This window comes from Salvelinus alpinus, chromosome 3 (genome assembly GCF_045679555.1).
Source record: "Salvelinus alpinus chromosome 3, SLU_Salpinus.1, whole genome shotgun sequence".
NCBI classification, from domain to species: domain Eukaryota; kingdom Metazoa; phylum Chordata; class Actinopteri; order Salmoniformes; family Salmonidae; genus Salvelinus; species Salvelinus alpinus.
In genome coordinates this window covers 74094231-74237864 of record NC_092088.1, presented here as the reverse complement: position 1 = coordinate 74237864, position 143634 = coordinate 74094231, and the positions used below count along the sequence as shown (strand labels likewise).

Here is a 143634-nt window from a genome sequence, read left to right as displayed (position 1 = left end):
GGGAGGAGGAAAGAAGAGGGGATGGGAAAAGCTGGGACGATAAACTGAAAATTAGACATTGCCTTCCTCTTACCAAAGCAATTTTGTTTACGTCTTTTTAAAAATGTTTTATTTTCTAAAACAAATTCGATGCCCTGTCCCTGTTTCACTGCCTCTCCATGTGCACACTAATTGGGGGGAGAGATAAGCGCAAGCATATGTTGCAATTGTGGAAAAACACACAGTTTTTAAAGCAACTACCATTATCGAAGAGAGTAAGTTTTCAGGGTTTAACATTTTATTTCTCATCCAATATTGAGCAAATGGCACCAGCACTTTACATATGATTGTGAAGCCTAATGTGGTTGAGATGATGCACCTGTGGAGAGTTGCACGCCATTCATGTTGAATACATCAAGTAGCCTAGGCCTACATGACATTAAAACTAGAATCCTTAGTTGCTACATACATTTTTGAACTTATAAATTGATGAGTAAAGTGTGGAGTAGTAACCAACACATATGCTTTCTCACCTCTCTGTCCCAGGACTATGACCTGTGCATCACCTGCTACAATACTAAGGGCCACATCCACAAGATGGAGAAGCTGGGTCTGGGCCTGGACGACGAGAGCAACAACGCAGCCTCCTCATCCATTGCCAACCCCGGGGACTCGCGGCGCCTCAGCATCCAGCGCTGCATCCAGTCTCTGGTCCACGCCTGCCAGTGTCGCAATGCCAACTGCAGCCTGCCGTCCTGCCAGAAGATGAAGCGCGTGGTGCAGCACACCAAAGGTTGCAAGCGCAAAACCAACGGCGGCTGCCCCATCTGTAAGCAGCTCATCGCTCTCTGCTGCTACCATGCCAAGCACTGCCAGGAGAACAAGTGTCCCGTACCGTTCTGTCTGAACATCAAGCACAAGCTGAGGCAGCAGCAGCTCCAGCATCGGCTCCAGCAGGCCCAGATGCTGCGGAGGAGGATGGCCAGCATGCAGAGGGTGGGTCAGCCACCTCCGGGACCGGGGGGAAACGGTGGACTACCATCTCCGGGAAACAACGGCACCACAGGGCCCAGCACCCCCATGTCTGTGGGCACGCAGCCCCCCACGCCTCAGACCCCAACCCAGGGGAACATGCCCCAGCAGGGGATGGGCCAGGGCCCCCCAGGGCAGCAGCAGGGCAGCATTCCCCAGCAGCACCACATGCAGCACCAGTTCCAGCAGCAGATGCAGCTGCAGCAGCAGGGGGGAGGGGGAATGATGAACTCTCCTCAGCAGCAACAGATGGTCCAACAGCTTCAACAGCAGCAACAGGGCCAGTCTCCAAATGTCCAGCAGATGCAGCACCCAGGAGGTCTGCCCCCCTACACCCCCAGACCTCCAGGAGCCTCGCCCCTCCACCAGTCCCTGGGTAAACCCGGTCTGGGCCCAGCCACCCCTCCACAGCAGCAGACCAACCCTAGCCAGGGTTCCATGCCCCAAGGGCAGCAGCAGCAGGGGCCTCCTCCGGCAGCGGTGGAGATAGCGTTGAAGATCCAGCGTGTGGCAGAGACTCAGCGTCAGATGGCCCAGGCCCAGGCCCAGATCCTCCAGAGGCAGCAGGCGGCCCAGGGTGGAGGCATGATCCCCCCTCACCACCAGAACCCCCAGGCCCAGATGCAGAGCATGGCCCACCCAGGAGCAGGCATGGTAGGGCCCCAGGGTCTGGCAGGGAGGACCTTGATGGAGCAGCAGGGGATGGTGGTAGGGCCAGGAGGCATGCAGCAGCAGTCCCAGATCCCCCCTCAGGTTCAGCTCCAGCAGCAGGCCCGACTTCAGAACCCCAACCAACAGCAGTGGGGAGGCCCTGGTGGGATGACCCCCCAGCAGAGGCAAGGCATGATGGGACAGATGGGTCACCTGACACTGCAGCAACAACAGCAGCTTGCCCAGCAACAGCAGCAGCGGCAGCTTGCCCAGCAACAACAACAGCAGCAGCAACAGCAAGGTCAGCCCCAGCAACAACAGCAGGCAGGGCAAGGGGGGTTAATGGGGTTGATGGGAGTTCAAGGCGGCGTGGCTGGGGCGGCGGCGGCAATGGTGGGGACAGGGAACCTCCCTCAGGCAGCTCTACAGGACCTCCTGCGTACCCTCCGCTCTCCCAGCTCCCCCGGCCAGCAGCAACAGGTCCTCAACATCCTCCGCTCCAACCCCCTCCTCATGGCTGCCTTCATCAAGCAGCGAGCTGCCCGATACCAGGGAGGTCCAGGGGTGCCTGGGGCACCGGGAGGAGGCCCAGGAGGGGGGCCTGGAGGTGTGCGGTTCCAGGGGGCCCCTGGTGGGGTAGGAGTTGGGCCTGGTGGTAACCAGGTTGTTATGGATGGTCAGCAGGTCAACGTAAACCCTGGAGCGGCCCAGGCAGGTATGAACATGGGCCAGGGAGGAGGAAATATACCCACTATGGCTCAGCTACAGCAGTTGCAGCAGCAGCAACTGCAACAACAACAACAGCAGCAGCAACTGCAACAACAGCAACAACAACAGCAACAACAGCAGCAGCAACAACAGCAGCAGCAACAACAACAGCAACAACAGCAGCAGCAACAACAGCAGCAGCAGCAGCAACAACAACAACAGCAACAACAGCTGCAGCGCCCTCTCTTGCCTGGGAGTTTGCAGCAACAGCAGCAAATGGCAGCGCAACAACCGCAGCAACAACAAGGCGGTATGCCAGGCCAAGGCACCCCAATGTCCAACATGACTCCCCAGTTCAGAGAGATTCTGATGCGAAGGCACCTGCAGCAACAACAGCAGCAGCAGCAGCAGCAGCAACAACAACAGTTGAGTAATAATGGTCAGTTCCAGCAGCCCCCCCAACAGCAGCAGGGTCAGGGCCAGCAGGGCTTCATGCAGCAGGGCCAGCCTGGTCAACCTGGCCAGACCCAGTCTGGGGGAGGAGGGCCGCAGCAGGGGGGGGGCCAGGGGCCCCAGTCGGGTCCCGGGCAGGGCCAGCAAGGGCAGGGCTACCCTGGAACCATGTCCCAGCAGGTAGCCACAGCCCTGCAACAGAGGCTGCAGCACCAGATGCAGATGCAGCAGATGCAGCAACAGGATGGTGGGGGGCCTGGGCAGCTCCAACAGGGGCAGCAGGGTCCCCAACAAGGCCAAGGTGGTCCCCCCCAGCCCCAGTCCTCCCATGCCATTCTCCAGCAGGCCCTCCACCAGAGACTCCTCCAGCAGCAGCACCTAGGAGGGGGCTCGCCTGCCCAGCACGGCAGTCCTATGAGCCCCCAGCAGCAGATGGCCCAGTCCCCACACCCCCACCTCCAGGGCCAGGCTCTGGGCGGTCAATCTCTCAGCAACCAGGTGCGTTCTCCTCAGCCTTCCCCTCGGCCACAGTCCCAGCCGCCCCACTCCAGCCCCTCGCCACGCATGCAGCCCCAGCCCTCCCCTCACCGCATCTCCCCCCAGACAGGCTCTCCGCACCCGGGTCACCTCTCCCAGCACCACCCTGGCATGGTGGCCTCCCAAAACCCACAACAACAATTGTCACAGCAACAACAACAGACTAACTCTGGGGACCCGGGTACGTTTGGTTCGGACCCAAGTGCTATGATGTCCCAGATAAGTGGGATGGGGGGCTTGCATGGCCCAGGGCAGTCGGACATGTTGGGTAATAACAACCAGGACCTGGGGACGAACATTAACCACAACAGTTTAGACATTATGTAACCTACTACTAGGTCTGTCTCAGTGGTCTGAAGAACTGCCTTCATGGGTCTTGCTGGGATTGAATGGAAGGGGGATGGCAGTTTTAAAAGTTATTTTTATTTAATATTTTTCTGATGTATAAATGAAAAGAACTTAACTTCCTATGGGAGATGCAACATTTTAAACCTACAAGTCAATAAATGAATAAATTAAACGAATGGTAAGTTATTGCTGTTTATGTTATATATATATATATATATATAACATTTTTGCCAATTGTGTACATAAGGTGTAAGGGGTTTCTGGACGTGAGAGTTCTTCCTTAGTATATGACACAAGTAATATTTTTGGGGACTGAATTTTTTTGCTTTTTATTTTTTATAAGTATTTTTAAGATTTTCAATGTGGTGGAAAATTACAGTGAGTTAATACAATGGACCTTTTTATCGTTCTGTTTTCCTTCATAAAACCAGTCATGATTGTATCTGTTTTGCAGAAGTATTTTTTTAAAATATATATTATAATGATCAATATTTTCGCTGTATCTACAAACAAACATCACAACATATCTTCCTGCCTTTTTTTGGGGGGGGGGGGGGGGGGCGACTTTTTTTTCTGTAAATGTACCTTATGACTGCTACATTTCACAGAATATATTTTTGAAAATGACTGTCCAAAAACCGAGAGGATTGAGAAAGGTGAGTTTTTTTTATTTTGACATTTTTCTGGTTTTGTAATGGGGTTAGAGATCCAAGTTAAACAGTGTTGTGGGGAGGGTGTTGAACACTGGCTGATCTCCCTCTTGGACTGTCTCAGGTCGGAAGCTTCCAGTTTTGACGCCCAGATCTTCTACGCGAGCACCTCTTCCCCCGTGTCTCCCAACTTTTTTTTTTTTCCCCCCACGAATGTGCACTCCCCTTTTACCCCCACACTTACTACAGAATGATGGATGGACTTACTGAGGATGTTGCCTGTTGCCAGCTGATTCTGATAGATTGATGGCTGTGTGCGTGTGTACATACATACATACCCTCATGAAATGAAACACAGGAACGGGGGATATGGCAGTGGGGAATGTGTAGCGGGGTTTGCTAGCTATAAACTCGCCTCTTTCATTTAAAAAAAAATATATTTGTTTTCTTGTCAACAATGCCGCCCTTTCCCGCCTCTCTTCCTAGTCATATCCCCCTTGTCGTCTTTTGGCCTGCACCATTGGGTGTAATCTAATATTACTGTACAAAGAACTGGACTTTAATGAAATGCTGTTTTTGTAATAAAATGAACAGCATAAACTTAGTGTACAGACTTTAACAGGATGAGCAGAGAGACTCTTTCAATTATAGATTTTCTCCTTTTGATTTGGTTTCCTAGCAACTCGGGCTCCTCCCAAATTGAAAGTATTGAGGTTTCTGTAAGGTACAGTATGGGGTGTAGGTCATATGAGCACCAATGCGCCTTTGTATTTTTGACAAACTGGGGTTATTCTAACAAATCACATCTTGTTTGCTGTGAGCACCAACGCATTCACATGAGTAACACAATACTGGGGAGAAGGCTTATTAGTGTGGTCAGAAAATGAATTGGTCATTAAAGATTTCACAAGTTCATTTTTCTCTATAGGTTGGGATTTGGGGGGGAGGGAAAAAAGTGGCAATATCTTGAGACTTATTTTATATAAAAAGACAGTCTTTTATATATAGATATATTATTTAATTTCTTTTATATATATATATAAAACTTGAAGCTACAGGAATTAGATTAAACTTTTTTTGTATTAAAGATGTGATGCAAAATGACACTGCGGTCATTGATACTGCGGGTTTGAGTATATCATGCCATTTTGAAGAGATGTACATGCATAAAAATGTATACATACTGAATCACTGTAGAAACCATGGCAACTGAACTTTTGTTTTGTTTGTTTCTCTTCCTAAAGAGACTGGAAATAAGACTATTTAATATTTGTTTAGTGTTCAAATGGAATCTTTGACCACTTTTCTCTTTACATATTTTGGTGCTTGTGCTAAAAGGAAGCAAAAAAGAACCGTTGCTCCATTTTTCTTTAGTTTCAATTTTAAGTTATTTTGGTGGTCTGAATTGTATTTTTTTTGCAAATAATTGAATTGTACAATAAAGTATGTTTGTACCATTGGAAAAATACCTGTAATGTCTATTTACACAAGCTACAGTAACATGATTCAGCCAATCATACATTGGTTGCACGGACAACACATTTACTTCATTATCTCGCCCACATGACCGCCGATAAATTAAGAAATTAGTCACAAATGAACAATTAAAGATTAACATCCATTTATTTTTAGTACAATATAAATATTCTCAGACATTGACAATTTATAGACAATGGTTTTTGTAGATTACATTTTCTGATTAGACAAGCCATAATAAAGTGCAAAATGTCTTTGCTCAGCAGTGAATATTTAAGCAACTAACCACATTTGGCAATATCAAACGAGTCCTGTCATGGCTACAGCATTAGCGCATAGTTTAATCCTAAGAAAAATAGGTAACACTTGACACCCAGTGTCATAACTTGTTATTACATGGACACAGTCAGAACCATGTAACACTAATGACCCATATTTACACCTGTTGTGACATATTGCGTTATTTTATGGCTGGTTATGACACCCACATAAGTCAAAACCAACATTTTACTGTAATAATTTTTTCCCCTGCCAACAAGTTTCCTTTCTCTTGAAAGTGTATCCTTTGTTGTAATTCATTTTTTCATATTTTAAATAACTTGTAGAAAATACTGACAATGTCATGAAGCATTATGACCATCCTGTGTCATTTTACTAAGAAAATACACTTTGACACCGTCAAGAAGCATTATGACAATCCTAATTATATAAGCCCATCACGTACATGCCGTTACATCAGTCATCAGTCTAAAAGAGGGTGTCTTGTCCTGCTCCTGCATTTATCCTAGTCATCAGCAACAGCACATTGGGGTAGGTGCATGTCTGACATCAATGTGTGCGCAATTACAATGAGCATTGAATATGGTAAATATACACTGTTGACAGGCAGGCCATGGTGTAATGGAATGTTTTGCCTTGTGTGGTAGGTTTTGTGGGTTTTGACACTTATGTACACTACCGGTCAAAGGTTTTATAACACCTAATTCAAGGGTTTTTCTTAATTTTTTTACTATTTTCTACATTGTAAAATAAAAGTTAAGACATCAAAACTATGAAATAACACATAGAATCATGTAGTAACCAAAAAAATGTTGAACAAATCAAAATATGTTATATTTGAGATTCTTCAAATAGCCACCCTTTGCCTTGATGACAGCTTGGCACAAGCTTGGCATTCTCTCAACCAGCTTCATGAGGTAGTCCAGTGGAATGCATTTCAATTAACAGGTGTGCCTTGTTAAAAGTGGAATTTCTTCATGAGTTTGAGCTAATCCTATTTGGTAAAAAACCAAGTCCATATTATGGCAAGAACAGCTCAAATAAGCAAAGAGAAATGAGAGTTAATCATTACTTTAAGACATGAAGGTCAAGTCAATATGGAACATTTCAAGAACTTTGACATTTTCAAGTGCAGTCGCAAAAACCAAGCGCTATGATGAAACTGGCTCTCATGAGGACCGCCCCAGGAATCGAAGACCCAGAGTTACCTCTTCTGGAGAGGATAAGTTCATTTGAGTTACCAGCCTCAGAAATTGCAGCCCAAATAAATGCTTTACAGAGTTCAAGTAACGGACACATCTCAACATCAACTGTTCAGAGGAGACTGCGTGAATCAGGCCTTCATGGTTGAATTGCTACAAAGAAACCACTACTAAAGGACACCAATAAGAAGAAGAGACTTGCTTGGGCCAAGAAACACGAGCAATGGACATTAGAGTGATAGAAATTTGTCCTTTGGTCTGGAGTCCAAATTGGCGATATTTGGTCCCAACCACTGTGTCTTTGTGAGACGCGGTGTGGGTGAATGGATGATCTCTGCATGTGTATTTCCCACCGTAAAGCATGGAGGAGGAGGTGCTTTGCTGGTGACACTGTCAGTGATTTATTTAGAATTCAAGGCACACTTAACCAGCATGGCTACCACAGCATTCTGCAGCGATTCACCATCCCATCTGGTTTGGGCTTAGTGGGACTATAATTTGTTTTTCAACAGGACAATGACCCAACACACCTCCAGGCTGTGTAAGGGCTATTTTACCAAGTAGGAGAGTGATTGAGTGCTGCATCAGATGACCTGCCCTCCACAATCATCCGACCTCAAACAAATTGAGATGGTTTGGGATGAGTCAGACCGTAGAGTGAAGGAAAAGCAGCCAACAAGTGTTCAGCATATGTGGGAACTCCTTCAAGACTGTTGGAAAAGAATTCCATGTGAAGCTGGTTGAGAGAATGCCAAGAGTGTGCAAAGCTGTCAAGGCAAAAGGGTGGCTATTTGAAGAATCTCAAATATAAAATATATTTTGATTTGTTTAACACTTGTTTTGGTTACTACATGATTCCATGTGTTATTTCATAGTTTTGATGTCTTCACTATTATCCTACAATGTAGAACATTTTTTTAAATAAAGAAAAACCCTTGAATGAGTAGGTGTTCTAAAACTTTTGACCGGTATTGTAGGTGTCATAACCAGCCATAAAATAATGCAATGTATGTCACGACAGTGTTATGACATGGTTATGAACATGTCAATGTGTTACGACGCTGTGTGTCAAGTAAAGTGTTACCAAAAAAATCTGTTCAGTATTTACTAATACACAAGTTGTCTCCTTCAAATAATAAATACATTGAATTACATTCAGTCAGATCGATATATAGAAAAATAAGGACTAAAAAGACACAATACCCTTCAGTCTGTTTCTTCTAACCCTGGAGTTAAGGTGGAAGAAGCATTCCTCTTACTTCAAGCTCAAAGGATAAGCTGAATAGACATCCAAAAAGAGGGGGCAGTCAGTGTTGCATTGTTGTGTGTGCGCGTGCAGACGCACGTTTACAAGCCCCAAAATATCTCCAGAAAGAGTAACTTCAGGCAGTCCCATAATCCCTTGCTGCATTGTGATCGCAGAGGGAGATCATTTTACCGAGTCATACTCACAAGACACCATCAGCCTCGGCTTGGAGTGGGATAAACAGCCACTGACCAATGGGAGATTCCACAAAGATGACAACATCATGATGTAAATACAGTGCAATTCAGAAGAGACTGTTCCCAAGTCAGTTTTTTGTAAAAAAAAATCAAAAAGGTTTTGGTTCCACTTTTAAGGGCAGTTTACACTGCATGTGTTGCGCAGGGTGTTCGTGGGATCCAACATGTCTTGATTATCACTATGTACCCATAGAGAGGAGAGGAGAAAAGTATGCAGGCTGATTAAGTCATTTTGTAGACGATTTCTAAATCATTACAAGACTAAGCCACATCTAATAATAACAGTCCAGATACAGTGCACAAAACTCTTTTTTGTATAGAAGGCTATGATATACAGTATACTGTGTATAGCCGGCTCGATGTAGGAGTCTATGCCCATCTCAATGTAGTCGGTGTATACTGTACACTACAGTCTGCCTATTGAACGGAAGAGGAAGTTAGTGTGGACAGAGGTCACTCACAAGGCCAGAAAGGGAAGAAGGGTAAACGTATGAGGAGAAAAAGAGTTCACGCATTCCCGACAGTGTGGAGATAAAACTCAAGAACCTCTAGAACTCTCTAGAACTCTAAGCCCCAGCCTCTGAAGAAGCCTTTGGCTGCCAGGGCCTCTCTGAAAGTCACTGTGAGAGAGTTTATGGTGACGTCAGTCACGGTCACCTCCCCTGGGCCAATCACTGGGTTCCAAACGTCCGACCTCTCTGACACGGTCACTTCCTCTGAGCCAATCACGGAACTCCAGTCCCCTGCCCTATTCTGCCCTAAGGGGGGGGGGGGGGGGGGTGAGAGCGGAAGAAAGAGGGAGAGAGAACAGGAGAGGGTAAGTTTGCTGGGATTTCATCAAGTCTATCACGTGTATTGAATGTATGTGTACATCTTCCCATTCTAAATCAACTGATATGTCAGCTTCATGACTTTTAACAGTTTTTATCATTATGATAAAGTTTAAATAACACTGTGCCTCCAGTAGGAGTTGTAACACCAATGACACATTTTAGTTAAATGAGAATTTTTGGAATGGAGACCACAGATGGACACATCTAAGGTCATTAACCATTTAAACATAATTTACTAAAGTTATATTTTGAATGATTTTGCTCACAGTAGCTAGGTATCCATTCAATTGGTGACAGAATTGCATGAGAATATTCTAGAATCGGTGTAAAGAAAATATTAACATTTTCCCACCAGTGGTATGTTTCCACAAATGGACTTGTTGAGGATAAAACTCTGTGCGCGATGACGTAGTGCATACAAAATGTACTTTTTGCTTAAGTTTTCATGTACCGAATAAAAAACTAAAGTTCAATGTGTTTACATCGCATTTTCAACTCTACCCATAGTTTTATGAAAAACTGTTGTGTTAAATAGCAAATGTGCCTACTCTGGTCTTGACACATGTGCTCTAGCCAACACCTCACAGATACAGTACAGATAGGCTACAGTACAGATAGGCTACAGTGCAGGTAGGCTACAGTGCAGGTAGGCTACAGTGCAGGTAGGCTACAGTGCAGGTAAACTACAGTGCAGGTAGGCTACAGTGCATGTAGGCTACAGTGCAGGTAAACTACAGTGCAGGTAGGTTACAGTGCAGGTAAACTACAGTGCAGGTAGGCTACAGTGCAGGTAGGCTACAGTGCAGGTAGGCTACAGTGCAGGTAAACTACAGTGCAGGTAGGCTACAGTGCATGTAGGCTACAGTGCAGGTAAACTACAGTGCAGGTAGGTTACAGTGCAGGTAAACTACAGTGCAGGTAGGCTACAGTGCAGGTAAACTACAGTGCAGGTAAACTACAGTGCAGGTAGGCTACAGTGCAGGTAAACTACAGTGCAGGTAAACTACAGTGCAGGTAGGCTACAGTGCAGGTAAACTACAGTGCAGGTAGGCTACAGTGCAGGTAAACTACAGTGCAGGTAGGCTACAGTGCAGGTAAACTACAGTGCAGGTAGGCTACAGTGCAGGTAAACTACAGTGCAGGTAGGCTACAGTGCAGGTAAACTACAGTGCAGGTAGGCTACAGTGCAGGTAGGCTACAGTGCAGATAGGCTACAGTGCAGGTAGGCTACAGTGCAGGTAGGCTACAGTGCAGGTAAACTACAGTGCAGATAGGCTACAGTGCAGGTAGGCTACAGTGCAGGTAAACTACAGTGCAGGTAGGCTACAGTGCAGGTAAACTACAGTGCAGGTAGGCTACAGTGCAGGTAGGCTACAGTGCAGATAGGCTACAGTGCAGATAGGCTGTGCAGGTAGGCTAGTCTACATGATGAGATTATTATGGACAACAGTGAGAATATTTGTATTTGTCAAACGGCAGTCAAGCATCGATCATCATGCCACCAGAATAAGACCCTTAATATTTATTAGAAAGGAGCATCAAGCTCATCATCACTGTGCACTTTCACCACCCTGTGAAGTTCATTATCATTTATTTCATCTGTAGCCTAATCAACTGCTTGCTTTCCCGAGTCGTAGTGAGAGCGCCACACACCATATCATCGCGTGACTCCAAATTGACTTCAATATGGTTATTATATTAATATTTGTGCAAATAGGTGTTTTTACCGCCCAAAAGTTATCACTACAACTCTACTCATCACTACAGGCACAAACCAATTTGCTTGCTCTTGGTACTTTATACAATGCATTAAGGTAAGGTTTTGCAATATAAACATCATCTGTTATGTTTTAGTTCATTATAAACCAAAAAAACATGTATATATTTGCAACTATTGGTAATTTTAAAGTGTTTTCCATGGTTGCAAAGCCGGGAGATGCAAATGCCACCGCAATTCAAGAACAAACTTATTATTAAGTTACGTTTCTATGGTGACCTAGATTGTGTATCTCATTTGTCTTTCGTTCCTGATATCATGAACTCACTGACAAAGATTGATAAGAGCACTGTGCATTGCTTGCATGATGAGTACATTGCCTGTAGGCTATGCATAGGCCATCTGTGTTCTACCAGGAAGATTGACATGTACTGTTCTGCGCCATACATTAAACCCCATTGTCAACCCTCTCCCTTGCCATTACTTGTGTCTGTTTGCTGTGCCAGTGGCCAGTTTGGATGGGATCGGGGAGCTTATGTTCCTGGTTGTCTGCCCAGCGGGCCTCCTGTACTATACCTACTAACAGGTTGACACACACACACACACACACACACACACACACACACACACACACAACACACAACACACAACACACAACACACACATAGCAGTGTCATAGTCTAGAATTAGGTCAATTTGGTGATTAGGCAGAATAGAAACTTCCTGTGACCGACTAACACACTTACCATTCAGAATGCCGCTGGACCTCTCTGTCTCTCGCTCTGACTCATCCTGTCGAGCTTCCTCCTCCTCCATGTCCTCTTCCTCATCTTCCTCTTCCCTCCTTCCCCAGTCCTCATGTGTGGGGTCCTGTGTGGGGGTAGGGGGACCAGGGGGAGATGCCAGGCGCACGAACTGTGACCTCCTGGGTTTGTTTTTGTGGTGGTCCAGGTGGGGGTGCAGGCTCCGTCTACAGGCCACGTAGGTCGGATCCTCTGCTTCAGAGTCCAGTGAGCGAGTCAGGGAGAGACGTAGGCGAGCTGGAGGCTTCTCTGGGGCCTTGTGGGCACTACGGAGATCCATGGTGTAAATAGTGTTCTACAGAGAGGGGAATAATAAAGATGTCTTATAGAGTAGCAGTGTTTCTCCAACATCCTTACCCCTTTAGTTAGTATGCCAACTAGTATTACACTGTCTAAACAGACACAGGAGAAGATACATTTAACATTAACCCATCCCACCTGTAGTAGAAGCCTTTTAGCTTTGGGTCCTCTCTTCCAGTACCCTAGAGCTCTGTCCTTTTGGTCTCTGGTGGAATGGTAAGGTCAGTCAGTACAAACAGGCATAGTTTACTACTACTACAGTACGGTGTATTAATAATACTACTACTACAGTGCTATGATATTCGTTAGCTAGGTAAGGCCTCTACAGTGTCTCATGGACTTACTTTTCCTCATAGGCCTGCACCAGACGCTGGTCCAAGATGTGCTCCTCTGGTTCCCATGTACTGTATCTGTACAAAGACATCGCCGTGGTTAATCATCCATCCAATAATACTCTGTATGACTTATGGTCCTGGATTACTGGATATGAGGATGACATCATAGAGATGATACTCACTTGGGGGGCCATCCCTTCCACTTCAATAGATATTCCACGTTCCCCTGTGACACAGAACGTTGGAGACAAACATCAATCAGGGAGAAAGAGGAGAGTGTGTGTGGGAGGATGTTGATGGTAATGTTGCTATGTTCAGTCTACTCCAAGCACATAGATAAATAGCCTACAATAACTTTTGAAAATCAAGGAAATGCATGTCTTCTCATCTATACGATGTAATCATGTCATTACCGGGAAGTCAGATTCCAGATGACGTTACCCTATATAGCTTCTCGACTTTGACAGTTGCTAAATAGAATGACGTCATCTCACGAGCGCACTGGTGACTTGAGAGAATTGGGAACGTCAACGAGACTCCCCCCTACATACGCACACACTCAGAACATTATAAAATGAATATGTGAACTGGACAGTGATTAAAGACATGCACAACAATATTTGACAGAATGCAATGTTTTTCCCTATGTTACTGGCTATTTTAACGGTTGATGCGCGCCTGCACGGACAATGACTCATGAACTTACGGAATCGAATTCACTTTTAAAGCAATGCAAGACCAACACTTACAAGGACTTCGTATCATACATGATGCCTGTCAAACGAGGCGGCCGCGTTTTGCGCCCTAATAACCCACAAACCTGTATCTGCCATTTCCTCAAGCGAAACTGCGTAGCTCTTCACAAATGCGCAATAATTGCATAACCCGTGGGCTATTCTTCTGCCAATGCACAAGACTGAATGCAATGTTTAGGTTCCCGATATGATGCTTCCGTTAGGATAGACCACTGGCACTCGGAGTGTAAAGCGACTGCAACACGCTCCACGTTATGTTAAAGTTAAAGAGATACTCCCCACTTTCACGCCCCCTTAAACGTTTATGTCAATGGATAGTGGATATAAATAGACTACTGGTACAAGTGCTTTTCAATGTAGCCATCTGTGTTCCCTACTAAATGTAGGGTACCCTATAATGGATATTCTCCTAAGTGGGTAAAATTGTCATTATCTAATTATGGTACATGCGTTTTATTTCCAATATGAACGCTTTACCTTTCTAACTCTTTTCTTGATTATTGATTCCACAGCAAACACTTGTTCACCAATCGCTGACAGCTCCATTGGTCCAATAAAGAACGTTCTGCTCACTCTTTGAAATAAACTGATCTAGTAGAGATGAGAATAACCGCTGTTAGTTCAGCTCTCCGCTACAAAGTAACTGTATAGGCTATGACAAATATCTATAAGTCGTGTTTAAAAATGGTATTCTCCTCCCCCAACCCTCCCTCTAGAAAGTGAGCTTTGTTTTCGCTTTAGTTCCAGATTAATTTCTCCATTGCACTCGATCTCTCCGTACGTACAGTGACTTCTCAAATCTGCGACACATCTGCACTGTTTGGCGCGTCCCCGTACTTCCAAACGCGCGCTCTTCGTTTCACAGTGCCAAAACAACGCTCAACTCGAGCGAAACGCCCGTAACATGGGTCCGCGCACGCAAATGACACTAACAAGCAGTAGCAGGAAAACAAAGCAGGCAACGTAGGTTATATTATAAATGCGCTCCATTTTCCATTCAACAATTGCACTCAAGAAATTAAGCCACATCCTCAGGGGTACCATTACAAGCATTTTATTTTTGTGAAAAAACAGATAAGAGTAACACAACCAGGACCCTTTAACAGAAGGGAGGTGGGTGGGATAGTCATGGAAAAACGCTAAATCCACTATGTCACTACTTACTGGTTTGAAAGGGATTTTCTACCGGTGAGTTTGGTTGCCCAACCTGAAGTCCCCTAGGGGCATCCTCAGACCAGCAACCTCATTGTTTTGTCTCATGATTAGTGACTGTTGCAAATGATTAAATGATCAGTTGAATGAATCATGTGATGCTCAGATGAATAGGAAAGCTTTTAGGATTGAGCCCACCAGGTGCAAAATTTAACAACCCCTCTTTTGGTAGACAATGTCTGCGTCCTCTGTAAACAAGTTAAGGCCTTATCAAGTCTTGAATAATTCACAATATGTTGTTGTGATGATGATAAAGATCTATCAACCAAATCTCTCAAACAGCTGTCAAAAAAAAACAATTTCTAAACTAACAGGTCTTGGACTCTCGAACTTTCCCTTTTTCTTCTACACATCTATCGACATACTTTCTCTTTCCATTACTCCCTCAACTGTCAACCTTTTCCCTCTGAATCCACTTTACTTTTCAAACGTACCAACTTCCCTCAACGCACTCAGCATTGTGGACATTACAGCCAAGGCATCTTCAGACAGATCAAAATCTGACAGCAGTGCATTTCCAGCGAATAACTGGAAACCTTAATTAGCATTTGTACCAATTCCACAATTCTGTATATTTGGCTGGTGGATTTTTGCAGACAACCATTTATCCATGGTCAGTTACACATGTTAAGGGTCAGGAGTTTTTCTTAATCTTAACCACATGATCTAACCAGAAAAAAACTCTGGGCCCTGATTAGCCTATAATCAAGTGTGTGGCTTTTCCTGGTCAGGCCGCATGGTCAAGAACAAATCCTGGCTCTACCATGATACAATATATAGCCATTTGTCAATTAATTTATACATTTTAATTTAACCTTTATTTATATAGCCATGTGTCAATACCTGGGCCTAACATGGCTTCAGCCAAGAGGGTTTCTAATTTGAAGACATGAACTAGCAGTTTCCTACTAACAGACAGGGATGGTCTCAGAAGCAACTGAGAGGATAAAACAGCTACATACAAAGGTCCTCTTGTGCTATTGAGAAAACGTGCTTCTCACGAACTATATTACAGTCTATGTACACAATAGACACACTATGAAGTGCTTGGCATTCCATTGGTTGCTGTCATCATTAGCTCTGTGTTTGTACAAACGGTAAAAAAAATTTGGCCAGGATTTAGTGTTGTCCAAGTGAAAAAAATTGAATTGTGTGCAGTGACATGATCAGAGGAAGACAGACAGGTAAAGAAGAGATGTACACTGTCACAGTAGAGCAGAGAACGACAGATAGGAGAGAGAGAGGGACAGAGAGAGAGAGAGAGAGAGGGGACAGAGAGAGAGCGAGGACAGAGAGAGAGCGAGGACACAGAGAGAGCGAGGACACAGAAAGAGCAAGCTAGCAAGAGCAAGAGTGACAGATGGGTAGTATTACACACAGTCACATGCCTCTCACACTTGGAAACGTACAAAAAAAATCTAAAGTAACATGGAAAAATAGTCATCAATATATATAAAAACACATTAGAATCCCAAACACCAAACATAATGTTTATAAATCTGAGTGTTGTGTAGTGTGATTTCTTCATGACCTCCCTGTATTCATCTGTTTCCTTCATCGCTTCAGGTCTCATCAGCCAGAGTCTAGCAATGGGTGTGTGAGAAAAAAAAGTATGTCTGGTCGGTGTGCATCTGTGTGATTGGCTGAACAATCTGTCCCCTGATTGGACCATGTTATCCTGAGCAACAACTGGGAAAGTCTAATCCGGTAGAGAAAAGGTTGCCGGGCACATTCAATCAACAGCCATCTGACCTCCATGTTTGGTGGACCTCCACCTCCTCAGACACCACCAATAGGAGCTCACCATTTTTCCCTCTCAGCTGGTAACGCAGGAACTTCCTGTTGTGTGGAGGGAATCGAAAGAACAGAAGGAAAATAAAGATGTCAGCTTGTTATTTATTAGAAGTTAGACAAGGATCAATCATCATTGTGGATGGCGGCCGTGGAATTGATTATTATTTGGGAATGAGACTGATTTTGTATTACTATGTGGCAACACCTAGTGGAGACAATACAAATTACGTTCTCTCTTGGCTGCTCCACAATGTATGTAAAATGAACAACGCAAATTATGATGGACTCAATCTACTGACTGGACAGTATAATTGGGACACACACACACACACACACACACACACACACACACACACACACACACACACACACACACACACACACACACACACACACACACAGTACCTGAGCTCATCAGGGTTTCCGATGGTATGTGGGCTACGTAGTTTGGAGTCGAGGTTGTAATAGACTCCGCCCACCTCCCGCACCCCTATCCAGTGCTGGCGTTTGAGTGGCAGGCGCAGCGGACCCCAGCGCAGATTGGACGGGACGTTCAAGATGAAGCCCGTTACGTTGGATAGCGCAATACTGCCCACATCCCTGCAGGAACACAATACACAAGTCAATCACGAGCTCCCGAGTGGCGCAGCAGTCTAAGGCACTGCATCTCAGTGCAAGAGTCGTCACTACAGTCCCTGGTTCAAATCCAGGCTGAATCACATTCGGCCATGATTGGGAGTCCCATAGGGCGGCGCACAATTGGCCCAGCGTCGTCTGGGTTTGGCCGGGGTAGGCCGTCATTGTAAATAAGAATTTGTTCTTAACTGACTTGCCTAGTTAAATAAAGGTTACACAATCACAGACTTCCATGAGTGGATTTTCAGTAGCTACTGTAATGTTGTAAATCCATGATGATGTCTGTGGGGTAAGTTAAGCCACCCCTTGTTTCTAGATAACTATACACAAACTTGATCATGTGACCAAATATTTATGAAGAGGTCATAATTTCATGGCATCTGTGAAGGAAGAAACCACATGGGGAAAGTGATAAGCAAGTTATGTCCAAAGAAAAGATTTTCACAAATTCTAATGATTTTGATGCTTGTATCTAAACCAAAGTAGATACTTCTAAGATTATTCTATACATCAGTTGGGGTCTCTATAATCAACAATATGAGGTCCTTAACATTGCATGAACATGCAACCTTGTAGCTATGTGGGCTAATATAGCCAAAATGTTTGCCTTGGGATAAATTGAGCAATTGGCCACCATACCCCCTACAAATGATTATTACATTTAGTCAGTTCTATGCATAATATGCATAGTATTTTTGCAATGTGTCATGCTTATGAACTCAAGATCATCATTCCTGTGTTTACAAACAGAAAACAAGCAGGGGTCTAGCCCCCCTTAAGGTTCTTGAAAGAAGCAGCCAAGGACGTGAGAGAAGGGAAGAAGTCCATTGGAGCAGCAGCAAGGGATGAAACAAGTTGACTGAATGACACTGAAGAGGTACATTGACAAAAAAGAAAACAGCAGAGGCACAAGGTCTTATCTGATGACATGGAGTCTGAGCTTGATAAACATATCCGGAATTTTGCAGACCAGTTTCATGGGCTTAGTAGCCTCTAATGCAGAGAACTTTCCTACAAATTGGCACATTGAAACAACATCCCTGTCCCAGACAACTGGTCAAGAAATGGAACAACATCTCTGTCCCAGACAACTGGTCAAGAAATGGAACAACATCTCTGTCCCAGACAACTGGTCAAGAAATGGAACAACATCTCTGTCCCAGACAACTGGTCAAGAAATGGAACAACATCTCTGTCCCAGACAACTGGTCAAGAAATGGAACAACATCTCTGTCCCAGACAACTGGTCAAGAAATGGAACAACATCTCTGTCCCAGACAACTGGTCAAGAAATGGAACAACATCCCTGTCCCAGACAACTGGTCAAGAAATGGAAGGGTAAGTCATATTGAACAGAGAGATCTATATCTGAATGTAGGAATACATTCAAGATATACACAGTGTACAAAACATTAGGAACACCTTCCTAATATTGAGTTGCACCCCTCCCTTTTGCCCTCAAAACAGCCTCGATTTGTCAGGGCATGGACTCTACAAGGTGTCGAAAGCATTCCACAGGGATGCTGGCCCATGTTGGCTCCAATGCTTCCCACAGCGTTGTCAAGTTTGCTGGATGTCCTTTGGGTGGTGGACCATTCTTGATACACATGGGAAACTGTTGCGCGTGAAAACCCAACAGCGTTGCAGTTCTTGACACACTCAAACCAGTGCACCTGGCACCTTCGACCAAACCCTGTTCAAGAGCATTTTAAACTTTTGTCTTGCGCATTCACCCTCTGAATAGCACTCATACACAATCCAGGTCTCAATTGTCTCAAGGCTTAAAAATCATCTACAAATCCTCCCCTTCATCTACAATGATTGAAAGTGTATTTAACAGGTGACATCAGTAAGGGATCAAAGTTTTCACCTGGACAGTCTGTCATGGAAAGAGCAGTTGTTCCTAATATTTTGTACACTATAATAAATTGAATATATCAAAGGGGGCTGCGGAGGGGAGGACGGCTCATAATAATGGCCGGAACAGAGCAAATGGAATGGCATCACACACCTGGAAACAATGTTCGATACCATTCCACTGATTCCGCTCCAGTCATTACCACGAGCCCGTTCTCCCCAATTAAGGTGCCACCAACCTCCAGTAAAATATACCACACCCCCATTCCATGAAATCAACTTTGACCTACCAGTCCCCATCACCCACTTACCCCAAGCTATGTTTTCAAAACTGTAATGTTTACATGAATTCTGATTATTTCCAGGGATACACAATATCCTGAAATATATGTAGATATCTTTGTTAGAAAGAAAACTATATTTGCCTTGACGTAGTGACGCTAAATATAAAAAATGACTTAACTACCCCACTCTCCCCTATGAATGCACTGTACTTATGTCGCAATTGCTTTGATTTTGAGAATATCAGTTTCGGTAGCTGTTTGGATAATCATGAGTAGCTGCCCTGTGCTCGACAGGGATTCAGAATGAAGAGGATATGCAAAGAAGTCTTCCTCTTTCCACTCTATAGCTGGCGTACGGCCAGTGATTGAAGTGAACTAAATTGAGCACTGCTGAGCCGACTAACATAGTTGCAGACAACACACGCACCAAAAAGGGAGAGGAGTAAACAAGATGGAGAACACAAATGAGCATAGCATTATGGTTCCAATGGCTCAGTGGGTTGGATGGTGCTTGTTGTGGATTTGAAAACCTCTGCATGGGCCACGTACATCGTTTTGGATAAAAATGTTAGTTAAATGACTAGATAGGGAAGAAGGCCATATAGCTTTGATGAGAACAGAGGTATACCTTCTTTTATCCCACCAGACAGCCTCGTATCCTCGGGTCTGCAGAGCGGCCATAATGACATTCACATCATAGTTCCCATTTCCAAGCATGCTCTTCTTGTGGGGGGTTACCAGAGTGCCAGGAGAGAGTCTGTGGAGAGGGACAAGAGAGCGATGAGGACAGAAGAAGCAAGAGAAAAAGGTTGAGAAAGGTAGAGAGAGATGCAGAAGGTAGAAAGAGATGCAGGGGGGGAGAAAAAGAGAGGGGGTGAAAGAGGAAAGGAATTTGAGAAATAGAGAATGGAGGAGAGAAATATCTCCCCTAGAGAACACAACTTTAACCCCCCACCTCTGGTAGATGTCCTGGAGAGTATCCCTGCTGAAAGCTGCCCCATCCTGGAAGACGTTATTGAGCGCGTGCAGAGCACACAGCTCCCGCCGCTGCTTCTCGTGGTAGATGGGCGGTGGAGGCGTGGCCAGAGGGGTCGAGAGAGCATGCTCTCCCAGGCCTGACCTCCCCCCCCCCACCCCTTTTCCCATCCCTCCCCGCACCACCACCCCCACCCCTTTCTGCTTGCTCAGCTTCCATGGCATACAGCCCAGGTCCTGCAGCCCCCCTCTCGCCCTCCCCTTCCCGGAACATGGAGCACTCCCCATCACCCTGTCACTACGCCGACACGACTACCATTGTCATGGCAACCTTTCAGTTGCTGTAGGAGCGAGCGTGTGACAAGGGAAGGGGGAGGTGGGTCTACTGGGTGACACTGAGGGGGGCCAGGTCACTTCAGCTACACCTGCTGTTTCAAAAGGGACGATTGGAAGAAAAAAAGAAAAAAAACTGCTGGCAAACAGTGTTCAAGTTGAGTGAGGAGCCCCGAATTGAATTATGTGAACAAAAAGTTGGGTGTGTAGACATTGATATTCCAGTTGCTTCAGTATAAAAATAGAAATAACCACAAGGATCATCTATGGAAAAATTAGCAAGAGAAGCAAGAGTATGCGTCTCTTTTTTCAACTTCCTCCATTCTGATGTGTGTCATCGTAACTTTTTTTTGAGTACCTCAAGTGTCACGAGAGCTTAGGAGTTCTTTCCATTTCTAGAGAGCCCAGAGGACCACGGCTCCACCACTGAGAGTTTTCTCCAGTGGAAAAGTGAGGGACCTGATACAGGAGGCTCTGTGACATGTAGACAGACCGACGACTCCTTAAGAAAACAGCTGAGGGAGAAGAGGCAGAAACCCATGTTGAGGTTTTCACCTAAATCAATGTCATGCTGAAATAACAATTTAGGGATAACAAGGTGTTTTTCTAAAGCGTCTTTTCAGCAGTGGTGAACAGGAAGGAACACAAGACAAGAGTAAACATTTATACTAACAGCTGACTCGATAAGAGCGGCATGCTTGTGGCATCACAGTAAACTGATGTAACTAGACAGCAGGCGTAAGAGAGTCTTGGTATTATTTAGTATTCTGTAAAACAAGTGATATTTACAGATTAGCGAAATATGTGAAATCTACCTGATATTCAAATCCATCGCTCTAGCTAAAATCCAGTGGAACAGGAAGGCAGCTGCAAAGACTAGATTTTCTTTCTATGGCTGGCTGTACGTGCCATTTGTTTGATAGCGTAAACATGGATGCGAAACCCTTCATATTTAGTATATTTATCTGTTGCCACTTACCTTTCGCTTCATGCGATACTGTAGTATGGTTGTCATAATCCTGGTTAAATTAATTGTTTCGCCTCTTTTCCTGGGGTTGTTTAGTCCTTTGTCTTTAGCACCTTTTCCTTGTAGCGCCGTATCTCTATATGAGCATGCGCAAACCGTCAATTGCTTGTTTGCTTGTCATAGGGCTGACGCAGGCTATCCCTCCACTCCCTCGAGACTAAAAAACTAAATCTAGGGTTTAGTTATCTAAAAATGGGTTGAGACCAAACATTTATCTTATGCAAAAACATCCGCAAATTGAATGAAAGTAAATAAGGGCTCTTTTGACTTGCAGTTACACTAGCAGGAAATACAGTCCGAGTCACTGCACTTATTTGGAAGCAACTTTAATACTTTAAAGAAAAAAAGGGAAACCATGGGAGGAATGTAGTAGACAGACAAGAGTGTGTGCAAGAAAACAAGTAGTGTACATGAAGGCAAATTGACATGGATTAAATATTGTTCAATAACAGCAGTACTGTAAGAACATATTGTTTTTACAAAACAAATTTACCCAACAAGCCCATGCTCAGACTGACATATTTAACAATAATCCATGCAGAGACAGTGACATCCTGAGGATCAATTCCCCAAAGACAATAACAAACCCAGAATCCAAGAATGACAAAAATAAAAGTCAACAAAATGCACCTAAACCCAAAATGAAGTTTTACTCTTCAACTCTCAATACTCCTGTCCCAGTTTCCGTGCCAACACAGAGGCCATGTCCATCAGCAGTTCCTCCCTGACTTGGTCCTCCCTTTTCTGCAGCTCGTGGGTGTAGTGTCCCCTCAGTGCCCTCATCTCTGCCAGCCTCTCCAGCAGCCCCCTCGCCAGCTCTCTCCTCTCCTCCACCGGCTTGTCTGGGTTGTTGTCCACAAGCTCAGCCCTCTGACCACACAGATACAGAGCAGTTCTGAGGCCTCCAGCATCATCCTCCAGTAGCTGGGCTAGCGTGGAGCCCGGACCCAAACCGTCTGCATGGGTGAGGACAATGAGGATGTGGCCTGTGGCACTCTCTCCGACCAGCTCCAGGAGGGCCCTGGTGGCACTAGCAGCATCCTGGTCCACCCCATCTCCAGATCCAGGGGTCTGGAGCACCAGCAGGAAGGCATGCGGGCCTGGGCTGGCCAGCTGCAGGCTGCGGAGGGTCTCCAAGGCTCTCTTACTGTCACCCAGAGATGGACCCAGGAGGTCTGGGGTGTCTATTATGATCAGCTCTCTCCTGTCCACCACCACCCTCCGCTTAGTACACTCCATCACAGCCCCCAGGGACCCCCCAACCTGAGGGAGCCTGCAGCCAACCAGGGCGTCTGCAAGGGAGGTCCGACCTCCACCGGGAGGCCCCGTAAGGATGAGCCTCAGCCCAGGCTCTATGGAGATAGGGCTGGGAAAGGGCTCTGTGCCTGGGGGACTGTCACTAGAAGCCCCTGGAAAATAAATAGACATGAGTGGAACAGTTCATTCAATGAATGGAGAGGGTTTTGTGTCATGATTTCATCAAGTGCTAGTTCTATTATTAAGGAAAAACAACCCACAAGACTAAAGGACAGTTGATAGGATATTTTTTGTGCAGGAATACAGACGCAGCAAGGAACATAATAGAAATGTCTAATTTCCTCTTTCAGTTTGCTGACAGATTCCACACAATGCTTCACATTTGATAGTGAACCTGAGGGGAACAGTATGGGAAACTAAATGACACATACAGTACCAGTCAAAAGTTGACACCTACTCAGTGAAGGGTTCTTTATTTGTACTATTTTCTACATTGTAAAATAATAGTGAAGACGTCAAAACTATGGAATAATGTAGTAACCAAAAAAAGTAAAACAAATAAAAAAATATTTTAGATTCTTCAAAGTAGCCACCCTTTGCCTTGATGACAGCTTTGCACACTCTTGGCATTCTCTCAACCAGCTTCATGAGGTAGTCACCTGGAATACATTTCAATTAACAGGTGTGAATTCTTAAAATTTGTGGGATTTCTTTCCTTCTTAATGCGTTTGAGCCAATCAGTTGTGTTGTGACATGGTAGGGGTGGTATACAGAAGATAGCCCTATTTGGTAAAAGACCGAGTCCATATTATGGTAAGAACAGTAGTTCAACTAAGCAAAGAGAAGTGACAGTCCATCATTACTTTAAAACATGAAGGTCAGTCAATGCAGAACATTAAGAACGTTTGCAAAAACCTATCAAGACCTATGATGAAACTGGCTCTCATGTGGACCGCCACAGGAAAGGAAGACCCAGAGTTAACGCTGCTGCAGAGGATAAGTTCACTAGAGTTACCAGACTCAGATTGCAGGCCAAATTAATGCTTCAGAGTTCAAATACCAGGCAACATCTCAACATCAACTGTTCAGCGGAGACTGCGTGAATCAGGCCTTCATGGTCGAATTGCTGCAAAGAAAACACTACTAAAGGACACCCATAAGAAGAGACTTGCTTGGGCCAAGAAACATGAGTAATGGATATTAGACCGGTGGAAATCTGTATTTTGGTCTGATGAGTCCACATTTTTGGTTCCAACTGCCATGTCTTTGTGAAACACAGTAGGTGAACGGATGATCTCCGCATGTGTGGTTCCCACTGTGAAGCATGGAGGCGGTGTGATGGTGCTTTGCTGGTGACACTGTCAGTGATTTATTTAGAATTCAAGGCACACTTTACCAGCATGGCGACCACAGCATTCTGCAGCGATACACCATCCCACCTGGTTTGCGCTTAGTGGGACTATCATTTGTTTTTCAACAGGACAATGACCCAACACACATTCAGGCTGTGTAAGGGATATTTAACCAAGGAGGGAGTGATGGACTTCTGCATCAGATGACTTTGCCTCCACAATTACCCGACCGTAACCCAATTGAGATGGTTTGGGACGAGTTGGACCGCAGAGCAGCCAACAAGTGCTCAGCATATGTGGGAACTCCTTCAAGGCTGTTGGAAAAGCATTCCAGGTGAAGCAGGTTGAGAGAATGCCAAGCATTTGCAAAGCTGTCAAGGCAAAGGGTGGCTACTTTGAAGAATCTAAAATATATTTAGATTTGTTTAACACATGATTCCATATGTGTTATTTCATAGTTTTGATGTCTTCACTACTACCCCAATGTAGAAAATAGTAAAAATAAAATAAAAACATTTGAATGAGTAGTTGTCCAAACTTTTGACTGGTACTGTAAAGGAACAGAACGTGCAATTAACTAGAAAAGGGAGAAAAGAGAGGGAGAAACTTACCAGAGTTGTTTTGAATGATAACAGTGAACCCGCTGAGTTTTGAGAATGAAGCTGATAGACGAACAAAACCATATCAATACACGATCAACACTTTTAGAGTTATGAATCAAAGACGTTATCATTTATAGGGTGGGTGGGTATTAACAATCTCTTACCAACTATAAACCTCCAAATACGCGACAGCCACTTCAGTAAGTGCTGTAAGCCTGACACACAAAGACAGAATTAACAAATCATTCACCACCACATCATACATTACTCTATAATGACCTAAAACCTGTGATGGCAATCAATTAATCTACTGCACATTTACATTCAGATGAGTTTAGTAAACATGTAAATTAATATTTTCCTGCGTGTGGGTTTTGATAAAGTGAATAATTGTGACAGTACGTACTACGAAGAGTTCCCATCAGGTGGCTCACCCAACCCCACAGTGAGGACAGACCTAAAACAGAGAAAATAATATTTAGTTTAAAATAGTATTTAATCAAGAAGACATTTCATTTAATCTGTTGTTCAGATGAAGATACTCAAATATTGATGCCTGATGAATGAGATATGCAGGCTGAATAATGCAATAGGGTTCAAGGTTCAACCTCCAGGCATGATGACTCACCAGTGAGTGTGCAGAAGAGATGGATGGGCCATCTTATCAGAGCTGGGAGGGCTGTAGCGGACCAAAGAGATAAATAAACTCACTCAGTATCAAACAAAACTCTATTTACAGTGGCATAACAAATTGATTATAAAGCAATCAGATACACAACACCTGCTGATGTTAAAACCATACAGTCAGTCCCCAGATGGGAGAGAGGATCATTTTACAGATAAAACAACATGATGTACATCAAAAAAGCATTTGCTGAAATAGTACTGTTGTGGTTTAAGACTGCTGACCCTGTGAGAATCTGTAGAGGAGATAGCCCACCACAGTGAGAGCTCCTGTCAAAACACTGTTGAAGTCCAACCACAGACCTGCAAGAAAAGATTAGTGAAGCATGAGACTGATCAATGTTCTTTACTTGTCAGGAGTTTAACCTTTAACCCCAATAAATTTTGAAACGGGGTATTTTTGGTTCTACATTTATAAACTGTGGGCTTATCAGCTTGGTATACTTTTGTGTTTTGTATTGATTTTCTAGTCTAAATGCTTTATTGTATATATTTGTAATATGTAGCCTACATTTCGGACTCAACTGTCTCCACAAAGATTGAAACAGAAAAAAAACTACGGTCGGCATGTTACACAGACGGAGCAAATGTCGGTATGATACATGTTACTTTTACATCTCGGACGGATAGGCTAACAGTTACATTTATCGGATGTGTATATCCTTCTTACCAGTGCTACCATCTCCACAGTAGGTTGCGGTACAATCGCTGTCTGGTTTGCAGTCGCACTGGTCCATATTAACAGGTAAGCCCGGTCCGTATGCTACTGGCCAAAACCAAAGCGCCATCTCTCGTTACGTGGAAGTACTTTGAGGAGTCGTCGGAACAAAAGTGTTCTTTATTGTAACTGAATGAGCGATATAATGCAGTATTTGTGGCACTGAGACACGCCTTTTTTCTAATCATACAAGTAAGACGGGAAATAAAGGTAACTGCCAAAATAAAGGAAACACTTGAGTAAATGAGGGTATATAAATTATATTAAAAGCAGGTGCTTCCACACAGGTGTGGTTCATGAGTTACTTAAGCAATTATCATCCCATCATGCTTAGGGTCATGCAGAAAAATGCCCATTATTTTAGCTACCATGGCAAGAAGAGACCTCAGTAGCTAGGTTTCCATCCAATTGTCGACAAATTGAATGCAAATATTCTAACAAATATATGCGCATTTTCCCACCAAACTGACTTGTGGCTAAAAATCAGTCAGTGATGACATTGCACACATTTACTTTTTTGCGTACATTTTAATGTACTCTGGTCTTTGCATGTGCAATCTAGCCAACAACTTGTAGATACAGTGAAGGTTGGCTATAGTCTACACATGTTGATATTATTATGGATAAGAGTGAGAATATTTGTATTTGTCAAACGGCAGCCAAGCATCAAACATGTCACCAGAATAAGACCCTCGATATGTATTGGGAAGAGGCATCAAGCTAATCACCATGCACATTCACCACCCTCTGTAGTTTATCATAATTTATTTCATCTGTAGCTTAATAAACTGCATGCTTTCCCGAGTCATAGTGGGAGGACCACACAACATATCCCGTGACTCAAAGTTTACTTCGATATGATGGTTCTTACACTCACTGAACTAATATATAACTGCAACATGGAAAGTGTTGGTCCCATGTTTCATGAGCTGAAATAAAACAATCCTAGTAATGTTCTATACTCACAAAAAGTTTCTCAAATGGTATGCACAAATGTGTTTAAATCCCTGGTAGTGAGCATTTCTGCTATGCTAAGATTATAGATCCACCTGACAGATGTGGCATATCAAGAAGTTGATTAAATAGCATGATCATTACACAGGGGCACCTTGTGCTGGGGACAATAAAATACCACTAACATGTGCAGTTTTATCACACAACACAATGGCACAGATGTCTCAAGTTAAGGGGGCATGCTTACTGCAGGAATGTCCACCAGAGCTGTTTCCATAGAATTTTATGTTAATTTCTCTACCATAAGCTGCCTCCAACATAATTTTTGCGAATTTGGCAGTAAGTCCAACCTGCCTCACAACCACAGACCACATGTAACCACACCAGCCCAGGACCTCCACATCCGGCTTCTTCACCGGCGGGATCATTTTAGACCAGCCCATCTAGACAGCTGATGAAACAGAGGAGTATTTCTGGTCTGTAATAAAGTCCTTTTGTGGGGAAAAACCCATTCTGATTGGCTGGCCCAGGCCCACCCATGGCTGGCCCAGGCCCACCCATGGCTCCTGCCCAGCCATGTGAAATCCATAGATTAGTGCCTAATGGATTTATTTACTAATGCATTTTATTGACTTCATTATATGAACTGTAACTCAGTAAAATTGTTAATTGTTGCATTTACATTTTTTGTTCAGTATAATTCTTTAAAAGAAAAAATTCAGTACATGGGACTTTAACCCATCACGCACAGGCTTTTATCTGCAACAAGTCAATTTGATGGAAAATGCACATTGTTTTTATGCAGATCTTTAGAATATTCACATGAAAATCTGTTGCCAATTGGATGGAAACCTAGCTAGTGACTTTGAAAGAGGGGTCTCAAAGGTACATAGGGGGTTTAAAGGGTGTGTGCGTGTCAACCTTATGAAACACTTATGGAAGATTCTGGAGTGGAGCCTGAAACAGCAACCACCATCAACAAAACACCAAATTATAGAATTTGTCATCGAGTCACATCCCCCCAAAAGTGTTCCAGACACTTGTACAATCTATTCCAAGGTGCATTGAAGCTGTTCTGGACACTACGTTGATGTTTTCTTTATTTTGGCAGTTACCTTTATGTTCAAAAACAGCAATTACAGACAATTATATAAATTGTTCCTTTTCATTTTTTATTAAAGTTTAAAACATGTAAAGAAACAAATATTATTCTAGCAACACCAATGAGAAACTTTCCATTTTAAGTACAGTGATATATCTCAGACTAGAAACCTTAAAATGGAAGCCCAAAGATAGACCAATAATCCTGCGATCTGGTGCCTCTGACCAGAATATCGACAGCGTAGATGTCAACATATTTTGACATGTACGCCTCATTTGTTGAGCTGTGCAGTCAGGGCGTCTATTAGCTCCTGTTTCTTGGTCCCTGTAACCTTCACCCCAAACTGCTTACAGGCGTCCTTCAGCACGGGCACCGTCAGCTTACCCAGGGTGCCTTTCTGTACGTGACCCCTCAGCTCGTCCTCAGACATCTCCACCTTGGGCTTCTTTTCTGTGCCGCCTGCCGCCTCAGCTGAACACACACAGGGCCAGGATGTTACAACAACCAGTATTTCAACAGTGAGACTGCCAACTACTACTCTGTTCTTTCTTACCCCATGGGCCAGAACCAAATCTCTCCTAAAGGACACAAAGCAAGTAAACCATACATCACAATATAGATCATACAGAACTCACCTGGTTTGCGTTTGGGTGCAGTCTTGCCCTCTGGGTTGTAGTCAGCAGGGTACACCAGATCTCTGAACTCTTGAGCCAGGGAACCAAGACGCTGGTCCATCATATTCACATTGGGCACTGAGAGAGGGAGAGAGAGAAAGATAGATAAGGAGATTGAACAGAAAGAATGGACGAGAAAAAGCGAGCTTGAGCACTGCTAAAAAAGAAGCATGTGGGCCAATCAGAAGCATATGATGTGTGTATTCATCTTACTGGTGTGATCCTCTATGTGCTCTGGGGCCATGAGATCTAAAGCCAAGGCTTCCAGGTTCCTGTAGTGCTGCTGGAGGACTGGGTTCTCAAACGCATCACTCCTGGAACACAGGAAGAGCAACACAGACAACACAGGAATGGGAATCTCAAGACTCATTCAGGTCATATTCTAGGACGTTTATAATAGTGTTCCCCTTGTTTTCTGCTATTCTTTCACTGTTATGTTTTATGCTTTAACTCTTTTCAAAATGTGAATCCTGGTATGAAATAATAATGTTTAGTATTCACTGTAATAAAAGGGCCGTACCTGTATTTGAAACGCAGCTTGTGTACTATCTCCTTCATCTTGTCCACCTGAGGCTCGGAAGCCGTGGGGAGCTGAGGAGCGTCCAGGGTACGGATGTCATCCGCGTAGGGCAGGAAGATGCCATGGAAGCCTGAGACAAACACACACACATACACACACGTCACTACAATTAGTCTGAACGTTTAAAAGTATTTTAATTGTGTGGTATTTGTGCAAGACCACGGCTGCAGTGGGACCCAATGACTGTACCTGGAGCCGCAATCTGGGCTTGGCCATCATCCACCTCTTCTCTTTGGGGCACCAGCGCTAAGAAGCGTGGGGGAGAGTTACGAATCCGTGTATATTTACACAGAGCGAATACGTTCCTCACACTACACCTGCGCAGCAACGCTGTGAACACACAGGCACTCCCTGGGATGGAAAAACAGGACATAATGAGAAAGGGGTTAAAGTTGGAACTCAAAATGGAACTTGGAGGACGAGCATGGGCTTGGAGTTATGTTTTCAACTGTCACCGTTTCTCTTCCCATCATAGTGACAGGTTCACACACACCTGTGACCATTTCTTCCTCTGGGTAGATGAAGACAGCAGATCTGAGGTGGTGGTGCAGTTTGAGACGCTCCATGGGCTTGAACCCAATCAGCTCCAGACCCGGGTCAGAAAACTTCTTTATCACATCCACCTCGTCTTTCTCCATCACTATCTGCCTGCCTGCATACACCTATACAGACAACACACATCACATCTAGACTGAAATTAACCGGACAGAATGAGAAATATGAAATCATACCTTTTTTTTTTATACCCCTTTTTCGTGATATCCAAATTGGTAGTTACAGTCCCATCCCATCGCTGCAACTCCCGTACGGACTCGGAAGAGGCAAAGGTCGAGAGCCGTGCATCCTCCGAAACAACCCAGCCAAGCCGCACTGCTTCTTGACACAATGCCTGCTTAACCCTGAAGCCAGCTGCAAGAATGTGTCGGAGGAAACACTGTACACCTGGCTACCGTGTCAGCATGTCCGGCCCGCCAAAGGAGCGCTATGGAACAGGAACATCCCTGCCGGCCAAATCCTCCCCTAACCCAGACGACACTGAGCCAATTGTGCACCGCCCCATGGGTCTCCCGGTTTCGGTGCCGGCTGCGACAGAGCCTGGACTCAAACCAGGATCTCAAGTGGCACAGCTAGCACTGCGATGCAGTGCCTTAGACCACTGTGCCACTCGGGAGGCCCATACTTTCTTTGATACACTTTAAATATATATTTATTTGGTTTGATTTGAGATTCCCACTTAGTTACCTGAACCCTCTTGGTGTCGCTGGGGAGCAGCAGACTGCCCGTCTGTGTGTGGTAGAGGCGTGTCTTGGTGCGGACTGGCTCGTTGTTGTCTCTGTAGAGCTTGATGGCGTTAGGCTTCCTGGCCTGTAGGGCCGTGATGTACACACCCACTGCAACGTTCATCCCTTCCCCCAGACACAGATTCAACCTGAGACACAGAGGACAAGAGAGGAGCCATCAGCAACCAGGGCCCTATTCAGTTTTATTAAACATTTGTAACATCTAAACATGTCCTATAAGAACACAGTGCCACGCCTATACAATGATGAGGGAAACAGTGCTGGGCTGTGCTCTGTACCTTGCGACCGATCTCTTCTTCATCTCCTTGGCTCTGACCCTCTTCTGGAGGTCCTCCAATTTCCCACAAGGATCCATCTGCAGGCCCAGCTCAGCCTCGTCCTCGGGGGGGCTCACCACGTCACAGAAGAAGAGCGAGACGTCGAACCCACCTGGCTTCATCAGATGCATCAGGTCTATCACCACACCTGTGAGAGAGAGAGAGTTCACTGATCCAACATTGTTTGTGATAAACTAAACATTTGCAAGACCAAGATGTATTTCCGGCCCCTTTCAAACCCCTTCACCTTCAACCCTGTTACATCAAGGAGGCCAACTGCCATAGAGATACAACTATGTATGTTCTCTCTCTTTGACAACTGCCTTCCCCCAGACCCACCGGTCTCTTTGAGGTCGCTAGCCTTGGTGCGGGCCTGGCGGTTGCGCTCGCTGTCTCCCCCATGTGGTGTGTCACGGCAGGTGAAGATCATGAGGCGTTTGTGGGAGAGCCGAAGCTTGATGTCACTGTAGAGGTTGGAGCAGCACCACAGCGCCTCACCCAGGTTAGTATTCCCACTGCCCATGGTCTCTCCTGCCACCTGGGCACCCTTCACCCCACGCAGCCCGTCCACATCCTGCACCCGACGGGCACCTAGAGGAGAGAGAGATGGGAGGAGATAAAAGAAAAGGATAGACAGAGAGATAGGTGAGGAGGAAGAGTAAAGATAAGCAGATTGGAGATACACAGAGAGAATAATAACAAATGTTCAAATGGGTTCCAGAAGAATCCAAGACTCTTTCAGAACACACACTGAAACTGCAGGCCAGGGGGACATACCAGGTGAGTCCAGGTCATGGTAGATATAGACATGCTTGAAACTGTTCCTGGGGTTCTTGCTCTGTTCCGTCCCATAGAACACTAGAGCCACCAGGTCCTTGTCACTGCTGATTATTTTACTGGTGTAGACGCTGCGGACACACTAGGGAGGGAGAGTAGCACAATACAATAAAACACTGTCAAAGGGCTAAGTAGGACCACAGAGATAAAGAGAGGAGTGGGAAAGGGCCATCAGTCATGTCACTTTTCATGGTGCTAAGAGTTCAGTAATTTTGATCATGTCTGAGATAAGGAGAGAAAGAGGCAGGGGAGGGAGGGGGTGAAGAAAGGACAGGAAAGGGAAAGCAGAGAGGGAGTTAGAGAGAAAGACTACCTGCATGGTCATGTCAAATGGCGAGGGCTCTTCATCCTCCCCCTTGATGAACATCTCCTTGGAAGCATCCACCAGAAACACCAGGCTGTCACGCCCTGTGCTCTTATAGTCCACTGTGGAGAGGGATTACATTACATTACATATGCTAACCCCCATTCTATTCAGTATTGATCCATTCAATCACCATCAATGTTGGTCTTACCTCCAGACTCATCCCTTTCCTCTCCATCCACATCTTCATCCTCATGGTGGTAGTCGTTCCACTGTGCCATTGAGGCATGCACTAGTCTTGCCCTGAAAATAACAAGGAAACAAACGCATACGTGCACACACACAGTGTGGTTGTTATAAAACTCTGATCAGGTGATACCAGACGATGTCGGGGTCAATTTAATGTGGCACTCCTGTCACCTTTTGGGTAAGTGGCTAGTTAGTTCTTGAGAACTCAAGGAGGGTATACACACTTCACAGTTGCCCCACCTTTTGGGTTCTTAGCTGATAGTATGGACCACAGCTACTCTACCTCCCCATGTGAACCACAATCCCGAAGCTCTGTTTACTCCCGACACTCTAAACGCAAATACGCCACTTGCGATAAGGTTTTGTAAACCTTTGGAATGTAACTTTTATATAAGCGAGAAATAATATTTAAAATACAAAACACACACTTTTACTGTGCACAGTTTAGCAAAGTTGCACCCGGCTGTTTTCACACACTGCCTCAGCTACGATATCTCCATTACACCAATACGTTCCACATTTCCGGTGCTTCTTAAAAATACAGCAGTGTGCAACTTTCAAACTGCATGCGGTAAGTCTTCTGTATTTGATTATTTTTTTCCTCTACTTATATTCAAGTTAAGTTCCAAATGTTTCCAAAACTGTATCCAACACCTGCATTTGCGTTTAGACAGAACATTTGGCGGAGCGTCGGGGAATAGGCTGCAGACAACTTTTTGAATATAATATAATCAGTTTCTAAACGGTGTATGGTTATCTTAGCATCCACTTATCAGCATAAATAAGAATGCACTCTCATTTAAACTATACAGCCGAATGAAAGCATACCTTATGGCCGAGTGTATGATGTTACAAAAGTGATTTCGGTGGAATTAGTTAGCTACAAGCCTTGTTTTGTCTTGATGCAGGTGTTGATATCAGACCGTAGTCTCTTGTCACATAGTTTAATTGCGTCATCAGTTGCGACGTGAACGCGTATTACTTTTTCTATGGTGAAAATGTTGGTGGGTTCATGTAAAGCCAAATGTGCATAGCGCCATCTACTGTGCGATTGAGGTAGAGACGATTTATGAAACAAATATCGTCAACATATTTGTCATATCAATCGTAAAACTCACTTGCATAAACACAAGATTTCTTAATTTTATTACGGATTCTTGCGTCCATTTCATAATATTTTATCAGACGCTTTAACGATGTAGGTCGTCACAGTCAACTGTTTGAAGCTAGCCACAATAAGGATTGTGGAATTTGCAGTTTCCCTTCAAAATAAGATTCCACCATTGAAACATGCAAATGAATACAAATAGTGGAATAATACCTATTTGGACTAGATGCCAAACAAGGTTGGATGTTTTTATATACATTCAAAAAAAGACAATAAGTAGTTAATTTGACACAAAAAAAGTAAAGAATCAGTTGAAATCGCACTGTGGATGTAATTAGACTTCCGTATTGCAATGGGGGCAAACTTATAATAAGCACTATCAAATCAAATCAAACACACAATATGCTGAAACACTTAAAAATAACTTTTTGGCGTCAAATTAACTACTTGTTCTCTTTTGTTGAATTTATATATCAATATACCAAACTTGTTTAGGATGATCTAGTCCAAATATGGTATTATTCCACTATTTGTATCCGTTTGCATGTTGCAATGGGTGACTTTTATTTTAAACGCTACCCAAAATTCCACTATTGTGGCCAATTCTTATTGCTGCTAGCTTCACACAGGTGTCCCAGTCTCACTCTGTCCATTCATTGGCTGTTTTTTAAGCCGTATGAATGGGCATTTTTGACAGATGTATTTTGTTTTGAGTCACAGTGACACAGCAACAGCTGACTAGCATGTTTGTTAAGAGCTTCGTTACGGTCGTGACTCGTGAATTTGTCTCAATTATTAGATATTCGTTGTAATTAAGCTTAGCTACTATATGACTTTTTATTTTGCCCAACATAAGGCATTTCGGACTATTTGTGTTTTTCTATTTGCGGAACCAGAACGAAATATAATAACTTAACTAGTTACGTTAGATAACACTACGTTAGCTAGTCGGATAGCTAGCTAGATAATACTAACTAGCTAATACTAACTAGCTAGTTCGTACACATTGAAGACAACACAGCACTCAACCTAATTTTACACCACCAAGCTGAATTATGGATCCAAATAACACCTCGTACGCTGTGAAACTGTACGTTTACGATATATCTAAAGGAATGGCTCGCCAGCTGAGCCCCCTCATGCTAGGTAAGTTGCTAACGCGTTAGTTAGCTAACTAACGTTAGTTTTGCTTGGAATATACTTTGTTTTACCCGCGGATGTAGAGTTTGGATTGATGAGCAGAGGCCGAGGATGCATTTTAGGCCTATGCGCTGAATTCAGAATCAATTTCTGTATCTTATGTACCCCAAGTTCGCTACAAAATGTAAACTTAATGTATAACGTTATCAATTATTCTGTTCTATTCACAGGTAAACAGCTTGATGGAATATGGTGAGTAAATTATGTATTTTTTGAATGATTGAAATCCTTATTTTAGTGAGGACAAAGGTCAAGTTATGTACACCTTTTATATTTATATTTCCCCCCAGTGTTTTTAAGTCTGTTAATTGGGAATCCGTCTTTATGTGAAATAAACTCTAGCTTTTTTCCTCTCACTTAGGCACACTGCTATTGTTGTACATGGAGAGGAGTTTTTCTATGGGGGAGATGGCATCACAAACTGCCCACCTGTAAGACAATGTTTTATTCTATTCCTTCCTGACATAAACTAGACCTGTAAATCTCTTTCTTATTGGTGTACATAAGTCTAAGTTAGTTACCCCAAGCATAGATCTTGTTAGTTGTGATACAAAACGAATCCTGGGGCTGCATATGGGCTATTGGAGGACAACTGAGCAAGCAGGTGGCAGGTAGCCTAGCGGTTAAGAGTGTCGGGCCAGTAACCAACTGGTTCGAATTCCCAAGCCGGCAAGGTGGAAAAATGTGCAGTTCTGCAAGGCAGTTAAACCTCCAACAACACCTGCTCCCTGGTCAATTTAAGGCACCCCTCCGCACCTCTATGATTCAGAGGGGTTGGGTTAAATGCATTCGGTCGTACAACTGACTAGGCATCCCCTTTCCTCTTACAAGCTGTTTGTATTTGTTGTGTGTTTTTAGGGCGGAACGTCCCTGGGACAACCCAACTCCATAATAGACCTGGGCACCACAGAGGTGACTGAGGAGATCTTTATGGAGTACCTGTCTTCACTGGGAGAGTCCACGTACAGGTGAGGCTGTGGTACCTGGTCGATCTCAACCTGGTGGATCTCAACTCCACGCGTAATGGCAATGTGCAGTCTCTCTCCCTCTCTTTCTCCCTTCTATCTTTACTCTGTTCCTATCTTTGCCTCACATCTTCTTTATCTGTAGGGGGAACCAATACCATCTGTTTGAGTGGAACTGTAACACGTTCAGTAACGAAGTGGCCCAGTTCCTCACTGGCAGCAAGATCCCCGGCCACATCACAGACCTGCCGGCTGAAGTGCTCTCCACGTGAGTTACCCCTCTCTCCCCTCCCCTGTCTCTATAGCAACAAGAACCTGTTGTCAGATATTTAGAGTGTAGTGCGGGAGCATGGCACAGCGATAGTCGAGCACATATTGTTCATGAGTGACATGGGTAAGAATTCCACCCCTGACACTTTCATGCTGTCTCTCCTCTACCTGTAACCCTAAATCTACTTTCAATACTGTCTGAATAAAGAGAAAAATATGGAAGGAGGACAAGTCTCCGTTCACATGTAGAATGTAGACCCCACTCTACATGTGAACGGAGACTTGTCTTCCTTCCATATTTTTCTCTTTATTCAGACAGTATTGAAAGTAGATTTAGGGTTACATATATATCACACACACACACACACACACACACACACACACACACACACACACACACACACAGTTGAAGTCGGAAGTTTACATACACTTAGGTTGGAGTCATTAAACTCGTTTTTCAACCACTCCACAAATTTCTTGTTAAACTATAGTTTTGGCAAGTCGGTAAGGACATCTACTTTGTGCATGACACAAGTAATTTTCCCAACAATTGTTTACAGAGATTATTTTACTTATAATTCACTCAATTGCAGTGGGTCAGAAGTTTGCATACACTAAGTTGACTGTGCCTTTAAACAGCTTGGAAAATTCCAGAAAATGGTGTCATGGCTTTAGCTTCTGATAGGCTAATTGACATTATTTGAGTCAATTGGAGGTGTACCTGTGGATGTATTTCAAGGCCTACCTTCAAACTCAGTGCCTCTTTGCTTGACATCACGGGAAAATCAAAAGAAATCAGCCAAGTCCTCAGAAAAAATAATTGTAGACCTCCACAAGTCTGGTTCATCCTTGGGAGCAATTTCCAAATGCCTGAAGGGTACCACGTTCATCTGTACAAACAATAATATGCAAGTATAAACACCATGGGACCACGCAGCCGTCATACTGCTCAGGGAGGAGACGCGTTCTGTCTCCTAGAGATGAATGTACTTTGGTGCGAAAAGTGCAAATCAATCCCAGAACAGCAGCAAAGGACCTTGTGAAGATGCTGGAGGAAACGGGCACAAAACTATCTTTATCCACAGTCAAACGAGTCCTATATCGACATAACCTGAAAGGCCGCTCAGCAAGGAAGAAGCCACTGCTCCAAAACAGCCATGAAAAAGCCAGACTACGGTTTACAACTGCTACATGGGGACAAAGATCGTACTTTTTGGAGAAATGTCCTCTGGTCTGATGAAACAAAAATAGAACTGTTTGGCCATAATGACCATCGTTATGTTTGGAGGAAAAATGGGGGGCTTGCAAGCCGAAGAACACCATCCCAACCGTGAAGCATGGGGATGGCAGCATCATGTTGTGGGGGTGCTTTGCTGCAGGAGGAACTGGTGCACTTCACAAAATAGATGGCATCATGAGGGAGGAAAATTATGTGGATATATTAAAGCAACATCTCAAGACATCAGTCAGGAAGTTAAAGCTTGGTCGCAAATGGGTTTTCCAAATGGACAATGACCCCAAGCATACTTCCAAAGTTGTGGCAAAATGGCTTAAGGACAACAAAGTCAAGGTATTGGAGTGGCCATCACAAAGCCCTGACCTCAATCCCATAGAAAATTTGTGGGCAGAACTGAAAAAGCGCGTGCGAGCAAGGTTGCCTACAAATCAAATTTATTTATATAGCCCTTCTTACATCAGCTGATATCTCAAAGTGCTGTACAGAAACCCAGCCTAAAACCCCAAACAGCAAGCAATTCAGGTGTAGAAGCACGGTGGCTAGGAAAAACTCCCTAGAAAGGCCAAAACCTAGGAAGAAACCTAGAGAGGAACCAGGCTGAGGGGTGGCCAGTCCTCTTCTGGCCGTGCCGGGTGGAGATTATAACAGAACATGGCCAAGATGTTCAAATGACCAGCATGGTCAAATAATAATAATCACAGTAGTTGTCGAGGGTGCAGCAGGTCAGCACCTCAGGAGTAAATGTCAGTTGGCTTTTCATAGCCGATCATTAAGAGTATCTCTACTGCTCCTGCTCTCTAGAGAGTTGAAAACAGCAGGTCTGGGACAGGTAGCACGTCCGGTGAACAGGTCAGGGTTCCATAGCCGCAGGCAGAACAGTTGAAACTGGAGCAGCAGCACGGCCAGGTGGACTGGGGACAGCAAGGAGTCATCATGCCAGGTAGTCCTGAGGCATGGTCCTAGGGCTCAGGTCCTCCGAGAGATAGGAAGAAGAAAAAGAGAGAATTAGAGAGAGCATACTTAAATTCACACAGGACACCGGATAAGACAGGAGAAGTACTCCAGATATAACAAACTGACCCTAGCCCCCCGACACATAAATTACTGCAGCATAAATACTGGAGGCTGAGACAGGAGGGGTCCGGAGACACTGTGGCCCCATCCGATGATACCCCCGGTATCTTCAACCACCAACTTACCATCCTGACACACAAAGATCAAATCGGATAGATACAAACCTGACCCAGTTACACCAGCTCTGTCTGGAGGAAGGGGTCAAAATTCACCCAACTTATTTTGGGAAGCTTGTGGAAGGCTACCCCAAACGTTTGACCCAAGTTAAACAATTTAAAGGAAATGCTACCAAATACTAATTGAGTGTATGTAAACTTCTGACCCACTTGGTTATGTGATGAAAGAAATAAAAGCTGAAATAAATCATTCTCTCTACTATTATTCTGACATTTCACATTCTTAAAGTAAAGTGGTTAAATGTCAGGAATTGTGAAACTGAGTTTAAATGTATTTGCTAAGGTGTATGTAAACTTTCGACTTTAACTGTATGTATGCGCTATAAACTCAGGACAGCTTGTTCAAAGCACAAGTCGCTGTGTATGTAGTTCATCATGTTACTCCCCGTTGATCAGATTCTAATTTGTGGTGTTCCACTCTGTCACCCACAGGCCTTTCGGCCAGGCGCTACGCCCTCTACTGGACTCCATCAATATTGCACCTCAGGGGGGCAACACCTTCAACGGACACTATGGCCAGAGATAGACCAGAGATAGACCAGAGATAGACCAGAGATAGACCAGAGATAGACCAGAGATAGACCAGAGATAGACCAGAGATAGACCAGAGATAGACCAGAGATAGACCAGAGATAGACCAGAGATAGACCGATAACACAGGTGCACAGAGTAATATATTGGGTGGGAGATCTGCAGCTCACCTTTTGTGAGTCCCTTAAGCTGCGTTTACACAGGCAGCCCAATTCTGATATTTTTTTCACTAATTGGTCTTTTGACCAATCAGATCAGCTCTGAAAAAGATCTGGTGGGAAACGATCTGATGTGATTGGTCAAAAGACCAATTAGTGACAAAAAGATCAGAAATGGGCTGCCTGATGTATGTCAGTCAGTGGGCCAGGCAGAAACCTAACCCTACCTGACCTCTTTAATACCTTAACACCAACCCAGCCTGGCACACACCATCCCCAGCCGTAACTTGATTATACCTAATTCTCCCCTTTTCCACTATAAAGTTGGCCTGATCCGTGCCTGTATTTTAGTATGTCCACGGTTATCAAGATGGCCGTAAGTATATAATAAGATGGAGCTTTCTTCTACTCTCCGTAGGATCCCATGATCGGCTGAATGTAAAACTAGACAGCTGCAAGGTTTTTCTCTAGAAAGTGCAGCTCTTTCCTACACGGGTGGGGGTAGGGTACCTTTTACATACCTTCTATGTTTTACTAAATAAGTATTAAGCTATTTTACTGTTATATTGTTTTGTGTTCATTTTTAATTACCATGATGCGACTGGGTTGCCACTAGAGGGAGAGAAGGAAAGGAAAAGAGAAACAGCTAAAGTGGTGATAAAATCTAGACAAATTCTGACTTGCACTTGTCTTTGTATTGGGAACTTGCGTATTCACATGTCTTCTACCAACTGTCTTGTGTCAAGGTTTATCCATCCCTTGAATACATCGTCAAACACTCTCAGGGTCATCATGCGACGATGACCTCAAAATACTGAATGTGTGATTAAAAAAAATATATATATATATATATTTTTATAACTAAAGAGACCACAACCGATCGTTTCAAATCGGAACAAATTAGTCATAATGGGCAGAACAAGCAAGGAGGTGGGCTGAGCCAGTTACAAGCTAGCGAGATCCTTTTGGCGCGTTCTAGCATACATTCGCATATGTCTGCTTGGGAACACCTACTCTGTGAAGTGCGTGTGTGCAATAACTCAATTCGCTTTTGCACTCCTAAACAGTTTTTAAACAACTTTAGCAAAGGGTAAATTCTAGGAAACTTAGTCCACTCTGTTCATAACAGATTAAAGTTTTGGCAACAGAACTGTATTGAGATCAAATGTTTCATCGATAAGCAGAATCTCGGCCAAAATCCATCTCATTCCATCTTCTCCCGCTGCTGGCCACTGGACTTCCTCCCACTGGAAACGCTAAGCGGATGCTTCACATTTATACAGTCGGTGAAATATCTGGCTCATTGTTCTATCTGTGTCTGGATCTTTCCAGAGTTTGTATTCTCATACATTTTCAAATGAGCAGGAATACACCATATACAGGAATTCTCTAAGATTGAAATGTTGTGCAGTCTAATGTTGGTCCAGCATAGGAATACAAAAATCACTCTTCATATCACAAGTCATGCCAATCTCCATTCACTTTTCCCCTGATATTAAGTATCAGTGATTTTTCTTTTGTGGTATATTTATTTGGATAATATATATATATATATACAGGGCTGTCTTTAAAAAAAGAAAAGAAGGGGTGGATCAGCTTAATATTGCGGAAAGAATGTTGCTTCCATCAATGTAATTGTCTGCATCATTTCCAATCCCCCATGTATTTTTTGGGTAAATATAAATATCCATACACGCATGCATAAATATACACATATGTACATACACATACCTATATAGACATACATACTTTATAAAAGAATATACCTTTATTCCCCGCAAACCCTACCACCGATCCCCCAATTGGAGTAAACTAATAAACACTTTGGCTTTTACCTTCAATTTATACATCTTATACACATTTTACAGACAGTCTCTTTTACAATAGTTATTTTTTGTTTGTTTTTAGTCCTTCCTCTATTTCTGATGTCCATCCAGTTTGATTTCTATTTGTAACTGTGCTATTTCACAAAAGTTCTGAACCTATATACATTTTACAGATCCCGTATGTTATACATTGTTTATCTTGTTATTAGTCCCACCCTTCAGCTCCATTCAACCCCTCCCATCTATCTCTCAACATCATCCATTTCGGATTTCTATTTGCCATATATTTTTCAACTGTGCTGTGATGCTTCACAAAATAATTGAACCTTCCTATTCTCATAGCTTCTACAAATTGTAAATTAAAAATAAGCATTTTTGCTAAAATAATTATTATATTATTGGTTGATTGACTATGGCTTTTCAAATCACCCAGTATTGCTATCTGTAGCGTTAGTTCTAGGCAAATGTTGCAATTCTTCAGCCATTTCTGGACCTGTGACCAAAAACGAGCTACATATGGACAATACCAAAATAAATGAGCTAATGACTCTGCCTCCTCACAGCAGAATCTGCAGAGCTGGGATGATTGTATCCCCCATATATATAACATTTTATTAGTTGCAAGAATTTTGTATAGTTTAAATTGAAGAATTCGAAGTTTTGAATCCGGCGTTGTTTTGCGTATCAATTCATAAACCATGTGCCAATGAATGGGTACATCGAAAATCTCTAACCAACTATTTTGAAATTTATGTGGCACAGCTGTCAGTTTTTTGGTCCTTAAATGAAATTGGTATATGTTTTTATTTATCACACTTTTCTTTAACCATTTATGTTCTTTAATACAGGGCTGACGTACAAGTTCCTTACTTTTTTCTCCTTCTACTTGCCTCTTCCATTTTTGTGGTAATGCTGCAATTAATTGGTTGTAATTTTGACTAGAGCGGACATTTCCATATGTCTGTGTTAGCTGCATGTGTGACAACTCCACCAGTCCTATTTATGATATCATTCACTAAAATGTATACCTTTTTTAAACATTTCTTCGAAAAATAGTTTTTTAATCAATTACTATATTTGAATTTTAACACAATATTTGTTGTATTATTTGTTCTGTCTTTTCAGGTGGATTAAACTGAAATTGCAGCCAACTTTCTTAGGCTTGTTTAAAAAATAAAGATATTTTGGAGATTATTTCCTTTTCAAACAACCGAAAGTGAGCAGGTGTAATCTGAATAAAGGGGAAAAGGCCCTTCTTGAACATAGGATGAGACATTCGTACCAATTTACTAGAGAACCAGTTTGGATTTAAGTATAACTTTTGTATGACTGATGCCTTTAGTGAGATGTCTAATGCTTTAATATTTAATCATTTCTGCCCTCCGAATTCATATTCGTTATATAAATAGACCCTTTTGATTTTATCTGGCTTGCCGTTCCAAATAAAATAGATTTTTTTTTGTTCATATAATTTAAAAAGCCGGTCACTAGGTGAAGGTAAAACCATAACCAAATAGGTAAACTGTGATATGACTAAAGAGTTAATCAGGGTGATTTTTCCACAAATAGACAGGTATTTTACTTTTCATGGTAGCAAGATCTTATCTATTTTTGCTAACTTTCTATACAAATTTATTGGAGTGAGATCATTTCTTTCTTTTGGGATTTGTATACCGAGTATGTCCACATCTCCGTCAGACCATTTAATTGGTAAACTACATGGTAATGTAAAATTGCCATTTTTAGTGATCCAATACGTAATATAGTACACATCATTATTTGGTTTTAATCCAGAGAGGATAGCAAAAGTATCTAGATCCTCTATGAAGCCGTGGAGAGACTCTAATTGTGGTTTTAAAAGAAAACATGAATCATCAGCGTACAATGACGCCTTAGTTTTTAAGCCACGGATTTCTAATCCCTTGATATTGTTTGATCTAATCTTAACAGCTAACATTTCGATGGCAATAATAAGTAGATATGCCGATAGTGGATAAAGGCTGTCTTTACAAGGTAAATATTTTAATGAATTCCCTAATGTCCTTATATTGTTATAGCTATTGTATTATCAAGGCTAATATATTCAGTAATTCACATTGGTGTTAATATAACAGTTTATTTAACTTTAGTCCGTCCCTTCGCCCCGACCCGGGCACGAACCAGGGACCCTCTGCACACATCAACAACAGTCACCCACGAAGCATCGTTACCCATCGCTCCACAAAAGCCGCGGCCCTTGCAGAGCAAGGGGAACCACTACTTCAAGGTCTCAGAGCAAGTGACGTCACTGACTGAAAGGCTATTAGCGCGCACCACCGCTAACTAGCTAGCCATTTCACATCCGTTACATTAAGTCTATGTTGTGATATCACCCCCCAAAAATCCATCCTTACTGTCTCCGCTATTGTGATATAAATGATCCCGTTTATATTTTACGAAACTCTTGCCAATGCTTGATAAAGAACATTTTATAAGTATTGTTGTCTGTGTCTTCTTGTGTAAACTCGACGATCTTAAGAAAGATCGAGAAGGACGGTGTTCCATAGTGAACTGCACACCACAGTGCAGTGTGTTACCAGCCTGTCTATGGCTATTCTAGTTCTGGTAGTTTACTGAACTAATACTTAAGTTATCCCATCACCCAAATAACCAGTGATCAGTGGGAGAGCGTTCTACATACGTTATGTGATGGTGTAAGATACTGTGCTACAGGAAAATACAAGTGCTTTTGATGATAATTCCCAGAATGTCCACATGGGGGGGATGGTGGTTTTCTACTTTCAGATTTTTTTTCATTGTCGACAGTATAGCTACACAGGAAACACCACATGTTGTTGCTCATTTTATTTTTTTACCAAGTTATACAAATAACACTTATGAACGTCTCTTTGAGAGAGACATTTAAGTCTTACAATAGTTCCATTGTATTTCACCTTCATCTGAAGTCAGTTGCATCAAAAACTTAACAAGAACATCTTCATATACAGTACTTACAGGTACAAATAAGTAGTTTATTTTTGATATACATATTTTTTTGGTCCAATATATCCTTGATTATTACGTTTTTATTCAGCACAATATCATACATGTATCACACTTCAGTTAGATAATTATATATTTGGTCATAGTATCTTAAACATTTTAATACTGCACTGTATAATTTTGCCTCAAGTCGGTACATTCATATTTTGCATTGGTCTAGTTGCATTTGTCTCAAACTAGGCTGTAGATTCAGTCTTCAGCTAGTGACAGCTGTGTTACTGGGCTGCAGTGAGAGACAGCCTGAGCTGTGGATCTACAACTGAGCAGAAGATAACCTTAGTCAGACAACAGCAACACATCAGGGATTTCCAAAGGGGAACTGTAGAATCTGAATGTCAGATCAAAGTTTATTGGTCACGTACTCAGATGTTATCGCAGGTACAGATAAATGGTTGTTTCTAGCTCCAAGCATACAGTAATACCTAGCAATACAAAAACATTTAAGACGTATAATCCAGAAAAATACAGAAATTAAGAAATCAGAACGAGCAATGTCAGAGACTGGAATATAAGTAAGGAATAAGGCCCGAGGGTGTGTGGTATATGGCAAATATGCCACTGTTAAGGGCTGTTCTTATACATGACACAACGTGGAGTGCTAGGACACAGCTCTTAGCCATGGTATATTGGCCATATATCACAAACCCCCGAGGTTCCTTAGTGCTATTATAAACTGGTTACCATCATAATTAGAGCAGTAAAAATGTTTTGGCGTACCCATGGTATACGGTCTGCTTTACCATGGCTTTCAGCCCATCAGCAGTTAGGGCTTGACCCACCCAGTTTATAAATATATGCAGTACCAGTCAAAAGTTTGGACACATCTACTCATTCAAGGGTTTTAGTTTATTTTTACTATTTTCTACATTATAGAATAATGTAATTCCAGGTGACTACCTCATGAAGCTGGTTGAGAGAATGCCAAGAGTGTGCAAGGCTGTCATCAAGGCAAAGGGTGGATACTTTGAAGAATCTCAAATATAAAATATATTTTGAATTGTTTAACACTTTTTTGGTTACTACATGTGATTTTTCATAGTTTTGATGTCTTCACTATTATTCTACAATGTAGAAAACAGTAAAAAATAAAGAAGAACCCTTGAGGTGTGTCCAAACTTTTGACTGGTGCTAATATATATATATATATACACTGCTCAAAAAAATAAAGGGAACACTTAAACAACACAATGTAACTCCAAGTCAATCACACTTCTGTGAAATCAAACTGTCCACTTAGGAAGCAACACTGATTGACAATACATTTCACATGCTGTTGTGCAAATGGAATAGACAAAAGGTGGAAATTATAGGTAATTAGCAAGACACCCCCAATAAAGGAGTGGTTCTGCAGGTGGTGACCACAGACCACTTCTCTTCCTATGCTTCCTGGCTGATGTTTTGGTCACTTTTGAATGCTGGCGGTGCTTTCACTCTAGTGGTAGCATGAGACGGAGTCTACAACCCACACAAGTGGCTCAGGTAGTGCAGCTCATCCAGGATGGCACATCAATGCGAGCTGTGGCAAGAAGGTTTGCTGTGTCTGTCAGCGTAATGTCCAGAGCATGGAGGCGCTACCAGGAGACAGGCCAGTACATCAGGAGACGTGGAGGAGGCCGTAGGAGGGCAACAACCCAGCAGCAGGACCGCTACCTCCACCTTTGTGCCTTTGTGCAAGGAGGAGCACTGCCAGAGCCCTGCAAAATGACCTCCAGCAGGCCGTCATTCCTGTTACCAAGAACTCTAAGGCGTCTTGCCACAACGACTACTGCCCTGTAGCACTCACATCTGTAATCATGACGTGCTCTGAAAAGCTGGTTATGGCACACATCAACTCCATCATCCCAGACACCTTAAACCCAATCCAATTTGCATACCAGCCCAACAGATCCATAGACAATGTAATCTCAATTGCACTCTACACTGCCCTCACTCACCTAGATAAGAGGAATACCTATGTGAGAATTCTGTTCATTACCTACAGCTCAGCGTTCAACACCATGGTGCCCTCCAAGCTCGTCACCAAGCTTAGGACCCTGGGACTGAACACCTCCCTCTGTAACTGGATCCTTGACTTCCTGATGGGCCGCCTCCAGGTGGTGAGGGTAGGCAACATCACCTCCGCCACACTGACCCTCAAAATGGTGGCTCCTCAGGGGTCTGTGCTTAGTCCCCTCCTGTACACTCTGTTCAACCGCGATTGTGTGGCCATGCACAACTCCAACACCACCATCATGTTTGCTGAAGTCACAACGGTGGTAGGCCTGATCAACGCTGACGATGAGACTGCCTACAGGGGGGAGGTCAGTGACCTGGCAGTGTGGTGCTGGGACAACAACCTCTCAACGTCAGTAAGACCAAGGAGCTGATCGTGGACTACAGGAAACGGGGAGGTGAGCACATCCCCATCCACATTGGCAGGGCTGCAGTGGAGCGAGTCGAGAGCGTCAAGTTCCTCAATGTCCAAATCAGTAAGGACTTAAAATGGTCCAAACACACGCACACAGTTGTGAAGAAGGCGCGACAGCATCTCTTCCACCCCAGGTTGGAAAGATTTGGCATTGGCCTTCAAATCATCAAAAAGTTACTGCTACAGCTGCAACATTGAGAGCATCTTGACTGGCTACATCTCTGCTTGGTATGGCAACTGCACCGACCTCGAACGCTTGGCACTACAGAGGGTGGTACGGACAGCCCAGTACATCACTGGGGTTGAGCCGCCAGGACCTCTATATTAGGCGGTGTGAAAGGAACGCCCGGAAAATTGTTAGACTGTTCTGAAGTGGCCAGCAATGAGTCCATCTAAATCCCATTGAAAACCTGTGGAGAGATCTGAAAACAGCAATCTGGGAGAACTGGAGCTGTTTGCACAAGAGGAGTGGGCCAAACTGCCTATACAGAGATGCAGGAAGATCATCAATGGCTATAGGAAGCGCCTTATTGTAGTTATTTTGGGTGTCAATTATTTTGTCAGTTACATTTCTGTTTAGTTTCTGATTTTAAATGGATATATTAAGTTCTGAATCAAAAACAAAGGTTATGTAATATTAATGGTGAATTAAAGAATATTGTAGAGACCAAATACTTTGGTCAATTTCAACTTATTTTTGGGGAAAATTGTGAGTTTCTTGAAAAAAGTGCAAGGCTGCCAATATTTTTCTCCACGACTGTACATATCTAGCTCTATCACTCCACTATCCCTGCACATTGTAAATATGGTATTGACACTGACCCTGACCCTGGAACTGACGCTGTATGTAGCTACTGACCCTGTATATAACTACTGACCCTTGAACTGACACTATATAGCTACTGACTCTGGAACAGACACTATTTATAGCTACTCACCCTGGAACTGACACTATTTATAGCTACTGACCCTGGAACTGACACTATTTATAGCTACTCACCCTGGAACTGACACTATTTATAGCTACTGACCCTGGAACGGACACTATTTATAGCTACTGACCCTGGAACTGACCATGTATATAGCTACTGACCCTGGACCTGACCCTGTATATAGCTACTGACCCTGTATATAACTACTGACCTTGGAACTGACACTATTTATAGCTACTGACCCTGGAACGGACACTATTTATAGCTACTGACCCTGGAACTGACCATGTATATAGCTACTGACCCTGGACCTGACCCTGTATATAGCTACTGACCCTGTATATAACTACTGACCTTGGAACAGACACTATTTATAGCTACTGACCCTGGAACTGACACTATTTATAGCTACTGACCCTGGGACAGACACTATTTATAGCTACTCACCCTGGAACTGACACTATTTATAGCTACTGACCCTGGAACGGACACTATTTATAGCTACTGACCCTGGAACTGACCCTGTATATAGCTACTGACCCTGGACCTGACCCTGTATATAGCTACTGACCCTGTATATAACTACTGACCCTGGAACAGAGACTATTTATAGCTACTGACCCTGGAACTGACACTATTTATAGCTACTGACCCTGGAAGTGATCCAGTATATATCTACTGACCCTGGAACTGACCCTGTATATAGCTACTGACCCTGGACCTGACCCTGTATATAGCTACTGACCCTTGAACTGACCCTGTATATAGCTACTAACCCTTGAACTGATCCTGTATATAGCTACTGACCCTGGACCTGACCCTGTATATATTGTATATATTGATTAGAAAAGGGTAGAGGAGAAGATGAGGAGGTAGAGAAGATGAGGAGGAATAGAGAGAAGCTGAGGAGGTGGAATAAAGAAGATGAGGAGAAATAGAGAGAAGATGAGGATGAATAGAGAGAAGATGAGGAGGATTAGAGAGAAGATTTGGCGGTGGAGAGGAGAAATAGAAAAAAGAGGAGGAGGAATAGAGACGACGAGGTGGAGAGAGAAGATGAGGAGGTGGAGATGAAGAATAGAGAGAGATGAGGGGGAGAAGAGGAGGAATAGAGAGAAGATGAGGTGGATATGAGGAATAGAGAGAGATGAAGAGGTGGAGATGGGGGAATAGAGAGAAGATGAGGAGGAATAGAGAGAAGATGAGGAGGTAGAGGGGAGGAATAGAGAGAGATGAGGTGGTGGAGGGGAGGAATAGAGAGAGATGAGGTGGAGAGGAGAAATAGAGAGAAGATGAGGAGGAATAGAGAGAAGAGGTGGAGTGGAGGAAAATAAAAGATGAGGAGGTGGAGGGGAGGAATAGAGAGAAGAGGAGGTGGTGGAGAGGAGGAATAGAGAGAAGAGGAGTTTGTGAATTCTTGTTAAATGACTCTCCTGCACCTGACTTCCCTGCCACCAACACGCACACCTTACAGAGAGGAGGAATCGAGAGAAGATGAGGAGGTGAGACAAGGAATTGAGAGAAGATGAGGTGGAGAGAGAAGATGAGGAATAGAGAGAATATGAGGAGGAATAGAGAGAAAATGAGGAGGGGGAGGCATGTGCGAGGTAGGAGGTAGTAATGCATCATCATCATGACTAGGGGGTAGGCCGTCATTGCAAATAAGAATTTGTTCTTAACTGACTTGCCTAGCTAAATAAAGGTTAAATAAAAATATAAATGACTCATGTATAGAGCGTAGTTGTATTCATTCCCTTCATTAGCGTTCCACTTCCGGAAGTGGATTCATCTGAAGCTTGTTTGTGCTCAACTTCCACCTTCCAAGAGACAGTAGTATCGATTTGGCTTCGTTGATCCTAAGTACACTTTTCCGTCCCATCGTGTTGGTTTTAGAACTACTGCCACTGACTAGAGGTAATTCTATTACCAGTCCCAGGCCTGTTATGTGGCATTTAGTCCTAGTTGCACCTGTATCTCATGCCCTAATAAAAGTATCCTACTGTTTAACAGCAGTTATGTTTCTCTATTCCTCTTAGTGCAGTCCTTCAGTGGTTAATCATTGTCCTGGTAAACCAATATGCACCACTTGTAGAATGGAGTGCTTCCCATACTATTTAAATAGTCTCGTAACACCTCTAGAGCTGTAGTCTGTGCCCTTTCACTGTCCGTTCATCAGGGGGAATACACAGAAACACCTCCGCCACTCTGGGGTGCGCTCAGAAATACTCTCTAGCTTGGTCCCAGATCGGTTTATGCTTTTGCCTACTCCACTATCATTGTCAAGCCATGACAATTCCATAAGGAGCTGGCAAGAGAGAAGAAACAGACTGACACCCCCCCCCCCCCCAGGGAAAAATAAATGTGTACAAATGGACTTTGTCCTTTCATCCGGCTTTCCTCTGAAGATCCTTGGAGTGATCTCCCTCTCTCTCTCTCCATAACTTGCTCTCTCCCTCCCTCTCTCTCTCTCTCTCTATAACTTGCTCCCCCCCCCCCTCTCTCTCTCCATAACTTGCTCTCTCCCTCCCTCTCTCTCTCTCCATAACTTGCTCCTCTCCCTCTCTCTCTCTCCATAACTTGCTCTCTCCCTCCCTCTCTCTCTCTCCATAACTTGCTCTCTCCCTCCCTCTCTCTCTCTCCATAACTTGCTCTCTCCCTCCCTCTCTCTCTCTCTCCATAACTTGCTCTCTCCCTCCCTCTCTCTCTCTCTCCATAACTTGCTCTCTCCCTCCCTCTCTCTCTCTCCATAACTTGCTCTCTCCCTCCCTCTCTCTCTCTCCATAACTTGCTCTCTCCCCCCTCTCTCTCTCCATAACTTGCTCTCTCTCCATAACTTGCTCTCTCCCTCCCTCTCTCTCTCTCCATAACTTGCTCTCTCCCTCCCTCTCTCTCTCTCCATAACTTGCTCTCTCCCTCCCTCTCTCTCTCTCCATAACTTGCTCTCTCCCTCCCTCTCTCTCTCTCCATAACTTGCTCTCTCCCTCCCTCTCTCTCTCTCTCCATAACTTGCTCTCTCCCTCCCTCTCTCTCTCTCAATAACTTGCTCTCTCCCTCCCTCTCTCTCTCTCCATAACTTGCTCTCTCCCTCCCTCTCTCTCTCCATAACTTGCTCTCTCCCTCTCTCTCTCTATACCTTGCTCTCTCCATCCCTCCCTTGCTCTCTCTCTCCCTCCCTTGCTCTCTCCCTCCCTCTCTTTCTCTCTCTCTCCCTCCCTTGCTCTCTCCCTCCCTCTCTCTCTCTCTCTCTGTCCATACCTTGCTCCCTCCCTCTCTCTCTCTCTGTCCATACCTTGCTCTCTCCCTCCCTCCCTCTCTCTCTCTGTCCATACCTTGCTCTCTCCCTCCCTCTCTCTCTGTCCATACCTTGCTCTCTCCCTCCCTCTCTCTCTCTCCATAACTTGCTCTCTCCCTCCCTCTCTCTCTCTCTCCATAACTTGCTCTCTCCCTCCCTCTCTCTCTCTCCATAACTTGCTCTCTCCCTCCCTCTCTCTCTCTCCATAACTTGCTCTCTCCCTCCCTCTCTCTCTCTCCATAACTTGCTCTCTCCCTCCCTCTCTCTCTCTCTCCATACCTTGCTCTCTCCCTCTCTCTCTCCATACCTTGCTCTCTCCATCCCTCTCTCTCTCTATACCTTGCTCTCTCCATCCCTCTCTCTCTATACCTTGCTCTCTCCCTCCCTCTCTCTCTCTCTATACCTTGCTCTCTCTCTCTCTCTCTCCATACCTTGCTCTCTCCCTCCCTCTCTCTCTCTCTCTCTCTCTCTCTCTCTCTCCATACCTTGCTCTCTCCCTCCCCCTCTCTCTCTCTCTCTCTCTCTCCCTTGCTCTCTCCCTCCCTCTCTCTCTCTCTCTGTCCATACCTTGCTCTCTCCCTCCCTCTCTCTCTGTCCATACCTTGCTCTCTCCCTCCCTCTCTCTCTCTCCATACCTTGCTCTCTCCCTCCCTCCCTCCCTCTCTCTCTCTCTCTCTCTCTCTCTCTCTCTCTCTCCATACCTTGCTCTCTCTCTCTCTCTCTCTCTCCATACCTTGCTCTCTCCCTCTCTCTCTCTGTCCATACCTTGCTCTCTCCCTCCCTCTCTCTCTGTCCATACCTTGCTCTCTCCCTCCCTCTCTCTCTGTCCATACCTTGCTCTCTCCCTCCCTCTCTCTCTGTCCATACCTTGCTCTCTCCCTCCCTCTCTCTCTGTCCATACCTTGCTCTCTCCCTCCCTCCCTCCCTCCCTCTCTCTCTGTCCATACCTTGCTCTCTCCCTCTCTCTCTCTCTCTTCATACCTTGCTCTCTCCCTCCCTCTCTCTCTCTCTCTCTCCATACCTTGCTCTCTCCCTCCCTCTCTCTCTCTGTCCAGCGCTGGAGCAGAGGCTGATTGGAGCTGACGTGACAATGGCATTGTCCCTGTTGAATTAATGTGGCCCTGGGGTGCTATCATCCCTCTAATGGCCTGAACACGTTGCTTTTATGGGTGGAGGAGGGGGGCTGGGGCGTTGTTGCGGGAGTGGGAAATAGAGGATATAGGGGGAAGAACAAGACCACAGAGTAATGCATGGAGAGATGTAGTTAGTTAGCGAAAGGTTTAGAGCCACACAGAGTTGTGGTGGACATAGAGACCGAGAGTGTCCGGGTTCTGAGGCTCAGAGGTGTTCAGAGAGAGACAGTGTTTCTCTTGCCTTATCAATGTCGCAATGATGTCCGTGGTTAAGTTATTGTACTAGAGTGGCGATGCATCGTTGCACATATTTGTATCTGTTTCTATGTCTCTGTATGCACAGGGGAACTCAGAGTTCCGTGCTCAGACAGTGACCTCCGTCTTGCTGTTGGTGGAGTAGCTCTTATGCCTGGTGTGGTGGTAGGAGGATGGGTGGCTGTACGGCACAGGGTGTTTGAACAGCTCCGGGAAATTCTCTACACTGTGCTGTCTCCTGGTGGAGTAGGCATGCCGGTGGGCCGAGATGTGCCCAGGGTGGGAGGTCTGCCTCTGGACGTGGCGTCCACTGGTGTCCCAGGCTTTGAAGGCTGAGCTGGAGAACAGGGGGTGGCTGGTGGTCTTGGGCAAACAGGACCTCTCCAGGTGGCTCTGGGGGATGGAGATGGAGAGGGTTGTTGGGAGGTTGTGCTGGGAGGAGAGCTGGTGGTGGTCTTGGTGTAGGTAGGACTTGTCTTTGGGGTGCAGGGAGATGGGCTGGAAGGCTGAAGGGCCTGCCTGGTACTGGGAGAAGTCCATCAAAGGGTAGCTCTTATAGTAGCCCCCAGAGGCAGTGTCCGCTGCAGAGAGAGAGAGAGTGAGAGAGAGCGCTGTGGGTTTGAGTCATAATATCGCTTTCACACAGATGATTGTAGCTTTCACTTTCGAATGAAGCACCATAGTTGGGGTCAATTCCATTTCATTCAAGGGTTTTTCTTTATTTTTATTGTAGAATAATAGTGAAGACATCAAAACTATAAAATAACACATATGAAATCATGTAGTTACCAAAAAAGTGTTAAACAAATCAAAATATATTTTATATTTGAGATTCTTCAAAGTAGCCACCCTTTGTCTTGATGACAGCTTTGCACACGCGTTGAATTCTCTCAACCAGCTTCAAATGGAATGCTTTTCCAACAGTCTTGAGGGTGTTCCCACATATGCCGTGCACTTGTTAGCTAGTTTTCCTTCACTCTGCGGTCCAACTCATCCCAAACCATCTCAATTGGGTTGAGTTGGGGGATTGTGGGTGCGGCAGGTAGCCTAGTGGTTAGAGCGTTCGGCCAGTAACCGAAAGGTTGCTAGATCGAATCCCCGAGCGGACAAGGTAAAAATCTGTCATTCTGTCCCTGAACTAGGCAGTTAACCCACTGTCATTGTAAATAAGAATTTGTTCTTAATTGACTTGCCTAGTTAAATAAAAACCATTGTGGAGGCCAGGTCATCTGATGCAGCACTCCATCACTCTCCTTCTTGGTCAAATAGCCCTTACACAGCCTGGAGGTGTGTTGGGTCATTGTCCTATTGTCCTGTTGAAAAACAAATGATAGTCCCACTAAGCGCAAACCAGATGGGCTGGCATATCCCTGCAGAATGCTGTGGTAGCCATGCTGGTTAAGTATGCCTTGAATTCTAAATAAATCACAGAGTGTCACCAGCAAAGCACCATGCTTCACGGTGGGAACCACACATGCGGAGATCATACGTTCACCTACTCTGCGTTTCACAAAGACATGGCGGTTGGAACCAAAAATCAAGGGACAGATTTCCACCGGTCTAATCTCAATTGCTTGTGTTTCTTGGCCCAAGCAAGTCTCTTCTTATTGGTGTCTTTTAGTAGTTGTTTCTTTGCAGCAATTTGACCATGAAGACCTGATTCACGCAGTCTCTTCTGAACAGTTGATGTTGAGATGTCTGTTACTTGAACTCTGTGAAGCATTTATTTGGGCTGCAATTTCTGAGGCTGGTAACTCTAATGAACTTATCCTCTGCAGCAGTGATAACTCTGGGTCCTTTCCTGTGGCGGTCCTCATGAGAGCCAATTTCCTCATAGCGCTGGATGGTTTTTGTGACTGCGCTTGAAGAAACTTTCAGCGTTCTTGAAATTTTCCGCATTGACTGACCTTCATGTCTTAAAGTAATGATGGACTGTCGTTTCTCTTTGCTAATTTGAGCTGTTGTTGCCATAATATGGACTTGGTCTTTTACCAAATCGTGCTATCTTCTGTACACCACCCCTACCTTGTCACAACACAACTGATTGGCTCAAACACATTAAGAAGGAAAGAAATTCCACAAATTAACTTTTTAACAAGGCACACCTGTTAATTGAAATGCATTCCAGGTGACTATCTCATGAAGCTGGTTGAGAGAATGCCAAGCGTGTGCAAAGCGGTCATCAAAGGGTGGCTACTTTGAAGAATCTCAAATATAAACTATATTTTGATTTGTCGCTTTTTTGGTGACTACATGATTCCATATGTGTTATTACATAGTTTTGATGTCTTCACTATTATTCTGCAATGTAGAAAATCATAAAATAAAGAAAATCCCTTGAGTAGGTGTCCAAACTTTTGACTGGTACTGTATGTGCATGTATATGTGTGTGTGTGTGTGTGTGTCTACCTATGTGCGTATGCATGTGTGTGTGTGTCATCTCCAGGTCTCTGTCAGGTCGGATCAGCGTTGTCTGCCAGCGTTGTCTGCCAGGTGATGTGTGTGATGCCTGGATGCTCATTAGAGCCGCTGAGAGACATCTATGACAGTGAATTGGAGCGGATGCTTCTGAGAGGAACTCCGAGTGCATTTTGGGTTTTGGAATACTTTCAATTCCACTCTGCTCAGTGAATCATCCCTCTATCCCTGAAAAGTAGACTGTGGAGTGACAGAGGTTCCTGTCCTTTTCTGTTGCTAGGTTTCTCTTCAGTCTGTCAGTGTGGATGGTGTGTTCTGTCCCAAAACACTGCCAAAATGTTGCTTCAGTCACACTGCCATAACGTTGCTTCAGTCACACTGCCATAACGTTGCTTCAGTCACACTGCCATAACGTTGCTTCAGTCACACTGCCATAACGTTGCTTCAGTCACACTGCCATAACGTTGCTTCAGTCACAAAATATAAATGACAGTGAATGTGCAACTTTATTTCTTTGTTCTAAGTTTATGATCTGCCAATCTGTACCATAACATCACTTCAGTTCCTACTCTACAGTAACTAACTTGAACGTGGTTGTTTGTATGACCTTGACCTATATGGCTTGGACCTCATCTTTCTGGTAAAGGCCTGAGACTGTATGACCTGTATATGGCTTGGACCTCATCTTTCTGGTAAAGGCCTGAGACTGTATGACCTGTATATGGCTTGGACATCATCTTTCTAGTAAAGGCCTGAGACTGTATTGCGTGTAGTATATCTGCTTTCATTCATGATATGTCTCTGCCATGAGGGGAACTCAATTCGCCTCAGATGCCAGCTGGAAAACCCTGGGCTGGTTTGAAAGGTTACGGTGCCAGTCTGGATAATGATCAGCTTGTCCTGGAATGTACATTGGATGTTTGTGTGTGCACGTTAGTGTGTCCATATGTTTGTGCATGTCTTTGTATGTGGCCTTACCCACAGCCCTGAGGGAGGTGTACTTGTTGAGGCCCAGTCCACTGAGATTGCTGTGGGGGTGAGGCATTCCTGGATAGAAGGCTGAATTGTTCAGGTGGTAGTGCTCTGTAGGGAGAGAGAGAAAAGCAAGTAATAAGATTAAGATCACTTTATTGTCAATTGTACGGACAGAGAACTGTTTAAATGCTCCTAACATTTGTGACTGGGATTGAGAAGTCTTCTTTTCCAGTCTAGATATGTCTGTTGCAAAGGGCTGTTTTGACAGAAGGAGAAGGTGGCTTCTAGTGTTAAATGAGGTGTGGCTAATTAACAATGGAACAAACAAACTAGGTCCAAAAAACGGTCACTAATTGCATCAATGAGTGCTGCTGGCCCAGCCTCTATCATGCTGTCAGGGGCCACAAGGAAATTGGGACACTGGAGTTGCATAGGGGCAGATTCTGCTCATACCCTGCATGGTCAGTGGCAATACAACTGGGGTTGGTAACCTATATGAACACATAGGCAGAATGATTATTCCCATAGAAATTCCCACGTTTTTCAACAGTGCCATGGCATGACATTGCTGTTAGCAGTATGATATTGGTATATGTCTGTGACCTCTAAATGTTGATTGATCTGTTGATTGATTCAGATTGAGTGTGCATCCTCTTTTCCCTGAAGTCATTTGCTACATACAGTGTGTGTGTGTGTGTGTGAGAGAATGTGTGTGTGAGAGAATGTGTGTGTGGGAGTTTGAATATCAAATCAAATGTTATTGGTCACATACACATGGTTAGCAGATGTTAATGCGAGTTTAGCGAAGTGCTTGTGCTTCTAGCAGTAATATCTAACAAGTAATCTAACAATTTCACAACAGCTACCTTTTACACACAAGTGCATAGGAATTAGAACGCGAAGCGAGGCAGCCAACCCTGTTGGCGCCGGAAGAGTGTGTGTGTGTGTGAGAGAGTATGGTTGTCTCTGTGTGTGTAAGTGTTTAACTATACTTGTGGGGACCAAAAATCCCCACAAGAATAGCAAGCAAACAAACAAAAATTTGACCAACTGGGGACATTTTGTTAGTTTCTAGGGGGTTTAGAGTTAGAATTACGTTTAGGGTTAGGAGCTAGGGTTAGGAGCTAGGGTTAGGAGCTAGGGTTAGGAGCTAGGGTTAGGAGCTAGGGTTAGGAGCTAGGGTTAGGTTTAGGGTTAGGAGCTAGGGTTAGGAGCTAGGGTTAGGTTTAGGGTTAGGAGCTAGGGTTAGGAGCTAGGGTTAGGTTTAGGGTTAGGAGCTAGGGTTAGGTTTAGGGTTAGGAGCTAGGGTTAGGTTTAGGGTTAGGAGCTAGGGTTAGGAGCTAGGGTTAGGTTTAGGGTTAGGAGCTAGGGTTAGGTTTAGGGTTAGGAGCTAGGGTTAGGAGCTAGGGTTAGGTTTAGGGTTAGGAGCTAGGGTTAGGAGCTAGGGTTAGGTTTAGGGTTAGGAGCTAGGGTTAGGTTTAGGGTTAGGAGCTAGGGTTAGGAGCTAGGGTTAGGAGCTAGGGTTAGGAGCTAGGGTTAGGAGCTAGGGTTAGGAGCTAGGGTTAGGAGCTAGGGTTAGGAGCTAGGGTTAGGTTTAGGGTTAGGAGCTAGGGTTAGGTTTAGGGTTAGGAGCTAGGGTTAGGTTTAGGGTTAGGAGCTAGGGTTAGGAGCTAGGGTTAGGAGCTAGGGTTAGGAGCTAGGGTTAGGTTTAGGGTTAGGAGCTAGGGTTAGGAGCTAGGGTTAGGAGCTAGGGTTAGGTTTAGGGTTAGGAGCTAGGGTTAGGAGCTAGGGTTAGGAGCTAGGGTTAGGAGCTAGGGTTAGGAGCTAGGGTTAGGAGCTAGGGTTAGGAGCTAGGGTTAGGAGCTAGGGTTAGGAGCTAGGGTTAGGTTTAGGGTTAGGAGCTAGGGTTAGGTTTAGGGTTAGGTTTAAGGTTAGGTTTAGGGTTAAGGTTAGGGTTAGGTTTACGGTTAGGGGTTAGGGAAAATAGGATTTTGAATGGGACTGAATTGTGTGTCCCCACAAGGTTAGCTGTACAAGGCTGTGTGTGTGAGAGTATGAGTTTCTGTGTGTGAGAATTAATTCATGTGTGTGTGTGCATGCTCAATTGTGTGCGTGTATACAGAATGATGACAGGTGTGTTTGACTGGTGTTATGGACAGGTGTGTTTAACTGGTGTCATGGACAGGTGTGTTTGACTGGTGTCATGGACAGGTGTATTTAACTGGTGTCATGGACAGCTGTGTTTGACTGGTGTCATGGACAGGTGTGGTTTGACTGGTGTCATGGACAGGTGGGGTTTGACTGGTGTCATGGACAGGTGTGTTTAACTGGTGTCATGGACAGCTGTGTTTGACTGGTGTCATGGACAGCTGTGTTTGACTGGTGTCATGGACAGGTGGGGTTTGACTGGTGTCATGGACAGGTGTGTTTAACTGGTGTCATGGACAGCTGTTTTTGACTGGTGTCATGGACAGCTGTGTTTGACTGGTGTCATGGACAGGTGTGTTTGACTGGTGTCATGGACAGGTGGTGTTTGACTGGTGTCATGGACAGGTGTGTTCTGCCTGCGGTTACGGAACCCCTACCTGTCCCAGACCTGCTGTTTTCAACTCTTAATGATCGGCTATGAAAAGCCAACTGAGATTTATTCCTGATTATTATTTGACCATGCTTGTCATTTATGAACATTTTGAAAATCTTGGCTCTCTCTAATTTTCTCCTTCTCTCTTTCTTTCTCTCGGAGGACCTGAGCCCTAGGACCATACGTCGGGACTACCGGCCGTGGTGACTCCTTGCTGTCCCCAGTCCGCCTGGCCTTGCTGCTATTCCAGTTTCAACTGTTCTGCCTGCGGTTATGGAACCCCTACCTGTCCCAGACCTGCTGTTTTCAACTCTTAATGATCGGCTATGAAAAGCCAACTGAGATTTATTCCTGATTATTATTTGACCATGCTTGTCATTTATGAACATTTTGAAAATCTTGGCTCTCTCTAATTTTCTCCTTCTCTCTTTCTTTCTCTCGGAGGACCTGGGCCCTAGGACCATGCGTCGGGACTGCCGCCCGTGGTGACTCCTTGCTGTCCCCAGTCCGCCTGGCCTTGCTGCTATTCCAGTTTCAGCTGTTCTGCCTGCGGTTATGGAACCGCCACCTGTCCCAGACCTGTTGTTTTTCAACTCTTGATGATCGGCTATGAAAAGCCAACTGAAAATTATTCATGATTATTATTTGACCATGCTTGTCACTTATGAACATTTTTGAACATCTTGGCATAGTTCTGTTATAATCTCCACCCGGCACAGCCAGAAGAGGACTGGCCACCCCTCATAGCCTGGTTCCTCTCTAGGTTTCTTCCTAGGTTTTGGCCTTTCTAGGGAGTTTTTCCTAGCCACCGTGCTTCTACACCTGCATTACTAGCTGTTTGGGGTTTTAGGCTGGGTGTCTGTACAGCACTTCGAGATATTAGCTGATGTACGAAGGGCTATATAACAGGTGTGTTTGACTGGTGTCATGGACAGGTGGGGTTTGACTGGTGTCATGGACAGGTGTGTTTAACTGGTGTCATGGACAGGTGGGGTTTGACTGGTGTCATGGACAGGTGGGGTTTGACTGGTGTCATGGACAGGTGTTTGACTGGTGTCATGGAGAGGTTGAGAGGTGTGTAGTTTCAAACAGCCTGGCAGGTTTTCATCACAGAGCTAAGAGATGCACAGAGCCAGCCCTTCAAACACACCCACAACTACAGAAATAGAGGGGTGGAGAGAGAGAGATGGAGGGAAAGAGGGATACTGCATTTAACCCAACCGCTCTGAATCAGTGAGGTGCTTTAATCGACATCTACATCATCGGCGCCCGGGGAACAGTTGTTGTTGGAGGTTAACTGCCTTACTCAGGGGCAGAACAACAGATTTTTACCTTGTCGGCTCGGGGATTCAATCCAGCAACCTTTCGGTTACAATGCTCCTACCCGCTAGGAAGGGAGAGAATTAGAGGGAGAGAGAAGTAGAGTGGGACAAGGGGAGGGAGAGAGAGCAGGATTTGGAGAGAGAATACAGAAACTAGGTAAGGACGTGAGAGAGATGATGGAGTGAGTGAGGGAGGAGAGATGTTGTGTGTTTGTGGAATAAATTAGGAGATTTAGCTGAAGTAAGAAGGGAGGAGTAATGTCAGACGTTAGTCTGAGCCCTAACACACACACACACACACACACACACACACACACACACACACACACACACACACACACACACACACACACACACACACACACACACACACACACACACACACACACACACACACACACACACACACACACACACAGAGGTTGTCTAAAACCCATAATTCCTGTGCAGTTTTATACAGTAAGCTGATTAGCTGCGGAGATGGCTCTCATGTTCTTCTACTGTAGATTTCTACTCTACGCCCATTGTCTTAAATTAGATGGCGTCACTCCTATATGACGCTCGTCCTTCAGTGCAGGCGGAATCGACCGACTATCTGATGTCAGACAATGCTCTACATCGGGGACATAGAGGCAATCTGCTGTCACAGCATCTCTGACCTCTCAGGAGGAGGGCATACTGGACGTTCATTACACATGAGAATGTGAAAAGGGTATATAAAGGGATATAACATACTGTGGTACTCATATGGTATCTGATGACTTTGAGCAGATTGAAGCTGGTTGTATGTTCTTCTAACTAACTCGAACTAGCCAAACAGGAAGACTGAACACACTGTGATTTACAGTTCAAATGTGCTTATCATCATAGTGTTTGTATCAGTCTTCATCATTTTTCATCTGTTCACTATCCTTCTGTAACCAGCGTATTACAGGAACTGCTCTGTCATTGTCATAGTAATGTTGGTGGGTTTGTGGAATAAGCCCCATCTACACAGAGCCCCAGGCCTCCCAGATAGAGACTTGGTGGGAAACCATGCTGGCTGGCACTGAGGGGGGCAGAGGGCTCCGTCGGGGGGCTTCAGGGGCTGTCTGGTGGGGGGCTAGTTATTTATGGTAATGGAGAGCCCAGTGAGGCCCTACGGGGCCTGAGTTATTGACTTTCTACCAGTTCAGGAGCCTCATCAGGGCTCCTCTCTCTGCCTTTGATGACCTTAAGCTATGTGTTTAACCACTCTGATTATCAGGGCTCATTTTCCTCCACACACACACACACACCTCTCGACGTGTCCTTGTTGATGTGTTTGCGTCCTTGCTTGTGTGTGTGTTTGCGACCTTGCTGGTGTGTCCTTGCTGGTATGTGTGTGTGTTTGCGACCTTGCTTGTGTGTGTGTGTTTGCGTCATTGCTGGTGTGTGTGTTTGTGTCCTTGCTTGTGTGTGTGTTTGCGACCTTGCTGGTGTGTCCTTGCTGGTATGTGTGTGTGTGTGTGTTTGCGACCTTGCTTGTGTGTGTGTGTTTGCGTCATTGCTGGTGTGTGTGTTTGTGTCCTTGCTTGTGTGTGTGTGTGTGTTTGAACTATATGTGTGTAGGTCATGTAATGTCTCCCAGGCTGGGCTGGCTGGGTGGTGTACTGTACATTGCAGACCAGGCTGTGTATAACAGCAGTGGGATAACATGTGTAGTGATCATGTAGATATGTGTCCTTCGCTGTCTGTTCCACTTGGTCCTGGGCTACTCTCTCTGAGCTACGGAGGGTTGTTGAGAAGTGATGCAGTAATCTGAGGGACAGAGGGAAGGGAGTCAAGCAGCAGTACATGTAATGCCGTGGATATTACACCAGAGGTCAGAATGTGTGTTTGTGCGTCATTCTGAACACACTTACCCATAGTGCCATAGTACAACCTGCACCCAAGAACCAGCTATTGTGCGTGTTCATAGCCGTGAAACACTAAGAGACCGCTGAGACAAGCAAGCGTGTGTGTGTGTTTGTGTGTGTGTGTGTTTGTAATGGTACATTAAGGATTATTTTGCGCCTTAGGGAGAGTGATAAAGAGTGCTGTGAGATCAGTGTAGTCTCACATTTGCCATTTGAGTGTTGCTAGTGTGGCAGACATACAGACACACACCTACACCTTGTTCTCTCCTAATACCACCCTCCATTACCACCCTGTATTAAGACCCTGTTAAACTCCATTACCACCCTGTATTAAGACCCTGTTACCCTCCATTACCACCCTGTATTAAGACCCTGTTAAACTCCATTACCACCCTGTATTAAGACCCTGTTACCCTCCATTACCACCCTGTATTAAGACCCTGTTACCCTCCATTACCACCCTGTATTAATACCCTGTTACCCCCCCATTACCACCCTGTATTAAGACCCTGTTACCCTCCATTACCACCCTGTATTAAGACCCTGTTACCCTCCATTACCACCCTGTATTAAGACCCTGTTACCCCCCCATTACCACCCTGTATTAAGACCCTGTTACCCCCCCCCCATTACCACCCTGTATTAAGACCCTGTTACCCCCCCATTACCACCCTGTATTAAGACCCTGTTACCCCCCCATTACCACCCTGTATTAAGACCCTGTTACCCCCTATTACCACCCTGTATTAAGACCCTGTTACCCCCCTATTACCACCCTGTATTAAGACCCTGTTACCCCCCCATTACCACCCTGTATTAAGACCCTGTTACCCTCCATTACCACCCTGTATTAAGACCCTGTTACCCCCCCATTACCACCCTGTATTAAGACCCTGTTACCCTCCATTACCACCCTGTATTAAGACCCTGTTACCCTCCATTACCACCCTGTATTAAGACCCTGTTACCCTCCATTACCACCCTGTATTAAGACCCTGTTACCCCCCCATTACCACCCTGTATTAAGACCCTGTTACCCCCCCATTACCACCCTGTATTAAGACCCTGTTACCCCCCCATTACCACCCTGTATTAAGACCCTGTTACCCCCCCATTACCACCCTGTATTAAGACCCTGTTACCCCCCCATTACCACCCTGTATTAAGACCCTGTTACCCCCTATTACCACCCTGTATTAAGACCCTGTTACCCCCTATTACCACCCTGTATTAAGACCCTGTTACCCCCTATTACCACCCTGTATTAAGACCCTGTTACCCCCTATTACCACCCTGTATTAAGACCCTGTTACCCCCTATTACCACCCTGTATTAAGACCCTGTTACCCCCTATTACCACCCTGTTACCCCCTATTACCACCCTGTATTAAGACCCTGTTACCCCCTATTACCACCCTGTATTAAGACCCTGTTACCCCCTATTACCACCCTGTATTAAGACCCTGTTACCCCCTATTACCACCCTGTATTAAGACCCTGTTACCCCCTATTACCACCCTGTATAAAGATCCCTGTTACCCTCCATTACCACCCTGTATTAAGACCCTGTTACCCCCCATTGCCACCCTGTATTAAGACCCTGTTACCCTCCATTGCCACCCTGTATTAAGACCCTGTTACCCTCCATTGCCACCCTGTATTAAGACCCTGTTACCCCCCATTACCACCCTGTATTAAGACCCTGTTACCCCCCATTACCACCCTGTATTAAGACCCTGTTACCCCCTATTACCACCCTGTTACCCCCTATTACCACCCTGTATTAAGACCCTGTTACCCCCTATTACCACCCTGTATTAAGACCCTGTTACCCCCTATTACCACCCTGTATTAAGACCCTGTTACCCCCTATTACCACCCTGTATAAAGATCCCTGTTACCCTCCATTACCACCCTGTATTAAGACCCTGTTACCCCCCATTGCCACCCTGTATTAAGACCCTGTTACCCCCCATTGCCACCCTGTATTAAGACCCTGTTACCCTCCATTGCCACCCTGTATTAAGACCCTGATACCCCCCATTACCACCCTGTATTAAGACCCTGTTACCCCCCATTACCACCCTGTATTAAGACCCTGTTACCCCCTATTACCACCCTGTATTAAGACCCTGTTACCCCCTATTAAGACCCTGTTACCCCCTATTACCACCCTGTATTAAGACCCCCGTTACCCCCTATTAGCACCCTGTATAAAGATCCCCGTTATCCCCATTACCACCCTGTATAAAGATCCCCGTTATCCCCATTACCACCCTGTATTAAGACCCTGTTACCCCCTATTACCACCCTGTATTAAGATACCTGTTATCCCCATTACCACCCTGTATAAAGATACCTGTTATCCACATTACCACCCTGTATAAAGATACCTGTTATCCCCATTACCACCCTGTATAAAGATACCTGTTATCCCCATTACCACCCTGTATAAAGATACCTGTTATCCCCATTACCACCCTGTATAAAGATACCTGTTATCCCCATTACCACCCTGTATAAAGATACCTGTTATCCCCATTACCACCCTGTATAAAGAAACCTGTTATCCCCATTACCACCCTGTATTAAGACTCTGTTACCCCCTATTACCACCCTGTATAAAGATCCCTGTTATCCCCATTACCACCCTGTATTAAGACCCTGTTGCCCCCTATTACCACCCTGTATAAAGATCCCTGTTATCCCCATTACCACCCTGTATTAAGACTCTGTTACCCCCTATTACCACCCTGTATAAAGATCATTGTTTCCCCCTATTGCCACCCTGTATAAAGATCCCTGTTACCCCCTATTACCACCCTGTATAAAGATCCCTGTTACCCCCTATTACCACCCTGTATTGAGACCCTGTTACCCCCTATTACCACCCTGTATGAAGATCCCTGTTACCCCCTATTACCACCCTGTATTGAGACCCTGTTACCCCCTATTACCACCCTGTATAGAGACCATGTTACCCCATATTACCACCCTGTATAAAGATCCCTGTTATCCCCATTACCACCCTGTATAAAGATCCCTGTTATCCCCATTACCACCCTGTATAAAGATCCCTTTTTCTCCCCATTACCACCCTGTATAAAGATCCCTTTTTCTCCCCATTACCACCCTGTATAAAGATCCCTTTTTCTCCCTATTACCACCCTGTATTAAGACCCTGTTACCCCCTATTACCACCCTGTATTAAGACCCTGTTACCCCCTATTACCACCCTGTATTAAGACCCTGTTACCCCCTATTACCACCCTGTATTAAGACCCTGTTACCCCCTATTACCACCCTGTTACCCCCTATTACCACCCTGTATTAAGACCCTGTTACCCCCCATTACCACCCTGTATTAAGACCCTGTTACCCCCTATTACCACCCTGTATTAAGACCCTGTTACCCCCTATTAAGACCCTGTTACCCCCTATTACCACCCTGTATTAAGACCCCCGTTACCCCCTATTAGCACCCTGTATAAAGATCCCCGTTATCCCCATTACCACCCTGTATAAAGATCCCCGTTATCCCCATTACCACCCTGTATTAAGACCCTGTTACCCCCTATTACCACCCTGTATTAAGATACCTGTTATCCCCATTACCACCCTGTATAAAGATACCTGTTATCCACATTACCACCCTGTATAAAGATACCTGTTATCCCCATTACCACCCTGTATAAAGATACCTGTTATCCCCATTACCACCCTGTATAAAGATACCTGTTATCCCCATTACCACCCTGTATAAAGATACCTGTTATCCCCATTACCACCCTGTATAAAGATACCTGTTATCCCCATTACCACCCTGTATAAAGAAACCTGTTATCCCCATTACCACCCTGTATTAAGACTCTGTTACCCCCTATTACCACCCTGTATAAAGATCCCTGTTATCCCCATTACCACCCTGTATTAAGACCCTGTTGCCCCCTATTACCACCCTGTATAAAGATCCCTGTTATCCCCATTACCACCCTGTATTAAGACTCTGTTACCCCCTATTACCACCCTGTATAAAGATCATTGTTTCCCCCTATTGCCACCCTGTATAAAGATCCCTGTTACCCCCTATTACCACCCTGTATAAAGATCCCTGTTACCCCCTATTACCACCCTGTATTGAGACCCTGTTACCCCCTATTACCACCCTGTATGAAGATCCCTGTTACCCCCTATTACCACCCTGTATTGAGACCCTGTTACCCCCTATTACCACCCTGTATAGAGACCCTGTTACCCCATATTACCACCCTGTATAAAGATCCCTGTTATCCCCATTACCACCCTGTATAAAGATCCCTGTTATCCCCATTACCACCCTGTATAAAGATCCCTTTTTCTCCCCATTACCACCCTGTATAAAGATCCCTTTTTCTCCCCATTACCACCCTGTATAAAGATCCCTTTTTCTCCCTATTACCACCCTGTATTAAGACCCTGTTACCCCCTATTACCACCCTGTATTAAGACCCTGTTACCCCCTATTACCACCCTGTATTAAGACCCTGTTAACCCCTATTACCACCCTGTATTAAGACCCTGTTACCCCCTATTACCACCCTGTTACCCCCTATTACCACCCTGTATTAAGACCCTGTTACCCCCTATTACCACCCTGTATTAAGACCCTGTTACCCCCTATTACCACCCTGTATTAAGACCCTGTTACCCCCTATTACCACCCTGTATTAAGACCATGTTACCCCCTATTACCACCCTGTATAAAGATCCCTGTTACCCTCCATTACCACCCTGTATTAAGACCCTGTTACCCCCCATTGCCACCCTGTATTAAGATACCTGTTATCCCCATTACCACCCTGTATAAAGATACCTGTTATCCCCATTACCACCCTGTATAAAGATACCTGTTATCCCCATTACCACCCTGTATAAAGAAACCTGTTATCCCCATTACCACCCTGTATTAAGACTCTGTTACCCCCTATTACCACCCTGTATAAAGATCCCTGTTATCCCCATTACCACCCTGTATTAAGACCCTGTTGCCCCCTATTACCACCCTGTATAAAGATCCCTGTTATCCCCATTACCACCCTGTATTAAGACTCTGTTACCCCCTATTACCACCCTGTATAAAGATCATTGTTTCCCCCTATTGCCACCCTGTATAAAGATCCCTGTTACCCCCTATTACCACCCTGTATAAAGATCCCTGTTACCCCCTATTACCACCCTGTATTGAGACCCTGTTACCCCCTATTACCACCCTGTATGAAGATCCCTGTTACCCCCTATTACCACCCTGTATTGAGACCCTGTTACCCCCTATTACCACCCTGTATAGAGACCCTGTTACCCCATATTACCACCCTGTATAAAGATCCCTGTTATCCCCATTACCACCCTGTATAAAGATCCCTGTTATCCCCATTACCACCCTGTATAAAGATCCCTTTTTCTCCCCATTACCACCCTGTATAAAGATCCCTTTTTCTCCCCATTACCACCCTGTATAAAGATCCCTTTTTCTCCCTATTACCACCCTGTATTAAGACCCTGTTACCCCCTATTACCACCCTGTATTAAGACCCTGTTACCCCCTATTACCACCCTGTATTAAGACCCTGTTACCCCCTATTACCACCCTGTATTAAGACCCTGTTACCCCCTATTACCACCCTGTATTAAGACCCTGTTACCCCCTATTACCACCCTGTTACCCCCTATTACCACCCTGTATTAAGACCCTGTTACCCCCTATTACCACCCTGTATTAAGACCCTGTTACCCCCTATTACCACCCTGTATTAAGACCCTGTTACCCCCTATTACCACCCTGTATTAAGACCATGTTACCCCCTATTACCACCCTGTATAAAGATCCCTGTTACCCTCCATTACCACCCTGTATTAAGACCCTGTTACCCCCCATTGCCACCCTGTATTAAGACCCTGTTACCCTCCATTGCCACCCTGTATTAAGACCCTGTTACCCTCCATTGCCACCCTGTATTAAGACCCTGTTACCCCCCATTACCACCCTGTATTAAGACCCTGTTACCCCCCATTACCACCCTGTATTAAGACCCTGTTACCCCCTATTACCACCCTGTTACCCCCTATTACCACCCTGTATTAAGACCCTGTTACCCCCTATTACCACCCTGTATTAAGACCCTGTTACCCCCTATTACCACCCTGTATTAAGACCCTGTTACCCCCTATTACCACCCTGTATAAAGATCCCTGTTACCCCCCATTACCACCCTGTATTAAGACCCTGTTACCCCCCATTGCCACCCTGTATTAAGACCCTGTTACCCCCCATTGCCACCCTGTATTAAGATACCTGTTATCCCCATTACCACCCTGTATAAAGATACCTGTTATCCACATTACCACCCTGTATAAAGATACCTGTTATCCCCATTACCACCCTGTATAAAGATACCTGTTATCCCCATTACCACCCTGTATAAAGATACCTGTTATCCCCATTACCACCCTGTATAAAGATACCTGTTATCCCCATTACCACCCTGTATAAAGATACCTGTTATCCCCATTACCACCCTGTATAAAGATACCTGTTATCCCCATTACCACCCTGTATTAAGACTCTGTTACCCCCTATTACCACCCTGTATAAAGATCCCTGTTATCCCCATTACCACCCTGTATTAAGACCCTGTTGCCCCCTATTACCACCCTGTATAAAGATCCCTGTTATCCCCTATTACCACCCTGTATTGAGACCCTGTTACCCCCTATTACCACCCTGTATAAAGATCATTGTTTCCCCCTATTGCCACCCTGTATAAAGATCCCTGTTACCCCCTATTACCACCCTGTATAAAGATCCCTGTTACCCCCTATTACCACCCTGTATTGAGACCCTGTTACCCCCTATTACCACCCTGTATGAAGATCCCTGTTACCCCCAATTACCACCCTGTATTGAGACCCTGTTACCCCCTATTACCACCCTGTATAGAGACCCTGTTACCCCATATTACCACCCTGTATAAAGATCCCTGTTATCCCCATTACCACCCTGTATAAAGATCCCTGTTATCCCCATTACCACCCTGTATAAAGATCCCTTTTTCTCCCCATTACCACCCTGTATAAAGATCCCTTTTTCTCCCTATTACCACCCTGTATAAAGATCCCTGTTACCCCCTATTACCACCCTGTATAAAGATCCCTGTTACCCCCTATTACCACCCTGTATGAAGACTATGTTACCCCCTATTACCACCCTGTATAGAGACCCTGTTACCCCATATTACCACCCTGTATAAAGATCCCTGTTATCCCCATTACCACCCTGTATAAATATCCCTGTTTCTCCCTATTACCACCCTGTATAAAGATCCCTGTTTCTCCCTATTACCAACCTGTGCTTAAAGAGTCAGACTTGGTCAGTTCCGGTGAGAGACTGGTTTCTATATATTTAACTTGAGTGCTTCACTCAGGGCTGGAAAGAGCGAGGCTACCAATCCTTCCCTGGTAAGATCTGTAATTTATAAGAATAACAAACCGTTTGTGTCTTTTTTAGGGCCTGGGGATGGGAGGCTATCAAAAAAGATTAGCATACTAAGAAAAATAGGGAAGATAAATGTGGGCGAAAAAAGTTATTGCGGAGAAAGAGAGTAAGAAAGATGGATGGAATAGAAAGATACAGAGAGAAAGATGGACGGAATAGAAAGAGGCAGAGAGAAAGATGGATGAAATAGAAAGAGACAGAGAGAAAGATGGACAGAATAGAAAGAGACAGAGAGAAAGATGGACGGAATAGAAAGAGGCAGAGAGAAAGATGGACGAAAGAGACAGAGAGAAAGATGGACGGAATAGAAAGAGGCAGAGAGAAAGATGGACGGAATAGAAAGAGGCAGAGAGAAAGATGGATGAAATAGAAAGAGACAGAGAGAAAGATGGACAGAATAGAAAGAGACAGAGAGAAAGATGGACAGATAGAAAGAGGCAGAGAGAAAGATGGACGAAAGAGACAGAGAGAAAGATGGACGTAATAGAAAGAGGCAGAGAGAAAGATGAATGAAATAGAAAGAGACAGAGAGAAAGATGGACAGAATAAAGATGCAGAGAGAAAGATGGACGGAATAGAAAGAGGCAGAGAGAAAGATGGACGGAATAGAAAGAGGCAGCCAGAGCCGCCAGCCGGCCATGAGCAGCCAGAGCCGCCAGAGGCAGAGAGAAAGATGGACGGAATAGAAAGAGGCAGAGAGAAAGATGGACGGAATAGAAAGAGGCAGAGAGAAAGATGGACGGAATAGAAAGAGGCAGAGAGAAAGATGGACGGAATAGAAGGAGGCAGAGAGAAAGATGGACGGAATAGAAAGAGGCAGAGAGAAAGATGGACAGAATAGAAAGAGGCAGAGAGAAAGATGGATGAAATAGAAAGAGACAGAGAGAAAGATGGACGGAATTGTCACGCCCTGGCCTTAGTATTCTTTGTTTTCTTTATTATTTTAGTTAGGTCAGGGTGTGACATGGGGAATGTATGTGTTTTTGTATTGTCTAGGGTTTTTGTATGGTAAATGGGTCAGGCTCTTGTCTAGGTGTTTGTATGTCTATGGCTGCCTAGATTGGTTCTCAATTAGAGGCAGCTGTGGTTCATTGTCTCTAATTGAGAGCCATATTTAAGGCAGTCATAGGCATTGGGGTTTTGTGGGTAATTGTCTATGTTGAACGTTTGTTGCTTGTCTATGCACTCACGTCGTTAGCTTCACGGACGTTTGTTGTTTTGTTTAGTTTGTATTCAGTGTTCGTTTCGTGTTTTTCCCTTCTCTGAATAAAAGAGAATGTATTTTGCACACGCTGCGCCTTGGTCCTCTCTCTCTCCGCAAGACGATCGTGACAGGAATAGAAAGAGGCAGAGAGAAAGATGGATGAAATAGAAAGAGACAGAGAGAAAGATGGATGAAATAGAAAGAGGCAGAGAGAAAGATGGACGGAATAGAAAGAGGCAGAGAGAAAGATGGACAGAATAGAAAGAGACAGAGAGAAAGATGGACGGAATAGAAAGAGAGAGAAAGATGGATGAAATAGAAAGAGGCAGAGAGAAAGATGGACGGAATAGAAAGAGGCAGAGAGAAAGATGGACAGAATAGAAAGAGACAGATGGACGGAATAGAAAGAGGCAGAGAGAAAGATGGACAGAATAGAAAGAGACAGAGAAAGATGGATGGAAGAGAGAAAGAAAGAGCTATTGAGTGAGAGGTAGTGCGAGATGAGTGTTGTGAGTGATGCTGATTCCTTGGTGGTTTCCTATTTGATAACTAGGTCATTGGGAGTTGTGTACTTTTCTTTCTCTTGGCAATCTCTTTCTTACATTAAAGGCCCAGTGCAGTCCAAAACGGGATTGTCCTGTGTTTTATATATTTCCACGCTATGAGGTTGGAATAATACTGTGAAACTGGGAAAATTATGATAATGCCCTTTTAGTGTAAGAGCTGTTTGAAAAGACTGTCTGAAATTTCTGCCTGTTTTGGTCAGATGGAGTTTTGGCCTGCCTGGTGACATCATTTTGTTAATAGACCAATAAGAAAGAGTTCCAAACCTCTCTGCCAATAACATCTATTTTTCAGTTTTCCCCTCCCCACTCACATGCTGACCAGACCACCCACGTTGCGTATGCGAGCCTGGCAAAATAAATGTACACTTACATGTTATTCAATCATTTCATTCAAACTGCTCACGCGAGTCAACGGCATCTGTGTAGCCAGGTGTTAAAATAGGACTTTGTTCTATTTTAAACACTTGACACGCCACAAATCCCCCCTCTCCCATCTACTCATTGGTTTTTACAAGCATATACCCATATGGGTGATTGAAAGATGAACGAGGTCCACACTCCAGTCCAGTTGGCTGCGGTAATGCACCTTAAAGTTGGTTGCCAACTGCCAAAAAATCCATGGAAGAAAAAGAATGAACGAGGAGAGATTTATCAAAGAAAACTAACTAAAAACTATTTTGTGTCTCAAAATGGGTCCAAAAGATCCACCTAAAAAAAGGACCATATGCATTTCAGGTAAAATAACAACCCAATGTTTATATCCCAGGACAAATTAGCTAGCAACAGCAAGCTAGCTAGCTAAATGTCCATGAATGTTTCATACTGTACGTGTTTTGACCTGTTCCCCAAAAAATATAGTTGGTTCACAGTTGGTTTTGGTATTTTATGAACTTGTCTGGTGGGGATAGACAAAATCCACATGCTCAACATGCGCACAATCACAGTAAGGTACTTAATTCTTATTCAGAAATGATTTGATATTGAGATAAAAATGGCTGCATTAGACCTTAGCATCTCTTTCTTTTTCCAAATCATCTCTTTCCCTCCCCACTGGAAAAGCCAATACTGTGTCATGACGTTGGCCTGTGTAAGAAATTGTATAAGATACTGGTAACTTGTTTTAACCACTTCTCAACATAAGCTATTCTTGGCACAACATGCACCCATTCCCACTACTTTGTCAGACCCACACACACATCCCCTCCCCCATGAATAGGGCCTGTGAAAACAAACGCACATGCAGGATGCCTTTGGATGTGACTAGGACAAAGGACTGTGGGAAGAACCAATGGAACGTCGACATCAGGCCGAACAGGACTACCCACGACCCAGATCGACCAATCGGAAGGCCAGACGACAAGATCAACCTACTTTGCTTGTTGCCTATATAATCTGTATGTACTGCTTAGAGCGGCCTCTTCTCCGACGATTTCATAAGAATCTGACAGAAAGGGGCCGTGCACGTTTTTGCCTGATATCTTTACACTTTAATAAAACGGCCTTATTATAAAATTATCCACCTCGTCCTATGTCTCCACTTGGTCTCCTGTCTCCAATAAACGTTTTACTAACACCTGTGGGTAAGGTTTATGACCTCCCCCATAAATACCTTTCTCCCTTCCCTCTCTCTCTGACTCTACTGAGGGACTCTTGAATAGCCTTTGTTAAACATAGAGAGTCTGGGAACATCAAACAAGTGGAGGGAAAGGAATAATATTTCGGTAATAGAACCAGTTGAAAATATGCGTTGGGTACTTAATGAATATGATGTCAGTTCGGTTGTCATCTGAGACATTATGACTGATGACAGGACGACAAACTGTATCTGGGAAAGTCTACACATTATAGTTATCAGATTCACATGGAATTGTTGTGCAATTTAAATGCAATTTAAATGAAGCTATTTGTGAAAAGATTAAATGTAATTTTAGCTTCCAAATGAGAGAATTGGGTTTTCATAAGATTAGAGCTCTGCTCAATCAGTGGCCCGCCCCTGTGAAGAGACATGGGTTATAAACTATGAAACACACGAAAATGTAACCTTCTGTTCCGGGTACATTAGGACGACGGTCCGATGTCAGAATGATTCAGATAATAACTACAGAACGAAGCCAACCTCAGCGTGAGCTTTGGTTGCGAATGGTATGAACTTTGAACTCTTATTCGCTACAGAAGTGATACCTCCTAGCCGTTGAGTTAGCAGCGGTTGCTGTAAACGTGGGCTAGGAGAGGACAGAGAGAGTATCCCGTCTACCACACAATGACGACACTACAACATTTCCCTTTCACCACCAGATACACTCTTCAAAGGACAGAGGACTCTGTTGGGCAACACGGCCTTCCATCTACCACCAACCTATTGAAGCACAGCTCAGAGTAAATATTTATTGCATTTACATTTACATTTAAGTCATTTAGCAGACGCTCTTATCCAGAGCGACTTACAAGTTGGTGCATTCACCTTATGATATCCAGTGGAACAACCACTTTACAATAGTGCATCTAACTCTTTTAAGGGTGGGGGGGGGTTAGAAGGATTACTTTATCCTATCCTAGGTATTCCTTAAAGAGGTGGTGTTTCAGGTGTTTCCGGAAGGTGGTGATTGACTCCGCTGACCTGGCGTCATGGGGGAGTTTGTTCCACCATTGGGGTGCCAGAGCAGCGAACAGTTTTGACTGGGCTGAGCGGGAGCTGTACTTCCTCAGAGGTAGGGAGGCGAGCAGGCCACAGGTGGATGAACGCAGTGCCCTTGTTTGGGTGTAGGGCCTGATCAGAGCCTGAAGGTACGGAGGTGCCGTTCCCCTCACAGCTCCGTAGGCAAGCACCATGGTCTTGTAGCGGATGCGAGCTTCAACTGGAAGCCAGTGGAGAGAGCGGAGGAGCGGGGTGACGTGAGAGAACTTGGGAAGGTTGAACACCAGACGGGCTGCGGCGTTCTGGATGAGTTGTAGGGGTTTAATGGCACAGGCAGGGAGCCCAGCCAACAGCGAGTTGCAGTAATCCAGACGGGAGATGACAAGTGCCTGGATTAGGACCTGCGCCGCTTCCTGTGTGAGGCAGGGTCGTACTCTGCGAATGTTGTAGAGCATGAACCTACAGGAACGGGTCACCGCCTTGATGTTAGTTGAGAACGACAGGGTGTTGTCCAGGATCACGCCAAGGTTCTTAGCACTCTGGGAGGAGGACACAATGGAGTTGTCAACCGTGATGGCGAGATCATGGAACGGGCAGTCCTTCCCCGGGAGGAAGAGCAGCTCCGTCTTGCCGAGGTTCAGCTTGAGGTGGTGATCCGTCATCCACACTGATATGTCTGCCAGACATGCAGAGATGCGATTCGCCACCTGGTTATCAGAAGGGGGAAAGGAGAAGATTAATTGTATGTCGTCTGCATAGCAATGATAGGAGAGACCATGTGAGGATATGACAGAGCCAAGTGACTTGGTGTATAGCGAGAATAGGAGAGGGCCTAGAACAGAGCCCTGGGGGACACCAGTGGTGAGAGCACGTGGTGCGGAGACAGATTCTCGCCACGCCACCTGGTAGGAGCGACCTGTCAGGTAGGACGCAATCCAAGCGTGGGCCGCGCCGGAGATGCCCAACTCGGAGAGGGTGGAGAGGAGGATCTGATGGTTCACAGTATCAAAGGCAGCCGATAGGTCTAGAAGGATGAGAGCAGAGGAGAGAGAGTTAGCTTTAGCAGTGCGGAGCGCCTCCGTGACACAGAGAAGAGCAGTCTCAGTTGAATGACTAGTCTTGAAACCTGACTGATTTGGATCAAGAAGGTCATTCTGAGAGAGATAGCAGGAGAGCTGGCCAAGGACGGCACGTTCAAGAGTTTTGGAGAGAAAAGAAAGAAGGGATACTGGTCTGTAGTTGTTGACATCGGAGGGATCGAGTGTAGGTTTTTTCAGAAGGGGTGCAACTCTCGCTCTCTTGAAGGCGGAAGGGACGTAGCCAGCGGTCAAGGATGAGTTGATGAGCGAGGTGAGGTAAGGGAGAAGGTCTCCGGAAATGGTCTGGAGAAGAGAGGAGGGGATAGGGTCAAGCGGGCAGGTTGTTGGGCGGCCGGCCGTCACAAGACGCGAGATTTCATCTGGAGAGAGAGGGGAGAAAGAGGTCAAAGCACAGGGTAGGGCAGTGTGAGCAGAACCAGCGGTGTCGTTTGACTTAGCAAACGAGGATCGGATGTCGTCGACCTTCTTTTCAAAATGGTTGACGAAGTCATCCGCAGAGAGGGAGGAGGAGGAGGATTCAGGAGGGAGGAGAAGGTGGCAAAGAGCTTCCTAGGGTTAGAGGCAGATGCTTGGAATTTAGAGTGGTAGAAAGTGGCTTTAGCAGCAGAGACAGAAGAGGAGAATGTAGAGAGGAGGGAGTGAAAGGATGCCAGGTCCGCAGGGAGGCGAGTTTTCCTCCATTTCCGCTCGGCTGCCCGGAGCCCTGTTCTGTGAGCTCGCAATGAGTCGTCGAGCCACGGAGCAGGAGGGGAGGATCGAGCCGGCCTGGAGGATAGGGGACATAGAGAGTTAAAGGATGCAGAAAGGGAGGAGAGGAGGGTTGAGGAGGCAGAATCAGGAGATAGGTTGGAGAAGGTTTGAGCAGAGGGAAGAGATGATAGGATGGAAGAGGAGAGAGTAGCGGGGGAGAGAGAGCGAAGGTTGGGACGGCGCGATACCATCCGAGTAGGGGCAGTGTGGGAAGTGTTGGATGAGAGCGAGAGGGAAAAGGATACAAGGTAGTGGTCGGAGACTTGGAGGGGAGTTGCAATGAGATTAGTGGAAGAACAGCATCTAGTAAAGATGAGGTCAAGCGTATTGCCTGCCTTGTGAGTAGGGGGGGAAGGTGAGAGGGTGAGGTCAAAAGAGGAGAGGAGTGGAAAGAAGGAGGCAGAGAGGAATGAGTCAAGGTAGACGTGGGGAGGTTAAAGTCACCCAGAACTGTGAGAGGTGAGCCATCCTCAGGAAAGGAACTTATCAAGGCGTCAAGCTCATTGATGAACTCTCCAAGGGAACCTGGGGGGCGATAAATGATAAGGATGTTAAGCTTGAAAGGGCTGGTAACTGTGACAGCATGGAATTCAAAGGAGGCGATAGACAGATGGGTCAGGGGAGAAAGAGAGAATGTCCACTTGGGAGAGATGAGGATCCCAGTGCCACCACCCCGCTGACCAGAAGCTCTCGGGGTGTGCGAGAACACGTGGGCAGACGAGGAGAGAGCAGTAGGAGTAGCAGTGTTATCTGTGGTAATCCATGTTTCCGTCAGTGCCAAGAAGTCGAGGGACTGGAGGGAAGCATAGGCTGAGATGAACTCTGCCTTGTTGGCCGCAGATCGGCAGTTCCAGAGGCTGCCGGAGACCTGGAACTCCACGTGGGTCGTGCGCGCTGGGACCACCAGGTTAGAGTGGCGGCGGCCACGCGGTGTGAAGCGTTTGTATGGTCTGTGCAGAGAGGAGAGAAGAGGGATAGACAGACACATAGTTGACAGGCTACAGAAGAGGCTACGCTAATGCAAAGGAGATTGGAATGACAAGTGGACTACACGTCTCGAATGTTCAGAAAGTTAAGCTTACGTTGCAGAAAATCTTATTGACTAAAATGATACAGTGCTGCTGGCTGGTGAAGTAGGCTAGCTAGCAGTGGCTGCGTTGTTGACTTAGTTTGAAAGTGTAGCTGGCTAGGTAGCCTCGGTAACTGGCTAGGTAACCTTGACAAATTACTCTAAACTACACAATTATCTATACAAAGACAGCAAAGACAACTATGTAGCTAGCTAACACTACACTAATCAAGTCGTTCCGTTGTAATGTAATAGTTTCTACAGTGCTGCTATTCGGTAGACGGTAGACGTTGGCTAGCTGCTGGCTAGCTAGCAGTGTTGCCTACGTTAGAAGGACGAAAATAGCTGGCTAGCTAACCTCGGTAATTACGATAATTACTCTAAACTACACAATTATCTTGGATACAAAGACGGCTATGTAGCTAGCTAAGATCAGACAAATCAAACCGTTGTACTGTAATGAAATGAAATTAAATGCATTTTCCTTTTCCAAATGGGCGGTAATTTAGAATGCATAAGATTCTGTATTTACGATAGAGTAGCTGCCTACGGCCCGATAGAGACATAGCTTCTCCCTTTGTTCCTCAGTCTTCCCACTCTTTCACTCAAACCCAACCCCCTTTCCTTTGTGTAACCAGCTGTCATATCTGCTCCGTCCACTAGGGACGTTTTCCTTTATGACGTAATTTGTAATCAATGTATGGTTCATTCTGTGTATATGTAATTCTGTGTGATTAGTTAGGTATTTAGTAAATAATTAAACCCAATTTTGTATTGCTGATTCAACTTGTTAGCCAGGGTTTGTGAAGATAACCAAGAATTTACAACTTTCAGATGAGACTGAAATAATATTGACTGCTATTGATGTAAAATATTATTAGGTCTCTATAAATATTATTTCGTGGTGCCCCGACTTTCTAGTTAATTACATTTACATGATTAGCTCAATCAGGTAATATTAATTACAGAGAAAGGATTTTATAGAATAGCAAGTCATATCACTTAATCCGGCATAGCCAAAGACACGACAACTGTTTGGCAACATAATGTGCTGTAATGTCCCACTTATCTAAGTGAGAAACAGAGATGGATGATCCTCAACAGTCAATTGAGGGGACAGAGGTTATTCAAACCACAGCGTTTTAACAACACCTTCAGAGCCAGACCTTTTAAAGTTGCCTGACAACTGCTTCAATCCCATATCTCTGAGACAGATTGAGATTAGAGCAGTGACAGAACTGCAAACCAGAAGCGCCACTGTGTCAAACTGAAATCCTTTAGAAAGAGGGATTGGTGAGCATTGCTGGGTCTATGGTTCTTACCGCAAATCCTACATCACTGACGGCCCAAATCCTCAAGACTGGTGGAGCGCTGTGTGTGTGTGTGTGTAATCCAATCTCTACTGCTACTGTCACGCCCATTGTTGAAGGAAGACCAAGGTGCAGCGTGGTAAGCGTACATTTCTCCTTTATTTAAAATTACGCCAACAAAACAATAAACCATACAAAACGACCGTGAAGCTTAAGGGCTATAGTGCCACAAACAAAGACAACTACCCACAACGAAAGGAGGGGAAAAGGGCTACCTAAGTATTGTTCCCAATCAGAGACAACGATAGACAGCTGTCCCTGATTGAGAACCATACCCAGCCAAAACATAGAAACACAAAATCATAGAAAACAAAACATAGAATGCCCACCCCAAATCACACCCTGATCAAACCAAATAGAGACATATAAAGGCTCTAAGGTCAGGGCATGACAGTACCACACCCCCCCCCAAAGGTGCGGACTCCGGCTCGTCGCTGGAGGCTCCGGACTGGGGACCGTTGCTGAGGGCTCCGGACTGGGGAACGTCGCTGGAGGCTCCGGACTGGAGACCATCATGGGAGGCTTCGTGCCATGACTCCTCACTGGAGGCTTCGTGCCATGGATCATCACTGGAGGCTTCTTGCCATGGATCATCACTGGAGGCTTCATGCCATGGATCATCACTGGAGGCTTCTTGCCATGGATCATCACTGGAGGCTTCGTGCCATGGATCATCACTGGAGGCTTCTTGCCATGGATCATCACTGGAGGCTTCTTGCCATGGATCATCACTGGAGTGAGGAGACGTATGGGCAGTCTGGTACGTGGAGCTGCCACAAGGCTCACCAGGCTGGGGAAACATACAGGAGGCCTGGTTGTGGCAGCAGGCACAGGACTCACCAGACTGGGGAGACATACTGGAGGCTTGGTTCTTGGAGCTGGCACCGGATACACTGGGCCGTGGAGGCGCACTGGCGGTCTTGAGCGCAGAGCTGGCACAACCCGTTCTGGCTGGATGCCCACTTCCACCCGGCAAATGCGGGACGCTGGCACAGAGCACACCGGCCTGTGAACGCTCACTCGAGGCTCACTCACGCTATTGAGTATGATATGTTACATTTCATATGGTATGTATTAATTTGTGGATGTCCATCATACATTTTCATACAATATGTTACAAATTACAATACGTATGATATGTTAGCTAAGTGGCTAACTTTAGCTAGGCTAGGGGTCAGGGATTACGGTTTAGGTTAGGGTTAAGGTATGGGTTAAGGTTATGGGTTAAGGTTAGGGGTTAAGGTACAGGTTAAGATTAGGGTTAGGGGTTAAGATACGGATTAAGGTTAGGGGTTAGGGTTAAGGTTTGGGTTAAGGTTTGGGTTAGGGGAAGGGTTAGCTAACATGCTAAGTAGTTGCAAAGTAGCTAAAAAGTAGTAAGTAGTTGCTAAAATGCGGAAGTTGTGCGTGATGTGATTCGAAAACACACAACCTTTGGGTTGCAAGACATTCGCTTTATACGCCCACCCAAACTCCTCGACCAACCTCCCTCCTTTCATTTTTGGCTTAAGTAACCTTCTGTCTTATGTAACCATACCAAACATAACGTATCATACAAATTTGAGTGTCACAGATTTACATTTACTATGTTACGTCTAGTCTATGAGACCAGGCTGGTGATTGCTGCTAGTTTTGCTATTGATGTTTACCATGTGTACCGTGCACATGGTCTACTTACAGAAGCCCCTGTTTTTCTTCTCTTTTCCCTAGCTCCTTATCTCCTTGATGTGTATAGTATCTGTTGTTCCCACTACCAGACAAGGAATTCTCCAAATCAATGTCTCACTGATGTTATCAACCACTAAGGCATGCTTTGTGTAAACTTGACGGCTCTATCAGCACAGTGTACACACCATAGAATTAGAATGAGTAATTGTTATTCTATGGTAGCTACACACACACATAAACTCAGCAAAAAAAGAAACGTCCTCTCACTGTCAACTGTGTTAATTTTCAGCAAACTTAACATGTGTAAATATTTGTAACATAACAAGATTCAACAACTGAGACATAAACTGAACAAGTTCCACAGACGTGACAAACAGAAATGGAATAATGTGTCCCTGAACAAAGGGGGGATCAAAATCAAAAGTAACATTCAGTATCTGGTGTGGCCATCAGCTGCATTAAGTACTGCAGTGCATCTCCTCCTCATGGACTGCACCAGATTTGCCCGTTCTTGCTGTGAGAGGTTACCCCACTCTTCCACCAAGGCACCTGCAAGTTCCCGGACATTTCTGGGGGGAATGGCTCCAGCCCTCACCCTTCAATCCAACAGGTCCCAGACGCTCTCAATGGGATTGAGATCTGGGTTCTTCGCTGGCCATGGCAGAACACTGACATTCCTGTCTTGCAGGAAATCACGCACAGAACGAGCAGTATGTCTGGTGGCATTGTCATGCTGGGGGGTTATGTCAGGATGAGCCTGCAGGAAGGGTACCACATGAGGGAGGAGGATGTCTTTCCTGTAACGCACAGCGTTGAGATGACAACAAGCTCAGTCCGATGATGCTGTGACACACCACCCCAGACCATGACGGACTCTCCACCTCCAAATCGATCCCGCTCCAGAGTACAGGCCTCGGAGTAACTCTCATTCCTTCGACGATAAATGCGAATCCGACCATCACCCCTGGTGAGACAAAACCGCAACTCGTCAGTGAAGAGCACTTTTTGCCAGTCCTGTCTGGTCCAGCGACGGTGGGTTTGTGCCCATAGGTGACGTTGTTGCCTGTGATGTCTGGTGAGAGGACCTGACAACAGTCCAACAAGCCCTCAGTCCAGCCTCTCTCAGCCTATTGCGGACAGTCTGAGCACTGATGGAGGGATTGTGCGTTCCTGGTGTAACTCGGGCAGTTGTTGTTGCCATCCTGTACCTGTCTCGCAGGTGTGATGTTCGGATGTACCGATCCTGTGCAGGTGTTGTTACACGTGGTCTGCCACTGCGAGGGCGATCAGCTGTCCGTCCTGTCTCCCTGTAGCGCTGTCTTGGGCATCTCACAGTACGGACATTGCAATTTATTGCCCTGGCCATATCTGCAGTCCTCATGCCTCCTTGCAGCATGCCTAAGGCACGTTCACGCAGATGAGCAGGGACCCTGGGCATCTTTCTTTTGGTGTTTTTCAGAGTCAGTAGAAAGGTCTCTTTAGTGTCCTAAGTTTTCATAACTGTGACTTTAATTGCCTACCGTCTGTACCGTTCCACAGGTGCATGTTCAGGTGCATGTTCATTAATTGTTTATGGTTCATTGAACAAGCATGGGAAACAGTGTTTAAACTCTTTACAATGAAGATCTGTGAAGTTTTTTTAGGATTTTTACGAATTATCTTTGAAAGACAGGGTCCTGAAAAAGGGACGTTTCTTTTTTTGCTGAGTTTACATGCATATTGTGATGTATACCCAGCTGGATGCTAGTGAAGTACGAGTACAAATCCATGCAACTTCTCTGGTCATTGAAAGACGAGGGCTCCAGAAATCATGTTGTTTCTGTTGCTGTACCTCGTGTCATACACGTAGAGAATAATTTCATCATCCTGTAATGCGATGGACTGAGTTGCTCTGAATTCCTCAAATAGTCATACAGCGTTTGGGTGTAGGGTTGTAAGTACACCATAGAGCCTCATCCTGTAACCACACACTAATGGTATAACTCTGCGCTGAAACTGCAGTGTTTGGTCTGGCTACTTTAGTTGCTAGAGAAGAGAAGGGGCTGTTGGGTGTTCCTGTCAGGCCAAAGTACAGTAAGAGAAACCAGCTCGCGTCCTCCAATGAGAGAGAGGGGCCTCTGGTTAAAACAGCTCTGGCTGGGTTTGTTTTTCTTCACAGAGGAACAAAGAGAAACCCTCAACTTCGTTGATTCGTAGGGAGTGTGTTAGCATGTGTCCGTGCTTACCGCTGCGGCTCCGTAGCATCCTAGCTGAGACGCCGTTGGTTCCGATAGGGGGGTTGGTGATTGTACTTTCCACTGAGCTCACCTCTCCTCCGGGTTGTTTCATAAGCTCTGTTATGGTCCTGTAGATGGACAAACAAACATTACAGTTAGACTTCAGTCATTTAGAATGACTCTCTACATGTATGTGGATTTAAGGAGGAACAACCTGAGCAGGGATTGAAACAGCAATTCTGCGGTTACAGGCAATCGACCCAAGCACTAAACCTAAACTTCTGGGCCAATGACTCCTCATAGCGCCCCATCGTTAGCCACTGTGCATGGCTGTAGGCTTAGTCAAAGCCAAAAATAAGGGCAGCAACACTGCAGGGGAACATGGTAGAAAGAGATGGGAGCCAGAGAATTGGGCTGAATGTGTGACAACATAATCTGCAGAGAGAAAGAGTGAGAGTAACACTGAAAATAGGCAATTTTAATTGCGTGTAATCTTATAAGACACACACTGTCACAGTCACAAATACCCCCAAACACACTGTCACGTCATTGAGTTGTGTGTAAGGGAACACACTGCTGTAGTGACAGACATCATCTCTGTGTGTGTGTGTGTGTGTGTTAGGGACCCAGGCCTCAGGAGGTGTGGGGGGCCAGGGCTGTCCTCTCCTGGGAGGGCTTTCCTGAACAAATAGACCTTCCCCTGGGCTGTGGTTCAGTGTACAGTACATTGTGTGCCAGGAATGTGTCTAAATGTTGGGAGGGTGCTAGGGTGTAAATTGCCCTCCCTAGCTGAGCAGAGCAGAATGGGGATCAGCTGAGGGAGATATGTACACTTTTTAAAAAAGGGTTCTTCAGCTGTCCCCATAGGAGAACCAGGTAGAACCCTCTCTAGAAAGGGTTTGACATGGAACCCAAAAGGATTCTTCTCCCTGCAACCAAAAAGGGTTCTCCTTTTAAAGAACACTTTTTTTCAGCCAATGGGTTCTACTTCCGGCGCCGAACAGGATGGCTGCCTCGCTTCGCGTTCCTTGGAAAATATGCAGTATTTTGTTTTTCTATGTGTTATTTCTTACATTGGTACCCCGGGTGATCTTAAGTTTCATTACATACAGCCGGGAGGAACTACTGAATATACGATTAACGTCAACTAACCACCCTTCCTACCAGGAATATGACTTTCCCGAAACGGATCCAGTGTCTTGCCTTCCACCCAATACAATGGACCTGATCCCAGCCGGCGAAGCTACACGACGCCGAAAAAGGGGCAAACGTAGCGGTCTCCTGGTCAGGCTTCGGAGACGAGCACATCGCGCTCCACTCCCTAGCATACTACTCGCCAATGTCCAGTCTCTTGAGAATAAGGTCGATGAAATCCGAGCACGGGTAACATTCGAGAGAGACATCAGGGATTGCAACGTGCTCTGCTTCACGGAAACATGGCTAACTGAAAAGACGCTAACGGAGTCGGTGCAGCCAGCTGGTTTCTTCACGCATCGCGCAGACAGAAACATACATCTTTCTGGTAAGAAGAGGGGCGGGGGGGTATGCCTCATGATTAACGAGACGTGGTGTGACCATCATAACAACACTCAGGAACTAAAGTCATTCTGTTCACCTGATCTAGAACTCCTCACAATCAAATGTAGACCGCATTATCTACCAAGGGAATTCACTTCGGTCATAATCACAGCCGTATATATTCCCCCCCAAGCAGACACATCGATGGCCCTGAACGAACTCTATCTGACTCTCTGTAAACTGGAAACCACACACCCTGAGGCTGCATTCATCGTAGCTGGGGATTTTAACAAGGCTAATCTAAAAACAAAACTCCCTAAATTCTATCAGCACATCGATTGTCCGACCAGGGCTGGCAGAACTCTGGACCATTGTTATACTAACTTCCGCGACGCATATAAGGCCCTCCCCCGCCCTCCTTTCGGAAAAGCTGACCACGACTCCATTTTGTTGATTCCAGCCTACAAACAGAAACTAAAACAACAAGCTCCCGCGCTCAGGTCTGTTCAACGCTGGTCCGACCAATCTGAATCCACGCTTCAAGACTGCTTTGATCACGCGGATTGGAATATGTTCCGCACGGCGTCCAACAACAACAATGATGAATATGCAGATTCGGTGAGCGAGTTCATTAGGAAGTGCATTGACGATGTCGTACCCAGAGCAACGATTAAAACATTCCCAAACCAGAAACCGTGGATTAACGGCAGCATTCGCGTGAAACTGAAAGCGCGAACCACTGCTTTTAACCAGGGCAAGGTGACCGGAAGCATGACCGAATACACACAGTGTAGCTATTCTCTCCGCAAGGCTATCAAACAGGCTAAGTCCCAGTACAGAGACAAAATTGAATCGCAATTCAACAGCTCAGACACAAGGGGTATGTGGCAGGGTCTACAGTCTATCACGGATTACAAAAAGAAAAGCAGCCCCGTCGCGGATCAGGATGTCTTGCTCCCAGACAGGCTAAATACCTTTTTTGCCCGCTTTGAGGATAATACAGTGCCACTGACACGGCCCACTACCAAAACCTGCGGGCTCTCCTTCACTGCAGCCGAGGTGAGTAAAACATTTAAACGTGTTAACCCTCGCAAGGCTGCAGGCCCAGACGGCATTCCCAGCCGCGTCCTCAGAGCATGCGCAGACCAGCTGGCTGGTGTGTTTACGGACATATTCAATCAATCCTTAGCCCAGTCTGCTGTTCCCACATGCTTCAAGAGGGCCACCATTGTTCCTGTTCCCAAGAAAGCTAAGGTAACTGAGCTAAACGACTACCGCCCCGTAGCACTCACTTCCGTCATCATGAAGTGCTTTGAGAGACTAGTCAAGGACCATATCACCTCCACCCTACCGGACACCCTAGACCCACTCCAATTTGCTTACCGACCCAATAGGTCCACAGACGACGCAATCGCAACCACACTGCACACTGCCCTAACCCATCTGGACAAGAGGAATACCTATGTGAGAATGCTGTTCATCGACTACAGCTCAGCATTCAACACCATAGTACCCTCCAAACTCGTCATCAAGCTCGAGACCCTGGGCCTCGACCCCGCCCTGTGCAACTGGGTCCTGGACTTCCTGACGGGCCGCCCCCAGGTGGTGAGGGTAGGTAACAACATCTCCACCCCGCTGATCCTCAACACTGGGGCCCCACAAGGGTGCGTTCTGAGCCCTCTCCTGTACTCCCTGTTCACCCACGACTGCGTGGCCATGCACGCCTCCAACTCAATCATCAAGTTTGCGGACGACACTACAGTGGTAGGCTTGATTACCAACAACGACGAGACGGCCTACAGGGAGGAGGTGAGGGCCCTCGGAGTGTGGTGTCAGGAAAATAACCTCACACTCAACGTCAACAAAACAAAGGAGATGATTGTGGACTTCAGGAAACAGCAGAGGGAGCTCCCCCCTATCCACATCGACGGGTCAGTAGTGGAGAAGGTGGAAAGTTTTAAGTTCCTCGGTGTACACATCACGGACAAACTGAATTGGTCCACCCACACAGACAGCGTTGTGAAGAAGGCGCAGCAGCGCCTCTTCAACCTCAGGAGGCTGAAGAAATTCGGCTTGTCACCAAAAGCACTCACAAACTTCTACAGATGCACAATCGAGAGCATCCTGTCGGGCTGTATCACCGCCTGGTACGGCAACTGCTCCGCACACAACCGTAAGGCTCTCCAGAGGGTAGTGAGGTCGGCAGAACGCATCACCCGGGGCAAACTACCTGCCCTCCAGGACACCTACACCACCCGATGTCACAGGAAGGCCATAAAGATCATCAAGGACAACAACCACCCAAGCCACTACCTGTTCACCCCGCTATCATCCAGAAGGCGAGGTCAGTACAGGTGCATCCAAGCAGGGACCGAGAGACTGAAAAACAGCTTCTATCTCAAGGCCATCAGACTGTTAAACAGCCACCACTAACATTTAGCGGCCGCTGCCAACAAACTGACTCAGCTCCAGCCACCTTAAAAATGGGAATTGATGGAAATTATGTAAAAATGTACCACCAGCCACTTTAAACAATGCCACCTAATATAATGTTTACATACCCTACATTACACATCTCTTATGTATATGTATATACTGTACTCTATATCATCTACTGCATCTTGCCATCTTATGTAATACATGGACCACTAGCCACTTTAAACTATGCCACTTTATGTTTACATACCCTACAGTACTCATCTCATAGGTATATACCGTACTCTATACCATCTACTGCACCTTGCCTATGCCGTCTGTACCATCACTCATTCATATATCTTTATGTACATATTCTTTATCCCTTTACACTTGCGTGTATAAGGTAGTAGTTGCGGAATTGTTAGGTTAGATTACTTGTTGTTATTACTGCATTGTCGGAACTAGAAGCACAAGCATTTCGCTACACTCGCATTAACATCTGCTAACCATGTGTATGTGACTAATAAATTTGATTTGATTTGATTTGATTTGAGATAGCATCGTTTTTTCAAAGAGTATATTATATCGGCAGAGATATGTATCATATGGAGAGAGAGAGCTGTATCATATGGGGAGAGATATGTATCGTATAGGGAGAGAGAGATGTATCATATGAAGAGAGAGATGTATCATGTGGAGAGAGATGTATCATGTGGAGAGAGATGTATCATGTGGAGAGAGATGTATCATGTGGAGAGAGATGTATCATGGGGAGAGATATGTATCATGTGGAGAGAGAGATGTATCATGTGGGGAGAGATATGTATCATATGGGGAGAGATATGTATCATATGGGGAGAGAGATGTATCATGTGGGGAGAGAGATGTATCATGTGGAGAGATATGTATCATGTGGAGAGAGAGATGTATCATGTGGAGAGAGATGTATCATGTGGAGAGATATGTATCATGTGGAGAGAGAGATGTATCATGTGGAGAGAGAGATGTATCATGTGGAGAGAGAGATGTATCATGTGGAGAGAGAGATGTATCATGTGGAGAGATGTATCATATGGAGAGAGATGTATCATATGGGGAGAGATGTGTCATATGTGGAGAGAGATGTATCATATGGGGAGAGAGATGTATCATATGGGGAGAGAGATGTATCATATGGGGAGAGAGATGTATCATATGGGGAGAGATATGTATCATATGGGGAGAGATATGTATCATATGGGGAGAGAGATGTATCATATGGGGAGAGAGATGTATCATATGGGGAGAGAGATGTATCATATGGGGAGAGAGATGTATCATATGGGGAGAGAGATGTATCATATGGGGAGAGAGATGTATCATGTGGAGAGAGAGATGTATCATGTGGAGAGAGAGATGTATCATATGGAGAGAGATGTATCATATGGGGAGAGATGTGTCATATGTGGAGAGAGATGTATCATATGGGGAGAGAGATGTATCATATGGGGAGAGATATGTATCATATGGGGAGAGATATGTATCATATGGGGAGAGATATGTATCATATGGGGAGAGAGATGTATCATATGGGGAGAGAGATGTATCATATGGGGAGAGATATGTATCATATGGGGAGAGAGATGTATCATATGGGGAGAGAGATGTATCATATGGGGAGAGAGATGTATCATATGGGGAGAGAGATGTATCATATGGGGAGAGAGATGTATCATATGGGGAGAGAGAGATGTATCATATGGGGAGAGAGATGTATCATATGGGGAGAGAGATGTATCATATGGGGAGAGAGCTGTATCATATGGGGAGAGAGCTGTATCATATGGGGAGAGATATGTATCATATGGGGAGAGAGATGTATCATATGGGGAGAGATATGTCTCATGGGGAGAGATATGTATCATATGGGGAGAGATATGTATCATATGGGGAGAGATATGTATCATGTGGGGAGAGATATGTATCATATGGGGAGAGATATGTATCATATGGGGAGAGAGATATGTATCATATGGGGAGAGAGAGATGTATCATATGGGGAGAGAGAGATGTATCATATGGGGAGAGAGATGTATCATATGGGGAGAGAGATGTATCATATGGGGAGAGAGATGTATCATATGGGGAGAGAGATGTATCATATGGGGAGAGATGTGTCATATGTGGAGAGAGATGTATAATATGGGGAGAGAGATGTATCATATGGGGAGAGATATGTATCATATGGGGAGAGATATGTATCATATGGGGAGAGATATGTATCATATGGGGAGAGAGATGTATCATATGGGGAGAGAGATGTATCATATGGGGAGAGAGATGTATCATATGGGGAGAGAGATGTATCATATGGGGAGAGAGATGTATCATATGGGGAGAGAGATGTATCATATGGGGAGAGAGATGTATCATATGGGGAGAGAGATGTATCATATGGGGAGAGAGATGTATCATATGGGGAGAGAGAGATGTATCATGGGGAGAGAGAGATGTATCATGTGGGGAGAGAGATGTATCATATGGGGAGAGAGATGTATCATATGGGGAGAGAGATGTATCATATGGGGAGAGAGATGTATCATATGGGGAGAGAGATGTATCATATGGGGAGAGAGATGTATCATATGGGAAGAGAGATGTATCATATGGGGAGAGAGCTGTATCATATGGGGAGAGAGCTGTATCATATGGGGAGAGATATGTATCATATGGGGAGAGATATGTCTCATGGGGAGAGATATGTATCATATGGGGAGAGATATGTATCATATGGGGAGAGATATGTATCATGTGGAGAGAGATATGTATCATATGGGGAGAGATATGTATCATATGGGGAGAGAGAGATGTATCATATGGGGAGAGAGAGATGTATCATATGGGGAGATATGTATCATGTGGGGAGAGAGATGTATCATATGGGGAGAGAGATGTATCATATGGGGAGAGAGATGTATCATATGGGGAGAGAGCTGTATCATATGGGGAGAGAGATGTATCATATGGGGAGAGAGATGTATCATATGGGGAGAGAGAGATGTATCATGGGGAGAGAGAGATGTATCATGTGGAGAGATGTATCATATGGAGAGAGATGTATCATATGGGGAGAGAGATGTATCATATGGGGAGAGAGATGTATCATATGGGGAGAGAGATGTATCATATGGGGAGAGAGATGTATCATATGGGGAGAGAGATGTATCATATGGGGAGAGAGAGATGTATCATGGGGAGAGAGAGATGTATCATGTGGAGAGAGATGTATCATATGGGGAGAGAGATGTATCATATGGGGAGAGAGATGTATCATGTGGAGAGAGATATGTATCATGTGGAGAGAGAGATGTATCATGGGGAGAGATATGTGTCATGGGAAGAGAGATGTATCGTATGGGGAGAGATATGTGTCATGGGGAGAGATATGTGTCATGGGGAGAGAGATGTGTCATGGGGAGAGATATGTGTCATGGGGAGAGAGATGTATCATGGGGAGAGAGATGTATCATGTGGAGAGATGTATCATATGGAGAGAGATGTATCATATGGGGAGAGAGATGTATCATATGGGGAGAGAGATGTATCATATGGGGAGAGAGATGTATCATATGGGGAGAGAGAGATGTATCATGGGGAGAGAGAGATGTATCATGTGGAGAGAGATGTATCATATGGGGAGAGAGATGTATCATATGGGGAGAGAGATGTATCATGTGGAGAGAGATATGTATCATGTGGGGAGAGAGAGATGTATCATGTGGGGAGAGAGATGTATCATGTGGAGAGAGAGATGTATCATATGGGGAGAGAGATGTGTCATGGGGAGAGATATGTGTCATGGGAAGAGAGATGTATCATGGGGAGAGATATGTGTCATGGGAGAGATTGATAGAATGATGAACTCTCTTGCTCTTCACCCTCTGTTGCTATACAAAACAGGCTTTGCAGGGACTTGTTAATTACACACGCACATATACACATACACACACACACACACACATACACAGACACACACACCTTACTGGTTTTCTATCCTCGTGGCGACCTAAAATTGATTTCCATTAAGAATCCTATTTTCCCTAAACCTAATCATTACCTTATCCCGTAACTCTAATCCAAACCATAAACCTAAACCTAATCATTACCTTATCCCGTAACTCTAATCCAAACCATAAACCTAAACCTAACCACTAACCCCTTACACTAACACTAATTCTAACCCTAACCCTAAATCCAGCCCATATTAAGCTTAAAATAACCTTTTCCGCATGGATAATGTCCCCATTAGGGAGACTTTTCCTTGTTTTACTATCCTTGTGGGGACTTTGGGGATTTTAGATCACAGGAGGATAGAAGAGAAGAACAAGACACACACACACAACCCCCAACCCGCAACGCTCTCATTCATCACTTTAGAACGTTTCTCTCTTTGAGTCTGTTTAATTCTCAGAATTCTCCCTTGATCCATTATTCACACGCTGGTGCCTCTATTCCGCTAACTTAGCTCAGTGTATCGCCCGCTACCAAATAGTGCTCCTCAACCTGCACATCAGGGACTGGGACCACATGGTAAGAGGACCAGACAGAGGGGAACCCCTGTGTTCGAGGTGCCAAAAAGTGAGCCTGTGCTATTGGCACTGCTGAGTGGTACAGTGTGTAGGTGTGATGTGGGTATGTGGGACTTTGACCACATCTGCCAAATTGTGCCCCTAAGAGGAGTGTTGTGGTGCCATGCTGAGAGGGAAGTGGTGTTGATGTCAGATGTGATAACTCGCTGTTTTCAGTTGGAACAAGAGTCTAATTTACAGGGACTCCTTCCTCTGTCTCTCTCTCTCGCTCTCTCAATTCAATTCAATTCAATTCAAGGGGCTTTATTTTCATGGGAAACATATGTTAACATTGCCAAAGCAAGTGAAGTAGATAATATACAAAAGTGAAATAAACAATAAAAATGAACGGTAAACATTACACTCACAGAAGTTCCAAAATAATAAAGACATTACAAATGTCATATTATGTATATATACATTGTTGTAACGATGTAGTACAAATGGTTAGAGTACAAAAGGGAAAATAAATAAGCATAAATAGGGGTTGTATTTACAATGGTGTTTGTTCTTCACTGGTTGCCCTTTTCTTGTAGCAACAGGTCACAAATCTTGCTGCTGTGATGGAACACTGTGGTATTTCACCCAGTAGATATGGGAGTTTATCAAAATCGGGTTTGTTTTTTTGTTTTCACAGGGTGTGATGTGGGTGGGCATTCTGTTTTATGTCTAGGTTGTCTATTTCTGTGTTTGGCCTGGTGTGGTTCCCAATCAGAGGCAGCTGTCTATCGTTGTCTCTGATTGGGAGCTATACTTGGGTAGCCTGTTTTCCATTGTGTGTTGTGGGTGATTGTTTTCTGTTTGTGCGTATTGCTTGCAGAACTGTTTAGTTTTCGTTCTCGCTCTTTATTATTTTTTGTCAATTCAGTGTTCAGTTTATTTTGTTTATTAAAATGAACACGTACCACGCTGCACCTTGGTCCTCCTCTCCTTCCACCAACGAGAATCGTTACATTTAAGTGGTTTTGATAATTAGCGGGTATCGGCCTAATTCTGCTCTGCATGCATTATTTGGTGTTTTACATTGTACACTGAGGATATTTTTGCAGGATTCTGCATGCGGAGTCTCAATTTGGTGTTTGTCCCATTTTGTGAATTCTTGGTTGGTGAGCGGACCCCAGACCTCACAACCATAAAGGGCAATAACTGATAATGGGTTCTATAACTGATTCAAGTATTTTTAGCCAGATCCTAATTGGTATGTCTAATTTTATGTTCCTTTGATGGCATAGAATGCCCTTTTTGCCTTGTCTCTCAGATCGTTCACAGCTTTGTGGAAGTTAACTGTGGCGCTGATGTTAAGGCCAAGGTAGAGTTGAAGTCGGAAGTTTACATACACTTAGGTTAGAGTCATTAAAACTCGTTTTTCAACCACTCCACAAATGTCTTGTTTAGAAATGATAGTTTTGGCAAGTCAGTTAGGACATCTACTTTGTGCATGACACAAGTAATTTTTCCAACAATTGTTTACAGACAGATTATTTCACTTATAATTCACTGTATCACAATTCCACTGGGTCAGAAGTTTACATACATTAAGTTGACTGTGCCTTTAAATAGCTTGGAAAATTCCAGAAAATTATGTCATGGCTTTAGAAGATTCTGTTAGGTTAATTGACATAATTTGAGTCAATTGGAGGTGTACCTTTGGATGTATTTCAAGGCGTACCTTCAAACTCAGTGCCTCTTTGCTTGACATCATGGGAAAATCAAAAGAACTCAGCCAAGACCTCAGAAAATAAATTGTAGACCTCCAAGTCTGGTTCATCCTTGGGAGCAAATTCCAAAAGCCTGAAGGTACAACGTTCATCTGTACAAACAATAGTACGCAAGCATAAACACCATGGGACCACGCAGCCGTCATACTGCTCAGGAAGGAGACGCTAAGAAGCAGTGCGGCTTGGTTGGGTTGTGTTTCGGAGGACGCATGGCTTTCGACCTTCGTCTCTCCCGAGCCCGTACGGGAGTTGTAGCGATGAGACAAGATAGTAATTACTAACAATTGGATACCACGAAATTGGGGAGAAAAGGGGGTAAAAAAAAAAGCCAGGCTATGGTTCGCAACTGCACATGGGGACAAAGATTGTACTTTTTGGAGAAATGTCCTCTGGTCTGATGAAAAAAATAAAAAAAATGCAGACTTTTCTAGTGCCCTCGCCAATTCGTTGATACTGTATATATGTTGAAGAGGGTGGGGCTTAAGCTGCATCCTTGTCTCACCCCACGGCCCTGTGGGAAGAAATGTGTGTGTTTTTTGCCTATTTTAACCGCACACATGTTGTTTGTGTACATGGATTTTATGTCGTATGTTTTCCCCCAACAACACTTTCCATCAATTTGTATAGCAAACCCTCATGCCAAATTGAGTCAAAGGCTTTTTTGAAATCAACAAAGCATGAGAAGTCTTTGCGTTTGTTTTGTTTTGTTTGTTTGTCAATTAGGGTGTGCAGGGTGAATATGTGGTCTGTCGTACGATAATTTGGTAAAAAGCCAATTTGACATTTGCTCAGTACATTGTTTTCACTGAGGAAATGTACGAGTCTGCTGTTAATGATAATGCAGAGGATTTTCCCAAGGTTGCTGTTGACACATATCCCACGGTAGTTATTGGGGTCAAATTTGTCTTCACTTTTGTGGATTGGGGTGATCAGTCCTTGGTTCCTAATATTGGGGAAGATGCCTGAGCTAAGGATGATGTTAAAGAGTTTTAGTATTGCCAATTGGAAATTGTTGTCTGTATATTTGATCATTTCATTGAGGATACCATCAACACCACAGGCCTTTTAGGGTTGGAGGGTTTGTATTTTGTCCTGTAGTTCATTCAATGAAGTTGGAGAATCCAGTGGGTTCTGTTAGTCTTTAATAGTTGATTCTAAGATTTGTATTTGATCATGTATATGTTTTTGCTGTTTGTTCTTTGTTGTAGAGCCAAAAAGATAGGAGAAGTAGTTTAACCATACATCTACATTTTTTAATAGATAATTCTTCGTGTTGTTGGTTTAGTGTTTTCCAATTTTCCCAGAAGTGGTTAGAGTCTATGGATTCTTCAATTACATTGAGCTGATTTCTGACGTGCTGTTCCTTCTTTTCCTGTAGTGTATTTCTGTATTGTTTTAGTGATTCACCATAGTGAAGGCGTAGACTCCGGGTCTCTATGTTTTTGGTTGGACAGGTTTCTAAATTTCTTTCATAGATTTTTGCGTTCTTCATCAAACCATTTGCCATTGTTGTTCATTTTCTTCGGTTTTCTATTTGAGATTTTTAGATTTGATAGGGAAGCTGAGAAGTCAAATATACTGTTAAGATTTTCTACTGCCAAGTTTACACCTTCACTATTACAGTGGACTGTTTTGTCTAGGAAGTTGTCTAAAAGGGATTGAATTTGTTGTTGCCTAATTGTTTTTTGGTAGGTTTCCAAACTACATTCCTTCCATCTATAGCATTTCTTAATTTTACTCAGTTCCTTTGGCTTTGATGCCTCATGATTGAGTATTTCTCTGTTCAAGTAGATTTTGCTGTGATCTGATAGGGGTGTCAGTGGGCTGACTGTGAACGCTATGAGAGACTCTGGGTTGAGGTCAGTGATAAAGTAATCTACTTTACTACTACTTTACTACTGCCAAAAGATGAGCTATAGGTGTACCTTCCTGGAAAGAAGGTGACCAAAACGCAGCGTAGTAAGTGTTCATTGTAATTTAATAAAATAACCTGAACACTGCAACAACAAAAACAACAAAGAGAGTGAACAAAACGAAACAGTTCTGTCTGGTACAACAACACAAAACAGAAAACAACTACCCACAAACCCCATGTGGGCAAGAGCTACCTAAGTATGGTTCTCAATCAGAGACAACGATAGACAGCTGCCTCTGAGAACCACACCCGGCCAACCAACAAAGAAATACAAAACATAGAACACAGAACATAGAATGCCCACCCCAACTCACGCCCTGACCAAACCAAAATAGAGACATAAAAAGGATCTCTAAGGTCAGGGCGTGACAACATGTCCCTGGGCCTGGAAATGATTGATTTCCCCCTCCAGGATGGAGAAGCTGTCTTCATTAAAGTATGGGGATTCTAGTGGCGGGATATACGTAGGTAGCACACAGGAGGACATTTTTCTCTGTTACGATAATTTCCTTTTGAATTTCTAGCCAAATGTAAAATGTTCCTGTTTTGATTAATTTAATGGAGTGAGTTAGGTCTGCTCTATACCAAATTAGCATACCCCCTGAGTCCCTTCCCTGTTTTACACCTGGTAGTTTGGTGGATGGGACTACCAGCTCTCTGTAACCTAGAGGGCAACCAGTGTTGCCTCTATACCAGGTTTCTTGAAGGATGACAATGTCTGTATTTCCGATTTCTTTGATGAAGTCCAGGTTCTTGCTCTTTAGGCCAAAGGCAGAGGACCCATAGGCCTTGGATATTCCAGGATGAGATATTGAAGGCTTTGTGTTCCATAAAGTGTCCAATGTTGTTGGTCGTGTGGTTTGGCCTCAGGCCAGTAAGTGTGAGCAGAGCCTGCTGAGCATCTGGTACCTGCCGTTGGCTTTGGCTAGTGTAAGAGTTGGGGTTGGGCCTGTTTGCCCGCCCACGGCCTGGGTGTATGTGTGACTTTCATGTTGAGGCCCTCTTTGCGGTGGTGGGGTGCATGTGGTGGGCAGGAGGGGCATAGGTCCGATCTGAGAGGGCCTAAATGGGGTGTGGGCATGACTGGCTTGGGGGGGGTGTTGATTGGTTGGGGTGGGGGAGTGTATGTGGCAGGTGGCATTGTGGTCTGGCTGTAGGTCCTCTCGGCATGGGTCCTCTATGTGTAGGTCCGGGGGGGGGTCCCACAGGTCTTGGACGGTGTCTCGCTGGTCTGGGCGGGGTGACTATTGATCTGTTGCTCCTGTGTGAATTGTTGGGGCTGCGTTTGAGAGCGATGTACTTTAGAGTCCGGGCGAAGGTGAGCACTGCTCCCTTGTATAGGTGGACCTGGTCATAAAGGCTGTTCAAGTCCAGGGTGGAGTGGTGGGCCAGGAAAATAGTTGGTTGCATGGTTGCCTGCTGTATGGTAGCAGGGTGGAATACTTTTCTTGGTAGCAGGGTGGAGATAACCACTTGTGCATTGGGGAAAGTAGAAGAAGCTTTTTCAATCACTTCCTTCAGTGCTGTGGCAAAGAGTGTGCAAAGCTGTCATCAAGGCAAAGGGTGGCTATTTGACAAATCTCAAATGTAAAATATGGTTTGATTTGTTGAACATTCTTTTGATTCTTTTTACTACATGATTCCATGTGTTATTTCATAGTTTTGATGTCTTCACTATTATTCTACAATGTAGAAAATAGTAAAAATAAAGACAAACCCTTGAATGAGTAGCTGTCCAAACTTTTGACCAGTAGTGTACATATTGCAAACTGATGAATTGCCTGGGGGACTTTGCAGACGTGTGGGGGTGTCAGGGGGACTTTGCAGACGTGTGGGGGCGTCAGACGGACTTTACAGACGTGTGGGGGCGTCAGGGGGACTTTGCAGACGTGTGGGGGCGTCAGACGGACTTTGCAGACGTGTGGGGGCGTCAGACGGACTTTACAGACGTGTGGGGGCATCAGGGGGACTTTGCAGACGTGTGGGGGCGTCAGACGGACTTTGCAGACGTGTGGGGGCGTCAGGGGGACTTTACAGACGTGTGGGGGCGTCAGGGGGACTTTGCAGACGTGTGGGGGGGCGTCAGGGGGACTTTGCAGACGTGTGGGGGGGTGTCAGGGGGACTTTGCAGACGTGTGGAGGGGGGCGTCAGGGGGACTTTGCAGACGTGTGGGGGTGGCGTCAGGGAGACTTTGCAGATGGGTGGGGCGTCAGGAGGACTTCTCAGACGTGTGGGTTATCAGGGGGACTTTGCATGCGTCAGGGGGACTTGCAGACACGTGGGTTGTCAGAAGGACTTTGCAGACATGTGGGGGCGTCAGGGGGACTTCTCAGACATGTGGGGCATCAGGGGGACTTTGCAGACGTTTGGGGTGTCGGGGGTTCTATGTGTGCAGTGGATGAAGACATGGGGCTTGGTACCAATAAAATTGAGTAAAGATTGTGCTCAAATCATTTAACTACTGGGCCAATAAAGGTATTCTCTTTCAAGCCACCTAAATCTCTAAATATTCCTTTCTCTCTATTTCTCTCTCATTCTCAGTCTTTTGTCATGTCAGTCTCTGAATCTGTCTCTTTCTCTCTTTTACTTTCTTTCTCTTTCTAAACCTACATTACTCTCTCTCGCTCTCTCTCTCTTTCTCTCCCTCTACCTCATGTTGCCTGTGACTCACTAGCTGAGACTGCCTAGGGCTTGGTTCTCTTTTCTTTTGGCTCGCTACTGAACAACTTGCTGATTTGGACATTTAATCTACAGCAAAACTGCTTTTATCTCTGGGCATTTAGTGCATTTATAGAGGCTAAGTTTAACTTCCATCACAGGTTCCATCTATGTGGTAAAAATAAAACATTTAATTGAGAGATGTTAGCTTAAGTGAGGAAGTTTTACCCTAACTTTACATGACTAGCCTAACGTGTGTTTGATGTAAATTAGTATTAGATGACTATAATAAAGTAGATATAGGCCATCAATACGGGATATACTGTAAAAAAAACTGGGACTACATTTAAACAAGGGATGATCATCATTACTGCCCATTCATTTATGACTCAGCCTGCAATGTGTAAACAACACTATGTTTGTCTATAATCAAATCAATAATGTATCTTCAAGGTCATAAAGATGATAAACAGACCAGAATCCTCCTTTCCACTTGAATTCCAGTAACTTCATGATAACATCTCAAGTCAGTTAGTTTTGAAAGACACAGCCATCTTGCTGTCAATGAGCAACAATAGGCTTACGTCTCGTCCTTCTCCTGGACAGCAGGGAAGGTAAAAGCATTGAGCATCACATTTAGCCTTGCCTACATACAGTACAGTCTCTGTTTGCATGCCAAATAGTACATTACTTTTGACCAGAGCCTGTGGTCAGAAGTAGTGCACTATATAGGGAATAGGGTGTCATTGGGGATACAGTCTCTGTATCTATAGCCACTTATATAAGACTTCCTGCGTCGGAGTGTTCGTTATATGATCGCTAATCCTTTTTGGTGAAAGCACATCGTATCGAATCGAAGGAGAGTGAGACACGCATCTTCTAATGCTGTGTAGCAATCAATTATCCCTCCTCCCATACCAGGGAGGCAGATAGCTAATTAGCAACACTCAGTCCTAGTGTTCATCACTCACCACCACTGTTTCCAGCCCAGCTCAGAATCGATGTACTGTACTGTACAGTCCCCACTCTGATGATTGGAAAATGTTGCCCTCTGATCCAGCCCAGCTCAGAATCGATGTACTGTACTGTACAGTCCCCACTCTGATGATTGGGAAATGTAGCCCTCTAAACTAATGTACTTTATCCTTTATTAACTCCAAGGGCAGTTTCTAAAGCAGAGATGTCCTTGTATTATCTGCTATCATGTTTTCTCCTTGACTTTATGAACCATTTTCAGAATGAACATATCTGCTAATTCAAAGGTTTTCATGGCCGAGCAGCCGCACACAAGCCTAAGATCAGCATGCGCAATGCCAAGCGTCGGCTGGAGTGGTGTAAAGCTCGCCACCATTGGACTCTGGAGCAGTGGAAACGCTTTCTCTGGAGTGATGAATCATGCTTCACCATCTGGCAGTCCGACGGACGAATCTGGGTTAGGTGAATGGAGAACGCTACCTGCCTGAATGCATAGTGGTCTGGGGCTGTTTTTTATGGCTTGGGACAGGCACCTTAGTTCCAGTAAGAGGAAATCTTAACACTACAGCTCAATTCAAAGGTCTTACTTGAGAAAAGTTTAGGCACTATTATCATAAACTTTAATGGAGCCCTTCCGGTTTCTACCCCAGACTGGATTTGGAATCGGTGTGAATAATGTGAATTGGATTGTTAAAATTGGCTTTGTTGTTATGGTGATGAGCACTGAGTGACGAGAGAACCATCGACAGGAAGGAGATTACAGCAAACAGATGAAGCCTGGATGAGTTGTGATGAATTTATGTTTTGTGTGTGTGTGTGTGTGTGTGTGTGTGTGTGTGTGTGTGTGTGTCACCTCACATCTGACCTTTTCCCAAAACAGTGCTTCACCTCTCTGTCCGTGTCAGACCCCATTTGCTTTGTGATCCATTTCTCTCTCTCTCTCCCTTTTTCTCTCTACATCGCAGCCTCTTTCCCTTTCTCTTACCCTCCCTTCATCTCTTTCTCCCTTTCTCGCCATCTCTTTTCCACTAGCTCTCTTCTCATTTCTCAATCTCCATCCTTCTGTCAACAGTGCAGTTAAAACTCACTCAGAATCCCCTGTCAATTCAGATTAGTGTTACAGAGCAGGGACATCACCAACAGCTCCCAAAATCTGCTCACATACACCCAGTGTCACTCCAGGGCCCTATGGGAACATGCAGACCAGTTCAGAGATACATTGGGAACACCAATAACCAATTCTCTACACTATTAATTTAAATATAATGGATTGGTTTTAGCATTGGTAACACGGTATTGGACATGCTGCCCAATGCTACTGCCTAATGGTATGCAGATCTAAGCGCTCAGAAGGCAGGCTAGGGTGACATTCAGAACCTCACAGGATTCCAGGAGACATATGCATTATCTATCCAATCCTTTCAGATCTAAACAAGTGCTCAGGGGTTAGAGGTTAGAGATCGATTTGGAATTGGGCACAACACACGCAGTGGCATGCAGGCCCCTAACCTGTCCTCTATGGACAGTCAAACACAGGATTATTGGTCACCCTACAGTATAAACTATAGCGAGCTGTAGGTCTGGGCAAAGATGATTCATTACTACCTCAACACTTCCTCTCTTTCTTGAGGCCCCTGATGTTGGTTTCCCTCAGAACTTGACATCTACGTTCTGGCTTGGCCTTACATCCATTTCAGCGCCATTTTGTGGTATTTCGAAAAAAGGATAATGTGAGAATTCAACCCCTGGAGTTGAGTCAATGAGCAGTGACCCTTGTGTGTCTCTTCCAGGCACAGCCTCAAGGGGGAGGGGGGGGGAGGGAGAGAGAGAGAGGTCAGGAGAAAGTAAATGTCATGAAATTTCCACCGAGGGAGGGAGGGAGTGTACGAAATTAGAGAGCACGTATTGTAAACCAGCCTTGAAGGAAATCTGAGCGATGGAGGGATGGAGGAAGGGGTGTGCCCAACTCTCTGTCTGTCTGTGTCTTTCTTTGGGTTGCTTCTCAGGTTGAAGATGACACAGCTTTTAATGTTTTTTCCTAATACTGAAAGACATTGAAACCCAGCAGCGAAGGAAAGGCAACGTAAAAGGCATAGCTCATCAAAGAAGAATGTAGTGGTAGAGGGAGAATTGGTAAAGCAATCAAGTTTTTGTTTTGTTAATTTGCCTTATTGAAGGGCATAGCGGTATAACTAAAGTCAAGCCCTTTTTAGAAACAATCTTAGTCCCATGTTATAGAACATGATATCTTAAGGTCCCAAGGATGGCCGTATCTCTCACACACACGCGCACGGACGCACACACACACACACACACGCACGCACGCTCGCTCGCTAGATCAGATCAGTTCCTTAGACCACCCAGTCTTCTCTTCCCCATGTTAATCCTCACCTTTGTGGATACTGCATGCCATGCTATCATGCCTGGGCCCATGTCCTCTGAATGTTGTGGTCTGAACCATGCACTACCAACCTAAAAGTCAGCATCATAATTCTTGTTGTTAATTTAACTATAAATCACTATTCAGAATGTGGAATGATGCCTTTTGGGATGAAGGTTATTGTTGTTTGTTTAAGTTCTATGCAATGTCCCTTCCGGTCGATGTCCTCCATTAGATTAGACATGCATCAATGGGTAGAGTGGTACATTCTGTCCTATGTACACCGATATTTGGAGAATAGGAGAATTGTGATGTACTAACTGCTGTGAGATTTTAGGGGGGGATTGAGGGGAGTATGGAAGTAACACCTGTCCTGGTAGAAACTGACTGTAAGATTTGAGAGCAGATACTGCATGCTGTTCTAATAAGCGCCCTATAGAGCAGCACTGCAGGGTGTGTTGTCAAAGAGGGTGAAAGAAAAGAAGAGAGATGGACAAAATGAGCTGTGTAGAAATGAGTTGGTCTCTATACACTCTGTGTAGAAATTAGTCGGTCTCTATACACTCTGTGTAGAAATGAGTTGGTCTCTATACACTCTGTGTAGAAATTAGTCGGTCTCTATACACTCTGTGTAGAAATTAGTCGGTCTCTATACACTCTGTGTAGAAATTAGTCGGTCTCTATACACTCTGTGTAGAAATTAGTCGGTCTCTATACACTCTGTGTAGAAATTAGTCGGTCTCTATTCACTCTGGGTAGAAATGAGTTGGTCTCTATACACTCTGTGTAGAAATTAGTCGGTCTCTATACACTCTGTGTAGAAATTAGTCGGTCTCTATACACTCTGTGTAGAAATGAGTTGGTCTCTATTCACTCTGTGTGGAAATTAGTTGGTCTCTATTCACTCTGGGTAGAAATGAGTTGGTCTCTATACACTCTGTGTAGAAATGAGTTGGTCTCTATACACTCTGGGTAGAAATGAGTTGGTCTCTATTCACTCTGGGTAGAAATTAGTTGGTCTCTATTCACTCTGGGTAGAAATGAGTTGGTCTCTATTCACTCTGGGTAGAAATGAGTTGGTCTCTATACACTCTGTGTAGAAATTAGTCGGTCTCTATACACTCTGTGTAGAAATTAGTTGGTCTCTATACACTCTGTGTAGAAATTAGTTGGTCTCTATTCACTCTGGGTAGAAATTAGTTGGTCTCTATACACTCTGTGTAGAAATTAGTCGGTCTCTATTCACTCTGGGTAGAAATGAGTCGGTCTCTATACACTCTGTGTAGAAATTAGTCGGTCTCTATACACTCTGTGTAGAAATTAGTCGGTCTCTATTCACTCTGTGTAGAAATTAGTCGGTCTCTATACACTCTGTGTAGAAATTAGTCGGTCTCTATACACTCTGTGTAGAAATTAGTCGGTCTCTATACACTCTGTGTAGAAATTAGTCGGTCTCTATACACTCTGGGTAGAAATGAGTTGGTCTCTATACACTCTGTGTAGAAATTTGTCGTCTCTATACACTCTGTGTAGAAATTAGTCGGTCTCTATACACTCTGTGTAGAAATTAGTCGGTCTCTATACACTCTGTGTAGAAATTAGTCGGTCTCTATACACTCTGTGTAGAAATTAGTCGGTCTCTATACACTCTGTGTAGAAATTAGTCGGTCTCTATTCACTCTGGGTAGAAATGAGTTGGTCTCTATACACTCTGTGTAGAAATTAGTCGGTCTCTATACACTCTGTGTAGAAATTAGTCGGTCTCTATACACTCTGTGTAGAAATGAGTTGGTCTCTATTCACTCTGTGTGGAAATTAGTTGGTCTCTATTCACTCTGGGTAGAAATGAGTTGGTCTCTATACACTCTGTGTAGAAATGAGTTGGTCTCTATACACTCTGGGTAGAAATGAGTTGGTCTCTATTCACTCTGGGTAGAAATTAGTTGGTCTCTATTCACTCTGGGTAGAAATGAGTTGGTCTCTATTCACTCTGGGTAGAAATGAGTTGGTCTCTATACACTCTGTGTAGAAATTAGTCGGTCTCTATACACTCTGTGTAGAAATTAGTTGGTCTCTATACACTCTGTGTAGAAATTAGTTGGTCTCTATTCACTCTGGGTAGAAATTAGTTGGTCTCTATACACTCTGTGTAGAAATTAGTCGGTCTCTATTCACTCTGGGTAGAAATGAGTCGGTCTCTATACACTCTGTGTAGAAATTAGTCGGTCTCTATACACTCTGTGTAGAAATTAGTCGGTCTCTATTCACTCTGTGTAGAAATTAGTCGGTCTCTATACACTCTGTGTAGAAATTAGTCGGTCTCTATACACTCTGTGTAGAAATTAGTCGGTCTCTATACACTCTGTGTAGAAATTAGTCGGTCTCTATACACTCTGGGTAGAAATGAGTTGGTCTCTATACACTCTGTGTAGAAATTTGTCGTCTCTATACACTCTGTGTAGAAATTAGTCGGTCTCTATACACTCTGTGTAGAAATTAGTCGGTCTCTATACACTCTGTGTAGAAATTAGTCGGTCTCTATACACTCTGTGTAGAAATTAGTCGGTCTCTATACACTCTGTGTAGAAATTAGTCGGTCTCTATACACTCTGTGTAGAAATTAGTCGGTCTCTATTCACTCTGGGTAGAAATGAGTCGGTCTCTATACACTCTGTGTAGAAATTAGTCGGTCTCTATACACTCTGTGTAGAAATTAGTCGGTCTCTATTCACTCTGTGTGGAAATGAGTTGGTCTCTATTCACTCTGGGTAGAAATGAGTTGGTCTCTATACACTCTGTGTAGAAATGAGTTGGTCTCTATTCACTCTGTGTGGAAATGAGTTGGTCTCTATTCACTCTGGGTAGAAATGAGTTGGTCTCTATACACTCTGTGTAGAAATGAGTTGGTCTCTATACACTCTGGGTAGAAATGAGTTGGTCTCTATTCACTCTGGGTAGAAATGAGTTGGTCTCTATTCACTCTGGGTAGAAATGAGTTGGTCTCTATACACTCTGTGTAGAAATTAGTCGGTCTCTATACACTGTGTAGAAATTAGTTGGTCTCTATTCACTCTGGGTAGAAATTAGTTGGTCTCTATACACTCTGTGTAGAAATTAGTCGGTCTCTATACACTCTGTGTAGAAATTAGTCGGTCTCTATACACTCTGTGTAGAAATTAGTCGGTCTCTATACACTCTGTGTAGAAATTAGTCGGTCTCTATACACTCTGGGTAGAAATGAGTTGGTCTCTATACACTCTGTGTAGAAATTAGTCGTCTCTATACACTCTGTGTAGAAATTAGTCGGTCTCTATACACTCTGGGTAGAAATTAGTTGATCTCTATACACTCTGTGTAGAAATTAGTCGGTCTCTATTCACTCTGGGTAGAAATGAGTCGGTCTCTATACACTCTGTGTAGAAATTAGTCGGTCTCTATACACTCTGTGTAGAAATTAGTCGGTCTCTATACACTCTGTGTAGAAATTAGTCGGTCTCTATTCACTCTGGGTAGAAATGAGTCGGTCTCTATACACTCTGTGTAGAAATTAGTCGGTCTCTATACACTCTGTGTAGAAATTAGTCGGTCTCTATTCACTCTGGGTAGAAATGAGTCGGTCTCTATACACTCTGTGTAGAAATTAGTCGGTCTCTATACACTCTGTGTAGAAATTAGTCGGTCTCTATTCACTCTGGGTAGAAATGAGTTGGTCTCTATTCACTCTGGGTAGAAATGAGTTGGTCTCTATACACTCTGTGTAGAAATTAGTCGGTCTCTATACACTGTGTAGAAATTAGTTGGTCTCTATTCACTCTGGGTAGAAATTAGTTGGTCTCTATACACTCTGTGTAGAAATTAGTCGGTCTCTATACACTCTGTGTAGAAATTAGTCGGTTTCTATACACTCTGTGTAGAAATTAGTCATCTCTATACACTCTGTGTAGAAATTAGTCGGTCTCTATACACTCTGTGTAGAAATTAGTTGGTCTCTATTCACTCTGGGTAGAAATTAGTTGGTCTCTATACACTCTGTGTAGAAATTAGTCGGTCTCTATTCACTCTGGGTAGAAATGAGTCGGTCTCTATACACTCTGTGTAGAAATTAGTCGGTCTCTATACACTCTGTGTAGAAATTAGTCGGTCTCTATTCACTCTGGGTAGAAATTAGTTGGTCTCTATACACTCTGTGTAGAAATTAGTCGGTCTCTATACACTCTGTGTAGAAATGAGTTGGTCTCTATTCACTCTGGGTAGAAATGAGTTGGTCTCTATACACTCTGTGTAGAAATTAGTCGGTCTCTATACACTCTGTGTAGAAATTAGTTGGTCTCTATACACTCTGTGTAGAAATTAGTCGGTCTCTATACACTCTGTGTAGAAATTAGTCGGTCTCTATACACTCTGTGTAGAAATTAGTTGGTCTCTATACACACTGTGTGGAAATGAGTCGGTCTCTATACACTCAAAAAAAGGTGCTATCTAGAACCTAAAAGGGTTATTTGGCCGACCCTATTAGGATAACCCATTGAAGAACCCTTTTTGGTTCCAGGTAGAGACCTTTTGGTTCCATGTTAAACCCTTTCCACAGAGGGTTCTACATTTAACCTTTCTAGGACAGGAATTCCGCTAGCGGAACCCCTCGACAACATTCCGCTGAAAAGGCAGTGTGGGAAATTAAAAGATATTTTTTAGAAATATGTAACTTTCACACATTAACAAGTCCAATACAGCAAATGAAAGATAAACATCTTGTTGATCTACCCATTGTGTCCGATTTCAAAAATGCTTTACAGCGAAAGCACAACATATGATTATGTTAGATCACCGCCAAGTCAAAAAAACACACAGCCATTTTTCCAGCCAAAGATAGGAGTCACAAAAAGCAGAAATAGAGATAAAATTAACCTTTGATCATCTTCATCAGATGACACTCATAGGACTTCATGTTATACAATACATATGTTTTGTTTGATAAAGTTAATATTTATATCCAAAAACCTCAGTTTACATTGGCGCCATGTGCAGAAATGCCTCCAAAATATCCAGAGAAATTGCAGAGAGCCACGTCAAATAACATAAATACTCATCATAAACTTTGATGAAAGATACATGTTTTACATAGAATTAAAGATACCGATTTTTTTTTTTTTACTTACGGAAAAAGCAAACCATGCAATAATCTGAGACGGCGCTCAGAATCTTTTTTTTATTTCCGCCATGTTGGAGTCAACAGAAATCAGAAATTACATTATAAATATTCCCTTACCTTTGATGATCTTCATCAGAATGCACTCCCAGGAATCCTAGTTCCACAATAAATTGTTGTTTTGTTCGATAATGTCCATTATTTATGTCCAAGTAGCTACTTTTGTTAGCACGTTAGTACACATATCCAAACGCTCGTGCAGGTCCAGCCGGACGTCGGACGAAAACTTAAAAAAGTTATATTACAGGTCGAAAAACTTGTCAAACTAAGTATAGAATCAATCTTTAGGATGTTGTTATCATAAATATTCAATAACGTTCCAACCGGAGAATTCCTTTGTCTGTAGAGAAGCAATGGAACGCAGGTCGCTATCATGTGAAATGCGCTTGACCAGGACCTGGCACTCTGCCAGACCACTGACTCAAACAGCTCCCATCCGGCTCCACATCACATTAGAAGCCTCATTCAAGGTTCTACAGACTGTTGACATCTAGTGGAAGCCGTGGGAAGTGCAAACAGATCCATATCCTACTGTGCATTCAATAGGCGATGAGTTGAAAATCGACCAACCTCAGATATCCCACTTCCTGGTTGGATTTTTCTCAGGTTTTCGCCTGCCATATGAGTTCTGTTATACTCACAGACATCATTCAAACAGTTTTAGAAACTTCAGAGTGTTTTATATCCAATATTAATAATACTATGCATATATTAGCATCTGGGACAGAGTAGGAGGCAGTTCACTCTGGGCACGCTATTCATCCAAAAGTGAAAATGCTGCCCCCTATCCCAAAAAAGTTAACTCAAAAGGGTTCTACCTAGAACCAAAAAGATATATCCTATGGGGACCGCTGAAGAACCCTTTTGGAACCCTTTTTTCTAAGAGTGTAGCATGAACATGGCAAGACCAGCTGGGCAGCAGAGGAGTAGCGACAGTATTCCAGTAATCTGAGAGACATTTATTTAATCTGTGTGAGTCTAATCTGGCCAGGACAGTTAATCTGGTATGAAGTTTTAATCAGGCAAGGAGTGTATATCGTTGGGGGGGTGTTCTATTTCGGAGAGGTGTTAACATCTAAAAACAAAAAAAATGTAATCCTGCGAATATTTCTCAAAGCTGGAGACATTGATGGCCTTGTACTGTGAGAGCCGCTGTTCTCTCCCTGTGCAATAAGTATGTGGATTTCAGAGAGAAATATACAATTTATACTTCCCTTGGGCTTTTAGTAACTTTCTTTATGGAAGATTTCCATATCTCAATATTGGCCAGGTGGAGTTATATGAAACCATTGTGGAGTTATTAACTGCTGGCTAATAGGGACATTACTGTAAAAAAGGCAGAATGGAGAAGGGAGAGAGAGGGGGAGTGGAGGAGAGAGTGAGAGAGAAAAGGACAGAGGAGAGAAAGAGGAAGAAAGGGGGAGAGAATACAAAGAAAGAGAGTTGGAAAGGGAGAGAAGCGTGAGAAAGAGAGAGAGATTCTGATTGGGTGAAATCTCTTATCCCGTGTCGCCCTGCTTCCGTTGATTACCAAAAACAAAACCAAGGGCTCCCAGAAGAGAGGAGGAGAAGAGGTGGAGGAGAAGAGAGGAGGAGTGTATAATAGAAAGAGAGATGAGGGGGATAAAAGAGAACAGGAGAACTGGTAAAGGGAAGGAGAGTTAAGCCTGTGTAGCGTAGCAGTGTTTCAGTAATGATGTCCTAGGGGTTCGGCTCCAACCCTGAACCAGATATTTAACCTGAGCAACGCTGGCTGAAACACTTTACAGGGAGATGAGGGCTGACTGGGATGTCATGTGGTGTACATACTGTAGCTATTAGGGAATATGATACATTATTTTGAGTAAATGTATCCATTGGCAGTATAGAATAAACTTAGTTTTGATAAGTATTTGCTTGATATCTATAGCATTACCTCTGGTCATATTGTGATCTCCTCCCTCTCTTTGTTTCTCTTCCTTTGTGCCTTTCTTCTCCTCGCTCTCTCTCTCTCCATCTCAACTTCTGGAGCAGGTCATATTCCCTATAGATTGTTGTTAAACACAACATCACCCTGCAGTTACCTTCAATATTCAATATGACAGTTTATGAATGTAAATAGACCACTGGCTAGAGTGATCAGGTAGGTCCCTGAACAAGTTTGTGAAAACTTTATGAAATACACAAATCTAATCAGTGGGTATTAAAACAATTAATATCCTTGCAATATGTTTCCCCCTAACAACACACACACACATGAATAAAAGTTGCCAAAAGAATTTGCCTGATTCATTTCATGGTTGCAGCAAAATAACCTCCCTCCCTCACCTGCCGTTGCTGAGGTCGTTCTGTGCCCCTGCTGATCCCCTGATCTTCTCCAGGCCCAGCTTGGTGAAGATGCCCATCAGCACCATGATGGCCACCACCCCACAGATGATGTAGACGATCATGTGGGTTCGATCCCTCTCCTGGTCACTGTGATCCTCGGTCACCGTGGTGATGGGCTTGCCCGTGTTGGCCCAGATGGGCGTGTCATAGTTTGAACAGATGCTCTGGTCGAGGCGCTGCCCTCTGAACTGGCAGCAGAAGCGGTAGAAGCAGGTGCCGCAGCAGTACAGGAAAACGCCCATGTTGCAGTTGAAAGGTGGGTCCCACTGGCCCATCACGTCGTAGTAACCTTGGCAAAGGGTGCCTTTGGTCGGGATGACGTCCTCATCGTCCGCGATGTCACCGCTAGGCGTCGACACGCCACCGAACTCTGTGGTTACTAGCATGGTGACGGGCTCCACCGTGGTGGGGGTCATCGGAGCTGTCTGGGTTTGGATGGTGTCCGTGTCAATGGTGGTGGAGCCAGTGAGGTCCTGGGCCAGGCTGGACCTCGTCAGAAGGAAGGAGAGGAGGAGGCAGGATAGGGGGCAGGCCGCCATGGTACAACGCATCCTCATCCTCCGGGCCATGCTGAGGCTTTAGAACCGTCCTCTATAGTGGGCCAGACCAGAGGTCAAAGGCTTGGAGTCTGAGACAGACCAACAAGGTTGGGAAGAAACTATCTAATGTCCAAACAACTAAAGTATGTAGTTCATGTCTCTCAAGCACACACAAACTAATCCTAATTGACGTTACATAGTTTTTCAACAGAATTGATTTGTATGGAGTTGTTCACTCACATAGTTCAATCAATCACAAATGTGACTGATGAATAATGGAAACAGACAGAGTTGGTTTGGTTTGTAGGTTATAAATGTTTGTTTTGGTAAATGTAGTGCACGCCAGCCGCTCAAAACAGTCCAAAATAACTCAAATATCTGATGCTCTGGACTAAAATCCTCTGAAACATCACAATTGATTTGTCTTACCTTTGTCCTTTGAAATTGCCTTTAGAGAAATCAGCAGTTTCAATATTCCAGGGTATATTCCATGAACAATTGTCCACAAACTTTACACAGCATTTTCCTTCATAGTGTACAAGAGTTTATAATTTCCTTATGTGTTTTCCATTCTCCAAATAGTTATGTAGCAGCTTTGTCCACCACTGGCGACCTCTCCTCTCTGCTCTCGTTAAAGCAGTGTCCCAGCACAGTGTTTGCGAATAGCTTGGAGGTCCAGACCAGACCAGTCCACTAGTGGTAGAAATCCCACAGGGTACCGCGTTCGCTGACAATCCTGCCTCTGTAAGTGAGAAAGTGTGATGTGCGAGTGTGTGCTGTTGAATGCGACGCGCTCTGTGAAAACTCAACAGTTCAGGAGCCAAATGAAATCCCCTCCTCTCCTGCACTCAGTGAGTACCACACAGAGGGAAATAGAGAGGGAGAGTAGAGAGAGAAAGAAAGAGAGAGAGGGGGGGGGGGTCCAATCCTATCCAGCTGCTGCTCACATCATCCCCTGAGAAGGAGGGAGGGGCGTGAAACAGAGAAAAGAGAGAAACTGAGATGCACTTTACTTTCTGTCACAAATAGTTTTTTCTGAATAATACGGTGTGTGTTTGATCTGCTCTCTATCTAAATGTCTGTTCGACTTAGAACTACATACATCTGTTTACTCCCTCCAATTGTTTAGTTGCATATACTTTGGTTATCTGTCTGCTTCTCATTCGTCCTCATTCTCTTTCAGTCCTCCTCTCTCTCTGACGGCCCATACATGGTGAACACAGATTAACGTGTGTGTGTCTGTGTGTGTGTCTGCCAGATTAAGTCCAGAAGTCCAACTCTTGGGTCTTCCATGTGTTTGGTTTGTTACAAATCTCAACCTGTGCTGAGACACAGCGATACCCTCACTCTGTCGGCCTAAACCACAGCAGCTGGAATCCAATGACAAGAGCCTGCAAGGCATATCTGCACACACACTGACACCAGCTCAAATTCTAACAGCTTTTCCCAGTGTGAATTATATAAAACCTAAATTGTATGAAAATAGATAGATAGATTGACTAGTTTTTGTTGTTGTTCTCCTTCAACCTTGACTCTTCTTTCCGCTCCTTTACTTTGCCTTCCACCATCCTCCCTTTTTCTCTAATTTCTCAACACTTTCTCTTCCACCATCCTCCCTTTTTCTCTCCTTTCTCAACACTTTGCCTTCACCAAAGCAGATCAGTGACCAAGATGGCGTAGCAGTCAGACGTGTGTTGTGTTTGTCTTTGTCTTATCCCGTGTAAATAGACGTTTTTTCTTTTTTTCTCGTATACATTTTAATCTCACTTTCTATCTACGTACTAAATATACTTTCCTGCAACCCGCCTCACCCAATGTGGTACGGATCTTCTATTTTTATTCCTTATAACTGGAACCTCTGTCAGGAGCTAGCCAGCTAACTAGCTACTAGACTTTGTTAGCCACGGCTAGCGGTCTTCAGCTTTCTAAACGCTGTGTCTCCCGCTCGCCTAGCGTTGTACTGACTACTGAACGGCTCCCTGACTCACCTACTGCTGTTCTTTGGACCCTATGAACACTCGGTTACACAGCTGATGCCCCCTGGACTGTTTCAATAACACGGTACCTCATTTTGTTTACCTGTCGGCCCCAGCCTCGAACTCAGGTCCTGTACGTACCTAACTGACCCGCTCTGCCCATTCATCACCATTTACCCGTTATTGTCTTAGCTCTCCTGACCAACACCTGTGACTGCTTTATGCCTCTCTCCAATGTCAATATGCCTCTCTCTAATGTCAATATGCCTTGTCTACTGCTGTCTCAGCTAGTTCTTATTGTTTTATTTTACTGTAGAGCCCTCAGTCCCGTTGACCTTGCCTCAGATAGCTCTTTTGTCCCACCCCCCACATATGCGGAGACCTCTACCTGGCTTAAATGGTGCCACCAAAGACGAAATCTCTCATCGTCACTCAACTCCTAGGTTAACCTCCACTGTACTCACATCCTACCATACCCTTGTCTGTACATTATGCCCTGAATCTATTCTACCACGCCCAGAAATCTGCTCCTTTTATTCTCTGTTCCCAATGCACGAGACGACCAGTTCTTATAGCCTTTAGCCATACCCTTATCCTTCTCCTCCTCTGTTCCTCTGGTGATGTAGAGTTTAACCCAGGCCCTGAAGACCCCAGTACCACACCTATTCCCCAGGCGCTATCATTTGTTGACTTCTGTAACCGTAAAAGCCTTGGTTTCATGCATGTTAACATCAGAAGCTTCCTCCCTAAGTTTGTTTTATTCACTGCTTTAGCACGCTCCACCAACCCTGATGTCCTAACCGTGTCTGAATCCTGGCTTAGGAAGGCCACCAAAAATTCAGAAATTTCCATCCCCAACTATAACATTTTCCGTCAAGACAGAACTGCTAAAGGGGGCGGAATTGCAATATACTGTAGAGTTCTGTCATACTATCCAGGCCTATGCCCAAACAGTTCGAGCTTCTACTTTTAAAAATCCACCTTCCCAGAAATAAGTCTCTCACTGTTGCCGCTTGTTATAGACCGCCCTCAGCCCACCATATGTAAATTGATTGTCCCCCATTTATCTTCAGAGTTCGTAATGTTAGGTGACCTAAACTGGGATATGCTTAACACCCAGGCCGTCCTACAATCTAAGCTAGATGCCCTCAATCTCACACAAATTATCAAGGAACCTGCAACCCCAAATCCGTAAACACGGTCATCCTGACCAACCTGCCCTCTAAACACACCTCTGCTTTCTTCAACCAGGATCTCAGCGATCACTGCCTCATTGCCTGCATTCGTAACAGGTCCGTGGTCAAACGACCACTCCTCATCACTGTCAAATGCTCTCTAAAACACTTCAGCGAGCAGGCCTTTCTAATCGACCTGGCCTGGGTATCCTGGAAGGATATTGACCTCCTCACCATCTTAAATAAGCATGCCCCATTCAAAAAAAAATGAACTAAGAACAGATATATCCCTTGGTTCACTCCAGACTTGACTGCCCTTGATACAAAAACATCCTGTCGCGTACTGCATTAGCATCGAAAAGCCCCCACTAAATAGCCCCCGATAAATCCACGATAATCAAGAATTTCAATAAGCATTTCTCTACGGCTGGCCATGCTTTCCACCTGTCTACCCCTACTCCGGCCAACAGCTCTGCACCCCCCGCAGCAACTTGCCCAAGCCCCCCCCGCTTCTCCTTCACCCAAATCCAGATAGCTGATGTTCTGTAAGAGCTGCAAAATCTGGACCCCTACAAATCAGCTGGGCTAGACAATCTGGACCCTCTCTTTCTAAAATTATCCGCCGCAATTGTTGCAACCCCTATTACTTGACTGTTCAACCTCTCTTTCGTATCGTCTGAGATCCCTAAAGATTGGAAATCTGCCGCGGTCATCCCCCTCTTCAAAGGGGGTGACACTAGATCCAAACTGCTACAGACCTATATCTATCCTACCCTGTCTTTCTAAGGTCTTCGAAAGCCAAGTTAACAAACAGATTACCGACCATTTCGAATCCCACCGTACCTTCTCCGCTATGCAATCTGGTTTCAGAGCTGGTCACTGGTGTACCTCAGCCACGCTCAAGGTCCTAAACGATATCATAACTGCCATCGATAAAAGACAGTACTGTGCAGCCATCTTCATTGACCTGGCCAAGGCTTTTGACTCTGTCAATCACTGTATTCTTATCGGAAGACTCAACAGCCTTGATATCTCTAATGACTGCCTCGACTGGTTCACTAACTCAGACAGAGTTCAGTGTGTCAAATTGGAGGGCCTGTTGTCCGGACCTCTGGCAGTCTCTATGGGGGTGCCACAGAGTTCAATTCTCGGGCCGACTCTTTTCTCTGTATACATCAATGATGTTGCTCTTGCTGCTGGTGATTCTCTGATTCACCTCTATGCAGACGACACCATTCTGTATACTTCTGGCCCTTCTTTGGACACTGTATTAACAAACCTCCAGACGAGCTTCAATGCCATGCAACGCTCCTTCCATGGCCTCCAACTGCTCTTAAATGCTAGTAAAACGAAATGCATGCTCTTCAACCGATCGCAGCACGCACCCGCCCGTCCGACTAGCATCACTACTCTGGACGGTTCTGACTTAGAATATGTGGACAACTACAAATACCTAGGTGTCTGGTTGGACTGTAAACTCTCCATCCAGACTCACATTAAGCATCTCCAATCCAAAATTAAATCTAGAATCGGCTTCTTATTTCGCAACAAAGCCTCCTTCACTCATGCTGCCAAACATACCCTCGTAAAACTGATTATCCTGCCGATCCTTGACTTTGGCGATGTCATTTACAAAATAGCCTCCAACACTCTACTCAGCAAATTAGATGTAGTCTATCACAGTGCCATCCGTTTAGTCACCAAAGCCCCATATACCACCCACCACTGCGACCTGTATGCTCTCGTTGGCTGGCCCTCGCTTCATAATCGTCGCCAAACCCACTGGCTCCAGGTCGTCTATAAGTCTTTGCTAGGTAAAGCCCCGACTTATCTCAGCTCACTGGTCACCATAGCAACACCAACCCGTTGAACGTGCTCCAGCAGGTATATTTCACTGGTCATCCCCAAAGCCAACTCCTTCTTTGGCCGCCTTACCTTCCAGTTCTCTGCTGCCAATGACTGGAACGAATTGCAAAAATCACTGAAGCTGGAGACTCATCTCCCTCACAAACTTTAAGCATCAGCTGTCAGAGCAGCTTACCGATCACTGCACCTGTACACAGCCCATCTGTAAATAGCCCACCCAACTACCTCATCCCCATATTGTTATTTATTTTTGCTCTTTTGCACTCCAGTATTTCTACTTGCACATCATAATCTGCACATCTATCACTCCAGTGTTAATGATACATTGTAATTGTTTCGCCACTATTGGCCTATTTATTGCCTTACCTCCCTAATCTTACTGGATTTGCACACACTGTATATAGATTTGTCTATTGTGTTATTGTCTGTACGTTTGTTTATCCCATGTGTAACTCTGCATTGTTGTTTTTGTCGCACTGCTTTGCTTTATCTTGGCCAGGTCGCAGTTGTAAATGAGAACTTGTTCTCAACTGGCCATACCTGGTTAAATAAAGGTTTAAAAAAAAAACATGGTCTTTCTGGATCAGAGAGCGAGAGAAATAGAAAGAGAGAGAGGAGGGAATAGGAGACAACAGGGGGTGTATAGTAAGTACAGCGTAAGAGAGAGGGACAAAAGGAGAAGAAAATAGGGACTGGAGACTTGAACTAGAGAGAGATACTGGGCCAAGGAGGAATGAGAGAGAGAGAGATACTGGGCCAAGGAGGAACGAGAGAGATACTGGGCCAAGGAGGAACGAGAGAGATACTGGGCCAAGGAGGAACAAGAGAGAGAGAGAGATACTGGGCCAAGGAGGAACAAGAGAGAGATACTGAGCCAAGGAGGAACAAGAGAGAGATACTGAGCCAAGGAAGAATGCAATTGAGAGATACTCGGCCAAGGGGGAACGCAAGAGAGAGATACTGGCCCAAGTGTAACCGATGTGAAATGGGTAGCTAGTTAGCGGTGGTGCGCGCTAATAGCCTTTCAATCGGTGAAGTCACTCGCTTTGAGACCTTGAAGTAGTGGTTCCCCTTGCTCTGCAAGGGCCGTGGCTTTTGTGTAGCGATGGGTAACGATGCTTCGTGGGTGACTGTTGTTGATGTGTGCAGAGGTGTTTTGCTGTGTGTTTTCTTCTCATGCATTTAGAAACAAAGATTGCATTAATTTGGTTCCTTTGTCTTCCTTTGTCTCCCTACGTGTTTGTCTTCTGTCTAACCTTTTATTTATTTGTTTAATTCCTCTTATATTCCTTGTTTCTTTCTGTCGTTTTCCTTTTCTCTGTCATGTTAACCTGTCTAGCCCCTGGGTTCCGCTAGCGGAACCCCCCCCACATTCCACTGAAAAGGCAGCGCGCGAAATTCAAAAAATATTTTTTAGAAATATTTAACTTTCACACATTAACACATTAAGTCCAATACAGCAAATGAAAGATAAACATCTTGTGAATCCAGCCAACATGTCCGATTTTTTAAATGTTTTACAGCGAAAACACCACGTATATTTATGTTAGCTCACCACCAAATACAAAAAAGCACAGACATTTCTTTCACAGCACAGGTAGCTTGCACAAAACCGACCAAATAGAGATAGAATTAGTCTCTAACCAAGAAACAACTTCATCAGATGACAGTCTTATAACATGTTATACAATAAATCTATGTTTTGTTCGAAAACTGTGCATATTTCAGGTATAAATCATAGTTTTACATTGCAGCTACAATCACAAATAGCACCGAAGCAGCTAGAACAATTACAGAGACCAACGTGAAATACCTAAATACTCATCATAAAACATTTATGAAAAATACATGGTGTACAGCAAATGAAAGACAAACATCTTGTGAATCCAGCCAATATTTCAGAATTTTTAAGTGTTTTACAGCGAAAACACAATATAGCATTATATTAGCTTACCACAATAGCCAAAAACACAACCCATTTATCAGCAGCAAAAGTTAGCGATCGCAAAAAAACAGCAAAAGATATATAATTTTTCACTAACCTTGACAACCTTCATCAGATGACAGTCGTATAACATCAGGTTATACAATACACTTATGCTTTGTTCGAAAATGTGCATATTTAGAGCTGAAATCCGTGGTTATACATTGTGAAAACGTAGCAACTTTTTCCCAGAATCTCCGGATATGTTTCTGACACTCACCTAATCTGACCAAATAACTCATCATAAACTTTACTAAAAAATACATGTTGTACAGCAAATGAAAGATACACTAGTTCTTAATGCAATCGCCGTGTTAGAATTCTAAAAATAACTTTAGTACGACATACAGCTTACGTTATAGCGAGACAGCGCCTGCAATGAGGGCGGAAAATAGTACTAAACATTTTCCACAGAAATACGAAATAACATCATAAATGGTTCCTACTTTTGCTTAGCTTCCATCAGAATCTTGTACAAGGGGTCCTTTGTCCAGAACAATCGTTGTTTGGTTTTAGAATGTCCTTTTCTCCTGTCGAATTAGCAACCAAAGCTAGCCAAGTGGCACGAAGCTGTCCATCTTCACCAAACGCAGAGAACGGAAACCGCCAAAACTCAATAATCTGATAAAACTATATTGAAAAAACATACTTTACGATGATATTATCACATGTATCAAATAAAATCAAAGCCGGAGATATTAGCCGTCTATAACGAAAGCTTTTCAGAACGCAATCCAGGGTTCCTTCCTGCGCCTTGCTGAACAAAGGAAAAAGTGGTCACGTCATTCCAAGAGCTCTTGTTCGACCTCAGATCAAGCTAGACACCCCATTCCACCTCTCACTGCCTCTTGACATCTAGTGGAAGGCGTATGAAGTGCATGTATATCCATAGATTTCAAGCAAATGAATAGGAAGGCCCTGGAACAGAGCCTCGATTTCAGATTTTTCACTTCCTGACAGGAAGTTTGCTGCAAAATAATTCAAACGGTTTTAGAAACTTGAGAGTGTTTTCTATCCAATAGTAATAATAATATGCATATTGTACGAGCAAGAATTGAGTACGAGGCAGTTTAATTTGGGAACGATTTTTTACAAAGTGAAAACAGCGCCCCCCTATCCCAAAGAAGTTAAAAGGAGAAACCTAGATACAATGGTAGTGTAACGGTTGTCGTATGAAGAAGGTGTGGACCAAAGCGCAGCGTGGGAAGTGTTCATGATTATTTATTAAAAAACTGAACACTGAGACAAAATAACAAAATGTAACAACACGAAACAGTTCTGTCTGGTGCAGACACAAAAACAGAAAACAACTACCCACAAATACAGGTGGGAAAAGGCAACCTAAGTGTGGTTCTCAATCAGAGACAACGATAGACAGCTGCCTCTGATTGAGAACCACACCTGGCCAAACAACAAAGAAATACAAAACATAGAAAATGAACATAGAATGCCCACCCAAATCACACCCTGACCAAACCAAAATAGAGACATAAAAAGATCTCTACGGTCAGGGCGTGACAGGTAGGAAAATGTGTCCTCAGTTGCAAGGTCTCATATGAAGTTGGCGTAGCGTGAAATATTGTGCGTTCAGTATGAATAGAGAGGTATAATATACTCCACAAACCCAGATTAGGTTTAATATGAGAAAGGGAGAGAGGTCACAGTTTGATGAAAGAAGACAGGGCTATTGGAATGAGGTGGAAGAGGAGGAGGAGGATAACACAGTCATTCTCTTTATTATAATAGATAAAGTAGGGTGGGATAAGGGACATTCTGATGAGAGTTGGGGTGATACAGAAATATTCATATGAATAGGATGTACATGAATCAGTATTTGTTTAGACATATATTACATCATAATATTATGACAGTACTTTTCAGATCTTCTAAACTACCACAACCACTAGATTGTATTATTGTACGAATCACACTGCAACAGTTACCACATTTTGCAAAGAGCTTAACTGTTCTTCTCTCGTTCCTCTCTTGTACGGTAATACCCTGGGAAAGCTGGAGCAGGGTGGTTCAGGGTGGTGGAATGTGATCACAGGATCACTCTTAATGAGGAGATTCAGGTTCTGCTTTGATGCTCTGATGCTGCAGGGGGTTCTGGCAGACAAGATATGACCTTTGACCCCTCTGATAGGCAGGTAAAGCCCAGTTCTCCAGAGTTACTATTGGTCCCTGGAAGTGGTGTAAAGTACTCAAGGAAAAATACTGGTGTGTCTGTACTTTACTTTACTATTCATATTTTTGTCTACTTTTACTTCACTACATTCCTAATGAAAATAATGTACTTTTTACTCCGTACTGTACATTTTCCTTGACATCCAAAAGTACTCTTTACATTTTGAATGCTCAGCAGGACAGGACAGTGGTCCAATTCATGCACTTATCAAGAGAACATCCCTAGTCATCCATACTGCCTCTGATCTGGTGGACTCACTAAACACAAATGCTTCGTTTGTAAATGATCTCTGAGTGTTGGAGTGTGCCCATGGCTGTCCGTATATTAAGAAAAACAAGAAAATGGTGCCATTTGGTTTGCTTAATATAAGGATTTTGAAATGATTTATACTTTTACTTTTACATTTGATACGTAAGTATATTTTAGCAGTTACATTTACTTTTGATACTTAAGTATATTTAAAACCAAATAATTTTAGACTTTTACTCAAGTAGTATTTTACTGGGTGACTTTCACTTTTACTTGAGTAATTTTCTATTAAGGTATCTTTACTTTTACTCAAGTATGACAATTTGATACTTTTTCCACCACTTGTCCCTGGTACTGTTGGTAGTAAACTGGTCCAGACTCCAGATGTTCACTGGAATTTAATGTGGAGGACAGACAAGCAAACTAGCAAATGTAACTGTAAGAAGCAGAGATCTCGAATATATTAGTCATTTTTTCATTCAGTTCTAGAATAACCACACAGACCATGTTGAGAGGCTGCATCATTATTCTGATTTGAACAAGCAGCCATAGGCCATTCTCAGATGTGAGTTACTAGATGACCATAGACATGTCCTTAACGCTGTGAATTAACACAACAAAGTCCTTAGCTACTGGGCATCCTGGAAATGTGTTTATTTTCCTGGAAATCAGAAGTGATGGTAATGTATGAGTAATAATGTAGGTATGGTTCTCAGAATGTACACAGCTTAAAGGTTATCCTGGGTGTCCGTCAATAAGGTGCCAGGCCGTCTCGTAGTGATCACACACCACCATTTGAAGCCTCAGGTCGCAGGACTGTGAGGTCAGCTCTTTGGGATCTACTCTCTCCCAGGAGAACCAGGAGATCAAACAGAATTTAATCGATCTCATCTGAGAGGGTGTGATGTCACACAAATGATGAGGTCTCACAGAGGTAATTGACAGAAAAGGAGAGATCATTCACAGATACTTAAAATATGAATGCCTTCAACTGGAGTCCAAGAATGAGAAATGTATTCACTTAATTTCTCATAGATCAAAATGACTTAAAATTACATCTGCACATTTCTATTGTCATACATGTTTGTTCACAATGACATTTCTGTTTCAAACCTTACATCTATCATTTGACAATCCGCCTGTCAATCATCCAGAGGACTTCAGAGTAAAACTACTGTGGGTATGAGTGCTTACGGATCGAATAAGGAAACCTCCAATCTGCATAGCATACGCTGCTAATGCGGTTTCCTTTACATTAGCATTCCTATACTCTCCACCTGATAACCTTACCACATACACAGCACTGGATGTATGGAATACCAATCACACATGTTTATGCATGCAGGCCAGTGACTTATTTATAGAAATGAGGCTTTCTGTAGGAATGGTCTACTGTTCTGCTCTGTGGCTGAGGCCATGGTTTGGGGAGACATACAGGAGAGTGTGGAGGTGACGTGCACCCCCCCAATTTCTCCACTGTTACTAGGACAAAATGTGACTTTCTGACTCCATTTAACATTATAGTAAAACCATGTGCAATCAAGTATTATGCATTTAGCTGACTGAGATCAAGGAATGGTCATGAGAAGTGACAGTCAAAACAATTATTATTTAATAACCTTGTAAAAATAATGGATTCACATGCAAGGCATAAAACTTAAGTTACAAGGCAATGCTGACATTAACAAAGCATAATTCTAGAAATATAGATCCTAAGGTTAACAAAGCGATGCCTAAAAGGCCAGAGGCAAAATGTCACACAACCTTCCTCCAATAAACAGGATACAGGATAAGAGAGAGAACAGCATACCTTCATTTCATTTATAACATCAGAAGGTGTAAAACCAACCACCAAATGATACTAAGTTTACAGTAATCTGATCACCACATTCTCCATAGGGTGTCACACCATCTAAAGGCTTGTGTGACGGATGAGACTAATGTAAATAAGACAGAATTCCTGAGAGGACAATAAAACCCTTTTGCATAGAATAATGTAAAGTTCACAGTTCACCCTGTCCAGATACAAGTTACCACAGAGACCATACATATAGATGGCATCAGAGTTCTATTCAGAGGAAAAGTTTGAGATACCAAACATGGCTGCTGTAGAATTATTATATCACACATTTAATAGTCAGTCCTCTGGATACAGCAAAAGAGAGATGCATTTTGGCCCATCAGAGGGGGAATGGCTGGCTGGTTCTTGGGCATTAGCTTGGGCCATTTGCCATGTGGCTGGAGGTGACAGAGAGCACATAGATTAGGGCCGATCATACACCGTAGCGTCATGTATGGACTCAGAGGCTATAGATGTATGGACTCAGAGGTCATATACAGTACTTGTATGGAGAAAGTGAAACGAGGGGAGGTAAGAACTTTATTTTTTATTTATTTATTTCACCTTTATTTAACCAGGTAGGCTAGTTGACAACAAGTTCTCATTTGCAAATGCAACCTGGCCAAGATAAAGCATAGCAATTCGACACATACTACAATACAGTTACACATGGAATAAACAAAACATACAGTCAATAATACAGTAGAAAAAAAGAACAAAAAAGTCTATATACAGTGAGCGCAAATGAGGTAAGATAAGGGAGGTAAGGCAATAAATAGGCCATGGTGGCGAAGTAATTACAATATAGCAATTAAACACTGGAATGGTAGACGTGCAGAAGATGAATGTGCAAGTAGAGATACTGGGGTACAAAGGAACAAAGAGAGGGAGGGAGAGCGAGAAAGAAGGAAGAGAGAGAAAGACAGTGACCAATCCCGATGATGAGCGGTAAAGAGGTAGAGAGCGAGAGGGATGTTTTAAGCGAATGATTATTACCCAGCTACAGTTGAAGTTGGAAGTTTACATACACATGGTTGGAATCATTTAAAACATGTTTTTCAACCACTCCACAAATTTCTTGTTAACAAACTATAGTTTTGGCAAGTCGGTTAGGACATCTACTTTGTTCATGACACAAGTAATTTTTCCAACAATTGTTTACTTACAGATTATTTCACTTATAATTCATTGTATCATACCGCCCAGGAAGGAGAAGCGTTCTGTCTCCTAGAGATGAACGTACTTTGGTACGAAAAGTGCAAATCAATACCAGAACAACAGCAAAGGACCTTGTGAAGATGCTGGAGGAAACAGGTACAAAGGTATCTATATCCACAGTAAAACGAGTCCTATATCGACATAACCTGAAAGTCCGCTCAGCAAGGAAGAAGCCACTGCTCCAAAACCGCCATAAAGTCAGACTAAGGTTTGCAACTGCACATGGGAACAAAGATCTTACCTTTTGGGGAAATGTCCTCTGGTCTGATGAAACAAAAATAGAACTGTTTGGCTATAATGACCATCGTTATGTTTGGAGGTAAAAGGAGGACGCTTGCAAGCCGAAGAACACCATCCCAACCGTGAAGCACGGGGGTGGCAGAATCATGTTGTGGGAGTGCTTTGCTGAAGGAGGGTCTGGTGCACTTCACAAAATAGATGGCATCATGAGGCAGGAAAATTATGTGGATATATTGAAGCAACATCTCAAGACATCAGTCAGGAAGTTAAAGCTTGGTCGCAAATGTGTCTTCAAATTGGACAATGACCCCAAGCATACTTCCAAAGTTGTGGCAAAATGGCTTAAGGACATCAGTTACACCAGCTCTGTCAGGAGGAATGGGCCAAAATTCCCCCAACTTATTGTGAGATGCTTGTGGAAGGCCACCCCAAACGTTTGACCCAAGTTAAACCATTTAGAGGCAATGCTACCAAATACTAATTGAGTGTATGTAAACTTCTGACCCACTGGGAATGTGATGAAAGAAATAAAAGCTGAAATAAACTCTCTACTATTATTCTGACATTTCACATTCTTAAAATAAAGTGGTGATCCTAACTGACCTAAAACAGGCAATTTTTACTAGGATTAAATGTCAGGAATTGTGAAACACTGAGTTTAAATGTATTTGGCTAAGGTGTATGTAAACTTCTGACTTCAACTGTATGCCCGTTATCTCTGCCCATTAAAGAAATTGTGAGGCTTGAAGGTGTTGTTGTTAATGTGGATATGACTTTGTATTTTAAGACTTTTTAATGACAGTCATGCTTATCCATGACATGGTAAGTGGTTTGTGTTATACCAGGCAGTGTCAAAGGAAGGCCCCAGCCACCCAAGCCCTAGACTGTTCACTCTGCTACCGCACGGCAAGTGGTACCAGAGCACCAAGTCTGTGACCAAAAGCCTCCTGAACAGCTTTTACCCCCCAAGCCATAAAATTGCTGAATCAAATGGCTACCTGGACTACCTGCGTTGACCCTTTTTGCACTGGCTCACTGGACCTCAAACACACACACACACACACACACACACACTTTTAAACTCTTCACACACCCTGCTGCTGCTCTGTTTATTGTCTCTCCTGATTGCCTAGTCACTTTTACCCTACCTACATGTACATGTTAGCTCAACTACCCTGTACCCCTGCACATTGACTTGGTACCGGTACTCCTTGTATATAGCCTCGCTATTGCTATCTATTGTGTTACTATTTTCTATTCTTATTTGCTAATTTTTCTACTTTCTTCTCTGCATTATTGGGAAAGGGCTCGTGAGTTAGCATTTCACGGTAAAGTCTACACCTGTTGTATTTGGCGCATTTGACAAATCAAATATTATTTTGATTTGATTTGTTGGAGAAACAATTAAAGCCTTTAATTACAGAGCCTCTGGAATATCAGAAGATAAAAGGATACCGTAGAATAAACACTCTGTTGAAACAGAGATTCACACGGGTTCTGTTGAAACAGAGATTCACACTGGTTCTGTTGAAGCAGAGATTCACACTGGTTCTGTTGAAGCAGAGATTCACACTGGTTCTGTTGAAACAGAGATTCACACTGGTTCTGTTGAAACAGAGATTCACACTGGTTCTGTTGAAACAGATTCAAACTGGTTCTGATGAAGCAGAGATTCACTGGTTCTGTTGAAACAGAGATTCACTGGTTCCAAATGACACTCTATTCCCTGTGGTACACTACTTCTGGCCCGTATGTAAGGAACAGGGATAAATATAATCTCAGGATACTTAGGACACTCCGCTCCTGTATGGACCAGACCTTGGTTTGATTCTTTGCAGTGTGTTGCAGTCCATTTTGTTTAGCTTGATTTCTCTTCACTCTCACACAATGGGCTTACTCACTTCCTGGAGCGAACCTTCAAACGGACTGCAGAGAGAGCGAGAGAGAAAGACGTAATCATAAACACAAACACAGAACCTGGCTGGCGGACCCTCAGAGTCCGATTATGTAGGAAGAGAAAGATAAGGGGAGAGGAACACACAATATGGAGGAAGAGAATTATGAGGAGAGAGGAGGAAAGGAACAAGAGGAGATACCATGAGAGAGGAGGTGAAGCAACAAGGAGGTGCCATGAGAGAGGAGGGGAGGAGACGAGGAGATGCCATGAGAGAGGAGGAGAGGAAACGAGGAGATGCCATGAGAGGAGAGGAAACAAGAGGAGATGCCATGAGAGAGGAAACAAGAGGAGATGCCATGAGATAGGAGAGGAAGCAAGAGGAGATGCCATGAGAGAGGAGAAGAGGAAACAAGAGGAGATGCCATGAGAGAGGAAGAGAGGAAACATGAGATGTAAATGAGAGAGGAGGAGAGGAAACAAGAGGAGATGTAAATGAGAGAGGAGGAGAGGAAACAAGAGGAGATACCATGAGAGAGGAGGAGAGGAAACAAGAGATGTAATGAGAGGAGAGGAACAAGAGATGTAATCAGAGAGGAGTAGAGGAAACCAGATGAAATGCCATGCGAGAGGAGGAGAGGGAACAAGAGGAGATGCTATGCGAGAGGAGAGGAACAAGAGGAGGTGCCATGAGAGAAGAGGAGAGGAACAAGATGATATGCCATGAGAGAGGAGGGGAGGAGATGATGAGATGCCATAAGAGAAGAGGAGAGGAAACAAGAGGAGATGCTATTAGAGAGGGAGAGAGGAAACAAGAGGAGGTGCCATGACAGAGGAGGAGAGGAAACAACAGGAGATGTAATGAGAGGAGAAGAGGAATCAAGAGGAGATGCCATGAGAGAGGAGAGAAACAGGAGGAGATGCCATGCGAGAGGAGGAGAGAAAACAAGAGGAGATGCTATGAGAGAGGAGAGGCAACAAGGAGATGCTATGAGAGAGGAGGGGAGGAGACGAGGAGATGCCATGAGAGAAGAGGAGAGGAATCAAGAGGAGATGCCATGAGAGAGGAGGAGAGGAAACACGAGGAGACGCCATGAGAGAGGAGGAGAGAAAACAAGAGGAGATGCTATGAGAGAGGAGAGGAAACAACAGGAGATGCCATGCGAGAGGAGGAGAGAAATCAAGAGGAGATGCCATGAGAGAGGAAACAAGAGGAGATGCCATGAGAGAGGAGAGGAAGCAAGAGGAGATGCCATGAGAGAGGAGAAGAGGAAACAAGAGGAGATGCCATGAGAGAGGAAGAGAGGAAACATGAGATGTAAATGAGAGAGGAGGAGAGGAAACAAGAGGAGATGTAAATGAGAGAGGAGGAGAGGAAACAAGAGGAGATACCATGAGAGAGGAGGAGAGGAAACAAGAGATGTAATGAGAGGAGAGGAACAAGAGATGTAATCAGAGAGGAGTAGAGGAAACCAGATTAAATGCCATGCGAGAGGAGGAGAGGGAACAAGAGGAGATGCTATGCGAGAGGAGAGGAACAAGAGGAGAGGCTATGAGAGAGGAGAAGAGGAAACAACAGGAGATGCCATGCGAGAGGAGGAGAGGGAACAAGAGGAGATGCCATGCGAGAGGAGAGGAACAAGAGGAGATGCCATGAGAGAAGAGGAGAGGAACAAGATGATATGCCATGAGAGAGGAGGGGAGGAGATGATGAGATGCCATGAGAGAAGAGGAGAGGAAACAAGAGGAGATGCTATTAGAAAGGGAGAGAGGAAACAAGAGGAGATGCCATGCGAGAGGAGGAGAGAAAACAAGAGGAGATGCTATGAGAGAGGAGAGGCAACAAGGAGATGCCATGAGAGAGGAGGGGAGGAGACGAGGAGATGCCATGAGAGAAGAGGAGAGGAATCAAGAGGAGATGCCATGAGAGAGGAGGAGAGGAAACACGAGGAGACGCCATGAGAGAGGAGGAGAGAAAACAAGAGGAGATGCTATGAGAGAGGAGAGGAAACAACAGGAGATGCCATGCGAGAGGAGGAGAGAAATCAAGAGGAGATGCCATGAGAGAGGAGAGAAACAGGAGGATATGCCATGCGAGAGGAGAGAAAACAAGAGGAGATGTAATGAGAGGAGAGGAAACAAGAGGAGATGTAATCAGAGAGGTTGTAGAGGAATACAGATGAAATGCCATGAGAGAGGTGGAGAGGAAACAAGAGGAGATGCTGTGAGAGAGGAGAGGAAACAAGAGGAGATGCCATGAGAGAGGAGAGAAATCAAGAGGAGATGCCATGAGAGAGGAGAGAAACAGGAGGAGATGCCATGTGAGAGGAGGAGAGGCAACAAGGGGATGCCATGAGAGAGGAGGAGAGGAAACAAGAGGAGATGCCATGCGAGAGGTGGAGAGGAAACGAGGAGATGTGATGAGAGAGGAGAGGAACAAGGGGAGATGCTATGAGAGAGGAGAGGAAACAAGGAGATGCCATGAGAGAGGAGGGGAGGAGACGAGGAGATGCCATGAGAGAGGAAGAGAGTAAACACGAGGAGACGCCATGAGAGAGGAGGAAAGGAAACAAGAGGAGATGCCATGAGAGAGGAGGAAAGGAAACAAGAGGAGATGCCATGAGAGAGTAGGAGAGGAAACAATAGGAGATGCCATGAGAGGAGAGGAAACAAGAGGAGATGCCATGAGAGAGTAGGAGAGGAAACAATAGGAGATGCCATGAGAGGAGAGGAAACAAGAGGAGAGGCCATGAGAGAGGAGGAGAGGAAATGAGGAGATGTAATGAGAGAAGAGGAGAGGCAACAAGAGGAGATGCCTTGAGAGAGGAGGAGAGGAACAAGAGAAGATTCCATGAGAGAGGAGATGAGGAACAAGAGGAGATGCCATGCGAGAGGAGGAGATGCAACAAGGAGATGCAATGAGAGAGGAGACGAGGAGATGAGGAGATGCTATGAGAGAGGAGAGGAAACGAGGAGATGCCATGAGAGGAGAGGAGAAGAAACAAGAGGAGATGCCATGAGGGAGGAGGAGAGGAAACAAGAGGAGATGCCATGAGAGAGGAGGGGAGGAAACAAGAGGAGATGCCATGAGAGAGGAGGAGAGGATCTAGAGGTATTAGACAGAGGAAAGGAGGACTCACTAAAAAACAGTTAGTGTTTGACTGACAGACTCGTGGGAATAAAAGAGTGAGAGAAAGAAGAATGTAAATACAGGAATAAAAGGTACAAAGAAAAAAGAGAATGAAAATATAGAGCTGATTATCAAAAGCCTCCTATGATTAGAAGTAAGACCAAAGATAGGCCTTTAGTGTGTCTAACACACACACACACACACACACGCACACGCACACGCACACCCACACACACGTTACACTGCGTGCCTGGTTACTCTGCGGACCTCCTGTCAGACCTGACCTTTTTTAAATGAAAGGAGATGCAAATAACCAGCTCATATTCTTCCATTTAACCGGACAGAATGATTTATAGAAGTGAATGAGCTTCTCCAAGGTCCACTGAGAATAACTGTCACTCTCCTTAGCCGGGTTTGATTAGTAATTTATACTGCCGCCCTCCCTGAATCAACAGAACAGATACAAATCAACCAACCCGGTTCTTTTTTATTTTTTTTATTGGAAGGGATTCTGATGATAGGGGAGGGAGAATCATCATATCTATCTCTCTTTCACCTCTCTCTCTCGTTCTCTCTCTCGTTCTCTCTCTCTTTCTCTCTTTCTGCCCTCCCCCCAGGTGTGAAAGCAGTTGGCTGGCCTCCAGCTGGGTAATGTTGTTTCAGTGATTGATCTGTAGCCTGATGGGTAAACATGGTGGTATAAAGGGTCTGTGACCTACACTGTAGGACCTACAGCAGTCATTATGCAATGGTTCAGACCAACGGGAGAGGGAAATGATGCCTGGCTTGAGCTAGTGTGGACGGGACCCAACATCAACAAACATCAGATCAATGTTGGAGCTGTTAATGCTGACCTTTATGATGCTACGGTATCAGAGTCACAGACAGACAGACAAAATCGTATGTTAATAGCTGCAAAGATGTGGAGTTTCATGGGTTCAAATTGAGCATGACTTAGAATGGAAAATAATTCCTACTTCCGGCGCCGACAGAGATGGCCACCTCACTTCGCGTTCCTAGGAAACGTTTTGTTTTTTTATGTGTTATTTCTTACACTGTTACCCCAGGTAATCTTAGGTTTTATTACATACAGTCGGGAGGAACTATTGGATATAAGAGCAACGTCAACTCACCAACATTACGACCAGGAATACCACTTTCCCGAAGCGGATCCTCTGTTTTGCCCACCACCCAGGACAATGGATCGGATCCCAGCCGGTGACTACTCACCAATGTCCAGTCTCTTGACAATAAGGTAGACGAAATCCGTGCAAGGGTAGCCTTCCAGAGAGACATCAGAGACTGTAACGTTCTTTGTTTCACAGAAACATGGCTCACTCGAGACATGCTATCGGAGTCGGCACAGCCAGCTGGTTTCTTCACGCATCGCGCCGACAGAAACAAGCATCTTTCTGGAAAGAAGAAGCCCGGGGGTGTATGCCTTATGATTAACGAGACGTGGTTTGACCATAACAACATACAGGAACTCAAGTCCTTCAGTTCACCTGACTTAGAATTCTCACAATCAAATGCCGACCGCATTATCTACCTAGAGAATTCTCTTCGATTATAATCACAGCCGCATATATCCCCCCCAAGCAGACACATAGATGGCCCTGAACGAACTTCATTTGACTCTATGTAAACTGGAAACCACATATCCTGAGGCTGCATTTATTGTAGCTCTGGATTTTAACAAGGCTAATCTGAAAACAAGGCTCCCTAAATTCTATCAGCATATCCTTTGCGCAACCAGGGCTGGCAAAACCCTAGATCATTGTTATTCTAACTTCCGCGACGCATATAAGGCCCTCCCCCGCCCTCCTTTCGGAAAAGCTGACCATGACTCCATTTTGTTGCTTCCCGCCTATAGACAGAAACTAAAACAGGAAGCTCCCGCGCTCAGGTCTGTTCAACGCTGGTCCGACCAATCGGATTCCACGCTTCAAGATTGCTTCGATCATGTGGACTGGGATATGTTCCGCATTGCAGCGAACAACAACATTGATGAATACACTGATTCGGTGAGCGGGTTTATTAGCAAGTGCATCAGCGATGTCGTACCCACAGCTTCTATTAAAACATTCCCAAACCAGAAACCGTGGATTGATGGTAGCATTCGCTCAAAACTGAAAGCGCGAACCACTGCTTTTAATCAGGGCAAGGTGACCGGAAACATAACCGAATACAAACAGCGTAGCTATTCCCTCCGCAAGGCCATCAAACAAGCTAAGCGTCAGTATAGAGACAAAGTAGAGTCGCAATTCAACGGCTCAGACACAAGAGGTATGTGGCAGGGTCTACAGTCAATCACGGACTATAAAAGGAAAACCAGCCCCGTCACGGACCAGGATGTCTTGCTCCCAGACAGACTAAACAACTTCTTTGCTTGCTTTGAGGACAATACAGTGCCACTGAAATGGCCCGCTACCAAAACCTGCGGACTCTCCTTCACTGCAGCCGACGTGAGTAAAACATTTAAACGTGTCAACCCTCGCAAGGCTGCAGGCCCAGACGGCATCCCCAGAGCATCCCCATCCTCAGAGCATGCGCAGACCAGCTGGCTGGTGTGTTTACGGACATATTCAATCAACCCTTATCCCAGTCTGCTGTCCCCACATGCTTCAAGAGGGCCACCATTGTTCCTGTTCCCAACTGAGCTAAATGACTATCGCCCCGTAGCACTCAATTCCGTCATCATGAAGTGCTTTGAGAGACTAGTCAAGGACCATATCACCTTCACCCTACCTGACACCCTAGACCCACTCCAATTTGCTTACCGCTCCAATAGGTCCACAGACGACGCAATCGCAATCACACTGCACACTGCCCTAACCCATCTGGACAAGAGGAATACCTATGTGAGAATGCTGTTCATCGACTACAGCTCAGCATTAAACACCATAGTACCCTCCAAACTCGTCATCAAGCTCGAGACCCTGGGTCTCGACCCCGCCTTGTGCAACTGAGTCCTGAAATTCCTGACGGGCCGCCCCCAGGTGGTGAGGGTAGGTAACAACATCTCTACCCCGCTGATCCTCAACACTGGGGCCCCACAAGGGTGCGTTCTCAGCCCTCTCCTGTACTCCCTGTTCACCCACGACTGCGTGGCCATGCACGCCTCCAACTCAATCATCAAGTTTGCAGACGACACTACAGTGGTAGGCTTGATTACCAACAACGACGAGACGGCCTACATGGAGGAGGTGAGGGCCCTCGGAGTGTGGTGTCAGGAAAATAACCTCACACTCAACGTCAACAAAACAAATGAGATGATCGTGGACTTCAGGAAACAGCAGAGGGAGCACCCCCCTATCCACATCAACTGGACAGTAGTGGAGAGGGTAGAAAGTTTTAAGTTCCTCGGTGTACATATCACCGACAAAATGAAATGGTCCAACCACACAGACAGCGTGGTGAAGAAGGCGCAGCAGCGCCTCTTCAACCTCAGGAGGCTGAAGAAATTCGGCTTGTCACCAAAAACACTCACAAACTTTTACAGATGCACAATCGAGAGCATCCTGTCGGGCTGTATCACCGCCATTTATGGCAACTGCTCAGCCCATAACCGTAAGGCTCTCCAGAGGGTAGTGAGGTCTGCACAACGCATCACCGGGGGCAAACTACCTGCCCTCCAGGACACCTACACCACCCGATGTCACAGGAAGGCCAAAAATATCATCAAGGACAACAACCACCCGAGCCACTGCCTGTTCACCCCGCTATCATCCAGAAGGCGAGGTCAGTACAGGTGCATCATAGCTGGGACCGAGAGACTGAAAAACAGCTTCTATCTCAAGGCCATCAGACTGTTAAACAGCCATCACTAACATTGAGTGGCTGCTGCCAACATACTGACTCAACTCCAGCCACTTTAATAATGGAAAAATGTATGTAATAAATGTATCACTAGCCACTTTAAACAATGCCACTTCATATAATGTTTACATACCCTACATTACTCATCTCATATGTATATACTGTACTCTATACCATCTACTGCATCTTGGCATCTTTATGTAATACATGTATCACTAGCCACTTTAAACAATGCCACTTTTATATGTTTACATACCCTACATTACTCATCTCATATGTATATACTGTACTCTATACCATCCACTGCATCTTGCCTATGCCGTTCTGTACCATCACTCATTCATATATGTTTTTATGTACATATTCTTATTCATTCCTTTACACTTGTGTGTATAAGGTAATTGTTGTGAAATTGTTAGGTTAGATTACTCGTTGGATATTACTGCATTGTCGGAACTAGAAGCACAAGCATTTCGCTACACTCGCATTAACATCTGCTAACCATGTGTATGTGACAAATACAATTTGATTTGATGAAGACACCATTACATAACATCAATTTCCACAGTCTTAACATAGATCTCTGCTCAACTTGTTTTGTGTTTGACCTGAAGCCTTTGAGGTAAATGGCAATATGTCAGTTTCCAGGACATCATTAAACCAACCAATTATATATCTCCCTGGCTCTTCTGCCAACCAATCATACATTTTCTCTGTGTGTCACCTCCCTGCACCAAGATAAATCTAGCCGTGTGAACCCAGACTGTTGGGAGAATGCCGAGGTGGACGTTGAGGCTTATTTTCCCAGAATTGATAACATAGATTTGTCTGTTTCTAAATGTAGGGTTTATGTTTCCTCATATACAGTGCATTCGGGAAAGTATTCAGACCCCTTAATTTTTTGTTATGTTACAGCCTCATTCTAAAATGTATTAAATAAATACAAATCCTCAGCAATCTACACACAATACCCCATAATGACAAAGCGAACAGGTTTTTAGACATTTTAACAAATGTATTACAAATATAAAACTGAAACACCTTATTTACATAAGTATTCAGACCGCTTGCTATGAGACTCGAAATTGAGCTCAAGAGCTTTCCATTAATCATCCTTGAGATGTGTCTACAACATGTTTGGAGTCCACCAATGGTAATTTCAATTGATTAGACAAGATTTTGAAAGGCAACACCTATCTATATAAGGTCCCACAGTTGACAGTGCATGTCAGAGCAAAAGTCAAGCCATGAGGTCAAAGGAATTGTCCGTAGAGCTCCGAGACAGTATTGTGTCGAGGCACAGATCTGGGGAAGGGTACCAAAAAATGTCTGCAACATTGAATATCCCCAAGAACACAGTGGTCTCCATCATTCTTACATGGAAGGAGTTTGGAACCACCAAGACTCTTCCTAGAGCTGGCCACCCGGCCAAACTGAGCATTCGGAGAAGGACCTTGGTCAGGGAGGTGACCAAGAACCTGATGGTCACTCTGACAGAGCTCCAGAGTTGCTCTGTGGAGATGGGGGAACCTTCTAGAAGGACAAACATCTCTGCAGGCCTTTATGGTAGAATGGCCGGACGGAAGCCACTCCTCAGTAATAGAGGCACATGACAGCACGCTTGGAGTTTGCCAAAAGGCACTTAATGGACTGTCAGACCATGAGAAACAAGATTTTCTGGTCTGATGAAACCAAGATTGAACTATTTGGCCTAAATGTCAAGCGTCACACCTGGAGGAAACCTGGCACCATCCCTATGTTGAAGCATGGTAGTGGCAGCATCATGCTTTGGGGATGTTTTTCAGCGGGAGGGACTGGGAGACTAGTCAGGATCAAGGGAAAGATGAACGGCGCAAAGTACAGAGAGATCCTTGAATGAAAACCTGCTCAGAGAGCTCAGAACATCAGACTGGGGTGAAGGTCACCTTCTAACATTACAACGACCCTAAGTACTCAGCCAAGTCAATGCAGGAGTGGTTTCGGGACAAGTCTCTGAATGTCTTTGAGTGGCCCAGCCAGAGCCTGGACTTGAACCTGATCGAACATCTCTGGAGAGACCTGAAAATAGCTGTGCAGTGACGCTTCCCATTCTTCTGCAGAGAAGAATGGGAGAAACTCCCTAAATACAGATGTGCCAAGCTTGTGGAGTCATACCCAAGAAGACTCAAGGCTGTAATCACTGCAAAAGGTGCTTCAACAAAGTACTGAGTAAAAGGTCTGAATACTTATGTAAATGTGATATTTCTGGGGGTTTTTATTTTCAAAAATTTGCTCAAAAATTCAAAAAATGTGTTTTTGCTTTGTCATTATGGGGTGTTGTGTGTAGATTGTTGAAGGGAAAAAACTATTTAATACATTTTGGAATAAGGCTGGACCGTACTTCCCGATGGCATTGTATGGTTGTGAGTCTTTTTTCTTCTTTTGTCTTTGCTGCTCTCTATCTAACTCCCCCATGTCTTTCCTTCTTTCCTACCCCCCCCGCCTCCTTTTCTCTTTCACACCAGTGTTTGGGATGAAGTACAGGAGAAAGAGGGGAGAGTACGCCCCCATCCACATTGATGGGGCTCTAGTGGAGCTGGTCAACAGCTTCAAATTCCTTGGCTACCACAACACTAAGGACCTAACATAGTCAACACGCACTGCACAGTGGTGAAGAGGGCACGACAGCATCTCTTCCCCCTCAGGAGGCTGAAAGGTTTTGGCATGGCCCCTCGGATCCTCAAAAAGTTCTACAACTGCACCATCGAGAGCATCTTGACTGGCTGCATCCCCACTTGGTATGGCAAATGAACCACCCACGACTGCAAAGCTCTACATAGGGTGGTGCAGACGGCCCAGTACATTACAGGGACCGAGTTCCCTGCCATCCTGGGCCTCTATATCAGGCGGTGTCTGAGGAAGGCCCGAAAAATTGCCGAAGACTTCAGCCTCCTAAACCATTGACTGTTTACTCCGCTACCGTCCGTCAAACAGTACCGGAGCATCGGCTCTTGGACCAACAGGCTCTGAGACAGCTTTTACCCCCAAGCCATAAGACTGCTAAATACATTTTAAATGTTTAGATTTTGTTGTTTAGTGGATGCTCTTATCAAGAGCGACTTACAGGAGCAATAGGGTAAAGTGCCTTGCTCAAGAGCACAACAACAGATTGTGATGGTTACCTGGACTATCTGCACTGACCCTATCTTGCACTGCTCTATGCACACTCACAAGAATATACACTGAGTGTACAAAACATTAGGTACACATTCCTAATATTAACCTTTCACGAGCCTCTACCCCGGGTCCGGGATCACCCCCCACCCCCCCACACACTGATTAGCATAGCTAGCATAGCTTCACAAGTAGATAGTAGCATCTAAATATCATTAAATCACAAGTCCAAGACACCAGATGAAAGATACAGATCTTGTGAATAAACCCATCATTTCTGTTTTTTTAAATGTTTTACAGGGAAGACACAATATGTAAATCTATTAGCTAACCACGTTAGCAAAAGACACCACTTTTTTTACTCCACCAGTTTTTTACTCCATCAGTAGCTATCACAAATTCGGCCAAATAAAGATATAAATAGCCACTAACCAAGAAAAAACCTCATCAGATGACAGTCTGATAACATATTTATGGTATAGGATAGGTTTTGTTAGAAAAAAGTGCATATTTCAGGTAGAAATCACAGTTTACAATTGCACCGACCATCACAACTCGACTAGAATTACTACAGAGAGCAACGTGTATGACCAATTTACTCATCATAAAACATTTCATAAAAATAGACAAAGCATAGCAATGGAAAGACACAGATCTTGTGATTTCAGACAATATTTCAGATTTTCTAAGCGTTTTACAGCGAAAACACAATAAATCGATAAGTTAGCATACCACATGTGCAAACGTTACCAGAGCATCGATTCAAGCCAAAGAGAGCTATAACGTAATCATCGCCAAAATATATTAATTTTTTCACTAACCTTCTCAGAATTCTTCCGATGACACTCCTGTAACATCATTTTACAACATACATATAGAGTTTGTTCGAAAATGTGCATATTTAGCCATACAAAACCGTGGTTATACAATGAAAATAGTAGCAAATCAAGCCTCAAAATGTCGGACGTCATCTTTCAGAGTGATCTAGTTTAATCGAAAGCTAATCATATACTTGACTAAAAAATACAGGGTTGACAGGAATCGAAAGACAAATTAGTTCTTAATGCAACCGCTGATTTACATTTCTAAAATTATCCTTACTGTGCAATACAGGGTTCGCCAAGTGAAGCGATAACAAACAAAATGGCGGATTATGCGTTTAAAATATTTCGACAGAACAACGATTTATCATATTAAATATTTCTTACTATGAGGTGATTTTCCATCAGATTCTTGGGCAATGTATCCTTTCTTGGGTCTAATCTTCTTTTGGTCGATAGATGTCCTCTGTCCTTCGAAATGTCCACTAACATCGACCGAGACCCCGAAACGTGCCCAAAGCTTCAAAGTGCACGACAAAGATATTCCTCAAAATCGCACTAAACGGATATAAATTGCTATAAAACGGTTCAAATTAACTACATTATGATGTTTTTAACAACTATAACGAGTAAAAACATGACCGGAGAAATATTACTGGCTAAACAACCATTTGGAAGGAGGCAAGTCCGATGTCCATCTTGCGTAAGACGCGCGAAGGGAAAGAACGGTACTTCCACGTTTTGTTGTTTTATAGTGGCTCTGATTGCGCAATCGACTCCATTCAAAACGTCATGACGTACTGACACCCAGAGGAAGACGTAGGCAGTGTCGGTTTCTCCATAGCATTTACAGGCACCTTAAAACCGACCCCAGATCAGGGGTCAAAATTTCTGAAATCTGACTCCCTGTCAGGAAAAGTGCTGTAGAAGTAGTTCTGTACCACTCAGAGACAAAATTCCAACGGCTATAGAAACTAGAAAGTGTTTTCTATCCAATAATAACAATAATATGCATATTGTACGATCAAGAATTGAGCACGAGGCAGTTTAATTTGGAGACCAAAAAATGCTAATGCGGAACAGCACCCCCTATAGTTGCAAGAAGTTTTTTAAGTTGCATCCCTTTTTGCCCTCATAACAGACTCAATTCGTTGGGGCATGGACTCTACAAGGTGTTGAAAGCATTTCACAGGGATGCTGGCCCATGTTGACTCCAATGCTTCCCACAGTTTTGTCAAGTTGGCTGGATGCACTTTGGGTGGTGGACCATTCTTGATACACACAGAAAACTGTTGAGCGTGAAAAACCCAGCAGCGTTGCAGTTCTTGACACACTCAAACCAGTGCGCCTGGCACATACTACCATACCCCGTTCAAAGGCACTTAAATCTGTTGTCTTGCCCGTTCACCCTCTGAATGGCACACATACATAATGTCACACCCTGATCTGTTTCACCTGTCCTTGTGATTGTCTCCACCCCCCTCCAGGTGTCACCCATCTTCCCCATTATCTCCTGTGTATTTATACCGGTGTTCTCTGTTTGTCCATTGCCAGTTCGTCAAGTCAACCAGCGTTTTTGTGTCTCAGCTCTTGCTTTCCCCAAGCACTTTTTTTTCGCCCTCCTGGTTTTGAACCTTGCCTGTCCTGTCTCTGAGCCCACCTGCCTGACCATTCTGCCTGAGCCTGCCTGCCGACCTGTACCTTTGCTGCACCTCTGGATTGTTGACCTCTGCCTACCCTGACCCTGACTGCCGTCCTGTACCATTGCCCCACCTCTGGTTTACTGACCTTGCCTGACTTGACCTGTCTATTGCCTGCCCCTGTTGGAATATTAAACCATTGTCAATTTGACGTGTCTGCATCTGGGTCTTACCTTGATTCCTGATACATAATCAATGTCTCAACTGTCTCAAGACTTAAAAATCCTGTCTCCTCCCCTTCATCAAACACTTCCAAGATGGCGCAGCAGTAAGACGTGTTTGTTTTCGCACCATGTAAATATTGTATTTTTCTGTTTTTTTATATACATTTCATTATATTTCAATCTCTTTTTTCCATTTTCGAATTAAATATACCTTCCTGCAACCCGCCTCACCCAATGTGGTACGGATCTGCTATTTTTTAGACCTTATAACTGGAACCTCCACGCTAGCCAGCTAATTAGCTACTAGCTATTTAGTCATTGTTAGCCACTGCTAGCGGTCTTTACCTTTAGCTCGGACTCCAGCCATAATACCTTCCAGTCTGCACAGCGCGATATCAGCCCTGAGCATATCGGACTGCTTTTCTTCCACTACATCACTGGATTCCTGCCGCAAGCTCTGGACCATTACACTGGATCTTCGCAGCTAGCTAGTTGCTACCGAGTGGCTATTGTGGCTAACGCACTTGTCCAGAAGCATGCACCAGTTAGCTTTGATTTAGCCTCGAGCTAGGCCCATCTCCTGGCTAGCAAACGAAGTACACAACCTACAATACCTCTCTTGCCATTTGGCCTGGACCCTTTGTCGACACGGAGCCCCACCGATCCATCACTGCTGGTCTGCTGCCGTAATTTGGCCGATGTGCTCTCAACCGGCCTCTGCGTCGTGGATGTTGGTGATGATCCATCTGCTAGCCCCGGCCTGCTAGCTTCCTGAATGCCGTGCCTCCCGCTCGCCTAGCGTAGTAATCGACTACCGAACGGCTCCCTGTTTCATCTATTGCTGCTCATTGGACCCTATGATCACTCGGCTACACAGCTGATGACAGCTGGACTGTTCATTAACATGGTACTTTATTCTGTTTATCTGTCGGCCCCAGCCTCGAACTCAGGCCCTGTGTGTAGCTAACTGACCCTCTGCCCATTCATCGCCATTTACCCGTTGTTGTTGTTGTCCTAGCTGTTTACCCATTGTTGTCCCACCCGTTGTTGTCTTAGCTCTCCCAATCAACACCTGTGATTGCTTTATGCCTTTCTCTAATGTCAATATGCCTTGTATACTGTTGTTTAGGGCAGCTCTCATTGTTTAATTTTACAGCGGAGCCACAAGTCCTGCTCAACATGCCTCAGATAGCCCCCTTGTCCCACCCACACATAAAGAGACCTCACCTAGCTTAACTGGCGCCTCCAGAGATTCAACCTCTCTCATCATCACTCAACGCCTACGTTTAACGCCACTGTACTCGCACCCTACCATACCCTTGTCTGTACAATATGCCCTGAATCTATCCTACCAAGCCCAGAAATCTGCTCCTTTAATCTCTGTTCCCAAGGCACTAGATGACCAGTTCTTATAGCCTTTAGCCGTACCCTCATCCTACTCCTTCTCTGTTCCTCTGATGTAGAGGTTAACCCAGGCCCTCTGTGTCCCCAGGCGCTCTCATTTGTTGACTTTTCCAACCATAAAAGCCTTGGTTTCATGCAAGTTAACATCAGAAGCCTCCTCCCTAAGTTTGTTTTATTCACTGCTTTAGTACACTCCGCCAACCCTGAAGTTCTAGCCGTGTCTGTATCCTGGCTTAGGAAGGCCACCAAAAATTCGGACATTTCCATCCCCAATTACATTTTTTTTTGTCAAGACAGAACTGCTAAAGGGGGCGGAATTGCAATATACTGTAGAGTTCTGTCATACTATCCAGGTCTGTGCCCAAACAGTTCGAGCATCTGCTTTTAAAGAGCCATCATTTCTCCAGAAACATGTCCCTCACTGTTGCGGCTTGTTTTAGACCCCCCTCAGCTCCCAGCTGTGTCCTGGACACCATATATGAATTGATTGCCCCCCATCTATCGTCAGAGTTTGTACTGCTAGGTGACCTAAATTGAGATATGCTTAACTGTCCTACAATCTAAGCTAGATGCCCTCAAGATCACACAAATTATCAAGGAACCTACCAGGTACAACCCCAAATCCGTGAACATGGGCACGCTCATAGATAATTATCCTGACCAACTTGCCCTCTAAATACACCTCTGCTGTTTTCAACCAAGATCTCAGTGATCACTGCCTCATTGCCTGTGTCCGTTGTGGATCCGCGGTCAAACGACCATCCCTCATCACGGTCAAACGCTCCCCAAAACACTTCTGCGAGCAGGCCTTTCTAATCGACCTGGCCCGGGTATCCTGGAAGGATATTGACCTCATCCCGTCAGTAGAGGATGCCTGGTTGCTCTTTGAAAGTGCTTTCCTCACCATCTTAAATAAGCATGCTACTTCCAAAAAATGTAGAACTAAGAACAGATATAGCCCTTGGTTCACTCCAGACTTGACTGCCCTTGACCAGCACAAAATCACCCTGTGGCGTAATGCACTAGCTTCGAATAGCCCCCGCGATATGCAACTTTTCAGGGAAGTCAGGAACCAATACATGCAGTCAGTTAGGAAAGCAAATGCTAGCTTTTTCAAACAGAAATTTGCATCCTGCAGCACTAATTCCAAAAAGTTTTGGGACACTAAAGTCCATGGAGAATAAGAGTACCTCCTAACTGCCCACTACACTGAGACTAGGAAACACTGTCACAACCGATAAATCCACGATAATTGAGAATTTCAATAAGCATTTCTCTACGGCTGGCCATGTTTTCTACCTAGCTACCCCAACCTCGGCCAACAGCTCTGCACCACCCGCAGCAACTGGCCCAAGCCCCCCCCCGCTTCTCCTTCACCCAACTCCAGACAGCTGATGTTCTGAAAGAGCTGCAAAATCTGGATCCCTACAAATCAGCTGGGCTAGACAATCTGGACCCTCTCTTTCTAAAAGTATCCGCCGCCATTGTTGCAACTCCTATTACTAGGCTGTTCAACCTCTCTTTCATATCGTCTGAGATTCCTAAAGATTGGAAAGCGGCCGCGGTCACCCCCCTCTTCAAAGGGGGAGACACTCTAGACCCAAACAGTTATAGACCTATATCCATCCTGCCCTGCCTTTCTAAAATCTTCGAAAGCCAAGTGAACAAACAGATCAACGACCATTTCGAATCCCACTGTACCTTCTCCGCTACACAATCTGGTTTCCAAGCTGGTCATGGGTGCACTTCAGCCACGCTCAAGGTCCTAAACGATATCCTATTCGCCATCGATAAAAGACAGTACTGTGCAACCGTCTTCATTGACCTGGCCAAGGCTTTCGACTCTGTCAATCACCGTATTCTTATTGGCAGACTCAACAGCCTTGGTTTCTCTAATGACTGCCTTGCCCGGTTCACCAACTACTTCTCAGATAGAGTTCAGTGTGTCAAATCGAAGGGCCTGTTGTCCGGACCTCTGGCGGTCTCTATGGGGGTGCCACAGGGTTCAATTCTCGGGTCGACTCTTTTCTCTGTATATATCAATGGTGTCGCTCTTGCTGCGGGTGATTCTTTGATCCACCTCTACGCAGACGACACCATTCTGTATACATCTGGCCCTTCTTTGGACACTGTGTTTTAACAAACCTCCAGACGAGAAACACGTCTTTGGTGGGAAAATTGTTTTTATGCATTTTAATCTGTGGCCAATTGGATGGAGAACTAGCTAGCTACAACAGTCTTCTGTCTCTGTTAATTTGTTCTTCCATCCTCTTTTCAGTTTCTCTAAATATCCGGAAATTAACCTAAAATCTACCTAAATTTCCCCTCCCTCTTCGTCTCTGTTCCCATCCCGCATAATGAAATCCCTCCTTCCTCATCTGAAATGTCCTAAGAATAATCAGAACAACAAGCATGGAATAGATACCCTGCCTTCAGAAAGTATTCAGTTGACTGTCAAAATGGATTACACACAATACCCCATAATGTCAAAATGGATTACACACAATACCCCATAATGTCAAAATGGATTACACACAATACCCCATAATGTCAAAATGGATTACACACAATACCCCATAATGTCAAAATGGATTACACACAATACCCCATAATGTCAAAATGGATTACACACAATACCCCATAATGTCAAAATGGAATTCTGTTTTCAGAATTTGTTTACAAATTAATTAAAAATGAAAAGCTGAAATGTCTTTAGTCAATAAATATTCACCCCCTTTGTTAAAGCAAGCATAAATAATACATGTACATAAGTCTCATAATAAGTTACATGGACTCACTCTGTGTGTAATAATAGTGATTAACATGTTTTTTGAATGACTACCTCATCTCTGTACCCCACACATACAATTATCTGGAAGGTCCCTCAGTAGAGCAGTTCATTTCAAACACAGATTCAACCACAAAGACCAGGGTGGTGACTGGCGAAAACCTCCCGGGTCAAATTATCTGGAAGGTCCCTCAGTAGAGCAGTGAATTTCAAACACAGATTCAACCACAAAGACCAGGGTGGTGACTTGTGGCGAAAACCTCCCGGGTCAAATTAACTGGAAGGTCCCTCAGTAGAGCAGTGCATTTCAAACACAGATTCAACCACAAAGACCAGGGTGGTGACTTGTGGCATGTGACGTTTCATGGATTGAAATTGAGCATGACTTAGAATGGAAAATAATTCCAAAGGCACCATTACAAGGCATAAAATCAATTTCCAGTCATAATATCGATCTCTGCTCAACTTGTTTTTTTGTTCGACCTGAAGCCTTTCAGGTAAATGTCAATATCGCAGCTTCCAAGACTTCATTATACCAACCAATTATATCGCTTCCTGGCTCTTCTACCAACTGATCATACAGTATCTCTGTGTGTCACCTCCCTGCACCAAGAGAAATCTAGCCGTGTGAAATCAGACTGTTGGGAGAATGGTGAGGTGGACAATGAGGCTTATTAGTAGTGTTTAACATGATTTTTTAATGACTACCTCATCTCTGTACCCCACACATACCATTATCTGTAAGGTCCCTTAGTAGAGCAGTGAATTTCAAACACAGATTCAACCACAATGACCCGGGAGGTTTTCCAATGCCTCGCAAAGAAGGCCACTTATTGGTAAATGTGTAAAAAAAAAGCAGACATTAAATATGCCTTTGAGCATGGTGAAGTTATTAATTACACTGTAGATGGTGTATCAATACACCCAGTCACTAAAAAAAGATACAAGCGTCCTTCCTAACTCAGTTGCCAGATCAGATCAGGGATTTCTCAGAGGCCAATGGTGACTTTAAAACAATTTGAGTTTAATGGCTGTGATAAAAGAAAACCAAGGATGGATCAACAACATTTTAGTTACTCCACAATACTAACCTAAATTATGGAGTGAAATAAAGGAATTCTGTACATAATAAAAATATTCCAAAACATGGATCCTGCTTGCAATAAGACACTAAATTAAAACTGCAGAAAATGTGGCAAAGAAATGAACATATCTCAGTGTAGAGGATTTATACAGTCCTGTCATCGTTGTCAAAAATACACTGCAAAAAGTCTGGGAAGCCATTTGATTACGTGTTCAGTAGTCTTATGGCTTGGGGGCAGAAGCTGTATAGAAGCCTCTTGGACCTAGACTTGGTGCTCCGGTACCGCTTGCCATGCGGTAGCAGAGAGAACAGTCTATGACTAGGGTGGCTGGAGTCTTTGACAATATTTAGGAACTTCCTCTGACACCGCCTGGCTCTCTGTCTCTAGCTCTCTGTCTCTAGCTCTCTGTCTCTAGCTCTCTGTCTCTAGAACTCTGTCTCTAGCTCTCTGTCAACAGATCTCTGTCAACAGAACTCTGTCTCTAGCTCTCTGTCTCTAGCTCTCTGTCAACAGATCTCTGTCAACAGATCTCTGTATCTAGCTCTCTGTCTCTAGCTCTCTGTCTCTAGCTCTATGTCTAAATTAAATCACATTTGATTTGATTTGTTTTGTCTCTAGCTCTCTGAATCTAGCTCTCTAGCTCTCTGTCTTTAGCTCTCTGTCTCTAGCTCTCCGTCTCTAGCTCTCTGTCTCTAGCTCTCTGTCTCTAGCTCTCTAGCTCTCTGTCTCTAGCTCTCTGTCTCTAGCTCTCTTTCTCTGTCTCTAGCTAATAGTCTCTAGATCTCTCTCCTGAAAATCTCTGTCTCTAGAGCTCTGCCCCTAGCTCTCTGTCTCTAGCTCTCTCTCTATAGCTCTATGTCTATAGCTCTATCTCTATATCTCTCTGTCTATAGCTTTATGTCTAAATTAAATCACATTTGATTTGATTTGTCTCCAGCTCTCTGTCTCTGTCTCTAGCTCTGTGCCTCTAGCTCTCTGTCTCTAGCTCTCTGTCTCTAGCTCTCTGCCTCTAGCTCTCTGCCTCTAGCTCTCTGTCTCTAGCTCTCTGCCTCTAGCTCTCTGCCTCTAGCTCTCTGTCTCTAGCTCTCTGTCTCTAGCTCTCTGCCTCTAGCTCTCTGTCTCTAGCGACCTACCTCCAGCTCTGTCTCTAGCTCTCTGCCTCTAGCTCTCTGCCTCTAGCGCTCTGTCTCTAGCGACCTACCTCCAGCTCTGTCTCTAGCTCTCTGCCTCTAGCTCTCTGCCTCTAGCTCTCTGTTTCTAGCTCTCTGTTTCTAGCTCTCTGTCTCTAGCTCTCTGTCTCTAGCTCTCTGTCTATAGCTCTATCTCTATAGCTTTATGTCTAAATTAAATCACATTTGATTTTATTTGTTTTGTCTCCAGCTCTCTGTCTCTGTCTCTAGCTCTCTGCCTCTAGCGCTCTGTCTCTAGCTCTCCATCTCTAGCTCTCTGCCTTTAGCTCTCTGCCTCTAGCTCTCTGCCTCTAGCTCTCTGCCTCTAGCTCTCTGTCTCTCTGTCTCTAGCTCTCTGTCTCTTAGTTCTCTGTCTCTAGCTCTCTGTCTCTAGCTCTCTGCCTCCAGCGCTCTGACTCTAGCTCTCCGTCTCTAGCTCTCCGTCTCTAGCTCTCTGTCTCTAGCTCTCTAGCTCTCTGTCTCTAGCTCTCTGTCTCTAGCTCTCTTTCTCTGTCTCTAGCTAATAGTCTCTAGATCTCTCTCCTGAAAATCTCTGTCTCTAGAGCTCTGTCACTAGCTCTCTGTCTCTAGCTCTCTATCTATAGCTCTATGTCTATAGCTCTATCTCTATAGCTCTCTGTCTATAGCTTTATGTCTAAATTAAATCACATTTGATTTGTTTTGTCTCCTGCTCTCTGTCTCTGTCTCTAGCTCTGTGCCTCTAGCTTTCTTTCTCCAGCTCTCTGCCTCTAGCTCTCTGCCTCTAGCTCTCTGTCTCTAGCGCTCTGTCTCTAGCGACCTACCTCCAGCTCTGTCTCTAGCTCTCTGTCTCTAGCTCTCTGCCTCTAGCTCTCTGTCTCTAGCTCTCTGTCTCTAGCTCTCTGTCTCTAGCTCTCTGTCTCTTAGCTCTCTGTCTCTTAGCTCTCTGTCTCTGTCTCTAGCTATTAGTCTCTAGATCTCTCTCTCAAAATCTCTGTCTTTAGCTCTCTGTCTCTAGCTCTCTGTCTCTAGCTCTCTGTCTCTAGCTCTCTGTCTATAGCTCTATCTCTATAGCTTTATGTCTAAATTAAATCACATTTGATTTGTTTTGTCTCCAGCTCTCTGTCTCTGTCTCTAGCTCTCTGCCTCTAGCGCTCTGTCTCTAGCTCTCCATCTCTAGCTCTCTGCCTCTAGCTCTCTGCCTTTAGCTCTCTGCCTCTAGCTCTCTGCCTCTAGCTCTCTGTCTCTCTGTCTCTAGCTCTCTGTCTTTAGCTCTCTGTCTCTAGCTCTCCGTCTCTAGCTCTCTGTCTCTAGCTCTCTGTCTCTAGCTCTCTAGCTCTCTGTCTCTAGCTCTCTGTCTCTAGCTCTCTTTCTCTGTCTCTAGCTAATAGTCTCTAGATCTCTCTCCTGAAAATCTCTGTCTCTAGAGCTCTGCCCCTAGCTCTCTGTCTCTAGCTCTCTCTCTATAGCTCTATGTCTATAGCTCTATCTCTATATCTCTCTGTCTATAGCTTTATGTCTAAATTAAATCACATTTGATTTGATTTGTCTCCAGCTCTCTGTCTCTGTCTCTAGCTCTGTGCCTCTAGCTCTCTGTCTCTAGCTCTCTGTCTCTAGCTCTCTGCCTCTAGCTCTCTGCCTCTAGCTCTCTGTCTCTAGCTCTCTGCCTCTAGCTCTCTGCCTCTAGCTCTCTGTCTCTAGCTCTCTGTCTCTAGCTCTCTGCCTCTAGCTCTCTGTCTCTAGCGACCTACCTCCAGCTCTGTCTCTAGCTCTCTGCCTCTAGCTCTCTGCCTCTAGCGCTCTGTCTCTAGCGACCTACCTCCAGCTCTGTCTCTAGCTCTCTGCCTCTAGCTCTCTGCCTCTAGCTCTCTGTTTCTAGCTCTCTGTTTCTAGCTCTCTGTCTCTAGCTCTCTGTCTCTAGCTCTCTGTCTATAGCTCTATCTCTATAGCTTTATGTCTAAATTAAATCACATTTGATTTTATTTGTTTTGT

At 44.4% G+C, this 143634-nt stretch overlaps 7 protein-coding genes across 15 annotated transcripts in view; 2 read left to right on the top strand and 5 right to left on the bottom strand.

Moving 5' to 3' along the window:
- Positions 1-3880, top strand: part of LOC139571280 (histone acetyltransferase p300-like) — a 25208-nt gene extending 21328 nt beyond the window's left edge. For all 5 annotated transcript variants that reach the window (XM_071394002.1, XM_071394004.1, XM_071394001.1 and 2 more), the window contains exon 29: positions 526-3880. In XM_071394002.1, coding sequence (XP_071250103.1) covers positions 526-3687 — 3162 coding nt within the window. In that variant the 3' untranslated portion in view covers positions 3688-3880. The remainder of the gene's footprint in view (positions 1-525) is intronic.
- A 2082-nt stretch (positions 3881-5962) lies between these two features.
- LOC139571281 (chromobox protein homolog 7-like) lies at positions 5963-14460 on the bottom strand. Of its 3 annotated transcripts, none has more exons than XM_071394006.1 (7): positions 14347-14460; positions 14039-14152; positions 12989-13032; positions 12816-12881; positions 12610-12676; positions 12115-12466; positions 5963-9576 (listed from the first exon to the last, which is right to left on the bottom strand). In XM_071394006.1, exons 2-7 carry the CDS (start codon positions 14105-14107, stop codon positions 9377-9379), a joined length of 798 nt encoding a protein of 265 aa, XP_071250107.1. In that variant the 5' UTR covers positions 14108-14152; positions 14347-14460; the 3' UTR covers positions 5963-9376. The 3 variants fall into 3 exon arrangements, with proteins under 3 accessions (XP_071250107.1, XP_071250108.1, XP_071250109.1); XM_071394007.1 differs by lacking the exon at positions 14347-14460 and adding an exon at positions 11853-11947 and having other exon boundaries at positions 9396-9576; positions 14039-14340; XM_071394008.1 differs by lacking the exon at positions 14347-14460 and adding an exon at positions 11853-11944 and having other exon boundaries at positions 9396-9576; positions 14039-14340.
- A 139-nt stretch (positions 14461-14599) lies between these two features.
- LOC139571282 (josephin-1-like) lies at positions 14600-21783 on the bottom strand. The gene is made up of 5 exons (XM_071394011.1): positions 21632-21783; positions 20300-21167; positions 19973-20101; positions 16973-17167; positions 14600-16612 (listed from the first exon to the last, which is right to left on the bottom strand). The coding sequence occupies exons 2-5, from the start codon at positions 20605-20607 to the stop codon at positions 16510-16512; spliced, it is 735 nt and encodes a 244-aa protein (XP_071250112.1). The 5' UTR covers positions 20608-21167; positions 21632-21783; the 3' UTR covers positions 14600-16509.
- Positions 21784-21989: 206 nt separating this feature from the next.
- On the bottom strand, positions 21990-26515 carry LOC139571279 (GTPase IMAP family member 4-like). The gene is made up of 7 exons (XM_071393999.1): positions 26245-26515; positions 25800-25877; positions 25519-25569; positions 25297-25347; positions 25055-25105; positions 24900-24950; positions 21990-23088 (listed from the first exon to the last, which is right to left on the bottom strand). The coding sequence occupies exons 1-7, from the start codon at positions 26360-26362 to the stop codon at positions 22343-22345; spliced, it is 1146 nt and encodes a 381-aa protein (XP_071250100.1). The 5' UTR covers positions 26363-26515; the 3' UTR covers positions 21990-22342.
- Positions 26516-28329: 1814 nt separating this feature from the next.
- Positions 28330-33601, bottom strand: LOC139571278 (X-ray repair cross-complementing protein 5-like). 3 transcript variants are annotated; one of them, XM_071393996.1, is made up of 13 exons: positions 33439-33601; positions 32573-32664; positions 32371-32483; positions 31998-32139; positions 31560-31811; positions 31182-31368; positions 30845-31031; positions 30096-30264; positions 29792-29953; positions 29543-29672; positions 29236-29336; positions 28984-29100; positions 28330-28819 (listed from the first exon to the last, which is right to left on the bottom strand). In XM_071393996.1, the coding sequence occupies exons 2-13, from the start codon at positions 32640-32642 to the stop codon at positions 28620-28622; spliced, it is 1830 nt and encodes a 609-aa protein (XP_071250097.1). In that variant the 5' UTR covers positions 32643-32664; positions 33439-33601; the 3' UTR covers positions 28330-28619. The 3 variants fall into 3 exon arrangements, with proteins under 3 accessions (XP_071250097.1, XP_071250099.1, XP_071250098.1); XM_071393998.1 differs by lacking the exon at positions 33439-33601 and adding an exon at positions 33039-33108; XM_071393997.1 differs by lacking the exon at positions 33439-33601 and adding an exon at positions 32782-32910.
- Positions 33602-34415: 814 nt separating this feature from the next.
- On the top strand, positions 34416-39302 carry LOC139571277 (desumoylating isopeptidase 1-like). The gene is made up of 6 exons (XM_071393995.1): positions 34416-34864; positions 35089-35110; positions 35280-35349; positions 35777-35886; positions 36029-36151; positions 39073-39302. Exons 1-6 carry the CDS (start codon positions 34774-34776, stop codon positions 39164-39166), a joined length of 510 nt encoding a protein of 169 aa, XP_071250096.1. The 5' UTR covers positions 34416-34773; the 3' UTR covers positions 39167-39302.
- A 12512-nt stretch (positions 39303-51814) lies between these two features.
- Positions 51815-108385, bottom strand: shisa8b (shisa family member 8b). Its single transcript, XM_071393994.1, has 4 exons — positions 107202-108385; positions 81508-81626; positions 55613-55717; positions 51815-52797 (listed from the first exon to the last, which is right to left on the bottom strand). Exons 1-4 carry the CDS (start codon positions 107828-107830, stop codon positions 52325-52327), a joined length of 1326 nt encoding a protein of 441 aa, XP_071250095.1. The 5' UTR covers positions 107831-108385; the 3' UTR covers positions 51815-52324.
- Positions 108386-143634: the final 35249 nt, after the last annotated feature.

Coding starts and splice junctions, on each gene's coding strand:
- LOC139571278 (XM_071393996.1), bottom strand. CDS start 32,642: ATGGCACAGTGGAACGACTACCACCATGAGGATGAAGATGTGGATGGA. Junction 32,484..32,572: donor GGAAAGGGATGAGTCTGGAG/GTAAGACCAACA, acceptor CCCTCTCCACAG/TGGACTATAAGAGCACAGGG. Junction 31,812..31,997: donor CCATGACCTGGACTCACCTG/GTATGTCCCCCT, acceptor TCTCTCCTCTAG/GTGCCCGTCGGGTGCAGGAT.
- LOC139571279 (XM_071393999.1), bottom strand. CDS start 26,362: ATGGCGCTTTGGTTTTGGCCAGTAGCATACGGACCGGGCTTACCTGTT. Junction 25,878..26,244: donor CTGTGGAGATGGTAGCACTG/GTAAGAAGGATA, acceptor CTTTTCTTGCAG/GTCTGTGGTTGGACTTCAAC. Junction 23,089..24,899: donor TATCATTCAAAACAACTCTG/GTAAGTTTCTCC, acceptor TTTATTTTCCAG/GGGCTTCTAGTGACAGTCCC.
- shisa8b (XM_071393994.1), bottom strand. CDS start 107,830: ATGGCCCGGAGGATGAGGATGCGTTGTACCATGGCGGCCTGCCCCCTA. Junction 81,627..107,201: donor AACGACCTCAGCAACGGCAG/GTGAGGGAGGGA, acceptor GTCCATCTACAG/GACCATAACAGAGCTTATGA. Junction 52,798..55,612: donor CACCTCCCTCAGGGCTGTGG/GTAAGGCCACAT, acceptor CTCTCTCTGCAG/CGGACACTGCCTCTGGGGGC.
- LOC139571281 (XM_071394006.1), bottom strand. CDS start 14,107: ATGGAGCTGTCAGCGATTGGTGAACAAGTGTTTGCTGTGGAATCAATA. Junction 12,882..12,988: donor TGGAAGGGATGGCCCCCCAA/GTGAGTATCATC, acceptor GTCTTTGTACAG/ATACAGTACATGGGAACCAG. Junction 12,467..12,609: donor CTAAAAGGCTTCTACTACAG/GTGGGATGGGTT, acceptor CCCTCTCTGTAG/AACACTATTTACACCATGGA.
- LOC139571282 (XM_071394011.1), bottom strand. CDS start 20,607: ATGGGGAGTGCTCCATGTTCCGGGAAGGGGAGGGCGAGAGGGGGGCTG. Junction 20,102..20,299: donor CTCCAGGACATCTACCAGAG/GTGGGGGGTTAA, acceptor CCCTCTCCACAG/ACTCTCTCCTGGCACTCTGG. Junction 16,613..16,972: donor GGAAACCCTGATGAGCTCAG/GTACTGTGTGTG, acceptor TCCACACAACAG/GAAGTTCCTGCGTTACCAGC.
- LOC139571277 (XM_071393995.1), top strand. CDS start 34,774: ATGGATCCAAATAACACCTCGTACGCTGTGAAACTGTACGTTTACGAT. Junction 35,111..35,279: donor AAACAGCTTGATGGAATATG/GTGAGTAAATTA, acceptor CCTCTCACTTAG/GCACACTGCTATTGTTGTAC. Junction 35,350..35,776: donor GCATCACAAACTGCCCACCT/GTAAGACAATGT, acceptor GTGTGTTTTTAG/GGCGGAACGTCCCTGGGACA.